General features: G+C 43.4%; 6 protein-coding genes across 7 annotated transcripts; 2 read left to right on the top strand and 4 right to left on the bottom strand.

Annotated features, from left to right (window-relative positions):
• Window positions 1-43,739: 43,739 nt before the first annotated feature.
• Window positions 43,740-46,929, top strand: nrsn1l (neurensin 1-like). The gene is made up of 3 exons (XM_041956094.1): window positions 43,740-43,799; window positions 44,710-44,862; window positions 46,525-46,929. Exons 1-3 carry the CDS (start codon window positions 43,740-43,742, stop codon window positions 46,927-46,929), a joined length of 618 nt encoding a protein of 205 aa, XP_041812028.1.
• A 15,481-nt stretch (window positions 46,930-62,410) lies between these two features.
• lpcat1 (lysophosphatidylcholine acyltransferase 1) lies at window positions 62,411-82,868 on the bottom strand. Of its 2 annotated transcripts, XM_041955194.1 has the most exons (14): window positions 82,673-82,868; window positions 74,287-74,426; window positions 73,777-73,991; window positions 73,215-73,327; window positions 72,435-72,495; window positions 69,494-69,552; window positions 67,683-67,717; window positions 67,361-67,415; window positions 67,127-67,209; window positions 66,884-67,009; window positions 65,820-65,973; window positions 64,373-64,471; window positions 64,155-64,296; window positions 62,411-63,560 (listed from the first exon to the last, which is right to left on the bottom strand). In XM_041955194.1, exons 1-14 carry the CDS (start codon window positions 82,757-82,759, stop codon window positions 63,427-63,429), a joined length of 1,503 nt encoding a protein of 500 aa, XP_041811128.1. In that variant the 5' UTR covers window positions 82,760-82,868; the 3' UTR covers window positions 62,411-63,426. The 2 variants fall into 2 exon arrangements, with proteins under 2 accessions (XP_041811128.1, XP_041811129.1); XM_041955195.1 differs by lacking the exons at window positions 62,411-63,560; window positions 64,155-64,296; window positions 64,373-64,471 and adding an exon at window positions 64,515-64,885.
• Window positions 82,869-85,445: 2,577 nt separating this feature from the next.
• Window positions 85,446-86,071, bottom strand: mrpl36 (mitochondrial ribosomal protein L36). Its single transcript, XM_041956016.1, has one exon. It carries the CDS (start codon window positions 86,062-86,064, stop codon window positions 85,684-85,686), a length of 381 nt encoding a protein of 126 aa, XP_041811950.1. The 5' UTR covers window positions 86,065-86,071; the 3' UTR covers window positions 85,446-85,683.
• A 1,032-nt stretch (window positions 86,072-87,103) lies between these two features.
• ndufs6 (NADH:ubiquinone oxidoreductase subunit S6) lies at window positions 87,104-89,316 on the top strand. The gene is made up of 4 exons (XM_041955810.1): window positions 87,104-87,254; window positions 87,592-87,645; window positions 88,512-88,634; window positions 89,179-89,316. The coding sequence occupies exons 1-4, from the start codon at window positions 87,111-87,113 to the stop codon at window positions 89,245-89,247; spliced, it is 390 nt and encodes a 129-aa protein (XP_041811744.1). The 5' UTR covers window positions 87,104-87,110; the 3' UTR covers window positions 89,248-89,316.
• A 7,755-nt stretch (window positions 89,317-97,071) lies between these two features.
• On the bottom strand, window positions 97,072-99,724 carry irx4b (iroquois homeobox 4b). The gene is made up of 6 exons (XM_041955920.1): window positions 99,680-99,724; window positions 99,178-99,366; window positions 98,773-98,885; window positions 98,201-98,357; window positions 97,765-97,918; window positions 97,072-97,655 (listed from the first exon to the last, which is right to left on the bottom strand). The coding sequence occupies exons 1-6, from the start codon at window positions 99,722-99,724 to the stop codon at window positions 97,072-97,074; spliced, it is 1,242 nt and encodes a 413-aa protein (XP_041811854.1).
• A 14,748-nt stretch (window positions 99,725-114,472) lies between these two features.
• Window positions 114,473-117,987, bottom strand: irx1b (iroquois homeobox 1b). The gene is made up of 5 exons (XM_041955752.1): window positions 117,751-117,987; window positions 116,595-116,837; window positions 115,402-116,194; window positions 115,134-115,194; window positions 114,473-114,521 (listed from the first exon to the last, which is right to left on the bottom strand). Exons 1-5 carry the CDS (start codon window positions 117,985-117,987, stop codon window positions 114,473-114,475), a joined length of 1,383 nt encoding a protein of 460 aa, XP_041811686.1.
• Between the last annotated feature and the right edge of the window lie 26,192 nt (window positions 117,988-144,179).

Here is a 144,179-nt window from a genome sequence, read left to right as displayed (position 1 = left end):
GTGCCTGTACGCTAAACATAAAGCTAGAGCTAGCACAGGGTTAGCTTCACTGAGCGTAAAGACTGCAAGAAAACAGCTAGCCTGGCCTTGTCCAAAGCTAAAACCATTTCTTTAGTTAGGCTAAGTAAAAGCTCAGCGTTAGTAAAACCGCTACAGTGAAGTTGCCATCCAGTATTGTGCACTCACCACAAATTTATGTCCAATGTTCATTCTTTTTGTCGCTTTGTTTTTGGTCTCCACCACCTCCCAAGAAAAATAATGGTCTCTGTGGCGGCTACATGCTCCACTATGTTCACCAGCTAATCGCTGGTGCTGAGCATGTGGTTAACAGTGGGCTTTTTAAAGCTTTTTCCCTGAAAGCTGCCGGCTGCGACTGCAAATGACACCAAGAAACAGTGACTGTGAAACGACACATTAGAGATTCCAGAAAACCAAAACAACGGGATGAAAGAGGCTCTGTAGAGCTGAGGGGAGCTGCAGAGTCTGGTACTAATCCGCTTTGGGTTCATCACTGCAAGCGATTGCTTTTACATCACACGTAGTCATTTGATCCAACGTTAATATAAACATATTGATTATAGCCCCTTTAAACATTCATCAAAGCTGATTAGCTAATCAGTAAATTGTCTTCATTGATGCACATGCAGTAGATTTATGGAGTTACTTTGCACACATGTCCAGCAGATAAGGAATAGTGGAGAAGATACAGTATGATATTGATGTAATCTTACACCTCAAACCTTCAAACAAGCTTAAAAACGTATTTTCTTCATTCTTTTTATGGTTATCTTTATCTGTGTGGTTGTGTTTTCCCCCGTTTCTTAATTTGATTGTCTTATTAGACATGAACACATTTCCTCAGAAGTGAACAGATAGTTAGGACTTGAGCCAAGGAGCAAGTGATTGGATTACTAGTTTCCACTATTAGGCAAATATAATTTTGCAGCCATAAGCATCAAACCAACACAGACAGAAACTTTATTTCAGTTCATTAGATTATGTTTGCTAAAAACTCAAAGAGGAAGAAAAAGGAATGATGTCTTTGAGTTGCTGGCTGGATGTTTGTGCTTTCTGAATTCCTTCAAGCTCAAACTAGGGACCCTTTCCCCCATATCCAGGTTAGAAAACCGCTGGCAGTCCTCGTACCCCATGTCTTCACCTCTCATCTAATGCTTCCATGCATGCACACACACGCACACATGCACGCACGCAGACACACACACACACACAAACATTCTTGCTTTGATACAAATCCCTGTGGTGAGCTTCTATCATCTCTAGCAATAACGAGCTGTCATTGGCCCTCAGTGATGTATCTGTCTGAATGTGTCAGCGAGCAAGCAGGCTGACTGAACGTCGGGCTAAAGCAGTTCTCCACTTCCAAGGCCTGCCAGTCAGCGCTGGGGGCACCTGAGACAGCCCTGTGTCGGTGAGGGATCATTTCTGAAGGCTGACACTGGATCAGAGACAGGAAAAAAACAGCCATGTCGACGTTTGACCCCACCCCCATACGCCGGGAAAAAAAGAAGTTGGGGAAGGCAGCAGAGCAAGGTGATGAGGTGCTGACAGCTAAATGCCAAATAGGTTGTCTCAGAAGGATTTGATATCTGACCGGCTCCTATTTTAAAGATAAGCGAGAGCATCTGAGTTATTAAAGTTTTAGTGTAGGTGTATAAACATTTGCATTTACATGGCAAAATGAGTTGAAACTAAGTCAGCGGGCACCTTGGATATTCAGAATCTGAATGTCACCGTGATACAAGATAAACCTAAATAACCCCCCACAGATAACACCGAGATTCAGCCATCACAACACCTACATGTAATATATTCCCTCCACATTGCATGAGATATATTATCGAGCCTTCCTTATTGTGTCGGTGATAAATGCAGCACACATTAACTCCACCAAATGTGTTTCTCCTATTTCCACAATAAAGGGGCCTTACTTTCCTCTGACCTTCAGCGGGCTGCAAAGCCAGCACAAAATATGCATTTAGAAGAAGCAGCAGGAGTGGATGTGAGGGTTGCAGGAGATTGCTTTCTTTTGTACGGCGTCATGCAGGAACATGCATCACTGTCCGCCTCCAACAAACAGCCAGTAATATGCAGAAATATTAAGTAGGATCAGCAAATAAATATATGGAGTGGAGCTAGCGCTGTGACAGATGTTGGCTATTTGCATGGAGCTCCTCTGTCATGTCATTAGCCAACTCTCTCAGCCAGGCGGGCAAAATGAATGAACCGGCTTCGTGGAACGGCCGCGGATGTTCAGGCTGCGTGGAGCTGAGGTGCTTTGTGCGACAGAGGAGCGGAAGACCTGTAAAGCGTCTGCCGGCTCTGCAACCAGGTGTTTGTTCATGTGTGAGTGGATCACATTGAGAGCGAGTGTATTTTTCATGCTGCTGACCTGGCTGCTGCGGCTCGCTCTTCCTTTGGCGCGGGTCCGTTTCAACCCTTGAACCTGCACCGCACTTCAACATTTATGTGGCGTACGTGTGTGTGTGTTGCTTTATAATGCACGCAGGTACTCATTCACACATGTGGGCGCACACACGCACTGTACTTGCATGTGCCACACGGTGGATGGTTTCTGTATTTCTGTGTTTCTTAGAAGGCAGCAGTATGGTATATTAAAGATTGATTTAGTCAGTGAAGCAGAGAGTGTGTGTGTTCACTCTGTTCTGTGTTCTCTGGTCAAGGCCACCGAGTTTCATCCTGCTGAAAACATACACCGTACTGTATGGCTTCAGGGACACTACGTCTGACCTCCACCTCGCTGAACATAAATGAGTAAAGAGAAAATACAACACAGAACAATCCCCTTTATTAACCCCCCCAGGTGCATACAGGCTCTTACAATCAGCCCCGGCATTGTTCATGCCGCTCAGCGTATTGAGCATGTCGCCGCCGCGCCTCCTAGTCTGCTCTAATGGCGTGGGTCATCAAGCACTATTCAAGACGGGGAAAAAAAAAAAGAGAAACAAGTATTGATTTGAAAATGTCTTGTTCTGTTATTTTTAAAAGCTTTCATCTGTATTTTTTCTCCGAGCTGGTGGAGGGCCTCGGGTCATGGTTGGGGAGTTTATAGAATGTTCTGTGATCAGTGTTTTTTACCTTTGTGTGTGTGTGTGTGTGTGTGAGCGTGTTCATGTATGTATCAAATCTTGTCAGCTGCAGAATACATATGAGGAGGCAGGAGAGTCATATATCTGACAAAGTGTAGCCAATAAAGTATAATTCATGACTGTTACAGTGCCCGTGGATAGTAGTCATTACTCTTGTGTTGGTGTGCGTGTAGTATATCAGGCCTCAAAACAACAGCCCTCATCACTATATTGATTGCCTGACACCTTCTAAAACATGTTTTTTTTTCTTGAGAGAGCAACAGAGTGCAAGATAGAGAGAAAAGAGGGAAAGAGAGAAAGATGGAGGACGGAGGAGAGGTGGAAAAGCGGCTCTCTGTCTTAATGGTGCTGCAGCGCGACTGTTGTCTAGGTGGTCTCGGTGGTCTCATGCCACCAGTGCATACGCTGATCCTCACACATGAAGCTCTGTCACAGGATAATTCCAATCTGCAGGCCAGTTATGATTGCATGAGATATACAGAATGCGTTGTCCGCTGCCATTTAGACAGTGCAGTTTGTACTTTGTGCACACAGTACGCAGCACTGTCCTCTGATCGCATGAATTTCTCGCGCAGGACACGGTTAATTCTCCAAGGACGCGCTGCTGCTGTGTTGCATGTGAAGGAACATTTTCACGTGATCGTGAAGTTGTCCCTTGAGGGAAAATTGCGCTGTCCGTGGTGTTCTCTGTCAACTTCCTCCCTCAGTGTTGTGTCTCTTTCAGTGTTTCCTCGTCCGTCTCAGTTCGTGTCAAAGCATTCGACAGATGTGCACGAGCTGGTGGCGGCAAACAGGCCGAAGTTCAAGTTCAACCCCGCAACGCTGTTTCACAATTCCAGTTTTATGAGATAGCAAGATCCATCTTAATGGGATTGTTCACCCGAATAAAAACATATTTCTTCGCTTTTCTTGGCAGTGTCCAGCCGTGCCGATGGTGGGTTTTCTGCCTCCACAACAGTGCAATTGTTTTCATACGGACTATATTTTCAGGAGAAAGTAGTTCCAATTTAAACTTAACAACACGGCCTGTTGATTGTCCAGAATAACTGTTTCAAACAAGATATAATATGTTAATTAGAGAGCTTTAGAGATGCTGGTAGGGGGGAGTTTTTATACCTTTGCACAGAGCCAGGCCCCCTGTTGGCCCCATTCTTTAGGCTAAGCTTTAGCCAGCCGCTAGCTGTATTATTAGTCTGGTTGGCGAACTCTTTGTCATGAAAGCGAAGAAGCTTATTTCCCATAAGGTTGAACTATTGCTGTAGGCTGAGTTAAAGGTTCACGCTTATCACAGGGCTTTCTGAATCTACAGTGTTAATGTACAGTGGCATGAATGATGAGAGCGACAGGAGGAAACTGCTGGAGTCCCTGGAGAGTTATGAGCACAAACACACACACAAACACACAAAAAGCAGAAACAAAATGTATCTACCCAATTAAACAAAAAGTAGGCCAGTTTGCCAGAAAACTGCCCAATCTGGCAACACTGTCTATGTTGCTAAATACCACTCTGGACGGGTTTGTGATTTGAGGGAAATGACCCTTTAAAAGTATTTGGAAATGGTTTTGAGCTGATATCAGTCACATAGGCTCGTATTGACATTCTGACGCTGTGAAATCATGCACACACAGCTCTGGTTGGCTGCTGATGTCGTCCGTTTAGGTGGCGCATTCACCCAACTTCACAGCTGCAGTTTTTCAGGTCCATCTTCTTTCTGGTGCAGGCTGTCGAATCAGCTTACTTTCAGTGTCAAAATATTTGCTGGGCGTCATTTCACGTTCTCTCTCTGATCAACGCTGTGTTTTGATTTTTTTTTCCCTCACTCCGTCTTTCTTCATTTAACTAACCCCCTGATGGACTGCTCATGGACTTGATGGAACCTCCGATTTTTTATGCGGTGGCTGATATACGGTCCTATTAAAGACGGGTGCTTTCCGTTTGACGAGCTTGGTTTAATCTAAATCAAGATATGGGTCCCTGAGGCCGGTGCTGTAATCATGTCAAACTGGCGATACCCCTCACTGTCACTCTCTCTCCATCACGCTTGATTATCATCTGCATTGCAATTATTGAGCAGATTTAGATGGTATCTGGGTCTTAGGTAATCAGGAGGAGAATGGGATTAGATGTAACGTTATATGGTTATGTTGTTAATCTCAATGGGCTTGCATCACATAGCTCATTTGGCTGTGGGATATATGACATCTGGATTTGGGGCTTTGTGCTCGGTTCAAGGTTAAACTACAGATTATTGAGCGTTGAGTAAAATATCTCTGAATTGGAAAAAAAAACTGAGCATAAGTGGATGTTGCTGAGGTTACAGTGAAGACAATTACTCACACAATAAATGAATTTTAATGTGCGAGCATATACACAAGCCTGCATGGCGATATTACAAAGTCTCTATATTACTTAATCAAGCAGTCATGTTAATTGTGTAATAGGCTTGTATATTTCCATGCTGTCTCATCTCATTTACATACTTACGCCTGTGTTAATGAGGAGGGCTAGATTAAAGAGGGGGAGGTGGGGTAAGTGGCTCCTCCCTCAATGCCGCTGATTTATTTATACTCGTTAAGCAGAATTGCACAGATCTACAGTCCCATCTGTAATAAGGAAAGAACTGCATTACGTTTCATGGACATACAGCAAACCATACTGTCACAAGTGATATAAGTACACTTTAAATGAATAATCCTGTTGAGGTAACATTTAATACTGCAAACTGGGAGGATGAATGAGTGAATTCTCTGAAATTAGAAGTGGACGGAGTAAAGAATCCTTTATCAGGAGGCTGTTGCCGCAGGGCCGCTAGCAGTAGCGAGCCTGTTCTCGCCGATGTGTAGCATTGATGCAGAATAATGAAAATAAGTGTGTCCATTAGGCTAGTTAATCTTATTTGGCCTGTAACATTGGGCGATGTTTTCATCCCAGACTAAAGGTCCCTTGTTCTCTGCTCTTTTTATGCGTACATGTACTGTAGACGGTCACACACCACACACGCATGTATGCACACACACACACACACACACACAAAGAGGCACATGCACAATCCCAGCCTTCATGCAGACACAGTGATTTAGCAGTCTTGCACAGACAGTGGCTTCACTCCTCTGTTCTCTTGACTCTCCACTCCTCCCTTCTCCTCCTCCTCCTTTTCACAAAACAACACAGGGCTCTTCTGAGCGCCGAGGAGAAAGAGCAAAATTTACAAGAGGAACACGGGGGATCAGTGGTGCCGTTGTGTACTGGTGAACAGCACCCCTTTGACTGGGAACCAGAGGTCAGGGCATGGCTCCCAAAGCCTGCTGGGTTCTTTAGTGACTGTGTGTGTGTGTGTGTGTGTGTGTGTGTTTGTGCATGCATGTGTTTGTGTTCCTACAATGTGTGTGTTGGCATTTGTGTGCGTGCTAGCCTTAGGGTGCATGAAACCCCGCCTGCCAGTGTCGCAGCTAAGTCACAAACTGTTTTTGTGGCAAACTGAAGTCACATGACAGCACAGCCTGTGTGTAATCTTTTCATGCACACTGTAAACTATAGTATTTGGCTCGTGTTGGTGTGTGATGTGCTAGCATGGCATGGGGATGAACAGTTTGCTTATGTATGGTGGGTGACACTGAGAGATGTTCTCACAGCACAGTGTCACTTCATTCCCCACCACCCCATAAGTAGCTTATCCTCTTTAAAACCAGTAAATAGTGGCAACATTCAGAGTTTAATAAGATTAAGCCAGTAATTTTCACTCAGATGCCCCCTGAAGACAGAGTATTTTTGGCCTTTTTTTTTTGTCCCACACAATTATTCTCTCATCAAGGGCTGGTTCTTTTTTTGCAGCCTTGAGTGGTAGCGTGTGTTATGAATGCAATAGCCAAGCAAAGACATCTGCATCCAATTCTAGGCCTTCAAATGCTGCCTACATCCTATGTATACTGACTGCATGCAGATGTTGGAAGTAGAGCAAAGTGAATAGATTTCAGCTTGAAATATAAAACAGGATGCAGGTTGTAAATCAGAAGATTTGTGATCAAAGACGGAGGATGAACAATAGATATGGGGGCAAAATTAATGATGACATGGATTGTAGAATTTAAGATGTACAAAACTGGATGTAGAGCGGATGATCCAGAATTTCCTTTCCTGGGTCTGTGTAGAACATGGGATGCAGGACTGCCTTTACACTGTTTTCAATTCAGTATTTGTCAGAAAGAACTAGCAAGCTATGACGTTCTGTTCAGGGAATCAGGGCTGTAAAATGTGTTGTATGGAACATTGACCACAATGGACCGACTGAAGATGTAGAGTGAGGGGTTTTGGGATGTAGGGTGAAGGGCATGGATGAGCACGCTTTGTGGGATGTATGACCGAAGAAATTTAATGAAGGATGTACACCATGAAATCCACAATGCTTGGCTTGCATTTTAAGTTGCAACATAATGATGTAGGATGCATGATGTGGCATGTTGCAACATAAGATGCAAGATACTTTACATTTGGTGCAGGATAAGTGGCTATACAGCATAATGAAAAGTGCAGAAAACATGAGCTATAAGACGTGATGTAGGAAGTATGATACAGGAAACAGCTTGTAGAAGAGAATGATAGAGTGTAGGATGCTGGCATTGGCTTAAGGATACAGCAAATAGGATGTAAGAGGTGTGGTGTTTGGGCTTTGGCGTGGCTCATAAGTCCATACAGATGTGCAGGATAAAGGATGTAAATGTCATAGATTTGATGTAATATTTTGGATCTTCCACTTGGGAGGCAGTTTGTTGAATGTAAGACAAGGAAGAATGATGTAGTAAGTGGGACTGAGTGTAGGACATAACATGCAAGACACCATAGAAGATGTGGGACATAGAATGTAGGCTGTAGGACATTGGTTGCATTTAATAGAGGCTGTATGAAAATTTGCTAACCTTTAGGAGTATATCTGTGTTGTACTGGGAGAACTGCTGCTCTCCACAAAGAATGATCAAGATGAATCAGTGCAAGGAGACTTATTGTACTCAAACACTGACAATAATACTGACAACAAAGAAGACGCTTCCTTCACTAACACAAATGATGATAGAGGCCGGCTATGTCTAAATGCATCAACACGGGGTGGAGAAGCAACATCAAAACACCATTTGGAGTCACAGAGATGACATAAAGCAGGGGGACAACCTCCATAACGGCTGAGTGGATGAACGGATGGATGAAGTGGAGGAGCTACAGGATGTGGAAGTGTTTCATTTCCAGTGTGTATGCCAAAAGGTGTAAGTAAGTAATGGGTGCGAGCGGCCTTCCAACATCCCCATCATCACTATTGTCAACACCTACACGGCATACACACACACACACACACACACACACACCCAAACACAACCTGAAAGCTCTTTCGTGACACAAGAAAGCAAGTGTTAAAGGCAAGAGCCTGCGGGGTCAGAAGTCATCAGCTCAGGGGCCTGAAATCATGTCAGAATGCACTTATCCTATTCCAAACCCTCGCATCACACAGCTCCAGCAGCTGTGCGGCCCCTTCCTTTTATTACTGTTGATGCCTTTCAAAAATGGTATTCAGGAAACTCTCATTGATATATACCTAGTGGCAAGGTGATAGTCCCCGTCCCTCCTTAATTCAGTCCTTCCAGCCATCCAGGCTGCCTGAGTGCTACCAGCAGAGCAGTGATGGATGACGCAAGGCTCATTAGGATAAGACAACAAAATCAATAGACCGGGCGCAGAGGTGTCAGTGCCTCAGACGCACCAGTAAAAACTACACTGATAGTCTATTCGCCGGCAGTCAAGTGTGTCTGAGTTCTGATGCTTGTGTGTACCCGTGCCTGTGTGTGGCTGTGGACAGGGAGCAGTTACGGGGTGAATGATTGATGCTGATGGATATGGATAATGGAGAAACTCAAATATAGGTGTCAATATGGGGGTTTGAGTGGTTTGTGTTTGAGTATGAGATGAAAAGAAAGAAAGAGCCACATTCAGGGGGAAAAAAGATTGTTTGCCGCACAAACAATATCCTCTTTTTTTTAAAAAACCGTGATATTAAAAAGTTAGTGAAGTCATTCTTCCTCTTCTGGATATAGATACGGTGCCGTAAACAGCCCATTGTTTTAGATCTAGATCAGCTCTTATCTGTGACAGAAACTGTCTGCTCCCCTGTCTGGGAACTTCCTTTATGCTCCAAGGTATATTACCATACTGCACGCTGCAAAAAATATCCTCGCAAACACATCAGACTAGCTGTAGTTTGACTCCTAAATACTTATCTTGGGGGAAAAAAAGCCCAAATTTCTTCCTGATTCTGCTTTGTTTCAGGATAATTCACACTTTTATTTTGAAAACTCCTTAAATTCCTTTAGAGGGTGACGTTTTCCCTTAAGGGGAATAACGTTTTTTGACAAATCTGTAATAACCCAATAATTTCCTCTATGTGATTTGACACTAATCATACTTAAAATGTGATCAGTTTGTTTACTTCCAATTGTTTTATTGTATTTAATTTCCAGTGTCAGTCAATCAGCTCACAGCAGGTCAGCTGATCATGCAAAAATATGAAATTTAAACAAATAAATGTTTATTTGGGTTTACTTGGCAGCTGTTCTTTGAAGGACATTCCTCTGCTGCTGATAAACTCACCACACTTTCACGACTGTCTCTATTTTCCTTATAATTAGTAGATTTTAGAGTTCTTTCCTGGAACCTTACACATGAATTATGGGGGGAGAGAGACCCCTACAAAGAGTGTTACTCATTTTAAATAGCTTTCACACACGCACACAAAATAAGACTAACAATAATACAAAACAGACAAGACAACTTTTTGCGCTGGACATTTTTTGCAGTGGGTTTGAAGTGGTAACAGCATCTTATCTTCAGGAGGTAGTAATTTATGGTTGCACACGCTGCCACCGAGATGCGTTAATGCTTATCTGTTGTTCTCGCAGTCACAGGGCTGCACACACACATGCTGCACTGCATGTTCGCACACACGCAAACACACACGCGGAGAGGGAGGTTGTGGGGGTAGATGGTTGTTGACAGTTTGCTGTTTGTGGTCTCAAATGTAGCAGATGTCTTCCTGTGTGAGACTCTGCAGTTGCCGTTGAACCAGAGCCTTAATGATTTCCCTGTTTGACGAGAAGCGCCACTGCGGCAGACAGCAGACTGCAGACGGTTACTACTCCACTTCATTCCAAGAGAAATAGTGAGGGTTAATATCAGCTTTTCTCTCTTCTACTACCCTATTCCCATCCAGATTATGGACTTGAATGACTTTCTCAGTATTAATGGAATTTCCGAGTAAAGTTCATTCAATGGATCTCCACTCTACTCCCCTAACAGGCCAGTAATTGAATTGAAATCAAACCTAATTGGATTGCTGTAGGAATGCCACTGAACAGTGTGTCTTTTCCTGGGAAGGGGACGCACAGCACAGGACATTGTGTGTGCGTGTGTGTGTGTGTGTGTGTTTCTGTGTGTGTGTGTCTCCATGAATGGGGCTGGAGATGGAGATGAGGCGACACTCGGCAATGAATTCGATTAGACTAATCATTTTCAGTAGGAGAGCTCGGATTCGGTGGTTTGGTGCAGAGGACGGTTCCCAGTGTGCCGGTATCACGCTGACAGTCAGCAGAAGCCAGACCTCAGTCCACACTGCTGTCACGTCGCGCAAACAAATCAGCTGAACATCCTGTACGAGACACAGTTTGTACAGACCGCCTGCACGCAGCACATGTACACCGTGCACTGTGACAGCACAGCCTGCAGCTGATCTGATGGAGAGCAGGTCTTGTGTGCTGTGGTCTGCTGAACTGTACTTTACCGGAATCGACTGCTCCTCCTTCAGTTACTCCTCTCCTCTTTACTCTTCTTTCTCCCTACACTACTCCACCCCAAACTACACTACATTATACAGTACTCTCAGCTCTGTACTTTTCTCCTCGCTCCTTTGCTATATTATGCTCTGCTTCATCCTTCATTTTTTTACTTCTTACTCTTTTCTCTTGTATTGTACTCTACTTTTCTCTGCTCTTCACTCCCAACCCTGCTTTCTGACTCCTCTTTACCACATTCTTCTCCTCTGTACTCTGTACTTCGCTCCTTTCTATCCTCTGTCCTCTGTTTTACTCTCTACCTCTGTGTGTGTCTAGCCCCGTCCACTCTCTACTGCACTCTGCTTTACTCTACTGTCTTCTATTTGTCTGCACTCGACTTCTCTCCTCTTTGCTTTTGGACGTTCTGCTCTACTCCTCTATCCCTCTCCTCTCTTCAGCAGCCTTTAACCCTACCCTGCTCTACTTTATACCCTCTCCTTCACACAGTGCTCTTGTTTATTTGGCTGTGCTTGTTTTCCTTGTTCAGCTCAGTTTCCTCTAATTTGAGGTCTAGCTTTTGGTTTTGATCACAGCCATAATGAAAGACAAAGTCTTGATGCACTGATGCCATTATAACCAGCGTCGCCTATGATGCCACATTTGTTATGACTGGGACTTCGGGGTGGGGCTGTGATATGCATCCAGGGGAATATAATTACCCCAAAAAAGCATGTTGTTTGTCTCTCTTTCTCTTACCTTTATCTTATGTAACAACGATTTTAGAAGAATTGATCTGGAAATATTTATTTTAAACTGCATCCCAAGTTTATTCTTATACGACAGATACTGCATTATTCACTGTAGCTGAATGCTCTTTTCCCTTACTCTCCTCCACAGGAAGGTCAGAGTGTCAGATGAAGAACCATGCAGACGCTGCCTGCTTCTTGCTTAAGGACTCTTCAGCTGGGCTGAAGTGTCTGCAACAGTGAGTAAGTATGTGAAAATATCTTGAACATAATTCCCTGTGCTGAAGTTCACAACACCGCATTTTCTACTTGCAGACCTTTAATGCAAATTCGCAGCGCGTTGGTGAATTTCTGATGTACACCCTTCACATTTTCTGCTCCAAAAACATCGGTTTGTCAGATTAGAAAGTTCAGGTAGGCCTCTCGTCTCATTATTTAGGATGAGCACCGTCCAATTTTAATCAGCGTCCAGCCGAGGGAGCTGGGGGCATCCCAAGGGTCTGTATTGTACATGAAGTCTTGATTTTGCCCAAGGTTGTTCTGTAGATATGAGTAGCTCCAACTTTTCCCCCCACATCTTTTTTCTCATTAGAACTCGTTTCGGACTTCATTTTAGCTGTAGGGTCCAACAGGGCTCCAATTAGATGGACGACAGAATTAATGAAGTCTGTCTCCCTCTCTCTCTCTCACTCTTTCTCTCTCTCCTCCTCCTCCTCCTCTTCCCTTGCTCTATTTATCCCAGTGCTCAGGGGGACACTCGGTCTGGATTCAGTCAGTGTGGCGGCGTTTCTTCTCTTACTAAATTAAATATGTGTAATTGATGGTTTCATAAACAGAGCTAACCTTGCCAGCAGCGATCGGGAGCTGCCGCTGAGGAGGTCCATGTGAATATGTATTGTGTCAGAGAAGAGCCCGCAACTCTCCTCAAGTCCTCGGGTGCTTCACTCACGGCGAGAGAGGGAGAGCGAGATGCACGCAGCGAGATATTGACTACAACAGTTTCTCGCCTTCGCAGGCGTAACACATGACATAATGTCTGCTGCAGACAGCCTTAGCTGAAGGCAGACAGCATTGTTCTTGGGTAAACTCTCACTTACAGGATGTTCTCTCTTTCGTTCTCACTGTCTGCCTCGCTCTCTTTGTGCTTTCTTTATCTTGCCTGTTACCGCTATGAAACCGGAGAGATGAAAGCAGTTTGAACTATGCAGACAGAGAGATAAACGCCGCGCAACATAAATGTCAGGTACAGCGCGGCGAAAAGTGTGCATTTACAGCAGTCCTGTGGGAAAACAAACACGAACAAGAAGAAGTGTGTCACTGAAGCACGTGCCAAAGGACACCTTCAGCTCGTAACTTGAACTGTAAGCATGTTGCCTCTATTCAGTTATTTCACTGCTGAGCACATTCTGGTTGGATTCTCCAGCATCTCTGCTTTCACTTTCATGACAAACAGTTTCTGCTATATATAATAATCACAGAACAACTCCACGTCACATCATTTTTGTAATAACGTGTGTTTTCTTACAGTTTGTCCTGCGTGGGCCTGCGGTCCAGCACACGACGGCACAACAAGACCTGTAGATTTCTGGGTAATATGTAAGTCAGCTGACCCAAATTGTGAATGCTTTAATAAACTGAACTGTTAACCTGCATTCATTGTTTTTTTTTTTTTACATCCACTTAGTACATCAGTACATCAAGCTGCAAACACCACGTTCACCTGATGAAGTGTATTTAAGTTGTAGAAGAGAGTAGCGTTAGCGTTCATTTGGATGTGTGTTTCTGACCACCTGGTCATTTTCCTTGTAGCTCTGTTTTGGCCTCCACGAACGTCTGAGAGAAATACGGGGCTCATTAGCAGCTGTCGCCTGTCTGCTGTTTGGCCTTTGACAGATAGCGTGCAGTGGAGTTTTTTGCTGAAAACACACGCCTGCTGCTGCGTGGTGAGACTAAACCAAAACAGCGAAGTTGTGAAGAGTGAAACCAAAACAAGGAGCTGAAGGATGCTAAAATGTACCGTAGAAGTTCAGGGGAACAGTAGAACCGCCTAATTATTCTGTTGGTTTGTCAATACGAAGGTCCCTTTTCACTTTATACATAATCGTTTCATTCAATAGTAATACAAATCTATTGACTGGAGCAGCCTTAATGTCCTCTTTTAGTGGCTGATGTGGTGTTTGTGTACAGACTGAGGCTCTGAAAGCTTGAGGTCACAGATTTCCTTCCTGTTCATATGCGTCAGTTTCATTCAGACACATTTGGTCAGTCTTAAAGGGGATTTGAAACTCTCCTCCTCTGCTTGAGGCTGATGTTACCGGTTTGTTTTTCAGAAATATCTAACTTAGCACAGCTTTGATGCAGAATGCCACAAACTGTTTGCTCCAACACAACAATCTCACCTACAAGGGCAATGAGACGTCACTACATTGTAATGAATGCATAAAAAAGCTTATACACATTTTTCCTGCAGTGCTACTATCAATAACACAGACACATCCATTAGTGTGGGAGAGTCTAGTCTGGGGCAAACACTCCCTCTAGCATTTAAACAAACCTCCGCTGGGACTCATTCTCCCAGACTCCCCTGGGGCGGGGACACACCAGCGCCAGACCATACTGTACTGCTGGGATCTGTCTCCTTCACGCCTGCAGTGCTTACAGCAGCAGGGAGACACACAAAGACGGAGCGAAAAGAGAGGAACAACACCCATCAGGGAGCATGCTCGTTTCCGCCGCCACCGCCGTGTTTGCCCAGAACCGCTCGGCCGGGGTCGGGATATTCAAATTAATGGATGAGAGTGAGGAAAGTGAAAGATGAAAAATGTGCTGGGAGAGGCTCTGACTTTGAGTAATGCTGGTAATTGGAGGGAAACATATAGAAATGCAGCGGGCACGTATTAGCAAATGAATGTGGAAAAGAACACCCCTTCCTGGTGCATGTCTCATTACTTATTACATCTTTGTAGTTGGGACAAAGAAAGCTGCAGTGCAAACACAAAATTGTCCCCACAGTCCAGTGCTTTGGAATTGGGAGAGGAGCCAGCTGCTTATAGCTTACCGCTGTATTGTCAATTTATCAAGTGTGTTAAAGCTGCAGTGCAGCTGATATCTTCTGTTAGTGTGTTACGATCTTATAGCCTTGTCTGATTTATCTGCTGTCTGCCTTCAGCACTCTCCTGTGTGTTTAGGTGCTAATTAGAGTACAACACACACCCTCTCTGACACACACACACACACACACACACAGAACGACCACTGGCTCACAGGTGATATAGACAGTGTTTTATCACAAGAGAAAAGTGGGTGTTGCACCAAAAGAGGGCCTTAAATTATTGGTGACATCTCAAACAAGGCTCAACCACACACACACACACACACATAACCACACACATGCTGTAGGCATGTCTATATACTGTACATCCACACACACATGCACCACTCTGTGGGGCAAATAAGTGTTCCTGTGCTGGCTGAAAACAATCTTGATTCTTCTCTCTTATCGCTTTTCTTTCATCTTTTTGGAAACCACTCCACCGCTGGCTCTATTTGTCTTTTCATCCCTCGTTTAAAGATCCCCCTCTCCTCCCCTCTGTCGACTGACCGCACCCTCCGCCCGAAACCCCCTCCGCTCGCCACAGCTCAGTATGTGCAGTAATCCCGATGCCTCGGAGGGAGAGCTGCACCGAATCACTCCATAAATGTATGAGTGTCCAAAATGAAGAGGAGCTGAGAAATGTGTGGGCAGCCGGCTGGGAAGCATGTCCAAGCTTACTAAGAGGATGGGGGGGGGGGCACGGCGTGGGTGGGGTGGTGCTGTAAGTGGATGAGTGGGTGGTTGGGGGTGTTGTAGGGAGAAGGGAGATAGAAGGAGGCTCGTATGAAATGTTTATCTTGACAGGGGGGAGTCAGACTCGACAGCAAGGGTGCTTTTTTTTGAAAGCTATATTTTGAGGTGTGGACAAAGTGCGACCATGACTTCGGCCTTCATCGCTGTGTTTTTATCTTCTTCTTTTATTCCTCCAGGCTTAGCAACGTATTGTCTTTCAGCGGAGTGGTTCACTCAGCGCTGCAGTTGGGGTTAAGTGTCCTCCACACACTTCAAGTCTCCCTCCACTTACAAATGTGTTTGACTTCATGTTGCTTGGCTCGTATATTCGAGCTTCGCTGTGCAGAATGACGGGCGTGCAGGAAAGTTTCTCTATGCTCACTTTAGGTCTGACTTCCAGGCGGGTTTGTGCGAACGGGACTTTGTGACATCACAACTAGTTTAGAGCCAATCATGGTCCGATATGCAAATTACACAGGCATGATGTGGAAACTTGAACCCTTGATGCACACACACACACACACACACACACACACTGAGAGCGGACTTTGTAGTGCAGTGAAAGACATGTAGTGGCCAGCAGTTAGATTTTGAAAGGCAGCATAGCATATTCATAGATTATGGATTTCCCAACAAGGGAAAAGGAGCAGCAAAACTGCATATCAGACATTACTATTCAAAGCAGAGTATTTTTAAAGGTCTCCAAACCTTTTTGGAGAGGATCTTGAAAGGAGGGCTACACGGTGGCTCGGTGGTTAGCAGCGTCGCCTCACTGCTAGAAGATCCCCGGTTCGATCCCGCCTGGGGTCTGTGTGGAGTTTGCATGTTCTCCCTGTGCAGCGTGGGTTTTCACCGGGTTCCCTCCCACAGTCCAAAAACATGCTGAGGTTAATTGATAACTCTAAATTGTCCGTAGGTGTGAATGAAACGGGACTATTCAAAGCAGTCCCGTCCTGTCAGTGAATGACTCTAAATTGTCCGTAGGTGTGAATGAGCGGTGTGCGTGGTCGTTTGTCTGTATATGTAGCCCCGTGACCCTGCAAAGGATTCAGCGGTGTATAGATAATGGATGAATCTTGAAAGGATCATTCTTAGGGTCTTATTTTTCGCCCCGTTTTCATATTTTCCGTCGTTGTCCTCACCAAGTCATCTGCTGAGATCTGGGAATACAGCAATATCTCCAAAAAGGAGCTCACTTTTTTGGGCACTGGGGCAGGAAACACAAGCAGTCTGATAAACAGACCTCCTCGTAGGCCAAGCTTATTTGGGAGATAAAATGGAATGTTAAAGTTTTTATCCAAATTATCTGTTGTAAAACTCTTTTCACCTTTTACAGTGATTTCACATTTTTACAGGGATCATCAGCCACGTCGTCGCTCCAAATAAGGTGGATAAGATGGCTGAACTCTCAGCTCGGTTCCAGTCTGTCTGATTGTCTGACCCCTGGCATCTCTTGCCAGATTACACTTCATTCTACCAATGCAACCCAATCGGTTTTTAAATTCTTGCTTTTGACAATATCTGCACATGGCAACTATTACATGGTTAATGTTCGGCAAAGATGGCGGCTGTGGCAGTTGAACTACGGTTAGGGTTGGAAAGTAAAGCGCTTGGTTAAGGTTAGGATTGTGGTTCGGGTAAATAAAAGAGCAAATGTTTGTTGCAGTTCTATGATGGGAGTCAACTCGGGTCCCTCCACACCCTTACTTACCATTGTGCTACAAAAAAATTTTCCACTGTGTTTATCTCCAATTCCAAAGTGTCTCCATACTTTACGGCATGACTTATTTATTCCCGACAAAAAACGTTTCTCCTGCTGATCCAGGGATCTGACCCGATGACCTCCTGGTCTCAGCCCCGTTTCTCCCACTTTCCACACTTCTCCCCAATTCTGTGCTGCTTCACTTTCCTCTTCAGAGGGATGCTTAAGGGACGCAGGTGAAGTCATTCAGCTGGGTTCAATTATTCATATTGAGCTGGATTGAATCAATATGTATTAATAACAGTAGCGCAGGTGGGAAATCACATGAGCGCATGTAGAGATCCATATGTGTGAGATACCACCGGTCAATAGAGTATCTACAGCTCGTGGGTGAGAAGAGGAGACTTGCTGAGTTGCACTTTAATGCCAAAATCTTGAATTATAGAGGGTCAAGAGCAAGAAAGAGAGCCTGAGGAGTGTTTCATGGAAGGCTTGTGTGCTTATTCCTCCCTTGGCGTCTTTCTCTCGGTCTCTATCCTTCTTACTCGTCCTCTGCTTGTCCTCTCTCCTGCACCTCGGTCCTTTTGGAATGATGCACATTCGTTCCCCCTGTCACATCTTCGCCACTCTCCCCTCGTCTACTCTGTCTGTTTTCTGTCCCCTCCACAGCTCCCCCCTCCTCTCACTCCCTCGATGACTTTAGATGACCACGGGGAAAGTTATTTGGAGTTCAGGTAGAGTTCAGATGCAGACCCGGTAGCCTCCCTCTATTCTCGCTGTCTGGGCCGACACGTGGAAGTCTCCCCTGGCTTCCTCTTGACATGGGATCAGCCTCAGAGCTCAAAGCCCCCGGAGTGGCAATCGTAATTCAGTCCCCTGTGCCGCGGACTTTGTGTTTGATCAAATGAGCCGCTGCGTCTACATTAGACACTGGGCTCGCTTTAGTTTAATGACATTTCCTTTTGGGTTTTTTTTAGCGTGCATGGAGTTTAAGATAATGGGCCTCTGAGCAGCATGTGAAAGGCTCCCCATCGCTCGCAAATGACGTGGCAGTTGTAGCAGTGTCTTTTGGTCACTTATCATCTCTTTGTGGCTCTTTTGCATCTCTTTATAGTTGTTTTGTGCCTCTTTGTAGTCATTTTTCTCTCTTTGTAGTTGCTTTGTGACTCTTTGTAGTTGTTTATCATCTCTTTGTGGCAATTTTGCATCTCTTAGTCATCTTTTTCAGTCTCTTATTTCACGCCTGTTTTTAGTTGCTCTGCATCTGGTTGCAGGTTAACCAAAGCTTTGAGGTGCTGCTGTTCGCTGAAAAACTGTAGATGACCTTTAGTATTAAGTTCACACTTGACATGAAGAGAGGCTGTTTGACTCCTGTCGGAAGTCTTTTACCACAAAAGAGCCACACTAACACTCCTCTGCACAGATATTTCACTAAATACTACAGCATACTATAAAAGAATGCCTGAAATGCAGGTTCTGTTTTCTTAGAGCTGCTTTGCTGTCAAACTGGTTTGAATAGCTTAAGCGATGTGACTGCAATTGAATGAAATGTAGCCTCAGTATGCTGTGCAGCTGTAATATGAAGAAAATGATCAAAAAACGATATATTGGATTGGGTTTGGTTAGTAGGGACAAAATATTAAAAGACTGATCAGGAGCAAAAGGGCACTGTGAGGAAATCCCTGCTTCTATGTCTGCTCTGTCACTAACCAACAACAACTGTTCACAGCCACTGCAGACAGAGGTTCCGGCCCAGGAACCCCCGACCCCTTGGGCCCCTGGGCCTGAGCCTTGTAAGCCCCTTCAGTAATCCATCCATGCTTTTCAGGGAAAGAGCATAACACAGAGAACAGTTTACTAATGAAACTTTATTAGAGCAGTGTGCTGACAGAAAGAGCTAATATACAGTAAGTATGCATAACGTGATCTGTTGCTCCGTAGAACAACATGACAATAGGATAAGTCATGTGTGTAATTGAAGATCCTACATTTCAGTCTGTTCCGAGGGGCTTCAGTGGCTTCTCAGTGGCCGTTTGGCAAAGCTCGCCCTTGCCTCCTAGTGGTCAGAGAGGTGGTTGCACCTCTTGAATTGAGCCATGCTTGAGGATGAGAATTGTGCACTTGCATGTGTCAGTGTAGGTGTGCACCTGTCCGTCTAGTCTATGTGTGTCCTGTAATCTGCCTGACATGCGCGAGGCCCCCCAGTGACTCTCTCTTATTAGGCCCATTAGACAGCCCGGGATGAGGCTGAATTTTCATTAGCTCAAGTGAATGTGTGCGCATGCATGTTCACCGGCATGTGTGTGTGTGATGAGTATGTAATCTGTCTGACACCAGCCAGCCAAGAGGGACAGACACTCGAGGGATGACGAATAATAACTCGGCGTTCACTGGACAGAGAGGAACGGGAGTGACTGGACGGCGACAGCGCTTCATTTATTCTACAGCTGCTTGTTGGTAAATTACAGCATTGATGGTAAATGTGCCTCTGTCACATCTGAGTGCATCAGTCTGATCTTTGAGGCTTCTGAACTCACCGCTCTGATCCCAAATGGAAAACTCAAGCCGCAGCCTAACTTTATTTGCTGCGTTTCCTATTCAAGTCAGGCGCCTAATTCCACGACATTCTCTTCTCTCTCAGCCATATCGTCCCATTCCTTACTCATTTGTTGCCCCTCTATCATATCACAGTGCATTTCCCAGGCAATAAACGGAGGCACTCTTCTGTAGAAATGTATTTATCTTTCATATAAACTCCATTCCAGCTCCACTGGTCTCTCTCCAGTAGCTCTCGCTGGCACTTAATTTCTATTAATGGTTCTACAACTGGTGCTCGAATCCAATCCACTGCTAGTCAGGGAGAGAGGAGGGAGTGCACATGCGGAAATATGCATAGGCAATTATCCTCTGTAATGTACATGGCCTCAACCACTAATGCATCTGTGCTCATTGTCTGTTGCAGGAAACATTGTGAACCAGTGGCTGCGTGCATGCATACATTAACCGCGATGTGGGAGCTAACAAGGAGGCTGAGAAGTATGTGTGATATTTGTCAGGCCACATTGTCGTTGCCAGTGTAGTAGCTTTCTGGACAAACAAACAGAGGGATTGGTTGCACGCTTGTACAGAAACACACACACACACACACCTGGTATCTATCAGTGCAGCGCAGCAGCAAACCAGCTTGCGATAATAATCATCATCAGCATTGTCCGCTGAGTAGCTTGTAAAGCCTTGTCTTTTTTCCCCAACTGATAGCAACAGTGTTTCTCTTGCTGTGCTATTGTTCATGGAGAGTCCTCCAATATCTGCTCAGCTGTCAGCTGGTTATAGATTTAACACAGCTCACTGGGACGGTGACAGGAGGCCAATAACAGGCTCCTGGGCTTGTAAAGCCTCCATCTGCAGAGGAAACACAGAGCAAATAAAGCCAGAGGAGCCGACACACACGCACAACCCTATTAGAGCTGCGGTAATGACACTGTGGAGTGTGTTCACGCACACCAAGGTGTGTTAAAGTTTTATAGTGTGAGGTCAGTGATGAGGTGGGCTCAGATATGATGGGATGAGGCCTAATAGGGTGTTTTATAGATGCTGTGTGTGTGTGATTGTGTGTCTCTGTGTGCGTGATGTCTGTCTTTGTGTGTTTGTTTGTGAGCACGTGAATAAATATTTCTTATAGATGCCTGGCCTGTGAACATGTCTGTGTGTCCTCAGCAGTACAGTAACATTTTGCTGCCATGCTGTCACGCTTATCAGCATCAACATGGCAGCAAAACATCATATCTCTGCAGTTCACTTAAATGTTAAATGTTATGGATGGGAGCCGACCCCCTTGCATCAAGCCCTCTCCCTCTGAATATGCTCCGACACCACACACACACACACACACGCACACACACACGCATGTACCCTCCTGACCCTGCCTGATATGAAGGTTTACCAGCCGTCTCTCTCTGGTGGAACTCATCTACCTTGAAACCTGGAATCCTGTCTTTCCACTTGATCAGCTTGTGCTCCTTTTTACTAGACATCCATCGAGTCCCGTAAAACCCTAAACACCAATCTCTTATTTTTCACTTCAGCTTGCTCACAAGGGCAGCAGACGCCGAGGAAGCCGCCTTTTGTGGCCGTGGCACTACAGGCAGGTAGCATTCTCTGTGGCGAACACAAGGACGCCGACAATAGACTCATCTGTCAGACTCCGACAATCAGAAGAGAGGAAAAAGGCTCCTTTTTGCTTTGTTGAGTGTGACAATAATCAATGCAGCACAGTGGAGGAGTGGGAAGAGAGAAGCATAAAGAAATGTATAAGCAGTGTTTCCCGAGGAGCGATTAATAGATCGAAAAGGCCTTGTGTAGATAATTGGAATACAACATGTTAATTATCTTCAATATATTTGTTTTTTTATGTATATGCTGTACAGTGCACTGTTGTGTGAGCGCGCAGAAGAGTGTGTTAAAAGCAGGCCTAAGGGGAATGAAACTCCAGCCAGTGCGCTCCATCCCAGAGCTAAATTACACAAGCCAGCCATGATTTCATGCTTCACTACATTACTTCTCCTTTTTCCTCTGCTCTCTGCACCCTCTCCCCTCCTCTCTGTCTCATTTACCTCTGCTTTAACCCCGCATGGATCTTATCTGGTTAAAGAGCAGAAAGAGGTGAACCACACAGCCGTGCAGGCATGAATATTTCATCTGTGTTTGGATTACCATTTTCTCCAAAGATTCATTGTTCAATGTTTAATACATGCAGCGTCGCACCTCGGCACCTAGATCATAACCCCTGCCCTTCTAATCACAGGCGAAGCATGCCCTCACCTAAGCCAGCCATGGCAGCATTATGTTTGTGTGTGTGTGTGTGTTTGTGTGTGTATCCATATGTGCATGTGTGGGTTAGATGGGTGGTTTCTGTGTAGGTGGATGGTGTACAGTGAGCGCATGTATGCCGATAGACTAGTATTTTTCATATGAGCGCACGTTTGTGTGTGTGTGTGTCTGTAAGAATCTAGGGGTTAGAGCGAGGCTAAGACCGGCTCATCTTTCACGCACACACACACTCCTCTACCCTCAGGCTGGATTAGATGATGAGGTGGGAGAGTGAGTGAGATTGGAAGGGAAAGAAAAAATGTGTTGGTAGGAGGGAGAAAGCGAGCGAGTAACAGATTAAGAGTGAAATTCAAGTCTTTTGGCTGCTGGCGCGGCTCCAGCTTTAAGTTGCAGCTGTAATATTCATTCAAATGATCTACCTCCTTTTGGATACGCTGTGGTGTGTGTGATTTTTTTGCCTGGCCCACACCATTCGGCCGTCAAGGGCTCGCTTTTCCCTTCATCTCCTCCCATCTTTCTATCGCCAAATGAGCGCTGAATAGAGAAGCGGGCGAGGCTGTATAGATTTGAATGGCTCACTCGGTGGGTGTTTGATGGAGAAAATGGGTGCACGAGCTATTCTGACCTAAACCGGCCCGTATCTCTTCATAGCCATAGAAATGGGCTCTTTTAAATGTATAGTTTCTCCAAAATTACCATACAAGTAATTCAAAACAGTGAGGCTCCGGCAGGCAGTGAATATATCAAGAGCGTTTGACCTGAGTGTATCTGAAAAATCTCAACGCATTTACCTTCAGCGTGTGTGTGTGTGTGTGTGTGTGCACGTGTGTGTGCGAGTGCATGCCCTCAAATGATGTCATCTTACTATCTTGCAGAAGCATGAAGGCAGGCGTCTGACAGATTTAAGCAGAAGCTCATCAAAGAGAAAATTATTTACTCCATTTCCAGGAATAATCAGAGTTGGCTTGGTGCTAAGGACACACACACACACACACACACACACACACACACACGTGCACACACTCTTCAGGTGTGAGGAGAGTTGTGATCCCATATCACGTCCTCACGTAGTTCCGTCACATTCGTACTAATTCTGCAGAGGCGCGCTCGGCTGCACTTGTTAGTCGCACATATGGATTTGAGCGTAACGTGCTTCGCGCGTGCGGCTGCGTCCTGTGACAGCCTCGGAGGCGACACATTTTGACTGCCGCAGTCGTCGCCTCGTTTTCAAACAAACACCCAGCACCAATTCGGAGTTGTTCACCATCCTCAATTAACGCAATTTATCTGTTATGCAAAACACAAAAAAGAAAAAGGGATTTAGGAACAGAGAGCGTTTGTAGCGTTAATGCTCTCGGAACCAAAGCGTTTACCTCTTCGCTCAATCGGACGCCGATGAAGGCTCCGGACGATGAAAGTTGGTGTCTTGTTGTACTTTGAGTTAGGCTGCCTCTTTGAACGGATTCTTGTTTGTTTGTGATGGCGAAAAGCTCGCAGCATTTGTAATCAAACCCCTCGGGACCGCCTGTCTTGGCTTGGCTCTTCAAACCGCTGCGTGCATCTCGTTGTGTCTATACTCTTCTTTGAGTCCGTCACGAAGAATCTTTGACTGCTGTGTTCAGCGTGCGAATGAAATGCACCTTTTTTTCTTGCGACATGCTGAGAGCTGTTGTTGTGCGGTTGAAACTGAGTCATGAAAGACGAGCAACCCACATGGGAAATATCCATTTAAAGCGGGAGAATTGTGGTCCTCCGGTGGCCTCGAGTAGACCTTCAAGTTTGTTGCAGTCATCTCAAATGTCAGCGCAGCAAAATCAATAAAAAAAAAGAAGGCCATTACTGAAAGAAAACATCCTTTATTCTGATTTTATTATTTTTAACCACATCATGCTAAACTCATGTTTTGCAGTACTGGCGATGGCAGTAGAGCAAGCAGTAGATTCACAGTGACAGACTGCACCTCAATCTGCCAACGCTCCTTCATCATCATCATCATCCTCCTCCTGTCAGACCTAAATGTTCCCGTGTTTCCTCTCCAGTTCCGTTTGGACGGGCTCGGGCTCCAGGTGTTCGCTCTCCCTTTTTTACGTCCAAGCCCAACAGCAAGTTTCCTTGTTCTCACTCTTTGATTTGTTTGTGGAGTGGAGGTCTCAGTGTGGGAACTGGACCACCAGGCCCAGCCAGACTGGGTCCCCCTTTGTAGACAGGAAGAGAGGGAAGAGGTGTCAAGGCTGCTGGTCGCCTATCAACCATGGGTGTTGAACTCCGTTCAGCTGATAAAACAAAAACTATTTAGAATAGATGTGACTTTAATTAAAGGTAGAAAAGGTGTTATAGTTGAGGAAGCCATTCATTCTCTCGAATCATGTGACACTCTCTATTCCACACCAAGACTTTTCCGTCTCAGAGGGATCTCGTTTCCTGGGGGCCACAGCCTGACCTGTTTCTCACAAACAAACACACTCAGTCCAGCTGACAGGATGATTTCAGATCTTGAGATCGTGACATCTCGTATGATTTCCGTTACATCATTGTTGTTCCTCCCAGAACATTGACTAGCTACAGATTTCAGCTTTGAAGGAATGGTTAGACATTTTGGCTTTCTTTCCCAGGGTGAGAGGAGGAGGTTGAAACCACTTTTGTGTTTTTGTTCTTGGTACAGAGCTGGAACCACGAGGCAGTTAGCTTAGCTTAGCATAAAGACGCAGAGTTAGCCTGGTTCTGTCCAAAATACAACAATACAAAAACAAAAACACTACTAAAGCGAACTAATTATTCTTGTTGTCACTGTGCTATTGATAGACCACCAGCAGCGATACTGCACAGAAGTGCTGAGTTCTTCCAGCTCCTCCTGGGGATCCTGAGGCGTTCCCGGACTACATCAGGTATATAATCCCTCCAGCGTGTTCTGTGTGGTCTCCTGCCTCCCCCTCCAACAATCGCCACCTTGACGTTGTTTGCGTGTCCCTGTCACCCTGGGAGCTGCATTGCCAGGGGCAAGCTAGCTCTTGGTGGGGTCTCCCAAGGCAAACTGGTCCCAGGAGAGGGGCCAGACTATATGAATCTGCCAAGAAGGAGCTGTGGTACTTCACCCACAACAGGGAAACTGGGGTTCCTTCCCAGAGTTCTTTGGCCAGGCCTTGACCCATGGTGCTCAGCTGGGCACAGCTCAAAGGAACTACACCACCCACAGTGATGACCACTGGGGTTGGATGTACCGAAAGCCAGGTAAAACCAATGCCTGCTGACCCTTGGTCTTGTACACCATCTAGATATAAGAGTAGCATTGATATCTAAATGTCAGCAAGAAAGCAAACTTCAGACATTTCCTTTGTTTTATCTAAGCAGCTAAATATAACAACGCTGTGACAAAGAACAGAGGATGGATCACTTCGAGATTTTCAACGTGTGTGACAAGGCATCGACTTCATATTTCACATATTTAAAACATTATAATCTGCCATCTAATGGTCTTTTCCTAATGCATTCCAATTGAAAGAAGAGCTAATAAGGGTCTATTCTAAAGGGCTTACTGCAAGCCTGTTCTACACCAGGTACGGTTCTGGAGGATCTACTCACAGCTGAGGACTTAGCAGAGGAATCACTCTGCAGTCGGATATATATCAGTTTATATCATCAGACACATGGAAGGATCAGCCCCTAATTACAATTTTATATACATACCTTCCTCTGTATTTGACACGGAACAGTATGTGCTGCTTTAACATTCATCATAATGTAAGCTTACCTCATGAAGTGATTTACCTCTCTGATAATGGATGTAATACATGTCCCCTTGCAACACACTCTCACACACGTGCACGCTCGCAGCTTCCCACACTCAATACCTCACCCTGTCTGCCGCAACTTGGGCGGCCTATCAGTCAGCGGCGGCTGACAGCAACGGCTAATGCTCCCCTTTTATTTAGCCGTGCTTCATAATTTACATTAGATTACCGGGTCTTGATCATACACAGCATATGCTGCGCTGTTTGTAGTGCTCTTTAATTGTGATGCATTCGCTGCGCAACAATATGCTGTAATTGTATGACAGTTTGAGGCATGCGCTAACAACACGCACCTTCTGTGGTTCATGTTGATCATAAATGGTATGAAGATTACATGTTGATCCATGAAAATGTCCTTTATTGGCTCTCGTTAGTAGCTGTGTTTAAAGATTTAACATGAAGCTAAATGTTACCTGAAAGCCAAACACAGCATGAGGCTTTACTCCATATCAATATAAGTGATTTGTCACAACATATGCACGTAGACATGTTAACAACTTTGACTTCACGCTCCATAATTGGCAGGCCCAGGCTTAGTTATTCAGCGATAATGAGAATAGCTCTCTCTCTCTCTGCCTCTCCCTCACAAGCACTCACATGCATCTTGCAGATGTTCAACAGAAACAGCGATTTAAGCCATCAGCTCTGCCCATTGCGCCAACTGGACGCATGCCCGTCCTCTGGGCTGACTTGAGCAAACATCAGTGGAATCGCCGCCATCGTCGTCGTCAGCAGAACGTCCGTCTTGAGTGAAAGCACGGCGCGGGCGCAGCTCCGGAGCAGTGAACTTTAATCGACCTCTGCGCGAGCTCGGATCTATCATCTTAACTGAGGCGATCCGGAGACGACAGCCCTGCACATCCATCATGAGAACTGCTCAGCCCTGACACACATAAAACCTGAAACAGCACAGAGTCGGACTCAATAGAACTGAAAAGTTTAAATCTGATAAGTGCTAGAGACCAACTTTGTCCATTCTTTCAGGACATAAATCAAACCTGTGCGACTTTGCTTTGACTTTCATAATCATACACACCCAAAACCTAAATATGGAAATATGCTGCTCCTTTGTAGCGCCCTCTGTTAAACTTCACTTTACATTTTAACATTGCTCTCCATTCTAGCTGGTCTATTTCTTTGTTAAGTCCCCTCTGTTCTGGCTGCTGTATCCCTCCATATAGAAAGGTTAAACACACCTAAGCAGAGGCAGTGTGACTGATGCCAGGGCTGTTTCTAAATGTTAATGACACCCTCCGGGCAGAGCGCTGCACACTGCAGTATCCTACTGTAGAGTTATAGCGTGGCGGTTATGCTATAGTGGCTCCATCTGTGCACGCACACGTCAGAATGTGTGTGCCGGCGCAGACAAACACACACACCGGGGACGGCCCACTGTACAGCTGGCACGCAGCCAGGAGTCCTTCCACTGAGTGGTCAGGGGGAGAAATCAATCAAACATGGCTTGTCAGGCCCCTGAATCCATTATGGCAGGGAGAGTGGTGAGGCTTGAGTAAACAGGGATGACAAGGAGAGACAATTAGCAAGAATTCAGGCTGTTGTTAGAAGCAAGCTTGGGGATTTGGTAGTCCTGCATGGCCTAGTTTGGCCCACCTCGGCTTAGCTCCGTCAACAGGCTCGGCTCGCAGCTTTATTGCTGGTAATTCACTAGCCCTCAGTGTTTTATGCCCTCTCTCTTTACAGCCTAAGCAGGCCAAATCCATTTAAATAAACACTAGTGCTGCAGAATGATGGCTGAGGTGTTTAAAGGCACTGATGCAGGACTAGCACATACACTGCATCACAGCTGGGGCCATTACGGCATTTCAGGCCAATATAGTATACAGCATTGGATCAGACAAAGGCGAACTCGCTGAAATTGAGAGCGTCTTTGAATCTATATACCGTACGGTAGCGGTGTACATGGCTGCCCCATTCACATTGTAACGCATGCGTCGGTTATGCCTGCAAACACGGCGTGACACGCTGAGCTTCGTGCAGGAGCAGCTCGCTCCAAATCATTCCCCTACCTGCAAAATTAGCCGAGAGATCTGCCGCACTTGAGTCGGGAGAAACGATGTGCAGGGAGCTCTGTGTGCGAGTAAGTGTGCGGCCATTACTCATACGTAAACTCATTACATTGGTCTAATAGCTCTGTCTCGTGACTGTGCCTGTGCCTGCCTATATGGAAAGAACATTAGTGTGGCCTATGTATGGAACACAGTTGGAGTTCATTCATTCTTCTCTATGGTATGGATCAGACAGATAATTAACTGCAGAGACATGAAGTCATTGTTCAGTTAGAGATATGGGCCCGGTCTAATAAGAGCTCACACTGTGGAGTGGCGAGGAGAGAAAGGGACAAAATTACAGGAAAGGGTCTGCTAATGTCTGGTGAATGACCTGCACTGTCTCTTTGCACTGTATGTTATATCCTGCGATCCCTGTGCTAGAATATTACCGTGTACTGTGTTCATTTTAAAAGTGCCTGTCCTCTCAAAGACGTGTTTTCCCTGTTGTTGCTTCACTTGGATGTCTGACCTTCACCGTGCAGAACCTGGAAGGCTGTTTTCACATTCACTTTCTGGAGAGGGAAGCTTTCTCTCAGTTCAACACGTCTACATACAAGCAGAGTTTTATGACATGACAACAAGTTTGTAAGCCAATCGAGGCCCAGTGCACACACACACACACCTGCGATGTGGAGATCTGCAGCCTCCAGTTGCATAAGACCGAGAAAAGACTTTCCAGTAAAGTGGGAGACGTTTCGTGTCAAGCAGTTACAGCTGCTCCGTGGAGTTTCCTTGTAAACAAACAAACGTTCTGTTTACATTCGGTGTTTCTCACCTCAACACATTGTGTGTATCCTTGGGAGGTAACAAACACTATGAATGGATTTATTTCCTCGTAAAACACTTCAATAATTTAGACTGCGCATTGTTTACATCCACGTTTGCTCCCTCGCAGTCTTTTTGGTGCACTGCTGAGCTTCTTTGCACGTTACCAGCAGCTCCGGGTCAAACCATCACGCCCGCCTTGTGCACATGTGCACGATAAAAGAAAACCTTCAAACATTTGTCATGAAAAATATTTGTACTTTCACATGTGGATTTTCCAATGAGGGAGAACGAGTAGATGTAATTTTAAGGGTTTCTAATGAGATAATTATACCTTTTTTAGGAAAACCATGTCACACACAATTTATTATTCAAAGCAGAGTATTTTTATATGTCCTAAGACGTGTCTGGAGGGGATCTTTTTTCATTTTTGAGCTTCAAAATTTTAGTCTATATATGGACATTTTAAAATTGAAGCGTGAGGCCTGCTTAGTGATTTCAGTGGGTTTTTGGGTTTTTTCGGCTGTTGCTGTATGAAATATTTGATGCACAACATGTCAGAACCGCAGTCTTATATAGCTTTATATCGCCAAAGTTATTTGTCGTCTGCGCTCTGGTGAAACACAATGTTAGAATTGTGATAATGATGCACTCAAAAAAAGAGTAGGAACTGTAGGAACTGAGAAAAACAGCAAATCAAAATTAAAAGAATGAAACGATGTTCTTCCTTAAATGGAAATTCAGTTTTTTAGAGCTCAGGGAGTTCTCCTCATAAAGCCAAATTTATGTCCCCTGCTCGGCTGTTGTCTGGGGCTCTCACACAAGGCCAGCCTGTGCTCGGCCCGACCTATAAATCCTAACCCTAGAATTTTTGAATGGACCTCTGTGCTGGACCCTGGAGCCCCTGTCTGCGAGGCCTTGGAGGGAGCCCCCCAAATTGCAGAACCTCCACAAGCGATCCTGTAGGAAAACAACTGTGAAGTTTATCACATCATTCCAAGAACTGCAGGGAAGTCTCACAGCACACGGCCATAGAGGAGAGGCATCAAAGTTTATTTCATTTGTAAGTGTATTTGGTGTTCATATGGCTGTATAAAGGGTCTCAAAATCCACAGCGATTGCATGTCTCAGAGTGCATGGCTGCTACACTCGATCTGTCCCTGCGGGATAGCATGCATGTGTGTGGGTCTCAGTGGAATAGCTAATGCATTGTATATATGCATGTCTGTGTGTGTGTGTGTTTGTGTGTGTGCTAGAATATTTATCAGAGGACAACTGCACGAACTAAAAGCATCAGATAAAGCAAAGACCCCGCACTTTTACACGCGTGCACTCTTCTTATTTTGGTCCCACTGATTCCCATCCTCTGCACGACGCTGGAGGCCAACAAACAGAGACAGAGACAGGACCAAGTGGAAGATTATTCAGAATAACATATAGGCCTCTGTGGGAGTCCGGAGAAAAGTGAGTGACAGCATCAGAACAAATTGTGATGAAATGGTTGCATCACCCTGTCTGATAGCGGTCTCTATACTCGGTATCCTCTCCTCTCACATGTATGATTCATATAGATGCATTGAGGATTTCTTCAAAGCTCTCACATGTTTATTAGTCCATAACATCTGACGCATTCATGTTTTCGCTCCCAAGCCACATTTGACATTTTCTGGATATGATGAATCATTAATGATGACCTCAATAGGCTTTCACATCTTTGGCCCACAGATCAATAAAGTGGTTAGGGGAGTAGGTCAGCAGCTCTCCAGAGGTGTCTGCCAGTGTGTGCATGTGTGTGTGTGTGTGTGTGTGTGTGTGTGCGCGTGTGTCTTTGAGCGTGCCTCAAAACAGTCGCACCCAGCGAGCGACTGCAAAACGTCGGTGCTAATTGGCGGCCAAGCTCGGCCCTGTCTCCGGCACGGCTCTCCGGGGCCGGCAGAATTGGGCCTGGTTTTCCAAGTTTTTTCCAAGCAATCCCTGCCTGCGAGGCTGTGGGAGTTCCATCCATTATTGATCAGCTTCAAGGATGAAAGCAGGAACGCTCAGTGGGGACTGTGCATCTTTGGCCCCACACAGGAAAAAGAAAACAAAAAAAACAGCCTTGACCGCCAACTCTGTGTGTAAAGAGACAGGGAAATATCTTTTTTAGTAATTCATATTGAACTCATCCTGAGAACCGCACTGCAAATAAGCTGAATTTATGTAAAATGGACGCGTCATGGTGTGAATCGTTCCTCACCCCTAACATTTTGAAGCGCAGTCCTCACTGAGATGTTTTGTACCCAGATGATGACATTGTGTTATGCTCGGCTGTGCCAGCCTTGGCAGCGGCTCAGCTCAGTGCTGCTCAATGATTCAGCTGTGTAGAATTGACCTCCACCTCACCTTGGCAAGGCTCCTCAACCAAATGGACATTTGGCAGCCAGAACACACACTGGATGCACAAGCGTGCACGCACGCCAGTGATAACACACACCAACTCGCGGAAACACGCAGACATGCGCGCACACACACACTGGGAAAGGTTACAATGCTGCTTGAAACAAAGGGGCAGATGGTTGACAGTGATACAGTGCCAGCACTGGCAAGGTGGTTAAAATATGCATTTCCGTTTGTGTGTGTGCATGAATGTGTCCCTATACGTCTGTCTGAAATAGTTTTCACTGTATGCCCAATATCAGTCTAAACTTCTCCCAGCAGCGTGTTTTCATCATGCAGATCCGTGTGTTTGTTTTGGCCTGTTAGTGTGTCCCTCCAGTCCCACCGCTAAGCAACATGCCTCGCCAAAAGCTGCCGTAATACACTTTGAAATTTTACAATGAGCAATAAACTCAACCACTGATGGTGTTGAATCATCATTGTAGGAAATAAGGGCTGATTTGCAGATATGAATTTTTCATTTGCAGTTTTTGGAAACAGTAAAAGCCAATAAAAATGCGTAAAAGGGAGCTTCTCTGATGTATTTTTCTATAATAACTTCCCATTGAGATTTCTTTGGGGCTACACACATTTAATTTATAACCCTAACAATTTCAGTCCTTGCTGACACCTGTGGTTGGTTTAATATTGCAGGTCCCGCAATTCTGGGTGCAGCAAACCCCATCTGAGCAGCTGCTTTGCCAGAAAATAACCAAACAGCATGGTGTGTCTGTTTACAGTGCAGCCAAACAAACTCACACCATTTTTATACAGAAGTCAGTCAATAATTGGCCTTTCTCCATCGTGCCTTGAGCAACTGTGATTTGAGTTCCACATAAAAGGCCGTAACTGTTCACCAAAGAGCTCCCTGTGCCTCGTCGTCTTGTTCCAATACTCCCTAAAATATTGAAAACTGATCCACTGTCAAAAAATACCAAAAATAAACATGAGATGTCTTGTCGATGGACCGTCAGTGCTAACCGTGGTCACTACATTGTGTTGCCTTTAATGTCAAGCAGCAGCAGTAGGAAATCTTGGGTTAGCATTAGCAGTAGCTTAAAACAGCCCTGATACAACATTAGTAGAGTAAACAGAAAACAGTGAGAGATAAAAATATATACACTGTATATATTAAAATGAACTACATTGTTTCCTATAAATTCCTCATGCATTAGTCGGCAGTTTGATTCCAAGGTGAGTACGGCGGACTCCACCACTAATAATGAAATACTGTACAGAGAGGAGATTCTCAAAAACTGAGTCTGGAGTCTGGTTTCATAAAAATCTGAAGGATTACAACAACTCCAAAGATTTAATTTGCTATCTGGAGCCCTCTCCTCCAGCTCCCACACCTGACTCCTGAATGAGACTGTCCACTCCGTGTCATTGGCATATTCAATGGCCATCCACTCTAATCCATCCTGGGTCGTTAGCCTTGTCTGCGAGGCTAATCATCATCTCCTCTGGCTCAAGTTAGCCAAAGAGAGAGCATCACCAGAATGAGACAGTTAAATATTCATGTCCCACTGCGGTGTAATATCCTCCTCCATGATGTTTGAACCTTTTGACCCAAGGTAATCAGCAGTAATCACACAGCCACGCAGAACAGTGATAAGTTTGATCACTAGATGGTGGAGTCTGATGAGCTTTTGACACCACTGAGTACCGTGCATCAGGCAAAAGCTCAAACTGCGACCGCCACATCCAGCACAGACGCCCGGCACTCGTAAGCAGCGCTCCTGATGACAGACAGTTCATTTCACCCCCAGGCATGTAGGTATGACATCATTCGATTAATAATGGAGCAATTAATTATGACCTATTAGACTGATGAATTAGATTAGATAGAGAAGAGGAATGTAGCCATGTGATAATATTACATTGGGATACATTAATGACTTCTTGGGGATCGAGGTGGGGGTGTAGGATAGAATTTATATGTGCCAGTTTAGAATGACATACAATCAGTTATCTAATTATATCAATGATAAATGGTGTTATTGATATGATAATGATTCCTTACTCCACCACGGTAATATTCTAGCGCTGTAATGTGATTACACTGAAACTCGCGGATCTATATTGTGAGACTTTGATGTGCCGCAGTGTGACAGCAGACACCATCTTAAATGAAAGTTTCATATTGATGACACACTTAGCCTCATGGAAACCAGTGGTGCGTTCGAGGTATCTTTGAAGCAGCTGTGTGGATGGTATTTAATGCATAAAGACATTATATGACTTTGAAATATTTATGTGGTTGTTCTGTCGCACTGGAAAGACAAAGATGCTTCCAGTGACAAACATGACAATTCAACTAATCTGTTAATATGACAGCATAAAAAGCGATTTATTTCTTGTGTAAGCACATTTGTTATTTTAGAAATTGGTGCTTGAACCATTTGATAAATGGCTTGATATGAAATGAGTTTTACGTGTGCCTGTTTTTATTCTACTAGAGAAAAGGGTAAAAATAAACTTGTGAATTTGACTCATCAAGCAAAGTGTAAACACATCCCACTGGCAGTGTTTCTTCAGAGATATCATTAATGTACTCAAGCTCTCAGTGAAGCAGCTGCAGGAGGGTTTTAATAGATAAACACACTACACGGCCTCAAGTGTGTGTGTGCTGCTCTGCTGCTGTGTGAAGAAGAAGAAACAAAGGAACTTGCATTGATAAACTCAAGCGTACACAAAGCACTGTGCTGCATTCCACTGACATCTAGTGTCAGATCAGGGAACTGAGATAACATACTGTGTCTGACCCTGTGCAGGTGTGTGTCTGTGTAATCCCACCACCACCACCACCACACACACAAACACACACACATTAACCACTTCCCCATACATCACTGTAGTCTTATTGATCTGCTCGATATGACCTTGAATGATCAGACAAGTGGAAGCGCCGCGTTGCAATGAAACCCATCCATTCCCTCTGTCTGCTATCTGCCGCTGTAATGACTTGAGGGAAGACGGGGAGGAAAAGGAGCCCATTGAGATGGACCCCTGAACCAGTCAGCTCTGCAGCGGCCTTATGTCGCGGCCAGCCTCCCCTCCAGGCACAGTCTGTTGCGGGTAAAGGGAGAGAAGTGGGTCAGTCTGTCTGAGATGCAAGAGATGAGACGTGAGCTGGATAATATTGTACATGGACAGATAGATAGATAGATCTCAACCCTTAGCTGGATTATGTAAGTGGATTTGTTCCCAGGATAGCCCTGTATCTGAATACGGAATATAGTGTATTAAAATGATAATCAGTAGATGAATGATGAAATTTATCCTCCTGGGGCGAAAGATGAAGAGGAGCCATGCTTCGGGGCCTTATGGAGGAGGGTTTTAGTTGGGTGTTTTTCATCCTCTAACATGTAGAATCTAACAGGATATGTAAAACATTTTTGCCTGCAGCTGAAACATGGCACCAAGAGTTAATAATGATGATTTTATTCCGATTTCAAATCACTTTGATGACTGCTGAAATCAGTATGCATGAAATCGTCAGGCCCTGTGACTTTTTGTCCAAGATGTAAAGATTTGGAGGGTGATATGCTGGCCGAGGCCTCTCTTAATCACTGATAGCTCATAAACTATTGTAAATACATTTACTCAACTCCTGTGTCCAAAGGGATAGTTGGGATTTTTTGAAGTGGGGTTGTATGAGGTACTTATCCACAGTCAGTGTATTAGCTACAGTAGATGGAGGTCGGCACACCCCCAGTTTGGTGAAGCAGCAGGAGTACTGGTGTAGGAAGCTGAGCAATGTGCTGTTGTGGACGGGGTCAGCGGTAAAATGTGTTTTAGCCACCTGAAAGAAGGCCCACCTAAAAAATCATTATCAGTTTAAGTGGACACTATATGTAGAATATTTTCAACACTTTACCTTTCCATCAGACGTCCCTTTCGTTTGGAACTACATTTTCTCAACTATAGAACTTACTCACTTAATTCCTACACATAAGCACAACTGTGCTGCACACTGCATTATGTCTCAGATCAGATCATTTTATCGAAGAGGACTGTGTAAAGCCAACACTAAATAAACCAGAGGGCACTGGCTGAAGAGCAACAACAACCAGTAAGGAGATGCATCTTCCCTTCTCTGTCTCTGCTTCAGCCTCAGTCTCCATCTGCAAACGTTCTTCCTCTGCACACTCTTGTCTCCACATATCGTATTTGTCGTCTCTTCCGTAAACCGCTGAGACTCTGACCCAAACGGCTGATCTGCTGCGCAGCACAGTGCACGGCCTGCATAGGAATATGGAAGTTATATAGTTCCAAATGAAAGGACTGTCTGATAGCAGGATAAAGCTTCGGAAATATTAGAATACAGCGTCCACTTAAACTGATAGTGATTTTTTAGGCGGGCCTTCTTCCAGGGGGCTAAAAAACATTTTACTGCTGACCCCGTCCACAACAGCACATTGCTTAGCTTCCTACACTGCTACTCCTGCTGCTTCACCAAACTGGGGGCATGTGGGGACCACCATTTACAGCTGGTGATGTACTGACTATTGATAAGAACCTCATACAACCCCGCTTCAGAAACTTCACACTATCCCTTTAAGTACAGTATTGAGCTACTGAACATGAGCATTTCCATTTTCTACCACTTTCAAGAACAAAATAAATATGGTCAGCTCATAAAGTATGATGCAGTAGAGCAGTCACAGTTAGCTCCATGTCTATGATCTTTTATTTTTATTTTATATTTATGGTCAACATCACATGAAAAGACCAGAACCAACAATGACTTGATCCTACTCACATGTACTGTGCGTGTATCCACAGCCTGACATATCATTCCTTTGTGCCACGGAGGTTCATTCATCAATGAGTCACACCGTTGCTCTGGGTGACATGTTCCTTCATTATCATGAACACAACCACTGTTCCTATTTCACTGAATCCCACACACACACACACCATCCTGCTGCCACTAGTAATCACTTGAGGACCCAATGCGTGTCAATCCGCAGCTGAAAATAGTCCTGAGAAAGGCGTTTTTCACTGCTGTTTAAGTAACGTTTGCAGTTTGAGGTCATTCTTCAGCTGTATGAGAACAACATTTTTACCCCTTATCGTCTTTATTGTTGGTTTTGGTTTTTCAGTGGGATTTGTTGACAATAAGAAAAATATAGATAATCTTAAAAATGCTACTAACACAATGATAGAAGTAATAACAACCTATTAAAATGCAAACTTCACTTTTGATACTTTAAGAACATTTTGTTGATTACATGTTTTTACTTAGTAGCACTGAATGTACAACTTTTACTTATAATGGAGTAAAAACAATTGAATACCGCCACCGACTGCAGAAAGCACATCAATCAGAGACCCAAAAGAGACATTTTTCAATAGAAGTAACTGTCTCAGTCTTGTTAGAGTATGGACATATTGTGACAGCTTTATTTTTGCCTTATGTCTCCTCCAGACTTCCACTGTCTGGGAATGCAATCACAGTGAATGCTACACATGCACTGCTTACAATATATTCAAAAACAGACTTTTCCCTCCTGACAAGCGCGAGTGAAGCAATCACGAAGCCCAAAATGGGAATACAGTTAAAAAGGTTTTTTGAGAAAAGGTTTTATAGCCCATGTCGAACAATAACGAGCAGTACGACCATGCAGGCGCACATCAGCACGCAGACACATGCACGCACTCCTCTGCCTGTTCATCATAGGATGTGACACCTGACGGCCCATTAGCTCCCAAAGTGCCATTCTATTCTATGAATTCCTCTCCTTATAGAATATTTAGACTCTGTGTGTTTCCCTCCGCTTGTCAACACTGGATGCATTATTCATGTTAATGTGCCATTATCTGACGCTCTGCGTGATGTAACACAGCCATTCCCTGGCCCCGCACCCACATCCACATCCAGTGACCTTCTGAACTGTGCACTGCCATCACCCCGCCTGCAGCGATGCAGCAGCTCCGCTTCATATAATACACAGGGGGAGAGAAAATCTGTGCTTTACAGGGGCTTTATTGTGCAATTAAAATGTGTGCTTACTAAAAGCACAGCTACATTGAAGATAACAAAAGATTTGAGGTTTTAACAGAGCTTGGGCGCATCCGTAACTGTGCGCCCGCAATACCTGCTTTTAAGAAAGAGATAGGGAGCAGCAGAGTGAATTTAACCAGCATTTAATTATGCAATTAAAAAGGTATGCCTGTATTTGAGATAGACTGATGTATCCTGACCATATGCTTGAATTTAAGAGAGATATGGCACAAGGGAGAAAAGAGAGGGAGTTTGAGTTAACAAGCCTTTGGTGCAATTAAAAGATAAGTCAAAGCTGGCCTGCATTCGAGATAGAACGAGAGAATGATTTTGAGTTTTAATATGCCTTTTGTGAATCCATAAGGTGCGCCTGGGTTTGAGATAGAGAGAAGAAAAGGAAAATAGACTTTTATCAAGCTGTAGAAAGGTAAGCTTACAAAACATGTGTTTAAGATGTGGGCAGAAAAAGAGAAAGAGGCACAGAGGGAGAGAATTTGCTTGTCTCAGTTTGATTTTTTTTTTTTTTTTTACATTTTGCGAAATATGCATATTTGTTTTCTAGCCGAGGGTTAGAGAAGGAAATTGGTGCCACTCCCATGTCGATATGGTAAATATGTGTATGAAGCCAGCCGCCAGTTAGCTTAGCTTCACTTACCTTGGCCTACAGGGTGAAGTCTGGCAACAGAGCCAAACCAGAGAGCCTGAGTCTGTCCAAGGGTAACCAAATATATTAACTGGTAAATTTCACTAATTAACATGTTAAATGTTTGTTTAATCAGCACAACAAACAAGTTAAATCATGTTAATCAATGAGTTGTAGAGGTGTTGGTAGGTGGCGCCAGGCTAACCTAAGCTAACCGTCCGCTGGCTCTAGCTTCACGTTCAGTGCACAGACACAGAGTTATATCAATCTTCTTCGACTACTTTCGAGAAAGGCAACGTTATTCCTTTAAGATCTCACAACTTGTGGGTTCAAAAAGTATAAACGGTGTTTCAAAGTGAAGCAAAGAGGCTGAAACCTATATCTCAATAGCACACACTGAGCTACCAGCGTGTCAGAGAGCGTCTTCCAGGATAGCGTGCACGCTCCCTAACCTGACAGGGATTAGACAAGTAGAGAAAATGAAAAGACCGAAACTGTCTTCTCAGTCATCAAACCTAAATATTGTGGTTTTGGAAAATGTTTTACCCTTTCTGTTTGATGAGCCAACAAATGAAAGGCTTTTCACAGCTAATTAACATGACGGCTTGGATGTTCCATAATATTGACAGTGCCTTTATAGGCTGGTGTGGGTTGATGCACAGGTTATTTTTAAGATACCAGACAAGCACAATGCATAATTTATCACACCAAAGGATAACCCTCCCAAGCTGGAGGAATAAAGGAAGTCATAAGTAGGTTAGGCAGTACAAGTAGGCTAGCTCCCTCAAACCTGTTACACTTATACTGTGTGATCTCTCATTAAAAAAAAAAAAAAAGTAACCTCAACCTTCCTTTTCTACTGTTGTTTTTTAGTGATTTGTAAAGTGTAAAGAGGCTCTCTGGTTGATGTGCACTAAAGTGAGGTTGAAGTTGCATGAGTGCAGCCAGGCATGGGTTTAACTGACTGATAGTGCTTTACAACAGCTTCTAAATAGAGCAGATGAAAAAAAAGGTCCTGTTTGCACATCATCTTAAAGGGAAGTGTAATTATGTGTCAGCCAATCAACACCTAGCACTCACTTCCTGTGTCTGACCTTGCTGGACTCGTAACCATGGAAATTTTTTTCCTTTACAGCACAGCTTGGTTGTATAAAAACATGTGCGTGTGTGCATGCATGTGTGCGTGTGCGAACAACAAACAGGAACAGTTTTCTATGTCTTTCTCAACAGGGCACCTTGGAAACAGTCTCGTTCTGCCTTTTATGGCTTATCCTACTGTGTCCAAATAACAAATATGCAGAGATGATGAACCACTGCCCCTATGTGCGCACACACACGCAGTTATTCTCCCTGGTAGCAAATGTTCTTTTCACACACGTATCGGATAAACATGTGAAAATGACAGCATTTGTTTTCTTTTCATTTGGGATCTATTACGACAGTCTGCATAAATAATGCATCTTCAGGAAACACTGAAAAATTTACAGACTGCATATTGGAACATATCTGAATTTGGACTCTCTCTCTATCTCTCTCTCTCTCTCTCTCTGTGTGTGTGTGTGTGTGTGTGTGTGTGTGTGTGTGAGAGAGAGAGAGAGAGAGAGAGAGAGAGGTTGTTTCTTTTAACATTATTTCAGCTGCCTTGAAGTGAGGCTGCCTTTAATGAGAGCAGAGGTAGAAACGCTTCTTTACTTTGCGTCCCTGCAGGCATTATCAGTGACTGACAGCTGATGAACGCCAATCTCAATTTAAGCCGACTATCCTGTCTGATTGGCGTTTGACAGGCAGTTCGGAGACTCCAGAGTTGTGCAAAAACTTGCATTAGAATATTTATGTCATTGTCAGTGAATCGTTAAAAGGACTCAGTCATGAAACTGAGGGGATATTGCACACAGATGGAAGGTTTGTATTAATTCTGTTCTGAATTTAAACACGAGAAATGAATAAGAAAACTGAAATTTAGGAATCTGAATTGTAGGATCTAGATGTGATATGGCCCAACACCTGCCACTAAAAATCATTTTTAACCACCATAATGGCATTTTATGGCCAAAAGTATGGAGGCATCCAAACAAAGTACGGTTTGTGAACATGCCAACACCCCTGTATGATTTTTTTAAAAATCCAAATCCATAGCCATTAATACACCAGTGATTTACTCCTGCACTTTCGCAAAGATAGGGGACACACAGGAGGGTCAAAATCGAAGCGCCAGAGGCCTGAATGCCCTGACTTTTAGCCACCAGCGCGGGTCAAGATGAGGTCACTCAACAAAAGTTTGAGCCAATTCAAAACCCCCTGTGGCCGAACATCACAGCAACCAGACTTCAAAGGGATCATATCTGGACAGGTGCACCGGGGGGATTTCAAACAGCTCACCCCAGCTGAATAACAGTGCTAGAATATAAGAACGGCAGTAAATATATAGGCAGTCTTAAGCTGGCTTTCATATAATACCACTAAATATTCCTTTAGGCGGGCAGTGAATCCAGGGTACCCTGTGATGAGTTGAGTGGCTTATGCTTTAATCTCTTGTGGTATAGACACATATTTCTATTTTATGCTCTTTTCCTATAGTATTTCAAAGTTGTGCTGTGATACTGTGCTGTGAATGGAGGTGATGAGGAGGAAAGTCAGTCTGTCCTCATTCTGGGTCTCTCAACTAAAGCTGTGACCTCTTAATGGAAATGAAAAGAATACATGATCAGGCTAACACTACTGGTTCACTGATAGAGTAGATGCTACCAGGAGGCCAACTTGTTAAAGGCATGAGCTGGATCGTCTGTGAGTTTGTCTAATCAGGATCATCATCACCAGTTGGCACGTTATTCTCGGGCTGCGCGCATGCTCAGTGCGTCCGTGCAGCTGATTCACATCAGCGGCAGCGCTGGAGATCAGCCGCTCCGACAGCGCATGGATCACCAGTGAGAAGAGCGAGCACTCCGGCCAGGGGGTAAGACAGAGTCCGTCAGTGGGTGTGAACTCCGTTTTACTGAAAAGAGGAGGCTGTGGTGATGGCGGGGGGGGGGGGGGACAAAAAACAAACAGAAAGAAAAGAAAAGCTGATCGCTTAAAGTGCGATGGAGAAAAGTGAGATGGACCAACGCTGCATGGCCGCGATGACTCACTGGTGTCCAGAGCTGTTCGCGTCTGTGCTGAGCTGAGACCAGCGCAGTGCCGCGTGTTTCTGCCTGTTTCCAAACGACGCGACCAGTCCGTTTAAAAACACGACATGTTTGGTCTCATCTGTAGGTTGTTAGCACCGGAAAGCAAATGCGTCCTACGCGAAGGAACCCTGATGCGTTTCGGGGTGTTTTCAGATCCAGCAAGACAGATAAAATACCGAATCTGGTGTTTTTAAATTGGGCTTGGTGCGGTTTTAAGCCGCCTGAGAGTCTGGAGGAAAGTTGGGGCAAACTTAACCAGCACCATGGACAGCGCTCTGCTTCAGCGCTGTTCCTGGAGCTGTGGTGTGTTTATCAGGAATGGACACCGCGCCGAGCCTTACACCGAGTTTAATGTGTGTTATGATCACGGAAAAAAAAAATCTGACATCCATTGGTTGGAAAAATAAACAATAAATCTCATTAGTATTCAAGACCAGTGAGTTCTGTGACGCACTTTAGAGCTTAATCCATCATAATATACTCTGAGTCAGCAGTCACTGCTCCACATATTTATTAAAAAGCATGTGTGCATATTAAACAGCTTTGGTGGAATAAGTACTCAGATCCCAACACTACTCCATTGCAAGTTAAAGTAAAAGAATCCTACTTACATAAAAGTACAGCAGAGTATCATCAGCAAAAAAGTATTTACAGTATCAAAGTAAAAGCATTCGTTCTGCAGGAAAACGGTATCAAATTATTATTTACGGCATGGTTACATTGTTAATACTCATGCATCGGTGCATTAAGCAGCATTTTGGCTGGTGGAGCTGGTTTTAACATAATGTTAGTCCAGTGGTTCCCAGCTGAGGGGACAGACCCACACATAGGGTCACAAGATAAATCTGAGGGGTCATGAGATGATTAATGGGGCAGAGGACAAGAGAAAAAAAAGTTATGTCACAAAAACTTCTTTATTTTGTCCAAGGGAGACCGCTTTGGGCTTCAAACAGATATTTAAATGAAACAGATGTTTAGAGGGGAAAGCTGTCATTGGTGGATTTAAAGTGATGCACACCTGCAGGAATCGAATCTTGGCACTGAAACAAATGGGTTTGATCTTTAACAATGTGTTGTATTCTATAAATCTATGTTTTTTTTCTGTAAGATCTTCATTTCAAAAGTATCTAGTAACCATTTCTGTCAGATAAATGATTGGAGTACATAACAAATCCCTCTGAACTGTCGTGGACTAGACGTATAAAGTCACATAAAAAGTAAGGTCCCCGAGGACCTACTTAAGTACAGTACTTGAGTACATGTGTTTAGTTACTTTCAATCTCTGGATGTGTTATACGGTTGTGAAAACAACATTCAGAAAGACGATTGGGAGCCATATCGAAGAAGTGACATCCGCATTAGTATCTTGATCAGTGCAAACATGCACATACTACCAAATTCATCATAAGGGTCAAAGTATTAAGTAAGTATTTAGATGATTTAACTGGAAAAACTACCAATAAAACTGATATAAAGTTACTTCTTTACGAGTAAAGTCCTGCTTTGCACTCATTATATAGTTTGGCAACTTACTGGATCTAGTTATTACTGACACATGCATGTGAAGGCAGATCCAAACATCGGTGTTAACATTGGTGGGTACAAGTTTCCACTAATATGTAATGAAATAGAAGTATGAAATATTATCAAGTGGAGATACTCATCAGTGCTTCACGCTTTCATTTAAAAGCATCATTAGAAATGAGGTCATGCAAAGTTAAGTTTTCCACTGAAATCGTGTTAATTATGGACTTTCTCACCTCTTTTCTTGTGACTTCATTCTTCTAGTTGTGTCGACGTTCAGCTTGAATAAAACCAGAAAGGTCAGATCTTTTTTCTTTTTTTTTTTTTAAGGAAAAACTGAGCCTGACAAAAATAAACTGGGTGTCAACACTTATGAAAGTGAGATTTTAAGTTGGTGAAGCCTGGCAACATTCAGAGCTCGTTCCAGAAGATAATATGATACTTTGTAAATACTGCTTCTCAAAGCTGCACTCGATAAGGTGACAGCACAACGTGCAACAGGTCATTTAGGGCTAATTCATGAATATTTTTGGATATTCTGTTCATCTGTTTGAATATGTTTTTCTTCAGCTTGGCGCTGTGGCACACAGGCTCTTTTGTTGGCGTGAGAAGTTTACTTTCTTGCATTCTTTCTATTACTTTGTTTATACCCCCACGATTTCCAGCTACAACGAGACCAAGCACAAATCACACGGACTCACAAAATGTTTAATTGGACAGAGTTTGGTAACAGCTCATGCTGTCGGGTTCGAGATCTTGGCCTCGGAGGAGGGTGAAAACCTCCCACTACCCGGGCAGGGTGTTCTTCTCTGGCGATTGCTGATTCGCTTTTCGGGGTTATGTTTCAAATCGCAGTCAGGTTAAAGTCGCTGTTTAGCGCAGGCTGAGATCAGGCGTGTGTGGCCGCTCAGAGACACAGTTCGGAGGCAGAGAATGAAAGAAATCAATCAAACCGTCTCGGGAGAATAACAACAGAGGGACGTGTGAGCATAGGCGCATGAGGAAGAATGGAGTGTGCGCGCACTTGCATATGTGTGACTCATCCGTGGGTGGTAATAGAGCTACCTCAGGGCCACGGTAGCCGTCAATCGCTCGCATGCGGCAACAATAACTGGAGCAACCTGTCGACAGAGGCCACGATTTATAACCAGCCTCTGGAGTGAGGGAGGCTCTTATTGAAGGAAATCCATATTCAGCAGATAAACAGTGTTTGTGTCGCAGCTGCCTCGCCGCTGACATGCACACATATCAATCTGTGCCACCTACAGTATCTATCTGTATCTGTTTCCCGTAGGTGTACAAGGTGTGTGAGGTGTGATGGCGCTGTGCTCCGAGGCCTGTGTCTCCGGCTCAGGAGGAGAGTCCTCCGGGAGTGAGGTGAGCTTCAGTTTCAGCCTCCAAATCATTTTGGTGGCGGAGTGGCTTGTTATATGGAGCACGATGCCTCTGTCGCTCCCACTCTGTGCCGTGTCCGTGTACTATGTAGCTTTGGTAGGTGGGCACGGTCTCTTGTGAGAAGTGTGTAAGGGTTTCCAGCACTAAGTCACACACAGTCAGAGAGAGTGAATTATACCGTTTGGAATAAATGTTTTCTGATTTTCCCTCTGACCCAACATGTTTCGTGTTTACACCGCCCGGCACAGGAGCTTTGGACCTCCAGGAGGAGGAGATTTTCATCACTCTGGGGTCACATAGCATCCGTTTCTATCAGATTTACACTATTTAAAAAGCCGACAAGGTTGTTCAGGGACGCTCACTGCTGTTCTGAAGGTCTTTCCAGAATCCTCAAACACTCCAGTACTCTGCATGACTAAAAAAATAATAATAACTTCCCAAGTTGCAACTCTGTTTCCTACCCAGGATGCCACCAGCAACCATCTTTGTTTGAATTAGGAAACATAGTCACGATTTGGGAAACGAAAAATAATCATTTTTTATTATGCATCACTTATTTTTTTTGTTTTCATCCGGATGATTAAAGAGTCTTTAAAGATTCTGGAAACACTGGAAATTCAGAACAGTAACATAGTTTAAGTCCCTCTTTAACTCAAAGTTATTACCCATATTCTAATCTTTTCTCTAACACACTCGTACTGGTATTGGTTCCCAGTAAGCATTTTACTGGTACCCTTATGTGCTAGATAATTATATTTTGCAGGCTGCAAACCGAGGTGTTATCAAGTCTGTACCGTCTCCAAATGTTAAAGAGAGATGCAGGCAAATGAAACCACTGAGGACTTTTGTCTTCCTGTGTAAATTGGTCCCTTTGTGCACATCAACCTTCCAGGCGGGTTCTACCTGTCTTCAGTTTGGTGTTCGTTCCTATCTGCACCACTTCTACGAGGAGTGCTCGTCCTCCGTGTGGGAGACGGACCTGGAGGATCAAGGGTTCGTCCAGAGCCAGAGGTCAACCCTGTGGTGGAGCTCAGCTGTGTGGAAGGTAGAGGAACCACACTCTGTTTGCCTCTTTCTTGCATTATTTGGTCGCAAGACATATTATTTCCTTTAATCAGTCCTGCTCTGATAGTTCGTATACATACATATCAGTCACTGCTTGATGTAACACAATAGAGATTAAACCCACCTCTGGTGTCTGTTATCTCCCGTGAGAAAAGCTACAAGCACACAGGAAGTGATGCGTTACTTTGCAGGTTTGTTTGAAATGTGAGCAGAATTCCCCGGAGAGACGGCGGGTCACGTATCCTCATAGAACGTTAATTCAGCTGTTCGATGATGTAGCATAGTCAGCGGCTGATGTCCCGTAAATGTATTTATTTTCGTCAGTCTGTCCCTAAGTCCAGCCCATGTTTCCATGACAAGCTTTTGAAACGCAGCTTTTTATCATGTGATGCAACCAAGCATTTCATATCCCGCTGCAGCCGACCTAACGCAAGTGTCGGGCAAAGCTCAGGCCCTATGAAATCTGTTTCCGCTCTCTCCAGATTCCATTTTATTTCTCCCAAATTGCATGCACGTTTTGTCTAGTAACGTGCTGGATGAATAAAATATCTATTTGATGGAAAACAACATTGCACTATTTTTCATGAAATGGCTCTCCTGCAGGGCAGCCTCTGTATGCAGCTCGAGCCCGTCGGGTGAGTGGGTCTGACAGCGGCTGCTCTCACGCCGGGCGGCGCGCCTTCTTGTTTACAATGCGTGAACAGAAATGGACGCAGCTCTTGTTAGCGTGCTGCCTTCTTCAACATGACTGTGTGTGTGTGTGAGAGAGAGACCCTTTCTGTGAATATTTTTCAAAATTGCATCCGCATTGTTAACATTGTCAATCAATGCAATTGATTAAGTGCCATTTTGAGGCTTACTGTGATTGTAAAAGCCTTTAGTGCAGCGCCGTGCCATTGATCCGATGGCTCATCATTCCGATTCCCTGCCCATTCCCACCTGTATTCCACAGAGACTCGCCCCTACTCTGCCTCTGACTGGCTCTGACTCTGATATTTTTTCTCACCCTAGCCATCCAACCAATCATTTAAGCTTAACACTAGCCAATCAGAGGGCAAGTATTTTATACTGAGGTTTTGGGATAACAGGTTGTCGGGACAATGGGCAGTCCCCATTAGTGCAACCTCTTTTCACCAATACATTAAGATTCTGTTATAGAAAAGGTGTATTTTTTTTTGTTCTGCCTTATTTTCACAGTTTTTCACCAAAATCTCTCCAAAATTAGACTCCAGGTTCCCCATGCACGCCTTTCCTGGTCTCTGCCAGCCTCACTGTTGGTCTGTGGAAGGCTGCAGACAGATGTACCACCTCTGTGACATATGGTGTCGCCTTTTGATAGTTTTCACCTGCAAGTGATGAGCTCCCCCAGTGGAAAAACCCTCTGATTTGCACACAGTGCATTTCAAACAGTTGTCTCTGAATGATGAACTGCAGGCACTGGTGTGGTGGTATTTGTAAAGGTGAGGGATTTCGTGTAAGCCCCCTGCCCATTTTGCAATTTGGATATTTTTTCCACATGACAAACAAGAAAATGACCTTTCCTAACAAGTGCGGAGTGCAGAGGAAAGATTACCAGCTGCAGGAAAAAAGGACAGGGCTGCACAAATTACCACTTTAGGTTTCTGTCTCTGTCTCCCTCCAGGTGTCCTTGGCCCTGGGTCTCCTGATCCTGACTGCAGGTATTACCAGCCTGTCAGTCGGCTACTCCACTCCCCATAAAATTGAGTCGTTCGGAGAGGGAGACCTGTTCTTCTTGGACACCCAGGCCGTAAGCTTCAACAGGGGCCTGCACCTCAGCGCCACGGCCGGGATTGGCCTCTCCTGCCTCGGCTCGGCTCTGGTGGCGATGGGGCTTGTCGTTTGGGTCCTCCCCAGGGCCAGCTTCAAAGAGAGGCTCTTCCACAGGCCGGGGGAAGGAGAGCAGAGAGGAGAGTCGGGGTCAAAGTGGAGGGTAACGGGGGATGTGGTCACTAAGCCACCAGGTATAGAGGAGGGGAAGATACCCATCACGCTGTCGAAAGTGGAAAATGTGCAGCCCACTTCTTAAAAAAGATCCCTGCCGAGCTACACAGTGTACAAGCTTTTGTTCAAGTCCTGGGGCCTCATTTACCCGCTCGTATTATTGTTTTTGATTAATTGTTCAAATGGAGCTCGTTTTGTGACCTCAGTCTATCTTATCTTATACTGCAGTTAGACACAAAGATCAGGATGCGGCAAGATTTAAAACCCCACCCGTGGATGCTCCATTTGAGTTTGACTTTGGTGAACTTTGACATGCCGATTTGAGCTGCTGACCAATAGAAAGCTGTCCTGACATTGTCGCCATTTAAAGGTATGGAGAGCCAGAGAGTCCAAAATAAAGAGTATGAACTACATATTAAAAAAATATATTTTTTACTCTTCAATAACCTTTTTCACTGAATGAAATGCCAGCGGGAGTAAGCAGAGCACTAGAGAGAATATAGGGTGAGGCTTGGCTACAGCTACAGCAGTTCACCAACTAGCCCTGCAAGTAGACACTACGTCAGCAAGCTTCCGATAACATCTATTTCATGCAGCCGAGCTAATGTCTGTACGCGGCGGCACAGAAAAGGTACTTCTCAGGATTTAAAAGCACAACTTGATCTCAATAATAAATCCAAACTAAAGTGTATAAATGAGGCCCCAAGACTTCAACCGGAGACTTTGTGGTTCTCTTAAACATCTTGTAGTGCAGGATAGGGATGTAGTTGTTGACCATAGACTGTGTTTGTGCAGTGCACTCGTGTTGTATTTTAAAAATACAGTGAGTAATGTCCACCTCAAAACTCCAAGAGAGCAGAATCCTACTGAAAATGATGATGTGTTTTTACCTCCCACTTGTAGGGTTTGGCTTTTGCTCAATATTTTTTTATGGTTTTTTTTTTTTTTTTTTAGAGTTGCCGTGGTACCAGCTTTCCAAGCAGTCAGACAAGGTGAAAATGATGTTTCCATTCAGACACATATACACGTGGGTCACAGGACATTCAGAAAGGTGCTCACATGCAGAAGAGGTTAAGGATAAAAAGAATCATTAACAGTTCTGTGTCTGCATTTTCACATTTCCACACTAATGCTCAGCCCGCTGCGTTCAACACATGCACAGCCGCATGCACCTGCACTCATCCGCTCACCCTCACACCCACACACACGGACAAATTCGTGCTCCATTGACAATATCACCTATTTTCTCCCCACTGTAATCTGGCTCCTTAATTGCCTGCAATCTATGTCTCCAGGCAACAGTTGGGCTTCAAGTGCTCTATTTTCAACTCCGAACAAAGGCCCTTTTCCGATTGGCCCAGCACTTCCCTTCTCTTTATTTTCACACCAATCAGAGTCTTTGTTTACAGGCATATACAGTAGTAAGTGGCGACGCGCTGAGGTGAGAAATTTGCACTGGCACCTTAGAGGCCACTTGTTTGATCAGGTCCTCCAGTTTAGTTCTATTAGTTTGAAAAATAGAGAGTTCAAATTAGACAAAAATGTAAAAATAGAATAATCATGATGTCCTGACTGGTTCATTGCACTGATTGGAATGGATGTTGTTATTGATGTTTCATTGTTTTATTGTGTTATTAGCTTGAAGGTAATGGAATAAAAGGTGACTCAGGTGTCACTACAGTAAAATAAATGACTAAAATAAAGTGATCTGCATACCTAAATGTGCTTTGTTAGTGTTTGATTCCATTTTATCAATTTGTTCCACTGTGGAAAAATATAAACCTTTTTTAAAATCTGCAGTAAGTGATAGCATTGATATTTATGTTCAGTCAAATAGTTCATTGCTATGAAAGATTAAAATGGTTGTATAGCGTGCTGGAGCCACTGAGGAATCATTTATTCAGCATTATTTTAGCTGCTTTTAGCCTCTTTTAACTAACTGTTTTGGTTCTCCAAGTCACATATTGGCCTTCAGACAAAAAAACACACATACAAATGGTGTCTCTTAAGTGGCACATTAAAATTAAAATAACTTGGCAAATGTCCCAAGAGTTTGCATTTCTCCCAAAGGGGGAAAAACACTTCAGACATACCTGACTGTCACACTTCCTTGACCTCCCATTTAAAATGATGGCCTCTTTTGTTTAAGCAAGATAATTTTTGCCATGCAAATTCATGTCAAACCACTCTCTTTTCATTTCTGCCACTGAGTGATGTCACAGCGTTGACGACCATACTAATACTTTCACCATTTCAGGCCGCCTAAATATGATGCTTCTAAATTTGTTGTTTTCATCTGCTGATTTCTGATAGCAGGGCTTTTTTTGTCAATGAACCCTGAACGCAAATGAACCAGAGCATTTGGCACTGTGGGGGCGTTGATTATGCTAATGAACACATCTCACAGTGTGATGTAGCTTCAGTGCTGTTCAATCAGACTACAGTAAGAGTCTACAGTCAGCAGGCTGATGCTAGCACCTCTGTTGGGCTCGATAGGATAGCCTTAGTTTGACAGGTATTTGGTCATAAACCAGAGTGTTAGACTAATGAAACTTTTGACCTGGTGAAGATGCTTGATGGAAGATTAAGGGATCACCAGAGTTATTCCAGTTCATCCTAAGGGGGACATGGATGACTGGAGCAAATTTCAAGGCAATCCATACAATAGGTTTTGATATATTTCACTCAAACCTACTAAAGTGAAGCTGCTGGATGTTGAGGGAAAGTGAGGGATCAGTCAGAAGCAGTCATTGTTTTTATGAATGTCTGTGCAAAATCAACCAATCCATTGCATAGATACGGATGTCTCTCCGTTGTCAGGGAGTATCATATCAAAGTGAGAACTATATGTACAGTATGAAATGTATTCATATAATCTGCCTGTGAGATGTGGCATGTGAGGTGTGTCTGTGAATGTGTGTGTGTGTGTGTTTATGTCTTTACGAGTACATCGTGTTACTTTGGGGACAGGCGACACAGCTGTGAGTGTGACTCATCTCATCTCCCAAGTCACACGCTAGCAGGAGATCATTCATACCTACACACACACACACACACACACAAACACATGCACACACCTACTCGAGGTCACAGCTTTGTTTTGCAGCATTTTCAGCTGTATGCTGTGCTTACTGGCCGGCTCATGTTTGTTCCAAAACCTTTGAATGCGCAGCACGACATCTGCGGACTGACACCTGTATAAAGCTAGACCAAGCTGATGGTGGCCTTTAATGGAATATTGCATTTGGCTTGTTAACAAACTCTGTTATACTGGACGTTCCTGCGGTCTTTGCAGGAAACAATTATTTTGTATTGTAAATTATGATAATTAACATCACTTGTTTAAAGGTCAACCTATAATTGTGAGAAATAGAGGGTACGTTTGACTGCATTATGCTTGCATCCTTCCTGTGGCAAAATCATTAACACATCATGCCCGCATGTAGCATCAGTGCCATCACAGGAACTATTTTCTATCCTCGTTTGTCGACATGCTCCCAGCACGCTTTGAGCTCATGTTTGCATGGCTGATTTGAGCGTGCGGGTTTATTAGCAAGTGTATGTAAGTGCATAATGAGATAGAAAAGTGGAAGCCGTGGCAGTCTTTCCTGTGAAGATGGAGGCTGATACGCTCGGCTGACTGCAAAGCCTGGAGTGTGAGTCACGCTGTTGTGGGAGAGAGCCAAGCAGCCGAGGATTGGGCTGCAGTCTGCTCGGCTGATTGGCAGGCCCATCCATCCCAGCGAGCGCGTTCGTGTGTGTGGGTGCCGCATCTCTGGGTGCCGGGGACTCTGCCGAACTGATATGATACTGTAACATCTCATCTGCTGTGGAAAACAGACAGGAAGCGGGGATGTCTCTCCGCCAGTGAGGAGGGATGGTTACTCTCTGGGTCTGTTGCCAGTCGTGTGGAAAAAATAAAATCAGTCCATATTTTTATTAGTTTTAATATAAGTAGCACCATTAAGCAAAACATAAAAACACAAACATCAAGATAGAAGCAACAGAAGCTAATGTGCATATCTGATGGAAGTTAAACCAATTTTTAAAGAAACAAAACTTAAACCCTGTGTATAATGCCGATGCATTCTTCCTATTCCCACAGATGACGATAGATAGATAGATAGATAGATAGATAGATAGATAGATAGATAGACAGACTTTATTTATCCCAAGCTGCAAAATTGCAGTGCAGCAGCAGCATTACACACAGTGAAATAAGTGAAAAATTGTGAAATAAGACTACAAAGAACAAACTATATATATACATAATAATAAAATAGCAAAATAGCAAACAGTAGTAATGAAAAGTATTGCACAAAAAAGAATATCTACAGCAAATGGCAGTGTGTAAAAAATAAAGTGTACCGTGACTGTAAGCATAACACAGTGAAAAAAGTGAACATTTGTGAAATAGGACTATAAAGAACAAACTATACATAATAAAATAATAGTGATGGCATGTGGCAGGAAAGATTTCCTGTCTCAGTCCCTTCGACAGCGGAGCTGTAGCAGCCTGTGGGAGAAGGTGCTCCGCTGTCTGTCCACTGTGTGATGGAGAGGGTGCTGATCATTGTCCATGATGGATAGCAGTTTATTCAGCGTCCTCCTCTCCACCACAGTCTGAAAAGACTCAAGTCTGAGTCCGAGTACAGAGCCAGCCTTCTTGATGATCTTATCAAGTCTGTTGGTGTCGCTGACTCTGATGCTGCTGCCCCAACATACAACTGCAAAGAAGATGGCGCTGGCAACCGCAGACTGGTAGAAGATCTCCAACATTTTGCTGCACACGTTGAAGGATCTCAGTTTCCTCAGGGAGTAGAGTCTCCTCATCCCCTTCTTTTACACCGTCTCTGTGTTGGATTTCCAGTCCGGTCCGATCACAACTCCAAGGTATTTGCAGTCCTCCACCTCCTCCACCACCTCCCCTCTGATGCTGTGAAGGCGTCTTCTTCCTCCTGAAGTCGATCACCATCTCTCTGGTCTTGCAGATGTTCAGCCTCAATGCAGATGATTTGACACCATGTTGACATATTTACAGCAGAGCATCAATGGAGGTCAGTAGCTGAGAAAAGAACCAACAGGTAGGGGAAAAAAGAGCTGCTATTTTGCACCAAAGTGTGTTTTTTCTCAGATTTTTTTGCAGACTACAATACAGTGCAGCCACAGTGTTTGCTGTGTTTCAAGTAATGTTTAAAATTATAGACATGCCTAAAGATCACCAAGCTTATGGTAAAATATAAAATTTTGCTTACAGGGCCTAAAATATGTTTGACGTGCTACGGAGAGATGCTGTTCAAGTGTAACACAAGACGAGAGTCTACAGCCAAGCTAGCGGCTCTGCAAGACACACACATACACAGCACTGACCGAGCTAACTATGAGCTGACATCCTAATGTCAGCATGCTAACACATGCTAACTCATAGTAGCAATACTAACATGCTGGTATTCAGCAGGTACATTTCCCATGTTCATCATCTTAGTCTGGAAGGTTAGCGTGCTAACATTTTGGCTAATTGCTAATTTGCTCTAAACACAAAGTACGGTTTAGGCTGATGGAAAGTTTTTAAATCTATGCATGTATGAGTAATACATGTGTGTTTTGCACCAAAATTTCACCACAATTTTTTTTCTAGGTATGTGTTCATAAACTGTAGTATTGGACAAATTGAAAATTTGACCTGACGATGGTGCTATGTGAAAAGTTAAGGGATCAGCAAAGTTATTACAATTCATCCTGAGGGGGACATGAATGTTTGTATTGAATCCCATGGCAATCAATCCAGTAGTTGTTGCGATGTTTTAGCCATGGACCAACGGACAGACATCGCCATCCCTCGAGCCATGCTTCTGCTGTGGCTACAAATCGGCCGGTGCGGCAATCAGAAGATGGAGAAATGTTATTCTGCCCGTCCTGGAAAAAGCTGAAATAATTATTTTCACACCAGTAAGGCAGACTTCAATCCAGTGCAGCTGCAGCACATTTTATAGATACACTGTCCAGGGCCTAAAATATGTGACGTCCTCCACAGAAATACTGTTCAAATGCAAGAAAACGTACAAAACAAACCAAAATTTGCTTACACCTCTTAGACTGTTAGTATCGACCAATCACAACTCTCTCTGCTCACTCTCCTGCACTGTTGTCATTTCAGCCACATGTCTGCGAAAATCATACATTAGCTTATATTTTGGGAATTGCCTGTTGCTGTGCAACACATATGGAGCCCAAAGTTAATGCAGGCAGATCTGACAGTCACCAATCACATGCTCACAAGTTGATGAGGCGGTGTTCATCATCTGACAGCCCTTCACACTGCTGCTGCTGTTTCTGTTTACTGCCTGCTCCTACCTGCTCCTCGCTGCTGTTCGCCTCTCTCGTTCTTATTACCATACTTACAATGGCATCTGTCGCCTTGTGCATTTATGTGTCTCTTGATATCTCAGTGATCTGAATCTGCTCATGTGTGTTCTGCGTACCTCATAAGGGGAATTTTAATGTGCGTGCCTCAAAATCTTACGCAGCTTGGATGCATTCAGGGAGCAACGGAGGAGTAACCGCCTACGTTTGGTGCAACTTAGCGACAGAGCCAAAACACAAAAGCAGACTGTTGAAAGGTCAGACAAATTTGTTTATTTAAAAGCCTGTGTCAGACAGACGTGACCGCTGTGAAGAACATAAGAGCTGGACAGGGAATATGAGTCATGTGCTAGAGAAAAAAAAATGCCATAAAGAAGGAGAGGAAAAGAGACAGGGATAGCAAATGGAGTCTTAATATCATTCTCATTTGTCATTACGTGCCTTCTGGCTGAAATTAGCATTTTCTTTAAAAAGAACTAAACATGCCCATAGCTCTGTTACGTGTGAAGCAACAGCAGGCAACCAATGAGCTCATCAGAATTCTAGAACTGGTTATGGTTGACCATGCTGATGTCTCACACATCACGATATGAAGAGATGGTATTTCCCTCAGCAGCCACAACTCAATCTAAGCATTTGCAATGGGCCAATTCTTATCCGGGCAGCGCAATATACAGTCCATCACCATGAAATACTCAATTGCAGGTCACACACTGTACGCGTGCAGGAAGTTGACAGTATGCATAGTAATATGGAAGAAGTCATGTCTGTTAGTGAATATATCTCTCCAGTATCATTTTACTGTAAGAGTCCTTCCAGTTTTGCACTCTAGCATACAGTACCAGTACAGCATGGACCATTTTAGACAGTATCAGCCCTCAGATGTACTCTCTGTACATTCGAGATGAAGTTCTCCACATCCCACCACCAATCAACCTTTGCTTAGTTGATGTTCGCGGCTCTGAAGATGAAACGAGATCTGGTGGGCAGACCAACACCCTGTTTCATCAGCCAAAAGCCTTATTGCAAGAGCACATCCTCCCACATCAAAAAGAAAAAGAAGAGAATCTGCTAAGGAGAAAAAAAAGTGAAGATATTTATAGCTGCTCTTCCAATCTGTTTATTTACAAATGCAGAGTGAAAGGCTCATTTCAAGGAAATTGAGTGTAAAATGTCAAGCGTAAAATCACTGATTATTGAACTTGTTCATAGAGAAAGTAAATGTTAAGGCGCATCCTCGTTAAGAAACCTGACCAATTCAATGAAAACACAGACCTGAACGTAACTGAGAGCAAATGAATGTTGATTACTTATCAACCTATGATCTGTTACACTGAGCAGTGTGAGGTCAGATCCTATTTATGACTGTGGCTCTTTTCAAAGTGATGTTTCTGTAAGGAAATTACATGATATTCAAAGAAGATGAATGAGGCAGAGTTGTGAATGTGAAGTATTTAGAATGTGGAACGAACTTGTTTTAAAGGACCAGTGTGTAGGCATGTAGTGGTGCTGACTAGCATCAGTGTTTGGTTTGTCCTTTCTGGGCTACTGTAGAAACATGGCGGTGCAACATGGCGGACTCTGGACGAGGGCCTGCTCCCTCTGTAGATATAAAGAGCTCATTCTAAAGAAATTAAAACACAATTCATTCACATTCAAAGACATTAATGTTGACTATCAGAAAAAACAAGGGAAATGAACAGCGCTCCCCCGTGTTACTGTCCAAAACGTTGTTGTTCCATCCATCCAGCCGGGCCACCCGCCTCTGCAGCCTCTCTAACAACGTCACCATAATTACTTCTGCTGCTGGAGGTCTTCGCCCCTTGAGCGTAAACATATGTTCTTTTTAAGCATTTGCTGAAATGACTGATGATGTAATTTGGACAGTCCATCATGAGCATGCTAGCATGCTGAAATTAGCATTTAGCTCAAAGCACCGCTGAGCCTACAGCCTCGCAGCTGCACTGCAGCCTCACAGAGCCACTGCTGTGGACTCCTAGTCCTGTTCAAGCATCATCACTGTGGCTGTAGGCAAATAAGTAACCTCAAAATGGTGTTTTGATTTCATATGTTTAGAATGTTGAGTAAAATGTGTTTGTATAGCACCCGTCGTACAAGACATGCAGCTCAAAGTGCTTTATGACAAAGAAATTACACGCACCAATGCTTCACATAAAAGACACAGGATGAACGTAAGAACAGGGCTGAAAAGTTAATGGGAAATAAGATGAAGAATTATGAGATGATGAAGAAACCCTCTTGATAATAATAATAAAAATGAGCTGACAATAGAATAATATGAATGCAAATGTTTGAATGAAAATATTTTGGGGGGTTTTCTTACTTTTATAGGTTTTAACAGTGTTTGTGTAATTACAATTCAGTCAATTCATTTTTCACCTGTTGATTAGTGCTTGTTTGTTTGCTTGTTTGTTTGTTTACATGCTGTTTGTGCAGAAATGAACATCTAACATTGCCACCAGGTGTTTGCCAGTGCACCTTCATTGTCTAAGACACCGCCACAGGTACATGATGTAACAGGAGAAATGACAGATACACTGTGGGACAAAGTTATGGGTACTGAAGATTAAAAATTCAAAGCTCAAGCTCTTAAACCCTTCCAAGAGTCAGACGAAGCCTTATAATTCTACCGCAGTGACATTAATTTGCCCATACACCCGCTGTGATTGAAGCAGCAACTCACTGCTTCTCTGGCGCTTGTCAAAAGTCGTTCACTGAAAAGCAGGAAATCACTAACAGGAGATGTACTGTTGATTAGAGTTGAGGGGAAGTGGGCATGAACGAAAAAAGTAAATTAAAACACTTTATCACAAAATAATTCCCGGAATCCATTAAACATTAGATATTGATGATATATAACAATGTCAGATGATCTGAGGTGGATCTTAATTTCAATTTTAATAGCTTAATTTTAATAACTAGCAAAAAATCTCCCCCTTTTTTTCCAACAATTTCATCTACTGTGTTGATCTATCTTGGTTAAGTATTTATGAGAGGAAGGTGATAATAAGGCAGCTAAATTCAAGTCTGCAGGTATGCACAGACAGCTCTTAATAAAGTGATATTGGTGGTAGGTAGCATTCTGGATCATTATTGTGGGCCGTGTAATGAAAGGAGATCTCAGGAAATGTTGAGTTCAGTTACTCTAAACTAATTTCCTCCTTTTTATTTAGACTTAGAAGAGTTAAAACAGTCGATAAGGAGTATTTGGGTAGCACTAATTTACAGGCTAGTGTAAATATGTGATATTAAAGTAGGCAGCGTGTAAGATTGCTGCACTTAGTGTGACAACAGAAGGCAACTCTGTCATCCCTGATAAGAATAATGAATGTAAAATAAGGATTTGTGTTTATAGGGTAGAACAATTTGACAGTGCTTCCTCTCCTACAGTATATTTAAAGATTATCTCTTTCTCACAATGTCAATTTAAAGTCAACTGACAGGAGAGCCCGAACATGGCACTCACCTAATCAAAAGTTTGCATTGTGTGAAAGTTATTTTTCCCTCTCCTTTGTCTGAAACCCATCAGGAGATTTGGCACAGTCAAACACCCCTGCATATTTGCAGTCGCCATTGGTTTGTTGAGCATTAAAAATGTTAATTGGAATTTTTAAAAAGGAAAGAAAATATCGCATTACCATCCCACCTCCTCCAGTCACAGGCTGTCAAAATGCAATATTCCAAATTAGATTGTATTTGGATAATCTTTTGAACTGTAATAGGTTTCCAGCCAGCAGGCATATTACTATTGGCACATCATTATTAAACAAAAGTGACACCGAACCATCACTTTGCAGGCGGCGCCAGATAAACGTTCGACACCGTGCAAATAATATTAGTTCTGCTTCCAGAGTCACTGGCTTATCTCTGGGATGCTATATTGGGTTCATATCCCTGTCGGCTGGCGAGGGCCTTCTGACGGAAGTGTCTAAATTTATGAGTAGCCCATATGTGTGAGGTGCATGTATGAATAGGCTGCTGTGTGTGTGTACTATGTAACGTGTGTGTCACACATTAACGCTTTTATATGTAAATGCTGTGTTTGTGTGTGTGTGTGTTTGTGTGTGGGTGGGTGGATAGACGAGTGTGCGCCTGCTTGTGGGTGTGTGTGGAGAACGGGATGCATTCATATGTAAATAGACAGTGTATGTGCGCCTGTATATGCAGACGCGACCCATATCATGGCATAATGAGATCCGCCACTGTTGGTTACCCTCAGACAGTGGTAATTACGGCTGCGGTGAAAAGGACTGATGCTGAAGGCAGGACGGACGTTCGCACACTAACACATTCAACCACACACAGGCCTCAGTCCCACTGACAGCCCGCTGCAGGCAAAATGACGACCTGTCCATTTGGCACCGGCATGGGAATACGATGCCGCTAACTGGATATGATGAATTAGACCTGCATCCGCTTTCTAATCAGCTTTACCAAACCTGCATGCCTGTTATAATATTCAATACCAGAAGGATACAGGGTATTCACAGTGATGTCAAGTCAATAAAAACCTAATAAAGAACCTCATTAAGACAGCATGATACGAAGAGCTGCAAACAACAACAAGAAGTATGAAAAACAAAAGCTTTTTGTTTCATCTAACTCGCTCAGTCAGCACTCAGTGCTTCCAGGAATACTAAATTAAACACCACACCTGGTGTAAACATGAAATTTTATACTATTGATAAAAAGTTAGTCCGATTAATTCAAAGGATAAGTAATGTCAGTCACTCAGACAATCAAGGTATTTTCTGTTTAGCCACAGCCTGACGCATCTTATTCCTCAGTGATTTATACTGTCAGTGACATGTTCCTTCATTACCAGGAACATAAGAGCTCCAGTTTATTTTGATTCAGTCGCACAGACACCATGCAGCTGCTGTAACTACTTACTAAAGCACCAAATGTGTATCAGCTCGCAGCTGAAAGTAGTCCCCAACAAATGTTTGCTCAAATCTCCAGAGCCGAGCCGCTTTAGGAAATTATTAACTAATGCTTGTTTAAAATTGAATGTGTGCATTTGTAAAGATTACAGTCTTCAGTAGGAAACAATGAGCCTGGGGCAGGCTGCCACGGATGTCTCTGACATAATGTCAGAACTATTACATGTAGAGCTCCTTTAACAAAACGTTTAAACTCCCAAAACGTTGCACACGGACGCTTTTTAAGGCACTGGATACCCAGTGAGCATCATTTTCAACGTGTGGGGTGGTCCGATAGACTTCTACAGAGAGCCAACACAAAGCATGTGTTGCCTTTAAACTTAGTTTGATTTAAAAATCAAACAAAAAGACTCTTAAGTCAAGGTTAAATCACTATTTTCCCGAAAGCTGTTCGAGACACAGCTTTGTCTCAGCTTTAGCTGATGTAGTTTGCTCAATAAATTAAGGTGCCAGCCGCTGAGGAGGAGCATGAGATGCAGTTGAAAGTACAGGGAAAAACTACTAACCTTGAGTTGAGTTTTTTTTTTTTTTTTGCTTGTTTGTTTGTTTGTTTCAATCTTTAAGCTTCACAGTGAACATTAAATGTGGGAAGGGTGTTTTTTCTTTTCTTTTTTGGGGGTTTTCGCAACGTTCTGTTGTTGGTGCAATTTAAGTGCATTAAGTCTGACATCAAAATGATGATGCATTAATGATAATTAGTCTAGATGGAACGGTGAATGGGATGGATTACACAAGCCAAGCACATTTCTGTCATCTGCTTTTAATACTGCATGGAAATGAGTGGAAGTCAAAGACTGCCCTGAAGGTTGGAAATGCTTATTCAAAAATCTGAAACACTCCAGCGTGGTTTGCAAAATAGTCAGCAGTAATGTATGGGTGTCATGATGAAAGCATAAAAAAAAGGTTGCTCCTTAAATAACCTCACTCAGAGTGTTTGTATCCAGGCCTGAGGTGTCCCAACTACATTTCTAACATTTGTCATCAAGGTAATTGTCCTTGTCCAAGTGTTTCTCCTCTATAGAAAGCTGCTGTGATGTTGCTCACAGGCTGTTCTACCTGATAGGCTCTACATCCCGTTTGCACACTGACAAACGCATCGGCCAAGTTGTGATTTATTTTCTTGGTACTCGCCTTGAACCTTTCAGCCACAGTCTCGCTCTCCTTGCATCTCTCCATCTCCGAACACGAGCCGTGCCTCCCTGCTTGTCTCACTGGCTAATGGACTCCATAGAGCGCTGTGAGTCTTTTATTGTGAGGGTTTCTTGATCAAGTGTGTGTTTCAATGCCATATATATGCAACATAGAGGAAAAGGATGAATTATACTTGTGTGGCAGCTTTCTACGGGTTCAGCTCATCTACCATCAATATGCGGCGCTCAAAGAGCAGGTACATGCACATCTATTTTCAACGGCTTTTTACTCTGACACCCTTTTAAATGGATGTGAGTTGAAAGGGCCATTTTCTTAGCTCCAGATCCTCTCGTTGAGCATGTTAACACCACCACGTGCGTCCCGAATCAAAATCATATTCTAACGTGAAGTGGAATTAAAAACAACATAACATGTTCAAAGGTGAGCCGGCTGGACTCTGAGAACATGGAACATGATTCGGAGGAATTGGTTTTATGCAGGTATCCCTTCTTCAACACCTGCATCCTTTTGTTCCGTTTGTGGAGCAGGCAGCTCATGAAATAGTTGAACCAGGGCGTGTTGAACAAACAGCCAATCATAAAACCTGCAATGTTGACAATGTCTATCAAATGTAGAGTACACCAAGAGGAAAAGAGAGAAAAAAGGGCGATGGAGATGAAGAGATGATGAGTAGCATCCTGCTTCGTGAGTAGAATGAGTGGGCTGAATTGGTCCTCTGCTTTGGATTAGACTGAAATATTTCAATAACTATATGATGGACTGTCAAGAAATTTTGCGGAGACAGTCATTGTCCACAGAGGATGAACCCTAATGACTTTGGTCATCTCCTGAATTTTAATGCAGCGCCATCTGGAGGTCAGAGGTTTAACTTTTAAAGAGAAATATTTTACCATTGCATGGTAGCAGGCACACACTAGCATTTAGCTCTTCCTGCTGTACCACAGCCTCACCGGTGCTATGCCGCGTCCGTCCAGCGGGTTGACGACAACGCAGGAGTGGAGCGCTGCCGTTGTAAAAACCAGATTTCTCTGGTGATGATTTTGTACTTTATTTGTCAATGAACTCAGGGGGCCGATGAGCTTGATGAAAGCGCAACATGAAGCCGAGTGGCGAGAGACACGTTTGCTCAGATGTGTCATCAATCACTCCCGTGTGCCAAAGTACATTTCACACTAGCAGCGAATATTTAGGCAGAATCAGGTCACAGTGAATAGCAACAGAAATGCAGTTTAATTGAATAATGCCAGCCGAACAGGAAATAAACAGTGAAAACTAAAAGATAGCTACAATTACTCAGTCAATCAAAGAGGTTTTCCTAATTTAGGACAAGGATGCCCATCATTTTCCAAGGTCTCTCGGATCAGTGGATCCCGACCTTTTTTGTTGGATGTAAACCCACAACTGTGTCAGATGAACTCAAGTGGTCTTTGCCCATTTGTCCAATAATTCTACCTGGTTGAAACACTGATCCATTGCTTTTAGCTGATAACATCAACTGTTTATCCATTACTTTTAGTTCTTTCTTTCAACCATATATCCATTACATTTATGTAACTATTTATCCATCACTTTTAGCTTTTTCAACCATCCACCAGCTATTTGCACCACTGATCAATTGCTGTTATATCAACCACTTATTCATTTCTTGTAGTTATTAATTGAAGCCATTGATCCACTGCTTTTAGATAACTACAGACTTCTCTGCTGGCTTGCTAACTGGTTGCCATGCACCCACTTAATATGCTGAAATATTTTTTTTATTCTTTTAATGAAATCATTATCTATATTTTTTCAAAGTAATTAGGCTACTCCTCCATGCACCCCCTGGGGTAGGCTACAAGTAGGCTACCCTTTGGGTAAAACTGCAGTAGATGTTTCAGACTGCAGGTCCAATTCGATAAAACCTTTACTGTCGTATCACTTTATCCTCTATTAAACACATCGGCTTAAACTTTGATTCCAAATATTTTAATGTTAGTGCAAACCTCCACAACTTGGCTCAGAAAAAACAAACCAGGCACAGGATACCAAGAGGCTCATCCATTTGGCCTGTACAACAAAAATAAATTGTTAGCCGAGCCGGATCTTTGACCCTGCAAAGTACAGTAACCACGAGGGATCTCCAGTGGATGTACTCTGATGTTTCCTCAGCTACAGGCACCGGGATTAGATCCAGGTTTGTGTTTACTGTAGGGGGGATTTTGCTTGGCCAGAACGACGGCTGGAGATGGATCCCCAAATACTGTGAACGGATTCCAGCCCTCCTATGTGCTGGGCTGCAGGCTGCAGGCTGCAGCTGCTGTCTTTTATGGCAGATTCCTCTGAGGCAGGAGTATCTGAGAGAGACTGCAGAGAGGCACTGCTCAATGAGCAATTTATATGTTCTCAACAAAGCTTCTTCTTGAGACCCTGAAGGCAGGTCTTAATTGTTAGACGTGATATCTCCACTCCCCCTCTCCCTCTCCTCTTTCTTTGACTGTTTTCTTCTCCCTCCTCCCACCCACCCTCCCTCCAGCTATTAGGAATTGGATTTGGAGCAGAACGATCCATTTAGTCTCTCTCCTCCATCTCTATCCCTCTCTCCCTGCTTCCACACCTCCTCTGTAGGTTTCTCTCATCAAAGCCCAGGCTTAATCTGTCTATTTTTACCTGAAGGAATGAAAGGAAGGGATGAGGTAATGCTTTTCCTGTCCATCAGGTGGGCAGTGGTGCATGGGCTCTCTAGTGGGTATAGCTTAGGGAGCTAGCACCACCATGTGGACTCGGAAAAGATGAAGCATTATGAAAGCAATAGCAGGGAGGTACAGCCTGAAGACATTTACTGGATGGTTGCCAAGCGATCAAAGGGAAACAGAAAGAACTTGGACATAGTTTGAACAGAATCTGCAGCTGAGTAAATAAAGCTCACAGATAGCATTTTAACAATGGTGGCTTCATGAAACTTGAGAATCACTGACTTTCTTCATAGAAGCACTGCAATTCAGTTTGAGGGAATCAAAAAGTGAGAGCACCCTGAAGTACATGTGTGAAAGCAGAGCTCCACCTAGTGGACAAAGACAGTCGGTGAAAACGACACAAAACTGATGGCATTTTATTTGTAAAATAAAACCAAGAAGCTTTCACTTCTGCATTTAACTGAGATATGAAACATTACAGAAAAGTTGCAGTCACAAGTTATGTAGTAAACTGCTGTGATCAATATTTAAACCAGCAGCGATATGCACAAGCTTAGGAAACTGAAGTCACAGTATGTGTAATATCTGTCTGTCAGAGGTCTAAAGGAAGGATAACAAGCCTCCTCTTACATGTTTTTCTTAGAAAAACGAGACCGTTTTAAAATAATCTTCCTCGAAGATGCAGAAGAACTATTTTTGGGAAAGAGAATGGGCATTAAAATTTAGAAAATAGCTATAACATTACTCATCATATTACCAAAAAAACAAAAACAAAAAAAACATGAGTTGGTTGATTTGATTGGTATTCAAACAATAATCAAAATACATTTTTGCAGTGTTTGTACATCTATGGCAGTGATGCAGCTGCTTGATGTACGGAGTGTTTTCTTGTATCTTTATCTTTTGTTTTTACCCGTCATTCCACACATAGTTCGGTGTGATAACATCCCTGCATGGTCTACATCCTGATCCTTTTCACCTGGAATTAGGTTTCTATGTACACTATGTAAATGATAAGCAGCATGATTGGGCAGTGCCTGAGACTGACAACAGTGCTAACCTTCAACGACAAAAACACCCCTACTTTTATCAGCTAATTTCTTAAATATCTGTATTCCATACATAAGAAAATAAACTTGAAATAAATATTTGCAGAGCAGAAAATCATGTTTCTTAATATCATAATGGGGACAAAAAAAAAGGAAGACAAATAAAAGTTGAGAGGAGAACTGAGATTAATGATGGAGCAGAGACTCTGACTCCATCACCCGTGCTGCACTGATCCATCCATACAGAACTACAGTGTTACTCTCCGTCACTCCTCCTCGTCTACCTGCACTTTAAGGCACAGAGGTGGTGAGCTAGTTGCAGCATGTGGTGATGCTGTTACATCAGATGGGGAAGGTAAACAGAGATTACGTCCAGCCTTCAGTCGTCTTTGTTGTCGTTCTGGCCGTTGCAGCTCTTTGGTCGGCCGAAGCAGAATTTGCGCGGGTGGTTTTTAAAATCGAGGTAATGCTGGATGAAGTGTGGGTGCTGCTCTATAAAATGATGAAGTTCATCTGGAAAAAGGGGGAAAAAACACAACAACTTTTGTTGCAAACGTTATTGAATTAACTTGTCTCATATCTTTTTCATTTTTTGATGAAGAGTGTACTGGAACAGAGCTTTTATTTCAAATCAAAGGTGTGATGTGAAGCATTGTAACACCAGTATGTCATTCATTTCTTCATTTAGAGACATCAGTAGAATTACAATGATGATTTCACACCATTACAGAGAAAATGAACGGCTTCCACTCGTCTGCGCACTTCATTTTGCATTGTGTGCAGATGGGAAATCAGCAGGATTCATGTTAAAAGCAGAAATTGCTTTATAGGACAATGGAGAAAGAACGAGTGTACAGAAAAGCTTTGACAGATTCTAGAAAAGGCAGATGGTGGATGTAAAGGACCCTGGAAAATCAACGACAGACGGTACTTATCCTCCTCAGTGACGCCAAGAAGGAATCAAACGTGACGGTGACAGCACGGAGGAAGCGGCGACGCGCTGATAGATGCTGTCAATCATCTCCACAATGGTCTCATGTGTACAAAGCTGTCAGATCATTTTGTACTAAAGTTGAAAAATGCTTAATGACAAACACTGGGTCTTACCATATGTGATCTTTTCTGTGTCAGGTCGGTCGAGAGACAAAAACAAACCCGACAGTTCCACCTCTTCCACTCCTAACATGATTTCCAAGATGGCGGCGAGCTCTTCCTCTAGGACTTCCCCGCCTTCCTCGCTCTCATACATCTGCACAACGGCACATATTCTCAGTGCTACGAGTTAAAACCTATGTCGCAACAGGTTCAGTGGTGAAAGTGCTCACCTTGAAGGCCAGTTTGAGGGTCTTCATTGAATCGGATGGTCGATGAATGGTAGACAGAGCAATAACATAGTGTCTGATGTCTATGCGTCCGTCTCCATGCTGGGAACAAAATCACAGAAGCAAAGACACAAATATGTTCCCATATGAACATGTCATTTGATGCTAATTTGTGTAATCTCTAGTGTGAAGTCATGTAAACTCAAGTGGACAAAGAACTTGCTTTTTAAAAGCATCACAGAAAAGAATCACCACCACTGTTACATTTATAATTCACGATAAGAATTTAGTTAGTTTTTCAACTGGTTTTACTAAAGCTATTGATCTGACTTTAGATCTGCTAAATTCTCTCATGCCATCACCTCTGGACAACTGTATTCAGGTCAGTCTGGTCATTTATAAATGCAAAGTCACAATCATGAGAATTCCCACTCAGCAGCCTGCAGGTTCTCCACAAGGGGGAGCTGATGAGGCGTTGTCAGAGCAGTTCATCACATCAAACCCACAGTATGACGCCTATAAGACAGGAAAGTTCAGACTGTGGAGTGTTTTGGATCAGTGACACTGAACACTAAAGCTCTTTTAAGGTAGAGAAGAGATCATCTAAGGCAAGGCCTTGTGTAAATGATCACACAAGAGACCTAAAACACAAGCCAGGAAGGCCAAACAACAACTGAATAAATAACAGTCTGGACACTTTCAATAATTTAAATAATTCGCCACTGTGAACCTTTCAAGAAAGAGAAAAGCAAAAGATTTTCCTCTTCACAGTGGCTGGTAATGCCTGCACGACACATTTAATTTACCTGCTAACTATTCTGTTGTAACTCAACGAAGCTCAGTTTTGAGAGGTTAGCACCTGTAGCTACTGTTCTGTTAAACCAAAGTTTTTTTTTAATTATTGTTTGTGTCACAGAGCGATCACTCACAAAAATGTAAAGGAATACTTCAGGACATTGAGCTCATATCTGAGCATCATCACTGTTTTTCTTGCTTATGTCTGACTGTAATTACAATCTGTGTGGGGTTTTTTTAGAAATATTCTAATGATAATAATCTATAATTATGTGAAAATGCATAGTTTTTAGTCAAATTACACAAAATTTTCTTGGGGGAGGACCCTTAAACCCCATGACCTCCCCACCCCACCCACATCACCTAAGCCCTAAAGTGGTTTAAAGGTTTTGGGTTTTTTTTTTGTTTGTTTCTGTATTATCAATTTTTTTTAGCTGAACTTTTAGATCTTGATCATTGAGTTACAAATTTTATTGCTAAATTGCACGGCACAGCCATGTCTGTCTCCTAGCCTCACATAAAGGTCTTTATAAAAGTCATCTATCACACACTTTAAATCTCTACTTTCATACTGCTACATATGTCCTCTTTTACTAATTTGTAATCTTGCTGTCTGTTCATGGACTTGCCTGTAAGAGACTGTGTCTGTGTTTACCTGGTCAAAGAGGCTGTGGACTTGTGTGAGCGTGTCTGTAACCGGCAGGTTGAGGAACTGGGCAAAGTCCTCTAAAGCCAGCCGCTCTCCCTGCAGCTTTCTGGCTCTCCTGGCCTGCTCCTCCAGCGCCGTCTCTGTAGTCGCCGCTCTCAGCCTGACGATGCACAGCGAACCAGAGGAAACACAAAGAAATCACATCGGGCAATAAAGCATTAGTCAGTGATGGAAGGAACAACACTTTACTTTCCCCCCATCAAAGTTTGCTCTTCACAACCTGATTCCTTGACTGGCTGTTGGCTTTGACATCATAATGACAGAGTACATGAAATTCAGGTTTGTATTTGTATTTAAGCTTTTCAGCCGCAATAAACCACAAACTATGACTACTAAGACATTTTTTAGAAGCATGGCTGAATAAAACTCGAGATTTCTGCATAAAATGTTACAAATAACAAGCAATACTAAATGTGAAGAAGACAACTGTGTCTTATGCATTCATTAATATGATGAACAGAGTCATATGATTCAGACAATATCACTTGATTGTCTATAAAGATTCCCTCAAACTCAGTATGATCAAAAGATTTCTGGTTGTGGATATAAACCGCTGATTATTTTAATGAGACAGTGGCTCCAAAAATGGAGCTCATTAGCAAAGAAGGTGAAAAAATAGATTCCTCTTGGTTATCTTTAACATTTATGTGCTCAAATTACAAAAACACATGCTGATGACTAATGATTTCATCAACAACTGCAGGATTGCATTTTCATGTCAGTCACATGTTCTGTAATTAACCAAATAATCAAATGATATGCTCACAAACATCTGACAGTTTGCTTATGTTAATGTATCCCCTAGGTATAAACCCGGTATACAAAAATATATTCAAAAAAATATTCAGTCTAGGCAGAACATTTCTGCCAAATAACACCAAACCTCCTCACTTGATTTCAATTGTTTCTGCCCTGCCACCCACAGGTGTCAGTGTTTCTACACCTTCAGCGCCCCTCGGCTCACACCCACCGTTCACCCAGTCCGACCAGTCGACCCAGTCTCAACTCACCCCAGGCGGCACACCAGCAGGTTGAACTCAAGCAGGCTGCTGTAGTCATATATGCCGAGCGGGCCTTGTGATAGGCTGATCTCACAGTCATCAAAAGACAGGTCTGTGAGTGGCAGCTCCAGCGCCCTATCAGGACAGGGGGGAAGGATTATGAAGACCTTTCATGTCTGTGTGTTATGAACATCCAAAACGAGCATGTGCATGCAATCTGAAGCTCATACATGCACACTAACACACACTTACTTGGCCATGAGCTTTCTGACATTATTGGCAAACAGGGCAGGGTCTTCCTTCTCCTCATTTGATGGAGTGTAAATAGGCAAATACTAAGGACAGACAGAGAAGGTCAGCTTAATCCCGTTGTCCTGTTGTGAAACTGTGTCGTGACCCGCTGATTAACAAATATGGAATTACATCCATCACATTCATTACATGAGATGAGGAGTTTCTTAAGTTTTGGCTGACTTAACCACTCACCTCTATCTCCACGCGATTATGAGGTTGGCACAGCGTCAGCCACAGGATCTTGAATCTGGAAGACAGAAGAGTTGGTTTGTCTGTACATGATGAGACAGTATCAGGAAGAGAAAAAACAGCATGAATATGGACGCAAGGCTGGACAAACACCACTGGAGATAATGGAGGCTCTCCAACAGCATTTTACTATGTTCACTGTTAACAGAAAACAGGTCAGTGCTGTTTTAACTACATACTGAGCAGAGGGGAGTAGAAGCTTTGTGTGTGTGTGTTTGTGTGTGTGTGTGTGTGTGTGTGTGTGTGTGTGTGTGTGTACACTCACGCTCCGGGACCTTGCCACGTCCATGTAACAGTATCCTGTGGAGAGGAAGGAGATAGAGGAAACGGCTCAGGACAAACACAAACATCTCGCGAAGTCAAAACCCTCCAGCTTCTCTGACCTGCTCACAGTGTTGTTAGTTATTTTTCTCTGCTGTGTGTGTCTGTGGGCTCTGAGGACGGCTGAAGACCCACTCACTCGCTTCACACATATTACTCATCACTGCTGATTGATGCCGAGATATCGCGTGCTGACGATGTTGCGACACTTTAAAGTCAACATTTCAAATGACACTTCCGTGGTTAATGCTGCAGCTCATGATAATGTAACTGTCTTTGAAAGGGGAACTCCACAGATTGTACACATCAAAGTCTGTTTACAGGTCCTGGGAAGTACCAGTCCCTGTGTGGAGGAACTTGTGCCTCCAGAGGGGCCAGTGCGAGTTGTGATTGAGTAAGTGGCAACGTGGTTTAGATCTGGAGGCTACAAAGTTTGAAAATGTTGAAAAATTTCTGCTTCTGGCCAGCAGATTGAGGCCACATCAGCATAATACACCTGAATCTCCAATCCAACTATCAGCACTTGAATTGCATTGTGGGTGTGCAGGATGACCCGTCTTTGTATATACAGACACCAATTTTTTTCACTTGGAGAGCCAAAATCTAAACTTAAAGGCGAACCATGGGCCAAAACAAAAACACTTCATCATCATATCGTGAAGATGTAAAATGGTACAAGGATCCCAAGCTCCCTTAACTGACTTAGTTCCTGTACAACGTCTGACTCTGCCCGCCATGCTCAGATTATGAAAAATGTTTTGTTTTTGTTTTTTTACAAGAAATATCTGGCAGGCCAAATCAAACCTTATGGTGGGCCCACTTTGGCCCGCAAGCCTTGATTTGGGCAGCCCTGACCTACATTCATTTGTTCATGTGTAAAAAAGTAAAGCCACTAAACACTAAAGGTTAAATGCAACAATACACTGTTTTCTGCTCTGATCTGGACTAAGGAAACCGAACAACTTGTGTGAACATAGCTTGAGAGCAATAAAACAACACACTGATAAATCCAAGACCATTCAGATAACATCACATTCACAGCAGGACATCTGGGCACTTTCCACTGATGCTATCAGCTCCTCTTCCTGCTTGGTGGTGTTGCACATTTGTATTGCCGATCCAGAAAGTTCAATACATATTGATCTGGCTCGCCAACAATCGGTATTTTGAGTAAATGTTCTTGGCTGGGGGTAGATTGTTTATTGTCGTTTCCGTTTCCACTTAAATAGACAGATGGAAACAGATGGAATGGACACAGATCTGGTGGTGGTCTGGACAGGATGATACAAAATGTGGACGAGTTGAGTTGTTAGTGTGTTTTTTTTTTGTGTGTGTGTGTGTGTGTGTGTGTGTGGCCACGTCGTCACTGAAGCACGGTGACAAAGCTCAGCCCAAAGGGAAACAGTAACAAAAGCTCTCCAGGGAAAAAGACAAGAAAAACTAGGCAATAAGAAGTGTATAATTCATGAGAGAGTGAGGAGAGGTGCGGAGAGAGAGACATGATACCTACACACACCTGTGTGTGTGTCTGAGTGTGAGAGGGAGAGATGGGTTGAGAGAGAAAGAGGGGGATGAAATATCATCCTACCAGAACATGAAGTCATTCAACGCAAGAAGGACGCGTGCTAACGTGTGGGAGAGAAACCATTACATCACAGGTGTGTGTAGGTTTGTGCACACGGTGTGTTCACAGGTGGAGTCGGGCAAAGTTTGAACAGTCCAGAGTTCCAGTGTGTTGAAAGACTGTGTGTTTACCAGTTTGTTTGGGTAGCGCAGCACCACAGGCTGCACTGGGAGTCCTGGTATGAAAGCACCTGAGGGATACAAGAGAGGAGGGAGGCGGTGAGGTGAAACTGCATGGAGCCAGTGTTTGATTTTCAGTCACTACATGTATTTTATGAGCAAAATTTAATTCATCAAAGTGCTGCAGCGTTTCGACAGCAGGGCTTTGCGGCTTGAACGCAGCAGAGAGACAGAACAACGTATTGGTCTAAGTTGCGCACTGGTACATAACCTCAGGATAACCTCCAGCCCCGGCTGAGAGTCTATAATGTCCTGCTGATGACAGACGAGCTGATAGATGATACATACAGTATTTATTATGAGCAAAGCCCTATTCATGCTGCTGTCTGAGCTCTAAATAGATGAGAATGAGATAAGAGTATTACTAATGAGACTAAAGCTAAAAGCTGCAAGGCTAAATTGTAATTTTGGCCACTGGGGGGCAGCAAAACAAGCTGTAAAGTTGATATGGCTAACATGTTAGCAAATGGTTTCCTATTTCCTCACCTAGCAAGCACAGAGCAACATTAAATAATAAAAAATAAAATAAAAATTCTACTAAGAAGTAAAATCACAAATATCATAAAATAAAACGAAAAATACATGTGATATTATTCACTCAAATTTTTTGAATGGACGGCCAGAAGCTTTCTGCCAGCTATACACTAATGTGCACTACACAATACAATAGGTCCTTAGGGCAGGGAGAGGTGGTATCACTTCTGTTTTAACATGACACCTGGGAAGGAAGTGGAGTAAAAAGTTCCCACAGCAGAGGACATCCTTGTGTTGAATCAGATCAGAGTACTACATGAGAAAATAGAGGTAATAACTGCACAGCTGGAATCAACAAGAAACCTCCTCCATCAAACACGGATGGCTGGCTGACATCTGTTTTTTTAACAGAACAGTACTGGCCCACATATTGGTCTAGCTGGACATGAGACTGAAAGAACATGAAGGAGCATGAGAGAGATCACTGACTTCATCCTCTGAATAATAACGCGAGCATAGTGAGAGGACGGACAGAGAGAGAGGGGTGAACACAAAAGTGAGAGCATTAAAAGGCCTTTTGAAGACCGGAGGTATCTGCTGAGCACGTCGTGCACAGGTGGCACCATGCACGTCAAAAACACACACACACACACACACACACACACACACACACACACACGCTGCTGCTCTGTTGCGCTGGGAGCCAGTGAAGAGACATAATCAGAGGAGACACATCCAGAGAGGACTGGTACCACACAACAGGCAGATCAAGCTGGAAAACCACACACACACACACACACACACACATTTATACTTCTATCCTTGTGAGGACACTCATTGACATTATGCATTTCCTTGCACCTCAGCCAAACCTTAACCATCACAACTAAATGCCTAAGCCCGAGCCTTATCCTAAACCTAAAATTAATTCTAACCTAACCCTTAAAACCAGGTCTGAACCCTCAAACAGCTCTTCGAAGGCCTGTCCGAAAGCGAGGACTGGTTCCCACAAGGATGGCTGTACAAGTACACACACACACACACACACACACACACACACACACACACACACACACACACACACACACACACACACACACAAGCAGAATAGAGTGCGACAAACAGGGCTTACTGGGAATGACAAAGTTACAGACTGGAAGAAAGGGGATTAGACAGAGCAGCCACAGGACAATGGCTGAGAGCCTAACACACACACCATCACATGCACGCACACACATGATGATGCGAGCAGAACAACAAGCGCAAAAAAAAAAAATCGGGTGCAACAGTTGCGTGTCCTGTTGAGGTGTCCCGAAGCAGGACACCGAACCCAAAACCTGCTGGGCCGACATAAAATGAATGTGCCCAGACATCTGCACCTGGAGCCGGCCTCCACGCTGTCAGCTTCATGCATAAGTAATCATTTACAAGTCCAGGCGAACTCAATGAAATGAACACTGAACAAAGTGCTCACACGCACTCTCTTTGTTAACACACTGCTGGCTGGAAATAACCAAGAGCCACAGCCAAATATTGATCTGGGCTGTTGTTTGGAAAAATATTGTATCAGCTTCCCTGAAGAATACCAACCCTCATTCAAACTTTACATAGCTCACATTTTTGGGCTAAATGCTAACAACTTTAGCCAGTGGACAAACAGATGCTGGCCTCCTTTGAAGTTGAGGCTGGCTGAACAACGTATTGCAGATAATTGCCACAGTTCCCGAGCGCCCGTTAAGACCACGAGGGTGTGGAAGGTTATCAGAGCTCACTAGGACACGGGTGATTAATAAGGACGTCCCGTCTCTCACGCAAAGACAGATGCTGCACATGGCTCAGTTGAGCTCAGACGCTCGGCTGGACCAAGTTAAGAGGATGAAGCACACAGTACTACAGTTACGATGATGAGCAGAGAGGAGTCATGCAATTAACTCAGCAAATATATCACATTATCTAGAAACATGTGGATATACTGTACAGAAAAGAGACATAACATGATATTACTTTAAACGGTTTCTCTCTGACTTTTAATTCTAATTCTTACCAGTCCCATCAAGACGAAGAGATGTTTCAGATGCTTTAACACTGCGGCGTGTTAAACCATGGTGAACAGAGGGATACACTTAGCTCTAATTACTGCGTAGAAGCTGTATTAGGAACAGTGTTTGTCAAGTGTGCTGTGTGTTGGTTTGGCAGAAACTGTACATGGTTGCCGTGGTCACTGCCTTAGTTTAACATTCGCTAATTAGCACTGAACACAAACTACAGTTGAGGTTGATGGGAATGTTGTTTTTCAATCTATGCATGTATGGAACAATATGCACGCACATACACATGCACACACACACACACGCACGCACACAGCTAACTTCCACCTGGTTTCATGATGCGTAAAGCAGGAGGGGGACTGAACACATACCAGCCTTGAACGAGATGAGACCCGACCTGTTGGTGCACGTCCCCTCTGGGAATATCATGATCTGGAACAAACACACAGTAAGGTTCACATTAGGGATGTGGACTCATCAGATTATTGGATTGATCTCAACGCCATTATCAATTCGAGTTGGGCATAGCCTCAAAGCTAGCTGCAACAGTCTGTCTATCATCATGTCAAATGGATGAAATGAGAGAATACCTGTTTTGGTAAAAAAAAAAAAAAAAAGCTGCTAAACCTGCTTAAACCTGTAATTACAACACAGGATACATGTGTTCAGCAATGCACATGCTGTTTGGTTGGGGAGCAGTGGCAGTCATGCATACGAGTGTCAAATACATTCCTGGAATTTGCGTTCATGATGCATAGTGGGATGTTTCAGCACATTGTTGGTGTTTCCACCCTTACTTGAAATTAACATTTTACAGACATTACAGCTATCACTGCTGTCACCTGTCTTTGTGAAATGAGGCCACGCTTTGGATCCTTTAGCAGATCAATTTGACGTCATTGCGCGACTGTCAGAAAAACGTGGCGGCATCGAAATTGAAAATGATGGATCGGACAATTTGGAGGCGGTTCTCAACGGTTCCGGTTCTCTAGTTCCCACCACTCGTTCACATCCACACACAGGAGCAGATGCATCTGGGTCTTACTCACTGTATTTACACTATCACCTTTCAATTCCCAGTTGGTGTGAGCTAAGGTGTTTCCCTGTGTGCATGTACTGTATGGCTTCATGTGCATTGCCACGTACGTTACCTGAGGCCACTCCCCTTCAGACTGGGCTCTCCGCTTGATTTCCTCAACAGTTTTTCTCCTGGAGTCCCGATCCGACCGAAACACGAACACCGGCCTGAGGTAGTTGATCAGAGCTATGAGGAAGGTGGTGAAAAGAAAGTGGCAGAACGATTGTAAATGAAAAGAAAATGTTAAGTTCATCTTCCGAACACTTCAACTAAAGGAAAAGCTAATGAAGTGGGAGCATTAGTTAAGTGTTCCCTTTATTGGAATATGGTCCACTTCAGAATCATGTTAGGATCATTAAATAGTTGTAGGTGCATTTAGACATTTGAATGCACCAGCAGACCTAAAAACAATAAATCAGGATCAGCAATCACTTCTGACACTGAGCACAGTTTGCTATCTAGCAATCTAAAGGTGAGTGCGCCATCTAATGTCATCTAATATTACAGTAATTCAGATGTGGGAGGAATCCAAATACTTCTAGTTCAAATAAAACGTCATCTGGCTTTCAGTAAGTATTTCATTTCATTATGTAAATCTGTGGGACCTGCAGGTAATGGAAATCTGCATTACTCACTGCCCCAGATGGGAATGCTCCTGCTCTCCAGTTTGGTGACGATGGAGCACATGGTCATGGTGCCTGGGATGGCATCGAAGTAGGACGAGTGTGGTGCCATGGTGAGGATGGGAACTTCAGAGGGCGCCGCCCGCTCCCCTTTCACCTTGATCCAATGGAAACCTCCGCAAAACCACATGGCTCGCAAGACCACTCGCAGACACACGTCTATAAACCTGACGAGGGACACACACACACACACACACACACACACACACACACACACACAGGCAGCGGACGCAAAAGCATGTTTGTTCAAAGATTTGTCCCGAGGGATGTGATAAAATCTGCCAGCTTCAACTTCAGTCTCACACACCCTTTACAAATGTTTGTGCTAAAACTATTCACTGGTGGAATGCAACAAGGTGCAATTGCTCAAGTACTGTGCTTAAGTACAAATATTAGGTACTTGTACTTCAGATTGTACATCTGTATGGATTCATGCAGAATACCATAGACAGATAGACACACCTCCTCCACCACGACTGTGGCTCAATGGCAGAGTCTGAGCGTCCCAGGCAGGCTATGAAGGCGAAGGGCCACGCCAGCAGCATGAAGAAGGACATCAGCAGCAGCCGCACTGGGAACACCGTCACAGACATGAGTCCGATCTGACGAGACAGACGACAGAGATAGAGGGACACTGTTACTCTTCCTCTGCACTTCCACTGTACCGTCATCTTACCTTCCGATGGGTTTTTAGCCAGCTGTCAAACAGAGATTACTTGAACATACTGTACATTCCTATACATGAGAGGATGCCTGCATGTCCTGCAGGGTCGAGGGGAGGAGCGACACATTCCATCTGCGCCTTCAGGAAGGAACAAACAATCTACAGCATTGATCCCCAACCCGTGGGCCGCGGCCCACTAGTGGGCTGTGGGTCATTTGGTACTGGGCTGCACAGAAAGAAAAAATAATTTCCATTATTTTGTTTTTTCACATAATTTGAAAAACAGGTGGTGCCTGACAGTGCCAGTCTGCAGCCAGGTCCTCCTTAAAAAGTGTATTTACGTTCATTATTATTGTTATTATTATTATTAAAGAGAAAATACCACAGTTTTTAATGCCGATCTTATCATTTTATTTTGTTTTTATCTGCTACACCTTTAGACTGGGCCGTGAAAATATTGTCAGACATTAAACTGGGCCATAGTACAGAAAAGGTTGGGGACCACTGATCTAGAGCATCAATCACAATCAAGGGTCATGCTCTCTCCTGCAGAGAAGCCCCGCAGGTTTACTTTACTGTATGTCCAATGAGTACATGTCTACATACCAATACTAGTTACCTTCTGTTAGAAAACGATGGTAAATATAGTTTAAATTGATTCAAATCAAAAAATGTAAATGAATACACGAACAGTAAATGAAAAGACCCTCATATCCACTTTCCATCACATGCAGTGATGGGTCTTTATTATCACAAGTTGATTCCACAACATACTTTGGTTTTCTTATTGATTCCTTTCCTTCAACCTCTACAGAGATGCTGTTCAAAAAAGAATAAACCAAGATCTTTGCATTGTTTTGAGAGTCCACACACTGTTTTTCTTTTAATTTCAGGCACTGTTTTAGATTCCACTGAATGCTGCCCATCTTAATGCTACTTGGTGCAAACTTTTACCTTTAATGTTACTGACAATAGTTTTTGTGATCAACCATTGGACACAGACACTTCAATATCCGTTCTCCGATATCACCAAATCCCATCATGTGTGCATGTTTGGAGCAGCCCCTCTCTTCTTTCCCCTCTCCCCTCTACCAGCACTGAAACTCTTCATAAAGTTACACAAAAGTTGGGAGGCTGTGTAAAAGTAAATAAACCATTTGCTAATCCTTTTTTGAAAAATACTCAGTTGAAAACTGCACAAAGACTTTATATTCAATGTTTCTACTGCATCAGCTTCATTGATTTTTGTGTCAGTCAGTTTTACTTCAGCAGCATCGTTGCTATACTGCGTAACCATATGTGATCAGTCTACATAATCATACTAAACGCTGTGCGACATTCACGGCTTTTGCATTGACTTGAATGGTCAGAATCATTTGTATTTAATAATTTTGCACTGATGCAGGCAGCATCAACATACTGTACGTCAAAGCAGCCACAGCAACAGCTCGGTCAACACTAATGCATGAGGACGGAGGTGAGGCAGTGTGCGGATGTGGGCGAGAGACGTGACCCATAAACAGGTAATCATAGCTTATAATAATGCAGGACAGCGAGGATGCAGCCACTTCACAAGACACAAGGGCATGGATCTGAATTCAGCCGGTTCATAGGAGACAGGGGGCTACAGCACTTTTAAACATTATCAGATTAATACCGGACATTTTACAGCATCCTCTTGTTACCAGATATGGTATAATCAAGATATGGTGGATGATAGAAGAGGTCCAACCTAACACGAGATGCATCACTCTGTGTATTATATGCATTAAGTATTATAGACTACATATTGATTATTAAAAACAAAGGTCAAACCTCTTTTCTACCTCAAATAACAGGAACCAGCTACACGTGTAAATCCCAGTAAATCCCTTATTTCAAGATTAAAGGTAAATGTTCAAGGGAAACATAGCCAGGCAAGGATGCATCACATATATGCCCGTGCTGTATGAGCAGTACAGGGATACATCATTGAGACCAGCTGGAGGAAGACACCTGTAGTCGAGGTTCAGCTCCGGCGCTGAAGCATCACTGAGAAGTAGCGGCGCTTGTGATTCTGTCTCCTCAACAGGGTGGAGAAACAGCAAAAACACTTTGCCAGGAATGTCTAACCTCCAGGCACACCCAACCCATGTGAATAACTGTGCCAGTTTCCAATAGTTTATGTAGATGTATTTTCAAATGCCTGTTTCATAACCATCGTTGTGAAATGTATCTTCGTTTGCGGTCTTCAAATGCCAGAAGAACATCTGGTTCTTATTTTTTTGTTGTATTTGGATTTTTTTAAATTTTGCTTCTATCTTTATGAGCACCACATAATAATAAAACATAATGACGTGATGATAAGGGTGATGCTCAGATGTACATTTGTCCAGAAAAGTAGGGGTTTTCTGGCGGTTTCATATTATCAAACAAGGACTTTTGCTTTTGCATAACACCAGTGAGATTTTACTGTATAAACAGTGATGTAGGAAATACGATAAGGCAACTTAACAAACAGTGCATGAGGCTGAGTTCAGCCTCAGATCATGCAGTGCAGTTTAATTGCTGTTGCTGAAATGAAGTGTACTGAAGCCATGAGTGGCACAGTGCAGATGAGGAGTCAGCTGACTGACCTGTCATGCCTTTTCTCTTACTGTGTAATGAGAGAGCTGTGGTGTGTGTGTGTGTGTGCTAGCGGGGTCACTAAGTCATGGCCTTCGGTGTAAATTCAGACTGTGTGACATTTTAAGCCCCTTCCTCCCCCTTGCCCAACCTCGGGTTGATCTCTTCATCCCGCACTTTCATCGCGCTCCATCGTTCCCCCTCTCATCAACCTCCCGGGCCTGCCTTACTGTAATCTGCAATCCCAGAGGAATTCCTCTCTTTAACTATCTATCCACCCATCCATCCATCCACCCATCAGTCTCTCGCTCCCCACGTCTATATGCTCAGCTGCACCTTCATTTATCATGCTGCCCTCCCTTCATGTGTTCCTCCTACTTTGCATTGATGTGCTTTTTGTGACCACTCTGGGGAATCACACCTAACCCCCTCCCGTCCTCTCCCGGCTTTCCTTTCTTTGCTGCGCGCTTCGCTCCCCCCGGAGGAGCCCAGGTGCACACTGCAGGGCTCTATTAATAAATAAACAGTAATGGGGGTGATTTATGATGCTCTAACGCCTCTCCCTGCCTCGCCACCCCCATGGCTGACGCACAGTGCACTCATCATCAGAGCTTAACGAATCCATCTGGGAGGATCCGCTGACATTTTCTCAGGAGGTGGCATGAAAATGAGCTGGGGCGGGGTAGGGGGAAGCAGTTTCTGCTGTTTTATAGGAGTACTGGTCCATCCACTGCCGATGGTTTGAAATTTGCTATGAAAATACGCCTCTGCAGTGCTGGGCTTACTTGCACCACACATCTTCTCACTTATATAAAGGTAGCTTTAGCAGTTTTATTCTCTGAGTGCAGAAATGTGTTTCTCTGCTCCTTATATTTCTACTATCCAAAATATAGGAATGAGTCCTCAAACGCCTCCTCTTATGTGTAAGGTTGCACATTAGAGATTTTTTACTGCATGCATTCTTCTTCCTTAACAAAACCTGGCTGCCTACATGGCCCACAATGCAACTCAACTGCCCACTGTTGTGTCGGAGATGCAGGTGTTATGCAACTAGCAACATTACTTGAGGGAATTTATCAGATTTCAAGACTTTTAAATTTTAAGATTCATTCATTCAATTTTTATTCATTATTTTTAAGTCAATTTTCCCAAGTCTGTTTTTATTTTACAAAGCTACTTTCCCCTCTCACTTTTCTTTCCATATTTCCACTTCATCCATCAGACAAAGACTTTTGTCTGAAATGATGCACTGAGCTTTGTCTCATGCATATTTCTATCTTTTCAATATTGAATACTTTCAGTCTTCACAGGGTTCAAGTAGTTAAAGACTAATTATGTTGAAAAGTCACATGATTCTGGGGATCATTTGACTTGTAAGTGTGAGATTATACGTAAGTGACCTCAGAATACGCACAAACTCACAAAGAAAATGTGCTACTGTCTACTCCTAATGACCAAATAGCAGCAAATGTGTTTTGTCTTGAGGGCAAAGTTCAGTGCTTTGTCAGGCCATTCTGTTGTATGTTAAATATTCAGGAGTCTGGGAAGCCAAGGCGGTCCAGTTGTCTCCCAATACACAAACACACACACCCTCTGCATGTACATATGGCAACATTAAAGCTGTCAGGGGCCATTAACGCAGAGTCACTCAGCCCATCCTGCAGCTGGGTACATCTGCTTTCTGAACACGCACACACCTTAAGTGAGGCAACATTATTTTACAAAATCAAATGAGTTTAAATAAATAAACCTTATTTGAAATACCTGATTAAATTATCTGAAGCCTTTCGTTTGAGAATAAGAATCTGTTGACTCGACACAACACAGAGATTTAAAGGTGATTAAACAGGTTCATTTTTCTTCTGTCCTGCTGCTACACAGGAAGTCTTCATTTGGAATTGATGAAGATGAACCTTATATGGGAAGCAATAGAACGTCAACCTTGTGATGGCACTGGAGGAAAAGTCAGCACATCATCAGAGTCATTAGAACGCGTCGCCTGGGAGACGTGAGCATCTGCGCAAAATTCGGACTACCAACACACCACTAATGTGTCAAATAGACCCGCTGGTGGTACTAGAGGAGGAATCAGAGGATCACCGAAGACTTTATTCAGCAATTCATTCAATAGGTATCAAGATATGGAGGGGACTATCAATATCTGTACAAGACTTCAAAGCTGTGGAGATGCAGTACGATAGAGGTCGATGTCACTTGCCTTTGGGAGGACTACAGCAGTACTATGCTATTTCTCTTCCAGGCTGCAAAATGCCACACAAAACTGAATCTATCTTTCTCTCTACTGTATGTGTTGTTCTATATATTGTACTATAAATATCACAAATGTATTGAATTCGAAAACTTGTTTTCAGCCCTGCACTGACACACATATGTTTCCATAGCCATGCCACATAACACCCAACTCCTCTGTGCACCGTGACCCAGCACACTTTTAACTGCTCCATGTGCCCTGTGGTGAGGGCTAATTGCCCCGGGTTAAATTGTTTTCAGCGAGCCGAGGGAAGTGTGCTCTGGTTTCCACATGGGAGCCCTGGAAGCACTCCACTGGTCCTTCTGTTTGTGGTGTACAGATTTAATTTGTGCGTTGGGTGGGGGACAAGCGAGTTGTTTCAAGTAAGGACAAGCAGTCCAGCTAGTCCAAGACAAAGACACGTATTATTAAATTACACAGCTGGTACGTGTTTCCGCAAGGAAAAAAGAGCACTGGTGAAATTTGCATCTTTATATTCTTTAAGAGTATAAAGCACCTATTGTCAAACAAACAACAACATGTGCCAGGGGAGCCGTTATCCGCTGATTCACTTTTTTCCGTGAGAAAGCTCTGCTGAAAATCCACCATATTTAAATCTCTGTGGTCATAATGTTGGTTGAAAATAATTCCCCAGCTACGTCTAAATATATTCCTCTCTTTCACTCCTCTCCCACATTTGCTGTATTAAGAGTTTATTTAGAGCAAACCAGAGGGGCTGTGTTTAACGATGATGAAATTACTGTTTCCGTGAATGGAGTCTGGTGGCTTTGTAACTCTGCACAGAGCATACTTTCAGTAATGTTGTCAGACACTTAAGAAGAATAACGAATAACGCCCAGGGCCTTCAGTGGCAAAAACAAACGCTTTTAGCGGATGTACATTGATGGTGTGCAAACACCTGGAGGGATCACACTGCAGACTGTTTCGCGGCCACTCTCGTTCAACACTGGACCAATTTTTTTAAATTTAGACTTAACTTAGACTCTAAACATGGGAAACATGTTCCATAAACATACTTAACCAGAAATTCTCCCATTTGTCCAGGACATTTGGACCAACACAGAAACTGTGCACCAGGAGATTAGGTTGAAATAGTGAAATAGCTAAAAAATATCATTACATATATAATTTCTCTAGAATTATTTCAGATATTCATTGAGACTTCAGAGGGGTCCTGATCCAGTCTCTGGACATCGCAGCTCTATCGAATGTCACAGGTATTTTGTCTGCAAGCTGGTGAGTTGGCAGCCACGTCTGTGTGATGTTCACTGTTCAGCAATGTGTGTGACTCAGCTGGAATGAGCGCCTCTGTCTTTCTGTCAGTTTCACTTGCTGACCTAGTTGGTCTACAGTCCTGCTGATCATGTTTGCTGGAAGTTAAAAAAAAAGGGGTTGACCAAGTGCCACTGGGCCGAATGCGCTTATGTATCAAGCAGCACTTGACACAGGACACAATTCTGGAGAGCAAGAGAGAAAAAGGAAAGATTTTGCCCAGGCAGAGCTCATGCTTGACTACAGGAGACTGTGTGAACGCGTCCAGACGCTTGAGAAGTGGAAAAACACACCTCACTGCCACATTACAAGCAGGCATAGGGAGGTGTGAACACAAAGTCACACGTGGTCCAGCTTACATTCACTGAACTGCTGTTGCACAGAAACACAACTGTTTACAGTCCGCTCCAAACTCAGACACGCCCCAATAAACCCACTATTCCAGCAAGAGGAAAAGTGTAGTTACAGCATTGTGGACGCCAAACTGAACTGATTAGAAGTTCTTTACAAAGCCCCGTTTAAAAAGCAGGGTTTACTGCAGTCAAAGCATGAAAATCCAAAGAGGAAAAAAGGCCGGGGCTCACCACTGTTCCCAGTGGAATGCAATTGTTGGGGACCGACAGTGCCAGCATAAAGGGCAATTTCCTGAGATTTGAGCTTTGCGTGTTTCGCCTTGAATGAAAAGTAGGCACCTGAAACAGATAAACGGTGCAGAGCAGAGGAAGCATGGTGTACTTCCTCCTCTTCTCTGATTGTGTGACTCGCTTTCAGTGCAACTTGTTTCAGGGACTTTATCTCACCTACATTACAAACCGTGAATTTTAAAAAAAATGTCGTTTAGTTGGTCAGTTGAACCACGTGAGCAGTGGTCAGTCACTCTGTTAGCAGACCCCACCACTCACTCGGCATGAGAACCTATTGATCCACTGGCTGATTGATGGGGAGGCATTTCTGCCAGACTGCCGTCCTCCAGCGGCGAGAAAGACATCGATTTCACAGGCTGGTTTAGGATGTAGCCACAGCTGTAGCAGAACATCACACCTGCCATTTCTGAGTTCATGTTTGGCCTGGAGCACACACCTTGCCTCAACAAGTACTTTAACATCCGTATTTATACCAGAGGAGGCCTAACTGGACTGATCCTAACCTTGACTTTAACCTAAGCCACTCTCCCTATGCTATCCTGGAAACTGATCCTTTCTAATTAGGACTATCCGAGTACACATGAAACTTGGTGAGCTGTCAGCTTGTTTACCCCTCTGCTAACACCCGAGTGTAAACACAGCGTGCCTGCATGTGCGTGTATGTGCACAATGGACGAGCCAAAGGAAACAGCCAGAAACCGAGAAGTGTGGACTGACAGAGGGAGGACGTGGGAGGAAGTCCAGTGTGAAGCATGCTGCCACGCTCAGCGTGTCACAAAACGCATGACTTTCAGTTGTTTTGGAGTGCCTTTTGCGCTTCCCGCTGTCTGCAGGTGTGCAGTTAAAAATCTAATGCAAATGTCTCACATGCAAATTGGGTCGATCAATGTTCAACTCTGCCGGATCCATCCACTAAAATGTGGGGTAGCGGCCGGTCCCACAAGTCTCACCTAACACTTGCAGTGAAGCATATGGGGCAGCACGGCAGCTACAGGTGACTGATGACCAAAAAACCAATACATGTGAACTCTAAAACTGTGAGTCCCTCCTAAATCTGAGCTCATTGTGAGACTGCACAGGTGTCGCTCTGATCTCTGTAGACACCACCTGCCCTGCTGAGGGCTAAACACACCTGTATATTGTTCTGTGTGTTGGCTCAGCATGCATGAACACTGTTTGTTTTTCTTAAAGTTATTTGTTGTCATCCTTTAAAGGTCCACTTAAAGACTCTCTATTTACTCTCTATTATCACTGACTACAACCAGGAAAACATTGAGGAACATTTCCTAGATAGTCAGAAGATTGGCTCACTACACATACATTTATAGGTGTAAATATATAAAACAATTGGCAGTAGCTTAAGATGCTCAGGCGTTATTTTCATTGTCTTACCTTTATTTTATCTGTCACGGTGAATTTCAGCTTGTGGACGAAGGGGTTTCTACCCACTCTGGAGGGGCGACAGTTTGATGACTTCATTGCTGGCGACTCTAAAAGAGAAAGAGTCGTGACCGAAACGTCCCGTGATGTTTACTGCGCTTACTGCGCTCGCTGTCTTCTGGGGTTGGTTTTAGTGCGTCTTCCTCAGTAGTCACCTTACTGTGAGTGGAGGAGAGAGTCATGCTGGGCGGAGAGGAGGACTCACCGACAGCAAGCCAGCCGGAAGAAGATATGTGACTTCCGGTTTTAACGTTCAAAATAAAGCCCTGTCATGTATCCGTGGCAGGTGTTAAGAACGAGCAGCCTGTTTACTATTACAATGAGAAGAAGGGTGCTTCGTCGTTATGTTTGAATGTTTAAAATAACTATTTGAAAATGTGCAGGCACATTTGAATGAGTGCCTCTCTCTACACAGTTCACTGTCAACGATCTAAAATATCGTCAACATGTTCATAAATCCCTAATTTGCTTCATCCTTACATTTTGTAATGTGATGAGGAACATTTTTGTTATATTCTGTAATATACCTTAAGATTACAATCAAATATTGGCGCATGCTGTGAACAGCATCGTGTTCGTGCTTTTATTTTGAAAGCCAAATCTGAAATTTGGTGGCACGAGCTGGTGTCATGATGTTTCCATATAGAAGTGCCTAATGCAATAAAATCAAACAGTTTAACTCACTACAAATGCAACTATAAATGTCTAAACAGGTTATGTAGAACGTAACAAACTAAAAACAGTGTACCACCGACATTCCTGCGCCCTAGAAATGGAGTAAAGCGATTTTATTAAACACAGAATTTACACAATCTTCGAGAACAAATATCAGTTCATCCTTATATAACATCATGAACCTTTTGAGGGGAAGTGGTTTGAAATACTTAAGTCACTCATCCAAGCGACTACCACACACACTCTTATAACACATGTAACGGCTAAGATAGGAATGGCTCCTACAACACACAAGCATGAGAAGATCAGGATGATAGAGCCCTGTGACTGTCTGTGGAATGTGTGTTGGAGATGTTTGGGGTGATTTGCCCTCAGCGAGATTCAGTTTGCATTTGAAGTCCAGTTTCCTACCGCATCTGATCCACCCATCAATTTAGGCAGAGTCCCTTTTATTTGTAGATGACAGCAACTTCCCACTTAATAAACAGACTTTGTTGTGTCTCAAAGCCACAGATGGAAGGCCGACTTTGTTTCCTGTTGCCGATATGATTGAGCCACATGGAAAACCTCTGGCTTGTGTTTGTCCATGGCCATGCATTTCAGTGAAACGCCATTGGACAGTAGCAAATATTGGATTAATGTCATCCAGCTGGGCTCTTTTGGAATTAAATATACAAACATTAAGACTGAATTATATAACATAAGTGTACACATGCAGGTGTTTTGTTGTTCTGTAGGAAAAGTTCTCATGCTGGGCGGCAGTTGTAGGCTCAGTGTTTGTTGCCAAACATCTTTCAAACCTGTCAGGTTTCCGTGGCTGCACAGCTTGCATGTCACAGACTGTCTATACTGTTGGGTGCATTTTGCTTTGTCTTTCATTGATAATCCAACGATGCAAAGGTTGGCCACAGAATTTAGGATGAGCAGCTAGTTTCTGACAGCTAGTGCGCAAGCGTGATAACTTTTTAACACACGATTCTGCACAGTTTTTGAGTGAATATTGTAAAGGCAGTGATAAATGATGCTGATAGGAACTACAGGGTAATGGGGACAATTTACAATATGTAACAGTGGTTAGAAAAAGGAAATCAGTCAGTAAGTGCATTACATGGCAGTTTGGACCCTGTATTCATGAAGCACACACTTTGGCTCCCTCTTGTGGACGAATGATGGAAAAGAATCAGACAGGCTAATGTCTGATAAAATGTTAGATCCAAGTTGACGTTTTTATAACATGGAGGTGAAAAAAAATATTAATTTAATAATCTTAGATAACCGAGAATCCAATTTTCAGATTTTGTTTTGTTTGTTTTTTACAATCAAATTCTTGCTTTGTAGCATGTTGCTAAGTATAAAAATGTGAAGGAATTATCTATCACATCTTCTCTCTAGTTAGAGGCACAAAGGTCTCAAGGTTAGGCAACACAAAGACCTCAGACAGTCAGACATTAACATAATATTTAAGGACCATTCTAGCAGATGGCAGATAGGAAGTCTTTCCAGGTCTCAGTTACTGTAGTAACCAAGGTCAAATAGATAAACTGTGCACACATTGAGAGGACCATTGAAGGAGAATTCCTGAAGTATTCACATAGTTAATAGGGAAGTAGGTCAAAGTGTCCTTAGTTAGAGGTGTGGAAGCCAGGGCACATATAGGTGCTGTGCTAATGTTTAGTTTTGAGTATCCAATAGAGCACCACAAATGTAGAAGATAGGACAGAATATCCATAACGGGGAATAATTCAAGGAGTAAAAGGGAGAAACATGTGACAATGGGAGTATTAATACAGCCCATTACAAAGGACATCTTCACGATTTGGTTCACTTGTTGACGTTGCATTGCTTATTAACTTCTCCTTGATGCATCAAGCCTCTAATAAATACTTCTGCAGTCTCCTGGTGAACACCTTCCTTCAGCTCACAAGAATCTCCACCACAAAAAAGATTCAAAAATTACTTTGAATTGAATCATGCAATGGTTCAACTAGAATAATTCTTAATATTGTGCATGCACCTGTAAAGAGTAAAGTATTACAAGAATTTTGGAAGCTAAACTTTATTCAAAGTAATCTCATATTAACTTTATTTAGCAAATAAATTGTGTGGAATTTTAAGAAAAATTCAGCTTGTTCACTGTGAAAAAAAGATGTACGCTGGGCCATTGCTGTTCAGACGAAACAGAAGAAGTATGAAAAGAGCGATGAATATTCTTCAGCCAAACAATTTATTTTTGTAGCACAGTTCTTCTACGTATCCACAATGAATCTTCTCAATACTCCTTCAACATTTTAGCCCTGCCTCTGCTTGTGCCTCGGATTAGTCTTGCAAAACACATACAAATGGCCCCTGCGTCGAACAATGAAACAGTCTTTGCAGCGCCTCTTCAGGGCAGACTTGGTTTTCATCCCTGCAGAGGGCTGGATGCAGGGAAGATGCTGACACTGGCCCAACAGAGACGGTCCACACTGAGCAGAGGAGCCAGACGAGGGGGGCTGGAGGGAGCTGATTCTGGATGATGACAGGAACAGTGTGCGGGGAGCGGTGGTGAGGGTGCAGAGACATCTGTAAGCACAAGCTGCCGGTGACGACAAGGTCAGACTTAACTGGCTCGTCTGGGCCACTTGGCGGGTCAGGGAGGAAGCAAGGTGCTTCAAAAGGAGTGCCGCCATGGTGGCAAAGGCTGCAGAGGGGGTCAGAAACACATCATTCATATGCAGTTGCAAAAAAATAGATATCACAATTTTATACCACAAATCTATAATTTTAGTCTGGGGTTTGGTTAATGTAAATAAACGATTTTCCAATTATTTGAGAGAAATTAACAATGAACGCCCTTACCTGCCCATCACATTCAAATTATATTTTTTTTTGTAGGACACCGTAACATAATTAATCCCGAGATTAACTATTAGATTAAAGATGATTAGCAATAATGCCCTAAGTACTGCTTAATTGTCAAATATCCTAGATCCCAATATGCCGAAACGTTAGCACTTCCGAGCTATTCTATGAATCAATAACATGTACGTGCTATTGTACCCTTGTATAGCCAGTTTCCAAAAAACTGAGCAGCGTAATGCAAAGTCATATGGAGCCTTGCATGGGCGTTGTTGTGACATGTTTAAAAGCTGTTACACATGTAAATCTACAGCACGGTGCCACTGCAGGATAGCTATAGAGCATGCCAAGGAGACGAGCATGTCATGAGATGACCTGCTAGCACCAAAGCCAGATAAAAAACAGGCGACATATTCGTCCCCAACACAATACAGTCGTATCACAAAGTCAAAGAACGAAAACAAACCTTTCAGAAATCCCTTGGGGGGTTAGAACAGGCGATATATCCTTGAATGCTGCGTTTTAATCACCACAACATGAACGTTATGTTGCTCTTGCTTGATGGGACACAACTGCTTCCGGTTTGCGATTCAGCTTTTCAATATCTGCCCTCAGTACAGCCTGCAAGACAATTTACCCCTCTGGCTTTGGAAAAATATTGCCTCCCTCACCATTAGCAGAGGCTAACGCCCAAATGCCCCTACCTGATATCTTTAATGACATATACCTAAATACAAAGACTTAAATGTAAAGCTTGTTGGGCTTGGTACAGTATATAAGTACTTTGAACCTGAGAGGTAAAACTCGGGGCAGTCATTATCACTGTGGTTACTAGGGTCGTCCGCAAGGCAGCTTGGGAAAATATGCTGTTGTAAACATGGCGGCCGCAGTGGGAAGAGTCCTGTCCTTCAGTAAAAATGCTAAGGCGCTTGTTTCACCTTTGCGTCTGTCTGCCGTACCTGTTCATCGCTACAGCTTAGAAGTTTCTAGTACCGGCGAAGCCATTACTCACACGGGCCAGGTAAGTTAAGTGATTCCCTTCGATTGTCTCGTATTACTGGGTAGCCCAACATTAGCTTAGCTGTGTGTCAGTGTAGCTAGTGGGTCAATTAACTTACATCCATTATCGGACAGCCCTGTTGCTAATTGCTTTCCTTTTACATTTGATTTTCGGTAGTTTATTGTAGCACACACAGACAGTGTCAACAGCCATTTTTGTTTCGAAGTACAGCTACAGACTGATGCTTTTCTTTCTTGCTGTAGCTGGCAAAAAGTTGACCCCCAAATCAGGAGTGTTGTAGAATGCGTCGCCGTTGCCCTCAATGTTAATTCATAACTGTTTTCTTTTTACCTGTCAGGTCTATGATGAAAAGGATCCCAGGAGAGTCAGGTTCGTTGGCAGACAGAAAGAGGTAAGACGTAACGAACGCATCATCGTAATAACAATCAGATGGCAGCTAATTTAAACGTTACCCGTCAACTCTGAGCAAATATACGTTTGTTGTTGGGGCTCTAATAACGTGATAAATATGTAAGAATGAGACAGTCAGAGTGCAGCATCACTGGTGTTGTGTGGACCTGCTATCAACCTTCTCATTCACACACTGCTGTATTCTGTCATACTAATATCTAAGTCTGGCCAAACAACAACATTTTGTTCTCAGATCCATTTCTGTTTTTCCATTTCACTATATGTTCAAACCAGTACACAGTACCACACACATTACACTGAAACAATAAATTAAACTGTCTAAACTCAATATGAACTAAGATATTAACTACTTTTTTATGGTGGAAACACTACTAAACCCATTTAAAAACTGGATTTATGCTGGCACGATGAATAGGTGGTACACACAGAGGATAGCCTTCATCATCAAAGCAGTCGTTATTCACACAACACAGTCTCACTGTGTCTGATGTTCTTTAAAACGTTTGGTTGTCAAGTTTATTTGTATAGCACATTTCACGTGATGTAAGATCATTTTGCTTCACACACAACAAGTACATGAATACATATTTAAGGATATATAAAGGAATTTTTTCATAAAAAACGATTAATCCCCTGCCCTCCCACCGACATATACATGCCCTCCCACACATGTAAAGTGATAACACAGAGAGAGAGAGAGATGCAGGTAGGCTTTTAAAAGCAAGCACAGCAGTGGTACATCTCATATCACCACACAGTTTGTTCCAGAGAGATCTGTACCTCTTTCCCATATAAAGCTCATTTTACTAAGCCGATGATGACAGAAATCACATTGTTTGTGTCAAGGTGAATAAGAACTTTGCCATCAAATTGGTGGCAGAGGAGCCAGTGTCTGACATTGAGGCCAGAGTGGTGTCCTGTGACGGAGGTGGAGGAGCCCTGGGTCATCCCAAGGTCTACATCAACCTGGTAAGGGCCTGCACACATTAAAATGATAGAATGATTTGAAGCGTTGCATTTGTCTATTTAACCAATACTTGGTTGCTGTTCAAACTATTGAATGGTCACTGTTACTGTGAATCAGATTAGAAGTATTCATCAATGTTGATGCAAAGCAGTATTATTCTCATTGATATCAGAGTATGGTGGTGACATAGAAAAAGGAGTAATAACGTTCTTGCTTTTAATAGTCGTGTTGTGGCTTTTAACTATTGTCACCTGCAATTTAAATCTTTAGCTAATCTATAGCTGCATATTCATACCTGTTACTGTTTATTCTATACATATGCACATTACTCTGCACCTTACTGCTTTTTGCACTTCTCTTTAGATGATAAACTGCATTGTGTTGTCTCAGCACCTGAACTCTGTGCACTGACAGCAAAATGTAATCTAAATCTTAAATTATGTGAACGTGGATTATGGCCTTACTCTGTTGAGATCCTCTGTACTGTCTTTAATGATATGTAACTCTACACTAACTCCATCATTTTCTGTCTGTCTCTTTCTACAGGATAAAGACACAAAGGTGGGCACATGTGGCTACTGTGGATTACAGTTCAAGCAGAAGCATCATCACTGAAACATTTCCTCCGTCTTTGCTTCTCTGTATAAACTGCCATATTGGTTAATAAATTGTATCATGTCTGTCTGTCTGAGAGCACATTCTCCTTATTGAAGCCAGTTCAAATTAATGTCGCAACACATCTATGACTACATAGTGGTGTGTGTGCACAGTGAGTCCACAATTAAGGGGATGTGATCAAATTTATTATTTATTTTATCAAGGGTTCTTTTTGTGACACATTTCATGTCCCTGTTTTATGGGATTTCCAGTGTCGTAGTGTAACTCTGGGATACAGGGTTAGACATTCTGTTTGAATTTTGGATGCAGTTCCCTCCTCTGACAGGCAGAGGTCAGCAGTGTCCAGCAGATGTATTCAGTCTGGCACCACAAAGACTGAAACAGACTGTTCCCCACAGCAATAAAAAGCAAGTTTTAGACATTATTTTCTATTGCACATCCACAACTATTCATTTTTAGAACCGACACCTAAAGTTTTCGTATATGATGACGCTTTAATTGGTCTGAACTATAATAAGACGGCTGATGGAAGGTGCACTGCATGTTAAAAATGTCATCTGCTCCATTGTTTTCTGCATGGGTGGGATTCATTTCTATCCTGCATCTTGGAATACATGAATAACTGATTTCCTGTGATTGCAGTGCTTTGAACTTGCTTTCATCAATAAGCGGGCGAGATATGGCTCGTCTCTACTGTTTACTGTAAGGGGAATCTTAGCATTCCTTGTGCATTGGTCCCACACAATCTGCGCTGTAGAGTCTCGCTCTGCCAAGCCTGGAAGACATCAGGAGGGAGCCAGCCTGATAAGACACAGTAGCGCGGAACAATACATGTTTGAAGAAGATCATATATATATTTCATCAGGCTTATTCTCCATAGACCTCTGCATGCCAAATTGGCCTGCGCTTGGCTCAGGCTCCAGACAGCACTAGCCTGTTCTGTCCCCAGTGATGCAGCCAGTGGAACTGCATTTTCCACACCATAGAGCTCAGGTTGGGAAGAGTAGTCAGGCTGATATAATTGGCCCTGGTGACTCCTGGAAGTGAGGCTTATGCTGTAGTTAACCTCATCTATAGTCAGACCACTTTGGATGATTGAAGGGGAGAGAGGTGTATTGTTAAAATGAGGCAGGCGAGCTGGGTCAGTGTCAGAGAGCTGACTGGTGGGTCTTGCGGTTGGTAAGTCTGAGTGGTTCAGAGGTGGTGGTTGGTTGAGTTGGAGGCATTGCCGGGGGCAAAATCTTCAGATGAAACTGAGCATATGAATTGTCCTGAATTAAACAGTGCAGTGTTTTTGTGCTGGGTTTAACTGCACTGTTTAATTATTCACTGCTCTTAAATGCATCAGCCAGCATAATGGAATTCTTTAACATCACATATGTCAAGTAACTCCAGATTATAAAGTTGGGTTCAACCAATTTGCAGACACTCATTCGTGGGTTCAGTCTTAAACTGTCATATCACCAGGGATGTCTTTGGCTTCATCCAGTTATCCACTTTCTTTCTGCATAATGTTAGATAATAATTGCAAATGCAACTCTAAAGCATGCACTGCTGGGTCAGACCATTCAGACAAAAATAAGCTCAAATGAGACTGTAATCATATCGAACATCTCCTCGCTACTGAGCCACACAATAGATAATGGAGTTAAATGCCATTGAATTCCTTAACACAGCGCCCCTCCACAACAATCACTCACTCTACACAAAACATCCTCCTCGTCCCTGTAATTGCCCTATTAAAATATTTCTCCTTGAAGATGTGTCATATTACAGACCCTCAGGCTCATTATGGAGCTCCCTGCAGCCAATTATCTGAACCTCCGTGTCTGGAAGCCACTGTGACCAAAAGGAGCTCACAGGCAGATCTGGGAGCAGCCCATCCTCTTCACATCCATTCTTACTGTATGAGAGGCAAAACAGAAAACTGACCTTTGGCCATTGTCTCGGGGCGACTCCACTCAGCTCCACTTTAGAGTCAGGTGACAGAGCTTCTGACCTTTACCGTGGAAATAATGACTTGTTCTTGTGCCAGGAGCTCAGAGGGTTACCGCAGGGAGCGAGACACCTCTGGCGACATGTGACAGTTTTTGGAGGAGAGAGTTTGCACTCAGCACTTTGATAGCCCCGGAAACCAAAGTGTGTGTGACAAGACACAAGAGACTTAGAACTGTGTGTATATGTATGCCTGTGTGTGTGTGTGTTTAAGTATGTGACAGAGACACAGACAGTGTTGAAAGGAAATAGGTGTCAGACAGAAGGTGCAGAGAGGAGTAATTTGAAGTTGTCAATACTTCCCGTGCAGACATTCCATTGGAAATTTTAAAAGTAGAAATGATTTAGAAAAGGGGTCTCGGGGCACAGAGTGAATAATATGGACGATTCATTTAAGAAAAACATTCCCGGGTTACTTTTCTGAGGGGGAAAAAAAGTCCTCCTTTGCCTATCAAGCCTGTGTCAGTTCTCCCATAAGACATAAAAGGCCAACTAACTCCTGGTGATGTGAGCCAGACAAGTAAACAGTGGCGCTAACATTCCCCGGCCTGCAGCAACACACTGAGGCTTAATCACATTATATGGCCCAGGGAGCAGGCCTTCGTGTCAGACTGGCTGTTGAGTGGCTCACTTGTGTGTCGAGAGCAGACAGAGGTGAGGTGAGACGAGTGGAGGGAAGGAGGAGGAGGAGGAGAACGCGGAGGACGGGGAATGAGAATGAGACGTGGGGTTAGGGAAGGAAACGAGGACGACGATAAAGATGGGCGGTGGCTGGAGGAGTACGGGGGGCGTGTGAGAGGTCAGTGGAGTAAGATGGAGAGTGTGAAAACGGGAGGTGAGCGAGATGATGGAGGGGCAGTCTCAGAAGAAGAAATGTAAATTACCAGCCAAAAATCTGTCATATTCCCAGTTTTGATGGTTTTTTGAATCATAATTCTACTTGTGCAAACACTTTCACTAATCTTGAAGTGCACACCTCCTTCTCTAAAAGGGAATTTGGAAAACTTAGTAATGTGTGTAATCTCATAATTTAACTGTCAAAACAAGTTTTTTTTTATTTACTGTGCTTGAACAACCACATTGGAATTTTTGTTTAGTCGGTTACTAATAAAGAAATTAAAGCTTCTGAAAAAAGTGTGAGAAAATCACTCCATATGAAGAACACTGACAAGGTTCAGGGATACTCAAGTGGCTGTAATCAATATTTTTATAATTGCAATGGATCAAATTACAGAGAATTATCACCATCATCTGCCTCATCATCAGCTACATATACAGAGATTTCTAGCGTCTTTCAGCTCATTGTTTTGGCTGCAGGAGCTAGCTGCTTTTAGAGAAAAAAAACTCTAAAAATGATTTTTCACAAAACAGTAGTAAGAAAAATTTTGCGACTAACTGCTGAACAAAGAGGAGAATTTAGCAGGTAAAAAGGCAGACATGTTTCTCAGGAGTTGGTGGAGACCAAAACCAGAACTAAACAGTGAGTATTGGAGTTGGATTCACCGTGCAGTCAGATATGTGTCTCCAAATGAAGGAGAATGTTGCGCCATATATGCTGGATGTGTAGATATGGGCAACTGAAACAAGTTAATTCATCATCATATCATCTTCAAAGGTGATAATATGTTAGTGTTGTAGTCACACCTTATTTCTGCTGCCCCCAAGTGGCCGAAAGCCCAGTTGTTAAAGTTTTTAAAGTCTAGGTCTTACTTTAAAATGTAAAACTAAGCAAACAATTTAAGTAAATACCCCTCCAATCAGAATCAAGATTTTAACCTTGTTTGTGTTTCTATTTTATATGCTACAAGACAAATTATGAGCAAAATAAGCAGTCAGTGCCTTAGCTGAGCCTTTCCTCCTTGGAACTGCAGTGGACCAATGACAGTCTCACAAACACAGATTCAGACCAAGTGTAAGCCCACCATGATGTCACCCATTGGTTTGTGGACCGTTTTGAAGCCTTGATTTTGGCACTATGCCCATTGCCATTTTGTTTTTTTGGAGCAAGAAGTGACCATATTTGGAGAAGAGGGTGGAGCTTAGGAGGATACGCATTGCAACTCCTCTGTCCTGACTGGATCTGACTGAGAATCCAAGGACATACTGTGGTAGCCACTTGTCAATCACAAGGTAGTCACACCCTAAAGCATAGCCTACCTCATCGTCTATTTTACTCTGCACAGGCCCTTAATTTACACAATGAACATCATGCTGTATTAAAGAAGACACAAAACTTACCATTGAGACCATAAACTCATTAGGAAAATGTTAATAAATCAAGTGAGAAGTGGGCTCATTTTCTCAGAAGCTTACATTCAATCAGACTTTTTTTTGCAACCAGTGGAGTCGCCCCCTGCTGGCCATTAGAAGAATGCAGGTTTAAGGTGTCCTGTATTGCCTACACTTTTCAGACCCGGAAGCTGTCCACTCACAGCCACAGTTACATACATAACATATCTAACGAGCCAATCCCATCATCTGGCAGGGTGGGGTTACACTGAAGTGAGGGGTGTCAGAGGAGAAACCAGGTGTAGCTACGTATCTGTATTTTACAAGCTGAGTTTCACTATTTTCAGGACGCTGGCAGAGACGGGTTCTGATTTTGGTTGCAAAGACGAGAAATGTTGAGCTTTCATGTATTTTCAAAGGATCTGTGTGAGAGCTAAGCTGTAGCCTGCAGTAGCCTTTTTAAAGAGCTCTGTTTTACCACAAAACTTTGAAGCCCGACACGCTTCCATCCATTAATCCTGGGGACACGGCGACTACGAGCCAACATGTTGGTGAGTTTATTTTTCACGTGTTTTATCCGTCGATTGTGTCCAAACAAATCTGCAGTGTGCGAGATAATGTTAGCCAAGTTACATCGGTGTCAAATGCTGATGGGACATTTTATGTAGCTTGGAGGCGCTGACAAAGACAGTTACAGCAAACGTTACTCATAAAAGTTGTCAGATGGCTGAGTTACTGGTGGGGTTTGTGTAGCTGATGGGCAGAGCTGAAGCTGCAGGCGGGCGGTGGAGAAGTTGGTGGAGATAGAATGGAGATAGATCTGTGTATACTGCATAAAGGCAAAGGTGTAGAGTTACATTTGAAGCATGAAAGGATTTTTTTTTCATGGAAAATACTTCTAAACATGTCATTGATGAACAGTGATGAGGGTTGCGGTTGAATTAATGCCTGGGGAGTAATTTTGAATAAAAACTTAAACTGAGTAAAAGATTGTACAGAACACCCTTAAAGATTTGTGGGATTCTCTCAGAACAAATGCCATTATTTTGAAAAAAACAGAAAAGGGTACAACACCAGATTCAAGAAAATTCTTAATACTCAAAACAAGTGATGGACCTTTTTTTTTTTCATGTGTTCATATCAAAAACACCAGTTTGCAGTGTATATATGTACTTTCGCACTTTTCCCCACGCTCTGTGCCCAAGAGACAAGTCATGTCTCAAACAGCTACGAGTGAGAACAAGTAAAACCAATATCTCTTATCCCCACTCAGCACAGGGTCAGCGTCTTATCTCGCTGCCGTTCTATTCTTCTTTTGAAGTCAAATCCACCTCAAGATTTTTCAGAAGGAAACAAAATCGTATCATTTCTAGTACATCAAAGTTAGATCGAAAAAAAAGTTTGAGCAGTAATATAAAAAATATATCCGCAGCCCACCACAATGAGATCCTGTCGGACAGCAAGTGGAAGAAAGAAAACTTTACTGAAATAAGAAGTCAGATGTCATTATTTATCGTCTTAAACCTTACTTATTTATGAGGCAGAAACAGAATGAAATTCTCGGTTGAATTCATCCTGAATTATTTAATCTGAAATGGTTAATTCCATACAAAGCCCAGGCAGATCCCTCCTCTGTTCTGATAAATACTTTATCACTCTTCCTAAATCGAAAACAGGAGGAGGAGAAAAGGTGGGGGTGAAAGAAAAATAACTTCTTACTGTTTCTTGTTGTGCTTTGTTTTAGAAAATGTTGGTTTGACTGTTTTTGGCGCTAAATTTGTGAAGTTGATGGAAATTTATTTTTCATGGAACATTTAGGCCTAATGATGCCAGCCTTATTTTTGCTGTTTATTTCAGTGATGCTTCTTGTTATTGGTTGTATGAAAGAGTCACCGAAGTGGATGAAGATGTGACACTTACTTAAAATTACTTAAGAGGTTTTATGAAGCATTTTGTGCGCGGTGGATTTTCTTGCAGTCCCAGGATGACAAAGTCAAAAGCCACCTAATGAAAAGGGACGCATCGCTGATTGCAGCTATATCTGGAGCCGAGGTGGAAGTGGCATCGATTTAACAATTTAGCAGCACCCTCCTCTGTGTGTTTCCATTAGTCACGGCTGAATACCATCCACTTCCCCCCTTTCACTCCCTCAAAACACACACCCAGACACACACAAACACTCACACACACACATATCTGAAGCTGCTGAGGTATTTTCCACTACTCCCGAACAGAATTTACATCATCTAAACTGATACCAGTGGCTGCGGCACAGTGGACGGCTAATGTAAGGGCACACTCAGAGAACGTTGCCATGCTACGGAATACACCTTTTATTTTTGTGACTCAGTGCATGTGCAGGCTTTAGTGCAAGTGTACAATATTGTATATTTTTCATGTGTGTGAACTGTACAACCTAGCTGCAGGAACGTGTGTGGTGACATTTGTTTGCTCTAAGACATTTGGCCATTAATGGGGCCCATATGCGGGCTATGGCCTATCCAAATGCCAAAGTAGGATCGTAAATTGTTAATTGACCGTTCGCTAAACCCCTGTGCAACCGGAACTGGGCACGCCAGGTCTGTCAAACTTTGGGTTTCTCCACATGCTGAAATACACAGGGCCGCAGTAAGAGCAGCACTCTGCATTGGCGGCACTTAAAGAAATAGATTTAACAGTGTGGTTGTCTGCTCCATCATAAGCTGCAATCATTAGCATGTCTGGTACCTAGCTTACCCACAGTCACAAAGAAATGACCTCCAAAGCCAAAGAGCACATCACGAACTACCATTAACTGGGCTACGACATTTGTGGGGTTCCTATGTATCATCACATAACTAGCACATCCACTGTCGCGTCGTGTTTTCTCGTTGTGTGACAGCCAAACCTGGATGCTAATAGAGTTTTACTGGCTAGCGTTAGCAGCTCTGTCTTCCTCTTTACTGGATTTGGGAACGTTTACTCTCCAGCGACCCAAAAGCCAGCGTTACCTGAGATAACATTACCTTTGCCAGATGCACTGGTTAGTCATAGAAGCCTGCAGGTCTGCTACACGGACCATCAGCTGGTGAGGATGTGCTCACTTTTTGACTTGGACATGAAGCTTTAGCTTCCGTCTGTTAGCACAAAATCATGTATGTAGCTTGCCTTTTTAAAACCCCTTTACAAGATTCAGCTGGAAACATTAAAAAGTCAGAAAGTCAGATTCTCTAATAAACTCAGTGAGATAACATTAGCTTAATTAGCAAAATGGCTAGAGCTAATAAAATGTGCCAACAAGAGTTATCATTTCAGCCGGCAAAATCCACACTTGTTGGCTATAAATAATAAGCCTGCTTTTGTCTGCTTATATCTGGAATCAAAAATCTGCAGTTTCAAACATTATTAAGAGTTTTGATGGTAAATCTTCCACCGTTATTATTGTAAGCTACACGTGTGCTGAGCGAGAATGGAAAGTTTGACAGGTGAGGAAACAGTAACTAAGGGGGGCGGTGATTAGCGAGCGGTCAATCGGTCAAGTCACAACAACAAAATATAGACTTTTTGCTTTGAGTCCAGCAGTCTTGGAAATATTCCGTTGACGGTGTGTTGGGTCGACTACAAAGACGACGTAGACCTAACAAGTTCAAAGGATTGTCCAGATGTTCTGCTATCTATCACGCCATCATTTAAGCCTTTCCACACCTCCGCTGGTTTGGGCTGTTGGAAAGGAGGACCATGGAAAACTCCATCCACCCATTCTCTGAGAGTGGCGACCGGTGATTCCTGTTGCCTGTCTGGCTTGGTTAACGCCATATTTGATGGATACCCAGGAGAGGAGGACCCAGTCGATGACAGCATACAGGCAGGGTATTCTGGCTGCAAGCTGGCATCCAAAGATACAGCAGTGTGAGCGATGGACCATATTTTCGGCTTGGTGTCTGTACTTCGAAGGTCTGGATTTGGATAGAAGCTGCTGTTTTGCTGCTGGACCGATGTGAGTTTGGGACATTCCGGAGACAGTCTCTCCTTTCTGTGCAGTGGATCTGGGTTGTGTGTGAGATGCCCATGTGGGAGGTCTGTGTTTTTGTTTGCGCCATTGTCCTCAGAAAGAAATTGTGGCTTCGGTTCACAGTCAGAACCATCTGACTCAAGCAGGTCGAAGTCCTCAAGGTCACTCTGCAGGTCTGCACAGTGTTGATCTGAAATAATGAATGATACAGATAACAAAGTCTGTGCATGCTAATCAGCCTTTGAGCAAACCTTGAAACATGCAAAATATGCTGACAGACTGATTTAGTTCCTGCTTACCAGGAAGGTCTTTGTCATCTTTAAGTGGCTTCTCAGCTTCGTCACTGTCATCATCACAGCCTCGGTCATCAGAGCTTTTACAAGCCCGTGGCGACCACGTCACCTTGTTCTCCTTCTTCAGCCTCCGGCGTGCATTTGCAAACCAAGTAGACACCTGAGGGAGGGAAGGAATGGAGGTCAGAAAGGAACAGAAAATCAAACGCACAGGAGAAGACATTATATGTTAGTCAAGGGAGGGATGGAAAAGGCAAAACAATGTATAGAAGGAAGGAAAGAATAAAAAAGTATATAGATGTGAGGAAAAAAGTGTGAAAGAAGTAAAGCAAGCACAAAAAAAGGACAAATAAATGCTACCAGAGATGTATTGAGGGAAAACTAAACCTCAAGACATAGCCATCTAAAATGCCCTTAAAACTTATTTTGCAAAAAACCCTACCTGCGTGAGAGTCATCCTGGTGATGATAGCGAGCATTATTTTCTCTCCCTTTGTGGGGTAGGGGTTCTTCTGATGCTCCTGCAGCCAAGCCTTCAAGGTGCTGGTGGTCTCCCGGGTGGCATTTTTACGACGGGAGGCGCCGTCAGAGCATGAATACCTGAGCCAAACGATGACAATTGAAATAATATTTAGCAATGTCGTACCAAAAATGAGTGCTTGACATTTGCTACGAAGAAAGCCCTCCTTCACTATTGACTTTAAATCCCACATTAATGATGCCTAAGGAGAAAGACTATAGCATAAAGTTAAAAAAAGAAAAGAAACCCACACATATAACCCTGTGCCAGTTCCAGACACTAAATCCCACTAAGGACATTATACTCAGTGTAATACTTATATAATGATGCCAAGACATAAAAGAATATGAGGTCACTACAAACTTGCTGCAGACACAGAGAAATATTTCTCATCAGGGACTGAGCAGTCCTGAGTGAAGGATGTCTGACGTTAAGATATTAAAGTTTAGAACTGGGAAATAAACGAGCTCAGTCAAGCTGCACACTCTGACTTACCCATATCTGTCGTAGGGATACTGTCCGAATGTATATTCATAGGGATAGTAGGCAGGAGCCTGAGAGGTCCCCACATGCAAAGATGCAGCTCCGTCTTTGGGATCTAGTGGCGCCTGAAAAAAGTAAAGAAAAAAAAAAACTAATCTGAAATATGTTGAATCAGAATTCTTAAAGTATTCCAACACATTTTCACAGGAATGCACTAAAGACTGATTTGAGACAGAAATTGCTTTAGTTTACTTTCTTGTCATATTAGTTTAATATTCACACATCATTCCTGTGCAGTCTTCAAAAACCAACAGGATCACTTATTTTTCTTCCCCCTCCAGTCTGCACAAATGAGTGACTGCATGCGCAATGACGCGCAGGCAGGAAGGTAACAAACAAGTGAGATGCCAAACTTACTCTGGAATAGAGCGCGGTGGCGTCGCTGGTGCAGCTGTTGTAGTAACCTTGGCTCTTTGGATAAGGGCCGGTGTAGACTCCAATGCCGGTGGCGGAGGTGAGCTGGTGGCTCGGGGAGCGGAGCACCGGGTGTGACGGAGGCGTTCCCGGCTCCAGACAACTGGCCAGAGAGCTGGAAGTCATCAGAAACTTTGACACGAAAAATGCTAAATTAATCTTATTTGTCCTATTACATAGAGATGGGAAATATATTGAAAGGTGCTTTTTCCACACACCTGAAAACCACTAAATAAAATGAGGTTTGAACTGCACTGCAAAAAAGTCAAGTTTTCTTTTTCTTTTTTTTTATTCCTGCGCTTTCCTGATTTTGTTGCATTTTATGAAGAAAACAAGTGACATGTTCGTGGATATTCTGACAGTGTAGTCTATAAGTTATCATTTAAAATAACCGTAAGGACAAAAACATGAAAAAATAAAATAAACAAAATAAAACTGACTGTACCTGCGGTGTGGTGGAGTAGGAGTATCCAAGCGGAGAGTAAGCCATGGCTCAGAGAAGGTCAAAGAGACAGAAGCAGGAGCGCAGACCCGGGGCGACATCCAACAGCATCCGTGCCAAGGGGAGACTTTTGCCTCTGACACTAGTTCAGAGTTAGTTTGCCAGTCAACTTTTCGGGTTTGGAAATGCTGATGCCGTCTACCACCTTATCCAAACAGGGGCGCGCAGACATTTACGCAGCACTTTCATTTTACGCACCACGAAAGCAGTCTGTAAAAGTAACTTCTCGGCTTCCCTTGCAGTTGCGCCTCATTCGCCCAGCTGCTGCAGCCCCGACAGTATCCCTGCTATCTGACAGTCCAACGCGAGTCAGTGCGTGTGATCAAACCACGCATCTCCCCGTGATGCGCTCTTTGGTTTTAAGGCGCGTCTCTCTGACGTCAACACGGATTCTGTGTGTGTGTGTGTAGCCGGTATCAAGATGAAGAAACTCCCCTAATTAATTCCCTCCCAGTTTTCTATCAGCTCTTATGCAGGAGAACAGCTCCGCGCAACTGCAACTCCCCCCGCCAACAGTCCCGAGGCAGAAAGAGAGTGTGATCAATTCTCCTTTCCAAATACACAAACATGCAGCTGCGTACATACACACACACACACACACACGCACTCTCCTGCACACGCGGTGCTATGGCCAGAGGGGGGGATCAGGAACGTGATGCCTTGACACGACATTGACACGGGATGATTGATGACTACAACCTAATATTAGCATAATCGTTTTGCCCTGTAGTTTAGATAACTTGTCACCACGGAGAAATCTCCCTGTCATCCACATATTCATGAGTGGGGAAAATTCAGGTCTCCTCCAAGCAAATTAATCAACGAATAAACACTCCCCGCATTCCCTTGAGTAAGCACCTTTACCAACTGAATGGCTTGTCGTGTTTTTAATAACCAAGTCTTAAGCCGTCCTGGTGAAGTGGAAACATTTCTCTAATTTCTTCTCAATCCACTCTTAGATCCTCATTGATTTTTACAGGGAGGGGCAAGGGGAGGGGAGGGCGCGGGGAAATGTTAAAGGAGTTTGTGGTGTTAAAAATAATTGGATACATTTGTGCAAAAATGGCAGAAGTAAAGAATTTTGGGGCTAGAATGGAAAGAGAGAGGAAAGGAGTTAGGGACTGTATGAAAATGATCCGCGGGGAGAGGTGGGTCAGAGAAGGGAGAGGTTTTTATTTTTGGTGAGAGGACTGGAGCTCCAGAGGGTCTTTTAATTTTTTTCTTATCCCAGATTAATTGTCTGCAGACATTTTTAATCCACTTGGCTTTCACAGATATTTCACCGCGCACTGTGGAAACTGTCCGGAAGAAATGTCTCCAACCTGTGGAACGCTGCACAGTGATCCACTTATTGCGACCCTGTCACCTTGACATTACACTTACACAACACTGAACTGTTTTCCAATTACATTGTGGTGACAATCGAAATTACAGACTATGGTATGTGGCTTTGCTTAGATTGTAAAAACAGTTTGGTTAACAATAGGGAAGGGTCGTTTCCCTAACATAAATGGTAACATAAAAGATCATAAATGTTAATACTGCAAGATTGGATGTTTTGGTGGAAAACAAATATGTTGTCAGTAACATTTTACTGATATGAACAGTATCAGCATGTCTTTGGCTTTGCCCAATAGTTAAATTACAACATTTCCTCATCATGTTCATAGAAAACATAATCCAGTCGTTATTAACTGGCATATTGGCTGTTGCAAGTTTGTTATATAAATGCAGTTTCTATGAGACATGGTGCAGATTAGGGGGAAATGTTGCAGTGCCATATAATATAAAGCCCATCAGCAGCCACTTTTCCTGGTTCACCTGGTGGCTGTTATAACTGTTTGATTAGCAGCTCTTTGTTAAGTTTTCCATCAATGTATTATTTTGAGATATTTGTGAGGAGTGTGTTGTGTTTCTTTTTCTAGGTCAAGGAAAGAAAATGTTGATAATGTTGGGAAGGGCCTTTCTTTTTTGTAAAATTAAATATAATAATCACCCACCCTTATCATTTTTGTACAGTCCCTTATTTTGGAGTTAATGGAAAGGAGAATCAGAAATCCATGACAGGTGAGGAGAGAAAGAAGAAATAAACGTGGAAAACGGGGAACGCCTGAAGAGGTAAACTTGGGGAGCAGAAGAAATCGTTAATAGTCAGGGGATCTGAAATGGAGCGAGGGGATGTGGAGGGGTAAAAGGACAAAATATTCCCAGTGCACCCAGAGTAGGGCTGGAACAACAGAGCTGCATCACCAGAAAGCATCTCGGGCCCCAGCGGGGAGACGGCATCTGTGTACCGGCGCTTGATTGGCATTCCATTTGTCCCGTGAAAGGTGCTCATATACTGAACACGGACTAACTGTCTCCCCCTCATCTGTGCTCAAAGCTTCGAAATGAAGTTATCTCCCCACGCTGGTGCTGCACGGCTTCACACAAAACACGTGTCAGTCACAGAGAGAGGCAATTTGTTTAGCCAGTGACAATGAACACGACTGTGTTTAATCTGGGTTTCATATAGTTTATGTGAAAAATAACTTGTGAGATATAGATGAGAGCAGAGAGGCAGGGTTGAACCTCCAAGCTTTCTTCCTGGGTAAGAAGAAAGAATGGAAAGCATGCTTTGCACATAGAGGTGGATAGATTATGTTGATTCCCTCTTTTTGAATATTCAATAGACTACTTATATATTAATATATGGTGTGTTTATAAATTTATGGCATTCTTCCAGTATATATTTCTTAAGGCTCTGAGTTCGTTAGACCGTGATTATATCTTTCTGATCTTGCTCCCCCAGCATCAATCATTCATTCAAGATGCTCCTCAAGAAGAAGAAAAAAAAAAGAAAGGAAACACATTCTTATTCTCTCCTTCCTGCATCCAGCTCCAGCTATTATGCAGTAGGTGGGGCGAGGGGTTAATGATAGAAGCATGTTAATGTGAGAGGAGGAGGAGGTCTAGGCCGTGCGGAAAGTGTTTGGAAAAGAGGGCCAAACAACTCCAATCACAAGTTCTTTCAATCACAGTGCGCCGCATTTGAATATTTTCTACCTTAAAGTCTGAAATCTATGCAATTTTAATCACTGTTTAACATGTAGATGCTTTTTGAGCCTTCATCCTGGTTTTAGCTATTTCACCTAGAGAGAATATATCAGTGGGTGGTGCTGAAGGGCCCATACTGAAGTGAGAGTGCTTCCAACAGGCACTGAAAACATGGCTTTATTGTTTCCTGAGTCTCTTCTTAGTCAGGGTAGAAAGGAGATGGTTCCATCTTTAATCTTCTGGTAAATAATAATAATAATAAGGAACAGATATTTGAGGAAGTACTCATTTTCATTGTCTTATCTCATATTTGTTCAATATGAAGCTATAGCTACCAGCCAGTTAGCTTAGCTTAGCATAAAGAATGGAAATGGTGGAGACAGCTAGCCTGGCTCTGACCAAAGGCAACAAAATCCTCCAGATCTAAAGCTAGCTCACAAATTAAAACATTTGTTAAATCCTTACAAAAACGTAAATGTAAAAATGAGTGATTGCGGTTTCTCGTCGGGTTACGCGTCAGTCGCGTAATGTGACCCTGTTGTCACATTATTTCAATGGTCTAAATTAAACTGTTTTGAATTTGGAGTGGTTTGTTAGCAAGTAAAATTAGATACAAACTCTTTAAAGGCTCTTTTAAATGAACTTTATTAACTGCATTAGTGCAAACATTGGATTTTTATGATATCTTTGCAGCCAACTCTTGACAAAAACTCTCCCAAAATATCAGCCTATCTCTTGAACATCCTATTTTATAAAACCAACAACAAAAGATAAGAAAGTTGTCCACATAATATCTGTGTGGGCTCTTTGTCAAAGCAGCTTTCTCAAGGTGTTCCGAAGTGAAGTGGAACAAAACGAGGAGAAAAGTCGTTTCCATGCAAGAATACCTCTGCTCGCATTGTTCTGCCGCCAGACAAATGAACGCGGGGGTAACACGAGGTAACGTTTCCACCTTTTTTTACGCTTCTGCTCTGTGAGAAAAAGGAGGGATATCCAGAGCGAAAGAAGAGGACAGTGGAGGACAAGCAATAAATGGATCATGAGGAAAGAAAATAGCCCTTTCTTTTCACCACAAGACACGGCCTACAGCGGCTGCCTCTTGTTCAGCACAATAGCGCGGACCAAGTACAAGAGCAAACCAGGCTCGATTTGATCCACAAACAAGGCTGCCAACACAGAGCAGCTGTCTGACCACTGAGCAGCAGCCATGCTATCTGCTGCTCCTCTGCTCGTGTCTAATAAGAGCCTCATGGAGGATGTGGAGCAGCTGAACTCGGAGTGGGATACTATAAATGCCCTGGTCTTCCTCATCAATGATGCAGGATAAGGGAACAGAGACAAGCTAACCCTCTTAGCTGCTGTGCGGTGTGTGTGCATGTGTGTGTGTGTGTGAAAGAAGTGGACGGAGACAGACAGAGGCGGAGCGGGAGACAGGTTTAGGCTACAGGCAGCTCTTAAGAGTGTGTACAGTTTGCGTTGAGCCCTGAGAGGCCAGCCATATTTCTCCCGATCACTTCCACTTCATTACTCCGGGAGCGGACATACATTATTCAGCTCTTCAAGCCTCAGTCCACAGGGACCGATAGAGCCTTTAACAAACACTTTAACCCATCTTAACTCTCCCACTGATCCTCTGTTGGTTACCTTATCAGTTTATTTGTCTTTCATCTCTCTTGGTCTTCCTTGATTCCTGTTCATTTACATTCTCCAGTGCTAACAGTACTGTAACTCACTTTTTACCTGTTTTCTAACCAGCTGATCTTACAGTTTCTTTACCATCGACTGCCTGCTGATAAACCCTTTTGTTGAAACTGGATTTACCTCCTCATTGCGTGGGTTCCCACGGACTCCGCTGTTGTTCGGTATGTGCAAAAATAGCAATTGCAAAATCGGCCAGTTAGTTTTCCTTTACACCACAGCCATCTCTGCAGAGCCTGACTTCACCAAGCTCCTGGCTGATCCAAAAATGGGCAAAGAGGTGGAGTGGGTGGAGCTGAGGTGGGCAGAATGAAGCCTGGTTGCTGAAACCTAGCAGCTAGCTGTCACTCAAAGCCGCCATGCCCATAATTAGGCATAACTTTAAACCTCAATGTAATTAAAACAAGTGAGTTATATAAAACTTCACCGCCCGTACAGTTGTTATGAATGGAGAAATTAGCTATAGAGACCAAAACTAAGTTGGGCATTTTAATATGGGGGTCTATAGGGGTTGAATCACTTGAACCAGTGGCCTCAAGTGGCCATTCAAGGAACTGCATACTTTGGGACTTCCACGTTGGCTTCATTTTTCAGTCACTTTGGGGCCATCAAACAAGTTGTGAGGACACACTGGCATCACCTTTGAAGTTGATATAGTGAACAAACAGTAGCTTGTTTACACATCCAGCAGCTACAGGGCAACACTGTCTTGTTTCTGCCTACCTACCAAATGTATGTCCAATATTCACTCTCTTCTGGCTCTGTTTTTGGTCTCTACCACCCCTAGAGGGAAATATCCATCTGCCAAATGCCCCACTATGTTCACCAGGTAGTCAGTACTGGTGAACATTTTTTATGAATTCGTAAATCTACAAATTATTTCTTTTGTGACCTCATTAACATCCATTATGCAGAAAAGTATTGAAGTGGTACTCCTTCCTATAGCCACAAACTGGGCTTGCACCTTTGATGAAGGTGACAAAAAGTCATTTACATGAAATGTAGCCTACAATATGTAGTCCTACGTGGAGTTACTGATGCTCTGGGTCAATTAGAGAGATCTGAATCCCTGTTAGAACTTTTGCAAACTTTTCTAAAAGTTAAACAACAGAAATAGCCTTACTTTGGATTTAGGAGATTGTTTTTTGTTTTGTTTTTTGTGGTGGACTTCTGAAACCAGATGATTTCCTAAAGTACTGTGCTTATAGAATTTTGAGGTACTTTTAATGTATCTGAGTATTTCCACTGTATGCTACTTTCTAGTTCTCGTCCACTGCATTTCAGAGGGAAATATTGCACATTTTACTCAACTACATTTATCTGATAACTGTTGTTACTTGTTACTTTGCAGATCCAAGGTAAATGATACCAAACCTAATTAACAAATAAATGGTGATGCATCAATATATGTTAAGATAAGATAGAAGACACTTTATGGATCTGGATCCTACAGAAAATTAAAATAATTAAAATTTGGCACATTTCACCAGCTGCATCATCATTGCTACTTCAAATGTATTTTCATGCTAATACTTTTTCACTTTTACTTTAAATTCCGAAGGAAATACTTCTTCCACCACTCTCTGAAACATGCCCACAATCATGTTTATGAGCAATTCTCATAAAGTAGGAAATACACAAAGCATCAAGGTGTTAAGTTTGTATTTTGGGCTGTTTAGGAGGGCTCGGGTTCTGCAGGATACAAGGGTACTAACATCTCTGTACTTTGAGTTTGTCCTTTGCTTAAAATGACCAAAAACAAGAATTATTTGGATTTGCTCATGAAAGAACTTCCAGAAGCCAAATAGAAGTTACAACGTGAATATTTATAGAAAATCCTGGAAATCTGGGGAGAGTATTTAACCTCAGAGAATTACACCAGCGCCCACTTCATACGTTTAGAATTGGGGAATACCATGAAAAGGAGAAACAGAGCTTCCTTTATCCCTGTTTCACATGACTACTGCTGGACCACTGCTTAGACCTCAGGTGCCATCCTCTGGTGGTTTAAGGAACTACAACTTCATTATGGTGGCGAGAGGCTGTGTGTGTGTGTGTGTGTGTGTGTGTGGTGGTGGTGGTGCTAGCCTGAGGGCAGCCAATGATCTCAACTTGCAGTTGTTATTGACCGGGGTGAAGAGGTCACCCACAGTTTTGTGACTGACCAAAGACTGCTCGTCTGCATGGATACACCTGGATGTGGTTGCAGATTTCACGTTACATCTCCGACTGGACCTCCCAGGACTTTCAGCCGCCGGCAGCATTCAGTCCAGCATCCTACCCTGCTGAGTTTATACCCTCTGTTTCTGGAAGCATCTTAATCAGTGTCTGTCTTTGTCACATTCCTAATTGCATCAGGACAGAAAATCTCTATCTAGACTCTAAATACAACGTTCTTTATATTGCAAAATGGTTTCCTCCTTGTCTTGCACAGCAAATTGTGTAAAAACAGACTGAAGATCTTGACTATTGTATCAATCTTCATTCTCCAGTGATCATCTGTTTGTCACTTTCCGACCGTCTGATCTCCTGATTCCACATCTAGAGAGCCTCTTTTCCATGACTGATCCCATATCATCACACGCTCCTTCACAAAGTATTAATCCACACCAAATGCTCAAAACCCCATGCTATGCGGTTGACAGAGAGTTGCATGCGATAGCAGTCGATTAAGTGCTTCTTTCTGGAGCGTTGACATTCCCCGGAGAGGAGCGGGGCAATAATTTCCTCAGATTGCCCCTGTGGGAACGAGGCTGCTGGTTTTCTGTGTCCACTCCAATCACATCACTAATGGAGAGGCGGGTAAGCATCTGTGACAGTGGGAAACCAGATCTCTGCTCCCCCAGAGTGTGTGTGTGTGTGTGTCCCTTGCAGATAAACAGTTGGCAGGTTTCCCCTTTCCCTGTGCACGTGCATGAACACACACACACATCTGAAGGGGGGACGCAAGCTGGACAGGGTTAATATACTCCATTAAGCTCTATTACCCTAAATGACTTGGGCAGATGAATGAGGACTCACATTACTCTGCAACCGTGTGTGTGTGTGTGTGTGCGTGTGTGTGTGTGTGGAGAATGATAGTGTGTGTGCATGCACATGCACGCATCTCATGTGTAATTACACTGCGGAGATATGTGACCCACAAGTCATCTATCATTATCAAAAGAGTGAAACACAGCAGAGGGCTTTTTTCTGCGCTCTGGGTTACTGTACGCTGACTAAATCCTTGTCTTATCTTGTCAGTTTTATCTGTTATTATCTTTCAGTCCAAACAGTGTCATTCTCTTAAAACAAGTTAAAGATTTAACACATTTTCTACAATTAATCAATCATTTTTGCATGATTTAGTGCAGCATTCTGCTTTAGTTTGTGTTCTTTCAAGATACCAACACTAATTAAATTCTATTTTCAAAGCACAAGTGGCTTTGTATTGGACTGAGGCTGAAATAGTTTTGTGCTGGCAGATTTGTTCTCATTTATTTTAAGACATGACTAAGAGTCCACAGCCATGCTAATGTCAGCTTACTATGTTAACAATGACAATGCTCATGCTCACGATTAGTAGTTATGTTTACCAAGTTAACTTCTTATTCTAACATCTTATTCTAATGTGTTAGCAGGCTAGCATTTGCTAATTAGCACTAACACAAAGTGCGGCTGAGGTTAAGATAAATATCATTAATTTTGCAGGCATTTGGTGATGAACCAAAGTACTGGACAAGTTTTAGTCACACCAAAGTTACTCCACTTCATCCTGAGAGAACATCAATGTGTTTACCAAATGTTACGGGCATTCGACAGCTGTAGAGCCATCAAAACCACAAATGTGGCATTCAAGGAAAAGCCACAGAAGTAATCAGGAAAATCATTCACAAACCATGAATGGACAAATGTTTGAGTCAATGTGTCTTGTCAATGTCGAGAAGTTGCACTGGATTCATGAAGAATTTGAAAAGCAGGTATCAGAAAGACAGGAGAACGACAAAGTCAGTCGGGTTCATCCTCTGAGGATCAGATAATGAAGCCTGTTTCAGTACAATGAGAACTTTCTGGGACCAGCAAAGAGACTTTTTCCATGATGTTCTGTCTCCATTAAAGTTACTGACGCTCACAAAATTCTTGAGACAAGTTGATTTATACTGGCTTTTTTCCCCCTTTAAGATAGCAGGAAGAGGCCGAGATTTTCTACAGTCTAAACGCCGCAGATGTGATCATTAAAAAAAGTCAAAGCAAGGGCTAATTTTCGTCCTCGGGTGCAAACAATCGCTCTATGAATCTACAACGTGACTTCGTCCCTGCAACATTTCCCAGACTTTTCACAAACCGAGGCGCAGATTGCGGCGATCGCCGAGATCACGCATGTATTCATTTTGAGCAGCGTCTCCGCCCCGCTCCGCCACACCGGCGTGTCTCAATGGATGCTGAACAAAGACGCAGCGAGTCCTCAGCCCCCTCAGGACTCTCGCAGCAGTACACTAAGCTAAGTTGCTACACTATAGCAAACCAGTGGATAAACATTGTTTCAAAATGGCTGAAAGGAGCCAGCGATGCGAACACTCCAGCACGAACCCTCCCTCTGTCCTAATCTGCTTCTTCCCTCAGATTATTGCCATGAATGGGCAGGACACAAGAGAAAAGACTTATCACTCCCACCCTTTCATAGTATTTGTTGTGTGTATTTTCCCTGTATATTAAATTTGTCTCCTTTAAAAGGCACTGACAATGTTTGCTATTTGTCTGTACGGTACTCGCAGCTGCAACGCGACAATAAACGCCGGCTAAGAAGCAGCCCTCTGTAAACTCGTTGAATTACCCATGAGTTTTGATACTTCGCTTTTGTGTAAACGCTTAATTCCACTAATCCCTATGGAGGAACAGTGAATGGTCTAAATTCCCTATGATATCTTGTCTAGGCTAAACATTTGCTCACTTACGTATACATTGGGTACAGAAAATTATTCTTTTGACAACATTACAACAGATTTAACCCAGTGCCCCTCTTATCCTGCAATGACATGTATTAGCTTCATTGCGCTGGGAGGTACATTTCCATTTCAAATTACAGCCCAGCAGCCACCAATGCATACACACACACACACACACACACACATGCATCTGACATTTTGTTGCAGCTTTGCTGGCAAAACTAATGACAGTGGGTTGTTTTGCTGCCGAAAAAGTGTTTAATTTCTGCATTTTTAAGTGCAAAACTCCATTAAAAATTCAAGAAATATTAACTTGCATGTTCATTATTTCTTTTGCACAGCCTTCAGCTGTGTGTCAGGCCCTTTCTTCTCCGAGCCCCTCGGGGTCAAGCTCTGTAAAGCCTATTTGGCGATCAAACACTGTCCCTCCCTAACCCTCTTTTTCCTCCATTCTCCTCACACACCTCTCTTGCCCTCTCTCTCTCTTCCCTTGGCCCTTTCTCTGCCTCATCGTCCCCCCTTCCCTCTCCTCCCCTGCCCATATCTCTTTCTGTCCGGCTGGCCCTCTCAGCGGGGCTATAGAGCCCTAACTTGTCTACATTTACCCCCTGCGTTGGCTGACCAATGGGGCCGTTGCGCGGAGAGTCCCTCCTTTAGCGCCCCGCTATTCTCCCCGAGTCAGCTCATGCTCCCTGTTTTCTCAACCTCTGACCCCAGGCCATGGCAACAGGGGCAGGAATGTCAGGAGTGATTGGCAGGATAAAGAGCGCAGCCCCTCTCTCCTGCACAAGCGGATTTGAGACACTTTCAGCGGCGAACAATGGCGGATTTGGGCTTGATTGGATCACTGATGAGCTGATGACTGTCAAAAGAGCACGTCGTCTTTACATAAGCCTGATTATCTCTGTGTGGTGGAGGAGCGGAGAAGAGTAGGAGGGGTAACCGCAGTAGGGGTGAGGTGGGGTGGGGGGGACTGGCAGTGAGCTCACCCCCATGCAGAGTGCCTCGAAAGGGGATAGATCCGCACACGAGGGCCAGGCTACGGGCCCTGGGCCTCTCTCATCCACTGGGGGCCTTTAACAAATCTATTCAGGTGGCTGGGAGCCCTCATACATGTGGCCATAATCGCAGGAGGTCGGCTGAGGGTGGGAGCGTGAGGGGGATGACACATGGAGGCAATCATTGTTCAATCCCCGACCATCCCATCAAGACGGACAGAGAAAAAGAAGGAGGGAAGGATATATAGAGAGAGCGAGGTGCTGACAGAAAAGAGCAGTGGGACAGGCAAATCAAAGACAAATCCCTTCCATAATCTACCTCTTTAATAAGGATTAGAACTCACCAAAGGGCCTATATGAGAATACCAAAGCACCAGTGAAGACTCTATTCACACTGAGAGTTTGAGGGGCTACGACTCGAAAAACTCCACAGAAAGAGTGCCATTCAGAAGTATTAGCGATGGTTGTTTCCCTCACTTATGGCTTTTTACGCTGTGTACCAGTTCCATTTTTGAAAAGTTTTGGGGCAGCTTGGGAGACAAACAACCAACATGAAGCATCAACTTGAAACTCTGAGGAAGTTTCCGGCAGCACCCGCCAGAACAACACTTTATATTTTGGATCTGCTCACTTTTTCCACTCCTTTCAAAACAAAGCATGTTTTGGGCACGCTGTGTACCTCATCAAACGGCCATTTGATGCCATTTTCAGCCCCATCATGCTAAGCTCGCTGATATCCAACTTTGAAAGAATAACATATTGTTTGGGTACTTGGAAGAACAGTAACGTGATCTGGCTGGGATGAAGTGTAGAAAAAGTGAAGTGTGCATGTGAGAAAGAGTGGCTGATATTCTCCTCAGCGGTGCTGATGGCAGTCTGTCAGAGTTGGCAGAGGAAGTGAAAATGGCCTCAAGTGTCTGGCTTCCTTCCATGCTGTTCTCACATCAATGATGGCTCTCACTGCATCATCTCCCCCCCCCCTCTCTCTCTCTCATTTGCTCTCTTTAGATTCCGGTTTGCTCTTTCTATCTCTTGTTTATCTTATTATCTCTGACTCTTTCACTTTCTGTGAAAGAATGGACGGTTTGATGGATTTATGAATCAAGAAATATGGACTTTTCGAATGAGAAGAAAATCTGCAGCCCCTGAAAGCACCACCAAAGTCACGCCTGTTATTTACCCACAGCTCATACACACCTGTCAAGCAATAGTTGGGCCTTCATGTCTATACATTAATATAAGTACAATAAGCAGCTGGATAGCTTAGCTTAGCACAAAGCCTAGAAACAGGACAAAACAACTAGCCTGGGTATGGCTAAAGTGTTAAAATGCTTTGTGTGCCACCTAATTCTAGACAAGAATGTGAATTAGTATATTTCCCAAAAATGAACTGTTCCTTCAAGATCGTAAGGCACGGTAAATAAAAGTGAAAAAATAAATACCTAAGTCTAACTTCCAGTTCATGATCAGCATAAGGAAATATACCCATTATATTCCCAGAAAAATATTACAGTAATACTGCATATCTTGCATTAAATTTGATTCTGCAACCTGTGATGTTTACAGTGTATTTAAGTTATGGATCACTTTACAGCTTTACAGGTCCAAGGCAATGCTTTTTAAAATAACAATTCAACAAATGTTACTGCATTTTAGGCCTTGGTGAGAGTGAATTTATATATTTTTGGTCATCTATAAAGATATATATTATTTGTGCAATTGTGCAGATTTGCACTAATTAAGGTTAAACTGGATGCATAGAGAAGCCAGAATGGAGCCTGATTTAGGACTATTTGGCACTGCAGTATATTTAGGTAATTTGAATCAAGTTGGTAGAGTTAATCATAATGGCATTAGCTGGATAAAATGAAAACCACGTCACAGCTCCAAATCGTCTCTCCTTCGTGAGAAAACAGGCCTGTTTTCATCTTTTTGACATTGCGTTTTTCAAATAATCTATTAATGTTTTTAATGCTTTATTTATGTTGAGCACTAAGAGAATTTTTAATCCTTCAGTTTATCTATGAAATTAAAAACCGCCAAATCTGGAGATACGTGGTTTTCCCTTGGCAGGAACTATATGCAAATGTAGCTGAATGGCATTATTGGGTTAGTGTTTAAAGCCTGAAACGAAAACTTTGCAAAGTGTGAACGAATAAATTTCTCACCAATCTTTACATTAACAACTGGCAGGAACTTCAAAGTGGCCTTGCAGAGAAGCTTTGTGTGTGTACCTCAACGTGGACACAAACACACTGTCAGCTGTACTCCATGGAGAACAATTCTGCTTTACTTTCTCTGAGAGTGAGGTGGCAGCATTGAGTTAATATCCAGGTCCGTGAACCTGGTTGTTCTGCTTGTGTCAGTGTCATACCTGCTCAATTCACCGTTTGACTCAGTGCTGAACTGCACACAGTCAAAATGTCCCTTACCCTGCTTTGTTTAGGCAAATAATAATCAAGTAAATACAAAAGTACCCCTTCTTTTCAGTAGTCAGCTGTTGAAATTAAACTGTTAAATGACAGAAAGTAGATATTCAATACATGGCCACAAATTTGTTTCACCTTTGCAGACCAACCTATCCCAGCCTGACCCAATTCTACAGACTTCAGCAGTACTTGACCACGTCAAAGTCAGCAAACATTTTATAAAGAGGCCATGGCCACTCAGCACTACACTGACTATCAGGACCATCAAAAGTGTGAGCCTAAAACAGCTGCTTCATATACGACTCTGAAAGATTTCTGGCATAGCCTGCATAGCAAGCGTAAATTTACAATTAAATCTAAACTGTCTCTGTACATGAACCTGAGGCTGTCCAGACCCCTCGAGAGGCCAAAGGACACAAATCATGGCATGCATGACCTGCTGCTAATCCAAGCACGTATAGAGGAGCACAGCTTTGAGAAACGCTCACTATTAACAGCCCTAAGACCCCCCCCCACCATCCTCCCTCTCTCCCTCTCTCTGCTCCGTCTTTGGGCCTGTGAACGTCAAGGATGGCTCAGAGTGACATACAAACCCCCCACTCTCCCCTCCCATCCACCTCCCCCGGAGCTGCTGCCCCCATACTGGCTGCTGGCCTTTCCTGCCGTCTGATCCATATTTCAGAGGCGGCAGTGGTGGCACTGAGGGGGTATAATCCAACATTAAAGCAAGGAGGCCTGGGCTGAAAGCACAGGCGCAGGTTCACAAGGTCCTGGAAATCTTCAATTTCAATTTCCGCAGCGTTTGCAGTGGCTTCCAAGGCGCTGGCATACAGTAAGTCTCCGAGTTTTGGCGAGAGTGCAGATTTCAATAAGGGCGAGACTTTTCTTTATAAAAAGGGCTGACACTGCACGGTTTAGCTGGCATGGAGAGTGTGAAACAAACTAGAGGCAGTGATGAGGGGGTCAATTAAAAGGTGTGTACACTGTGATCATCATTAAACTAGTGGGAATCCAAGATATATTATGTAAGTACCAAACTAAGTGTGTTCATATAAATATAGCATTTTTCATTAAAATATTGAATCCTCTGTGATTTCACACTTTCTTAGAGGGAGGAAAAATAAATAGAGAATTTCTATGCTGGGATTAATTATAATGCTCACATTAGAAGTGATGTCTGTCAGATAAAATAATACACTCTAAACTGACATAATAAAAATATTGATCAGCCCCAGAAAGAAGGATAAGTTGGCTTTAGGAAGTTTAAGTCGCCCCCTTTACCGCCTGATTTTCCTGACATTTTACAAAACACCAACAATTTCTAATCCAGTGCAGGGAAAAAAGTCTCCAATAATAAATGACTATAATGACATTTATTTAGTTCCCAAAAAATATATTCTTTAAAGACAAATTCATATCCTGTATTTACAATTTTTCAAGGTTTCCATTCACAACAGAAGAGGCGAAGAAAAAACAAGGACATGAAAGAGAGATACGAGCAAATCTGTGACAAAAACAACCATCTCTTTTGCATGTAGAAGCTAAACAGTAATACTATGACAGGTTGCCCCGCCAAAAAATATCCTTCATTAAACTGTTCTCCGTTAAATAAAATTATTCCTTTCTTTTCCTTTTTTTTTCTTTGTCTTCTCATGATGTTGTTGTCAGAACTCGCTGTGGTGCTGTCCCATGGTGTGGTCTAAAGTGAGGAAGGGGGACAAACAGGAAAGGCAGGTCAGAGGTGAGATATTTCCTCAAATACTGGGGGGAAATATGTATATATACTTTATAACTAATATAATTATATTGTGTAAAAAAAAAGTCATGTCTTAGTTCATTCACATCTTTAAATTATTCACAGGTTTTAATACTGTGATTTTCTATTTTAAACAGCATTTAAAACAATGTTAAACTCTATTTAGGCAAATGAAAAAAACACTATAGGTAAATTGCTTTATGTCCTTTCACCCTCCACTACATTCCTGATGTTGGTATCAGCGTCTTCTTTGACAAACATTAGCTGCATTCACCGAGGGGGCGTGAATAAATGGCGGCAGATTATTTAAATGACACAGGTGGCGATAGCTCCGCGTTGTTGGGGGGCCCCCGCAGGATATATTAGAGCGCTGCCTGACGAGGCGTTAAAGTGGAGACTCAGTCGCATGATTTATGTGCCGAGTTCTGCCTTCAGCCCAGTCAGGTGTAACAGTGTTTACCTCTGCTTTAAGGTTCATTTAGCAGAAGACATGTGGAGAGAAATGGAGGTTGATAATGTCATAATGCCGGATTGATTTCCAATGCGTGAGGTTACCTGTCAGTGATGAGCTGGAATGGGGACTTCAGGGAATCAGGCCTGTGGTCGCTCTCTTCGTCTGCAACAAAAAAGAAAAATAGGCCCAATTAAATAACAATTTATTGGTTTGAATTAGCTCCAAATTTTCGGATGTAAATTGTAGGCTATTTATATTGCCCTTTAGATAATTAATTTGTTGGATCAGTTCTTGCTGAAATATGCGCACTGAGGCCTGTTCCGTAAACAATTAATTGCAGAGGCTTGTACGATCAAATGCAGTCCATACCATCTCTTTTTGGACTGAAGCTTCCCGACGACTCTACATCACTGTCGTCCTCCGTGCCCGAAGTTCCGCGGCCCGCCGTGGCCGGCCGTGCGTCATGACGCGCAACCGGCACCGCGCCGTGGAGAGGCAGGTGTCCGGCCTGCGCCCCTCCGAGGAGCGACCTCATGTTCAAAAGAGAGTTGGCATTCAGAAAAGCCGCGTTGGCCCAGTTGTGCAGCTTGCCAATCTGGCATGTATATATCCCATGACCCGGGAGTAAGGCCGGGTGGCCGGCGGAGGCCAAAGCCGGGTGGTGCGCATGGGCCGCGGAGGAGGGTTTGTGAGAGCTGTCGGGGGCCGTGGCGGTCTCTGCCAGGGACCAGATTTTGGGTTTGCTCTGCGGTGGTCTCTGGCACTCCTGTCTGCTGGGAGAATGATCCACTGCGAGTTTGACAACAGGCGATCTGTTGAGAGAAATAGTCGCCTCCACTCCTCTCAGGCCCTCCACAGAAAGAGTCCTGCTACTGTCCGAGCTCTTCGGCTCCGAGGCCTGCGCTCTGGCGTCCAGGTCCACCTCTACCTCTCCCTTCCCGGAGCCCTGCTCCCCTGCCCGCTGCTCCTCGGGTCTCTCGATATCGACAGTTTCCAAATCAATTTCCTCCTCTTCGTCTTCGTCGTCGCTGCCGTTCTTGCCGTGCTCGTCCTCGTTGTCGCTGCTGAAGATGCGGCCGTCCCGGTCCTCGGCGCTGCGGCCCCAGGTTACCTTGTTCTCCTTCTTCAGGCGTCTGCGGGCGTTCGCGAACCACGTCGACACCTGGAAAAAAGACAAATTTCCCCACATTATAAACCAGCATAAAATCACTGTTTGTTTGACAAAACCGTTATGAAAACTGGAAATTAGATATGCAAAAAAAATCTTAATTATCCTTCACCCCGTTTCTCCTAATTCCTCATTATCATTAAACGAGCTTTGAAATCAGAAATATTTGGAGACTCCTCTCTCGGGGTGAACGTGCGACTTTATTCAAGGATCAGTCACACAAAGTGGCAACAGGATTATCATATTAAGTGATGTAACACGCAGTTTAATGAACGGTTGATCTTAGAGGGAGTGAGAAGCATGACATCACTTCTAAAAAACAGGCAGATGGTGATTGATTCTCGCCGTGGACGGAGAGTGGGGCACTGGGGCACAAGCCACAGCTGAAGCCCACCTGTGTGAGTGTCATCCGGGTGATGATGGCGAGCATTATCTTCTCTCCCTTCGTGGGGTAGGGGTTCTTCTGATGCTCCTGCAGCCAGGCCTTCAGGGTGCTGGTGGTCTCCCGAGTGGCCGTCTTGGCCCTCGACGGGTCCCCATACGGATACTGGCCGTACGAGTAGAAGCCCTGGGCGGCGTGGACAGGTAGAGAGGCTGGGTGGGACCCCGGGCTGTCCTTCAGTTCGTACTGGGAGCTCTGAAATGTTAGTGGAGAGAGAGAGGTGACAACTTGTTGAGTGACTGGTCTCGAAACTGATTTTCTCCTCAAGTTCACAGAGTGCGTAAAAATCAAGGATGAAATATTAAATGTGCGGCTATAAAGTTTTTAAAAAGTTTGAAAATCCCGTCAATTTGATGCCAAATACTCGCTTTATCAGAAAATAAGGAAGAGAACAGGCTTATTTTAATTTCAAAAGTGGTTTCCTTAAATGTATTTTAAGATTTCTATTTTTGTTTCGATTTAACGAACTAAAAAGGGATGTAATTAATTTATAAAACACAATTTGTAAACATTTTTCTATAACATTATTAATTACTTACATAATTAATTATTAGGAGGATTTTCTAATTAATAAACGTTTTTTCCTTAAATATAGGCTACCACAGTGGATTACATCTAAATTTCACGTGATTTTTTCCCATTTCCATAATTTAACACACACACACACACACACACACACACACACGCTCTCTCTCTCTCTCTCTCTCTCTCTCTCTCTCACACACACACACACACACACACACACACACACACACACACAAACCTGCATTGACAATTGCAAAGTTTATATTGAACCTTAAAGCTGACGCGGTTCTCTTCTGTGTGATTATTCAGTATTTTGCCACAGAACGTATATGCATATATTCATCATTTCAACACAAATAATAAAACGCTACCTGCCAATGCGGGCTGCAGCTGATACAATTATTATTTATTAACGTTTGTAAAGCAGCAAATAGCGCTGATCTGCATCAACGCGTCTTAACTACTTTGCACTATTGGATAATTGTGCATTAGTTATTACAAGCGCTCAGCGTGAGACACAGTGAGAGTGTGCGATTAACACCTGAGCTGCTTCAGTCTTTGGTGGACAAGTATCAACTCTCACCATCTGGGATATGAGGGCGAGGTCTGTGGCTCCGCTGTACGGCAGAAAGGCACTGTAGTTATGAGCCGCCCATGGGCTCCCGTACATCCCCAGCATGGAGCCGACAGCCGCGGTGGCAGCGGACGAGCTCACGCCGCCCTCGCTGCCTCCATCCCGGGTAGAGGCCGGCCGCTCGCCCCCGTACACTTCATGGGAGGCACTGAGGAACTGGGGGTACCCCAGCTGAGGGAAAGACATGTCCGGAGAGCGCGTACAGTAAATCTCTCTCCAAGTAAAAGCCACACGACAGCAAGAGCAGGCAGGGGGAAAAAGAGAAAGTAGGAATCCCCAGAAAGAAGAAGAAGAGGAGGAAAGGGGGTGTCTAAATCACCAGAGTCCCCCTTTAAGAAATTGTCAAGCTTCTCCACTTCCACCGACCCGGAGTTGAATCACAGCCGCAGTTTGGCACCTCGAGTGCGGAGTGATGCGCGCGTCTGGCCGCAGGAGCTTCTGGATGTGGAGCTGACTGACTGATTGGCAGCCTACTTAAGCACCAAGCTCCTCCTATGCCCGGGGCAGGCGATTAGTGCATTGGTTAGCCTAGGTCGTGTGTGTGTGTGTGTGTGTGTGTGTGTGTGTGTGTGTTGGTGTTGGTGTGTGTGATCTGATTTCTGCAGCCTTCACTGTGTCTATACAGAGAGGAGAACCTGTGAAGTGTGTGCGTGTGTGCATGTGCGTGCAGTGTATAGTTGTCTTTTCATGGTCAGTGTGACTTTATTCAACAAATGAACCACCTCCCTCTGTCCTTATAGGAGCACAGTGGCTTATTCTTGTGCGCATATACTAACAGTTATTGTTGGGAAATGTATAATAATAATAATAATAATAATAATAATAATAATAATAATAATAATAGTAATAATAATAATAATAATAGATCAAACAACTGTTGCAATTCGAACGCATATAGCTCGCATATTTTAGGTGCCATTTGTCCTCCATGCTTTGACAGCTGATCCGCAGGGTATGCCGGGACATTCTGGCCAGCAGATGGGCCGGGAGGCATCGATATGGTCGGCCAGATCCGAGAGGAATGTCCGCGATTATCGACGGAAGTCAGCGGAGCATATTTTCAGAGGCAAGATAAAGGGAGGCTGAAGGTAATGACAGAGATCGAGGGGGATAAGAGATAGCAGAGATATGAAGCGCACAGGAGCTGTGGAGTGGAAAATGGCAGATGTTTGCTGAGAAGAATGGACTACTGTACTCGACTGAACCTCGGTTTAAAGTCACGGATGTTGCAGAGAGCAAAAAAAGCCAGTGAAAGAATAAATTTGAGGTGTGAGATGCAAGAAAATCTCACATTTTAATGGGGAAAGTCTATAAACTGGGAGGATGCAGATTGATGCTTCCTCATTGACAAGCTATCAAACCAGCAGCCCTGTTTCAATCTGCTGCTTTGAACGCACACATACACACACACACACACAGAGAGTCACACACACACAGTCACACAGACATGCACATTCGGGCAGTGCTAATGAGGTTGAGCACCCAGCGCCCTGCTCAGTGGCCCTGTGGCCCTCCTGGGTTCCCTCAGAGGTTAGCTGCGTAATTACTCCATCCCCATAAATACAGATTCATCATTTCACACTGGAGCCCCTGATGAGCTTGGCTGAGCTGAGAGAGAGAGAGAGGAGAGGAAGGGGTGGTGAGGGAGAGAGGGAGGGAGGGAGGGGAGGATCTAATGATTTAATTACAGTGCTTAAAGCCCACTCTGGCTAAATGATGGTCCTCTCTGTCTCTTTCTCCGTTCTCTTCCCTCCTCAGCGCTGGCACCTAAAGGGCTTTACTCATGAATCTCAAAGCTGTTTTCCTAAACACATATTATGACAAGCGCCACCGCCGCCGCCACCGCTGCTGCCGCTGCTGTGTGTGTGTGTGTGTGTGTGTGTGTGTGTGTGTGTGTGTGTGTGTGAGAAACAGAGAGAAAGAGAGGAGAGGGAGAGAGGATGCTTAATCTCCATGGCATTTTAAATGGCATTCATGGAGAGCGACTCTATCCTCATTGCCAAGGTAAATGGAGCCAAGGGACTCTCCATTTCAGCTCGATAAAAGAGCAATGTTAAAGACCCTCACCATTTCTCCCTCTCTCTCTCCCTCCATCCCTCTCTCTCTCCCCCACTCCCTCTGTCTCGTTTCTCACTTAAAATTAATGTTTTTCTCATGACAGGGGAGGGAAACGAGACATATCCACCATCTAATAGGATAATATAGCCCCATTCACCACCACCACCCCTCCCTCTTCCCTCCCTCTCTCTCTCTCTCTCTCTCTGCCTTTGTAGCTGCCTGATTTCCATAGTGTCTCTGTGGAGAGGCAGTTAATGAATTCCTCTGAGCTGGAGAAAGGGGGAGAATGGTTTGGCGGTTTAGAGAGAGAAAGAGGCAGGGATAGGGGGAGGAAGGCTTTGAGCTATGCCATTCAACTTCACAGCCTCGGCCTGCTTGTGCATTCACTGTGTGTGTGTGTGTGTGTGTGTGTGCTGTGCTGTGCATGTGTGTGTGTGTGCTGTGCTGTGCATGTGTGTGTGTGTGTCTTTTAACATGAACCTGCTAAGACTACCAAATATTTAGACTGGCCTCAGACCTCTTTTTATGGCGACGGTGGATTGAGGGATCTCAGGAGGCAGCTTGACTCTATTTGAATCCCATTCCCTGCTATTAGCTCAGCCCAGACAAAGGAATAACTTACCGCAGGAAACATTCGAATAAAGTCCCACAATCCACTTGCACTGGCCATTTCCTCCTGGGTAATTTGCATTGATGTAAATGAAGACGGCCAAAAACATCATAAAGCTGATTTCTTTTTGTCCGCAAACACTTCAACAAAGGAGGGATGACAGCAATAATGATTAAATAATTGGCTCATTTGGCATTCATAGATACTACTTGCAAGAGCTCAGTTCTTCTGTGTGTAAAACCTTGAATATTCAACAGTAATACAGTATTAGAACACCTTCTACTAGTGTTATTTACCGTTTCAGTAATGAAAGAGGGATCTGAAATTTGAACTACAGTTGTCAATCTCAGTAACGCTCTGTTACGTCAGTAATTCATGGGGTCAGCTTGTTGGTGGTCTTACCAGAAGTTTGTTGGAGGGCTGATATGTGGTCAGACTGCTGGAAAACACGTTAGCTTGGCATAGGTTAGCCTCAAGCAAAATAGGAGAAATGTGATTCCTGCTAACTCAACTTGTGTTTGGCTGTGCCCAGATCACTCTGTATATAGCAGGGCAGTCGATGTGGATCACCAACATGGTGCCCGCGGGCACCAGGTCGCCCCGAAGGACCACATGAGTCACCCCCGGCCTGTTCTAAAAATAGCGCAAATAGCGCCACTTACCTGTAATTTATTTTAGTTGCTATTCTTGTTCTAATCGCACTTAAATGTAAACTGGAAATGACAATTTATTAAAAAAAAACTTTAAAAAATGTTTACTATAAATGAACTCTGACCTAGTATAGTTCAAAGGTCAGTATTGTGTGCATGAGCAAAACGTAGCATTTGATGGAGATCATACAAACATGGTGGAAACAAGCTAGCGGGCGCAGTGAAAATGAGGAGATGACTGACCCCCAGAAAAGATGGCAGAAAAAAGAAAGAAAACATATCATTTTCATGATGAATGGGAGGTGAAAGGAGCCTGCGTGTGTCTCATTTGCAGGGCGACTGTGGCTTTCACGAGACCGGTTAAAAACTCCCAAAAAGCAACCAAAGCCTCATTTTGAGCTACAAGAAGGTCTTTTTAGACGGGGAGGTTGTCGAAGAAGCAATGATGCTAATTGCTAAAACTGTACTTGAAGACGAGAAATATGGAAATCTCTTCGATGTTTAACTGGGGGCAGCTACAACGGTAAGAAGAGTGTCGGCGATGTCCGGGAACTTGGCCGACCAGCTGGACCGTGATCTGGGAGGTGCAGGTGGTTTAGCATCCAGTGTGACGAGTCAGATTTATTTAAAAATTTGAAAGTTGATTTGAGTTGATTGTACAAACATGGTGCAAAGCAATTCATGATTTGTTAAAAAATGTTAGCGGCTAGTGAAAATGGGACATTGTGATTTCCTAGGACTGTTATAGAATTGAATTTGAAAAAGGTCAATTTGAAAATCACTTGCACTTGAAGAAAATATAGAAATAAAATGTTGCATATTGATATTTATCTGTTTCCTAGCTTGTTTAATCATTGTTGATAATCAATGTGAGAGCTCATCAACATATGATCAGTGTCTTCACATCGATGAATATCATTAATTATTCATAATATCATATAGTTAAAGGGCAAAATTGCGCAAATTGGCTATTGGTGACCCCTGTGCTACATAATGCTTTCAGAAATTCAGAACTATTTTCTAATGATCCCATAATGCAATAGGTTTTTTTTTTTACAGATGCAAAAATTACATAACAGCAGAGAGATTTCAAAAACAGCTTTATTTACATGTTGTGTCTCTTTAGTTTTTCTGCTAACGTTAGCCACAGAGAAGCCTACATTAAGGAATAGAACATATTTGTACGGGGGCAATTTTCTTCTCACACTCAGGGCGGGAAGCACAAATGCTGTCATCAAAAAGGATAATGTTGTACTGCTGTGTTCAAGGCTGCAAGTCGTATATCTGACACATTATTATAATTTCACTGCTTCCTGGTTGATCACCGACTGAAAAGATAATGGACAGTGAAAATGTGGAGAGATGTCAGCCATATTTCAAGCTAAAAAAAAATATTTGATAACCTATTAGCTACCATGAGAACGCTAGCGTTCAGCCACTTCCTCGTCAATGTTACCGTTACACAATACAATACATTACATCTGACGCACATCTTGGGCACAATTATTTAAGCCTGGAAGTAAAATGCGCTGGATGTAGTCAAGCTCACACTGCAACATTAACTGTTTTGCTGTCTTTTCAACCAGTATATCAATCAGTAATGTTATGTGACATTATGCTCACTGGAATGCACGTTTCTCACGTTGTGTGACATTTCAAGCTAGAGTACATCCAGTCTGTCTTACTTCCAGGCTTAAATAAATGAGTCCAAGATATGCTTCAGATAGATTTCAGAATTAAACAATGCCTTTCCTAAAGTATCGTGAAACACTATCAAACGGTGACATTAGCTAGGAAGTGGCTTAATGCTAATGTTAGCTGTTAAGCGTAGCTAATGGGTTATCATGTAATGTCAAATACATCTTGTCAGTCGATGATCAATCAGGAAACAGTGAAATGATGACGATTTGTCAGATTCCCTACATTTATACGATTTGCAACCTGGAACACAGGAGCAGTACGTTTGTGTCCTTTTCCATAAAAGCAGTTGAGCATCCTGTCAGAGGAAAAATGGCCGCCGTGTGAATACGGTCTACAGCTATACTTCTGAAACGCTGCTGGACACAGTCACAGGGGCTAACGTTAAGCTAGCTGATGATGGTCACTGAGTCTGGTGTTTAATTCATGTGCGGGTATAGTCGTTTAAAGGCATTATTGAGTTGGGCTGAGGAGCTCAAGTAACATAACAAGCAATGAAACTGATTACATTTGCTGTTAGGTAATTAGTATTAGATTACTTGTTCACCGAGCAACATGTGTACACTGCTCTCTAATCACATATACTCCCAAATCTGAAATCTTCATGGACTTAATGAGAAATTGTGACAGTAAGGTGAAATAATTCCACTTGCTTCTTTTGTCGCTTCCCTAAAACAAATGTTAATTTCCTGCGAATCTAAGCAGATAAAGCCAGGCCCCTGCACCAAAGCCAAGACGCTCAATGACAGCTGATATGCCTTTCAAAGAGGCGAAATTGCCTGGCTTAATTGTCACATTTCTTCCGTTGTTTTATTTTCCTAAATAAATTGTCTTCCACAGGCATTGTCAGTCTCCAGGATGTCAGAGAGCGGAGGGAGGGAAGGAAGGACGAGCGGCAGAGACAAAGACGAAAACCCCGTCCTCGTCTACTTGACAGCAAAGATAAGCAGTGATAGATTCCGCTCTGACCTGATGTTAAAACAGACGGATCACTCCAACGCATAACAGATAAGCCTGCCTGCCTGAGGTAATACGTTCAGCTACCCAAAGTTTTATGATCTCTCACACTGAGCTCGTACTTATTTTATCACTCTGGAACACTTTTTTTAATCACAATGATATTTGACATACAGCGGGAGGGAGGTGTCGCTCGTGGTCTTAATGGCTTACATCAGCTATTATTCTCTTCTTACCTGCTCTCTGGTGTTTTATCTGGTGTTTTTGCTTGACTGTGTATCTTTCACCATGAAGCACTTTGCAGCTGTGAAAGGTCCTGTATAAACTGGCTTTGCTTGCCAGTACATCTGTGGCTGTGTCAGCTGACAGCCGCTCGCCTGGAGATGGACCCTGTTTTGACGTGTGAACATTTTGACCCAGAGGGGAAACACTCGACAAAGAGCCTATCATTAGCAATTAACGGGCGGGCTAGTGTTTGTTTGTCAGCAGCTCCTTTGGAAGCACAATGGACTCATTTACAGTAGATGGGGCTGATAAGAACCACTGACCTCCGGCAGGGGTCACTTTGAATTTCTCAAAATGGTCACCCCACTCGCGAAACCCGACCGCTCCGTCTCTGTATTTGCCGACTGCGGCCGAGAGCTGCTGTTAAATACAGTTCCATCATTCCCTGTAGAGAGAGCGATGAAAACAAGCGATGTTCAACACGATTGCTGACTGAAAAAAATAGGTGAATTCCCACCTCCTCCTCTTTACAGAAAGACTTAGCAGGGGGCTTTTCTCATGGCCAGGGATCTGATTGTTTTCTAAACGGATTATTAACTCTTTTGTTACAGTAGGGGTCACTTTAATGCTTCTTAGAGCCCATTAGCATTGCTTAAAAGAGCACACACACACACACACACACAGATTGCTGCGTTCTAGGATTTGGCGTTTCTTGTCTTTGTTGTTCACAGTGGGAGCGGAATGATACCGTTATAATGCTGTCAAAGACAATACCTCAACTTAAAAGGGGGAGTGTGAGGGAAGGGATGTGTATGCATGGCTGTGTGTGTGTGTGGGTTGTGATGAAAAGGTGCCCTTAGGAAGACCAGTAAGCTTAATGCAATAGTGCTGACTTCAATGGATACCTCAAAGAGAAGTGGCATTACACAGTCCTCTCCAGTGAAAATCCCCTACAAGTCCTTGACTGAGAGAAGGATCAGCTCCGTCTTCACTTCAGGGCTGCAGAGATCTCCGAGCTGGAGGAGTTAGGATCCGATCGAAACTTGTCACCTATGACTGAGCTTGTGTAACTATTTATATAATGCAATATTTGCTATCTGTTCATCTATTTAAACAAAAGTTAGCATCAAATCTTTACGCACCCTTGGGAAAATCAAAGATACTCAGCTCAGGTCAAAGCATCATGAGGTCTCAGAGCACTGAGGTGTTTGCTCTTTGGCTCATATTGACCATATGAATGTGATGCTGGTGTTGGAGGGGGGGGCCCCAGAGACCCTCGGATCCTGGCTGGGTGCCTCCCCCAGCTTTGAGCTGCTGTTCTAGGGGAAGGATAAAGAGGGTATCCCTTACAGGCCTGACCTCCAGCCATCCCCCTCTGTCAGAGTGAGGGGTCAAAGGTCAGATCAATTGGCTCCCCGTGGCTCACTGTCTGCAACAGGACTTAATCACCTATTAACTGCCAGTGAGAGGGATATGGTGAGGGGCTGTTTGTCCCTTTCATCTGGCTGAAACTGAACCTCCTGGTCTATATAATGCCATACTCCTATCGTGTGTTTCAGAAACCTTCATGCCAGGTCTTATGTTAAAGCCATATTTTGTAGATATTGCCTAAAACACAGTACAATTATGCAGTATTAGACAAAACTGATGATAAATGATATGAGCCAATATTGGCCCGTCAATACAAATGGGACAGCCACTCACCTGGAGATGCCAGTAGGGTTATCAATGACATGATGGCAGCGAAGATGTGATTTTGCCAAACACTGTGGCTGTGGCTTACGAGCAGGTCTCGCCACCTCTCACGGGGTTGGCAGTTCACTCCTGTCCACATGTCGAGGTGTTCTCGAGCAAGACACTGAACCCCAAGGCGCTCCCGATGGGCAGGCCAGCAGCTTGCAAGGCCTTCAATCTGTGTGTGTGTGTGTGTGTGAATGAGAGGCCAATTGTAAAGCGCTTTGTCCGTTCAGGTAGAAAAGCGCTACACAAGTGCAGTCCATTTACCATTCAGTAAAAGTCCTGCCGTAAAAGTTGTTTCACCCTGCCCCGATTTTACTGTCGCATAACGGTCTGAATGGCAGGCCTTTCAAATGAGGTCACATAAAGCATCAAAGCATGTGGTTTACATTTTGCATGTCCTTGTCCATTTGCAAGTCATCATTTCCAGTGACTAAAATAACCTTTTCTAAAATTTAAAACTGCAGTCATCTATACTGGAGCGAAAAAGTTGTGTCACACTTCAACCATATTTTTATTCTGAAAAGCAGCGCTCAGTAAGTTAGTTTAAAAAATACAATCAATTACTCATTACATGTTCAAAGTTATTACATTACCACAACCACAACCACAACATGCTGATCACTCTGCAGCAAAAGTAATTAGCCTGTTTAGCCATTATTTTTAAACCTGAGGAGCTCAAAGGTGCCTTTAAACAACTCCAAAACCCACACCACATTCTCTGTATTTATGTGTAGGAATAGACAAGGAGACTTTCAATGGGTTGCAAATAAATTAAATAGCATCAAATATGTCCTCTAAATATGTCCTCCTGCAGTTTGAATCTGGCTTTGTCTAACTGTTCTAACGCCTCTATTATTTTGTGCCGTGTAAATGTGTACCATAAGTTGGGTGAAATGTCAGCCTTCTATTACCCAAGTCAAGTCTATTTTATTTACATAGCCCGAAATCACAAATTCTCAAAGGGCTTTAATACATCATACAACAGCCTTCATCCTTCAACCTTGATTCAGATAAGAAAAAAAAACCTCTTTGATGTGGAACAAAGAAGCCTCAGGATAGATCCCTCTTCCAGGACACAGACACGCAATAGATGCCGTATGTGCAGAGTAGAAGTAACAGTAACAGTAAGTTTACACAGTCAGAAACAGAATGAGAATATTAGTGAAATAGATATAGATACACAAATACGTGAAGCATCTGCCAGGTGCAAACACTGGTACCTGGACCACACAACCTCCTTTCCACCATGATGACCTGAAAAGAGGACACAGTTATTATATCTGGATCTGTCGATGTAGATTCAATCAATTGACTCCAGCAGCATGAAAATGACTCATGCTCTGAAACTGAATATCAGCAAACCATCAGCTATGAGCAGCTCCACCAAAAAGTATCAGCAGCAGCAGCACTTAAATCCACTCTCAATATCAATATTCATATCCTTGTCACACTCCCTCAATAAACCTAAAGTACGGTAAAGTGAACAGATACATGAACTTGAAGTATTTTGTTTTTACTTTCAGGCTTTGTCCATGAGCCATTTGGGCGTGCTTCCTGCTCTTAAGCTCTATCAACTTCCTCCTAAACCCTACACCCGCTCGAAACACCTCCACCCTGCAACAAGGTTGGTCTGACCCAAAGGAGGCACCTCCAAAAAAATTACATTGTGGGTTGATTGCTGGCAGCCTGAAATCCACCTAAATACTGCAACGTATAAGTCACAGGATTATAAAAACATAATTATATGTTTCCGATAAACTCCATTCAAAAATGTAAAAATTCAAAGATACTAAAAGAAGATGAAACTGTGTTGATCCATGTGGAGAAATTGAGACAGCGCAGCAGCAATATTAGTTGGATATACAGCGAACACAGACAAGAATGTAAATAAATGGTGGTGAAGAAATATCTGCAACATTTCATATAAATAAACGTTTGTTTGCAAATAATATAATTCAGCTCATACCCACTTTATGAATCTTTGCATTGGCTAATCTAAACACCTGGTGTCTGGTAGGGCTTTCCTGGGCGAAATCCTCTGGCACACAGGAAGTGATGGGCTTTATTCGTTTGTTTGAAATAAACAGAAGAAGAAGAGCCGGGTAATTAGCGTCAACAGCGATAGCCGCAGCAGCTAAACAGATGAAGAAAAGAGCCTCGCACTTTGTCAACTGAACATCCAAAAGAAAGATGTCGCGACACTGGCTGCAGAGTTTGATTGACGAGTGCTTTTTGGGAAATGTAGTGCAAAAAAAAATCAACTTTGACCTCAGACGGTGAACACCAACTATTTCAGCAAATCATACTCAAATAAATTATGAGCGCGAGGAAGTGTAAAAAAAAACAAAACATCAAGATCAATTACAGTGGAAACACATAAATGAAGCACACGACTATACAGTGACTCAGTATGGATGTACACAGTCAAGCCCAACAGAAGGCCAGACTGTCACATATCTGTGCAAAGACTCAATAACAGAGAGTCTGTCTTGCTGCTGTCTGTCAAGCCTTTGAGAAGCAACAGTGGAGGTGGGGAGCGTACATTCCTCACAGCGGCTCCATGCAGCTCGGCCAATTAGCAGCTGAGTGGTTTGTTTAAGTCCAAGTGATGATGAGATGTTGTGCTGGGAGGCAGCCCAGTTCATTAAGCACACTGTTGTCTCCGGTTTACTCAGCTTGCCGGCTTTAACAGCCTCTCAGTGCTTGTTTACCAGCCGCAAATATGACAGACTGTATGTCAATTTGACCGTCTGTTTGTGTGAGTGTGCATGTGTGGAGGTGATGGAGGAGGTGGTGCGATTTGTGAGCGTGTGTGTGCATGTGGGGGAGCGTCTGCGATTTAAGGTACTGTATGCACAGGAGGTGGACACAGTAACACCTGTGCAATATATGCAATTCAATATAAAAACTCCTCAAAAATTACCATTAAGTTGAACCAACACCTGCCTGACTGTCAACAAAAAATGAACATTTTAAACTTCACAAATGTAGCTTTGACTGCTGGGCTGTCGTGTTGGTTGCTGCATGGCATTTGATTGTATAGGGATTCGTTTTAATGTGCTTTGGTGAGGAGTGATACTGATGCATCTTGACTGAGGCTGGATCTTTGAATTGGACCGTTTTCATGCCAAATAAATAAATAATGTTTTCCCCAGTAGGCTATTTTTGCTGCCTTTGAAACAGAGCACAGCAGCCCTATTGCCAAAAAATAGTATTGGACAATTCTGCAAAACCTGGGATTATGTAAATTGCCACTGTTTTTAAAATTACTTACCTTTTACGTTATCGATGCACACTATCTGTGGTGTGGTTCAGGCAAGGAAAAGTTAATGATTGCTGCAAATAAACTGTGGTTTAAGTAATAATCTTGGGCAATTTATGTCTTCCGGTCTGTTCTGTCATTCCTCTAGATGAGAGGATCGATAGCAAGTGTTCTTGTCACTGTGAGGTAGAAAGGAAACCAGCAGAAGATTCAGGAATTCCCTTTGGTAGCTCTTTTACCCCCCTGCTTTCACTGTTAATGCTAAGCTAAGCTAACAAACAAGCACGTTTCGCAAAATAACAATGGTGAACGTGGTTAAAGACGACGTGAAACGCAACCTCCCACTTTAACCTCCACAGCCTTCAGGGCAACGCACACCGTCAGCATATGACATGCATCAACCATCCACACTCACTATTTTGTGTGTATATAAACCAGCACACAAGCACCGTCTGGATGGGTGTAATTGCGGATGTGTTGCGGGCCACGTTTGCTTCCCAGCATCAGCCTCTTCCAAAAAGCAGCAAGCAGCATTTCCCAGTCGCTGTAGCTTGCCAACTCCTTCTATGACACTTTCGATGTGCGCTACAGGCGTGTCAAATTGCACAATGCCGGGTGATGCTGCCAGTGTGTGTTGCACTTAAGTTTCCGCCTCGTTAGGCACACTTGGCGCTCATGACTGAATGACGATACCTGGACGGCAGGCCGAGGGTCAAGAAACGTCTCCGATGTTCCTTAATAGCAGTTGCCTTCTTAATGCTGCCGCGCCTAAGTGAAGAGAACTGCCAAGAAATATATGGGAGGTGGATTTTTATCAGTTTCAAACTTGGGATGCAAAAGTTTGGTTATTTTTCCACAGATCAGTAACCAAATGATTCAGCTGATAAAGCTGCTCTGCATGAGGCTTCATCAGTTTTTATAGTGAGACCTACTGAAAAAGTGTCATCTGCAAACTTTTCATTTACTATATACGCGAAGAATCTACAAACATGGTGTATATTAGTGCTTGTAAATCTCATTGTACCGTACAGATTCAGATATTTTGGAGAACAGGGAAATATTAGCCCGAAAGCCTTATTTTTCCCGTATCTTCACTATCAGTCCACGTGAATGAACATTCATCCTACGTGTGCAGCCATTCAGCCCAGCTCGCTACCCGCTTGTCCAATAATGACTCCTAATCAATGTGACTAATGTCTCTTTTCACTACTTGGACAAATATTAGTCCAATAGCAGCAGTCAAAGTGCAATTACACCTCCCCTCACCCCTTTGTTTTCTCATTCAACACAGTTTATCAACCACGCCGTGGAAGCTACAATAGAAGACCGGAGGATGTTGACCCAGTGAGACCCAAGCCCATTCTACTCTTACTGATAAAACAGAGCCAGAATCACCCGCCTTCCACCCTGCAACACTCACGCTCTCTCCCTGCGAAGACAAAGAGCGATTTACGAACGACGGAGAGGAAGAGGAGAGACTCGCCGTGCGTCCTGAAATTTTTTCAGAGGGCGGTTTATTCAAGATGCCACGGCTGCATGCGTCTCAGTCGGAGCGTTCAGGAGGGTCACGGCTTTGTGACCGTGTGTGTGCGCGTGCATGTGTGTGTGTGTGTGTGTGTCAGAGCAATTCTTAAGGCAGTAATGCAGTGGGCGATGACAGATCACTTCATTCACACGAGACGAGGGCAATTACTTCAACCATGACAGATTGCCTCAGCAGAACTCAGTTTAGGATAAAACCTCTCTCACCCCCCTCTCCCTCTTTATATCTCCCTCACCCCTCTTCTTCCCCTCTTCAATAAGGAATCTTGTGGTTTTCCGAGCTAATGACTTCCTCCTCACTGTTGCACCATTGTGTGTGTGTGCGTGCGCGCGTGTGTGTGTGTGTTTGAGCAGGGGGTGACAGTACCATCTGTCTGGCTGCTGTAGCCCTTGCCCCTGCCCAGCTGGTGGGCACTGAGTAATGGGAGAGGACTTCCTCATCTCGCCCCCCTGAGACACACACATTAGTATGCAACACCTACTGTCAAAGCGAGGGAGAGAATAAGAGACAGAGAAAGAGAGAGGGGTTTTTTTTCTGTTTGAGCATTGAAACCTGAGCAACTCGGGTTGTCAAGTGATGAACGCTGAATGCTCCGCGTCTTGAAAAATTGGCACATGCAGCAACAATTTCTCTGCGTGTGTCTGCCTCTGAGTGACAGTGTGAGGAATGTAAATGAGCGCAGACTAAACCGCTGGATCGCTTATTGAATGGGAGGTGGAGAGGAGGAGAAAGAGGCCATGTATGACATAAGCTGCCGAAAAACAGCACGCGAAAGGTGTGACTTGAAATATTTCATTTCACATGCGCACAATTATGAGCTCATGTGAAATACCACCTCTGTCGCAGCTCTCCACTCGGTTCCCGCCATCCTGTTACCGTCACTGTTCAATAAAGGTGTAAAGTACACAATAAAATCATTTAAAGAGAAAAAAGATATTCTGATCAGAAATTTTCTGCAGCAGTTTTCTGTTTGAATAAATGATTATTAGTCATGTAGTTCATGAAATGTCAGAGAAAAAGGGTTAAACAGAACCAGCTGTCTAAAACCCCAAAATACTCCAACTAGAACAGAAAAGCAGAAAATCCTCGCATGTTGGTAGCTCACTGCTAATTAATGGGGAATTTCACCCATTTTACTCATCAAATCAGTACTGAACATGAAGAGCGCTACTCAGCCCGTGACAACAGCTGTATAATGTCCTCTGAGGCTTTTGAAGAAGTTTCTAAAGTCTGATAAAACAACAGGATCTCCCTGACGTTCATTTAGCCAACTGCTGACGCAACAGCGAATATGATTATGAATATGATGAGAGCAACCTAATTTAAAAATGGTTTGCGTTCCCCTTTAATTTTCTAATTTTCAATCAAATAATCAAGTAATTGACTACCCATTTCCACCCCAATCGTCAGAATAAATATTGGCATTGTATGTTTCGGTGAACCTTCTGCATTGTGTTGAAACTTTATGCTTCTTCACTTTCAGACTTCCGTTTTCAATGTTCTGATGTGGCAACTCTGTGGTTTGGAAAAGATGCTGGAAACTGTCCTGACACCCTGGTTTGTTGTAAGAATCCTGCTTAGTTTTGATTTGCTTCCAGTCTTAAGTGGTGAGTCTGCATTGTAAAAAAAAAATAAAATGGTGAAAAAGGTCAATGAGTAACTCTGCACTCACTCAACAGCGGTCGCTGTGCTGCCCTTGAGCAAGGCACTGACCCCCCAGTGACTGTCGCTGTGGTGGGAATATAGTCTAAGTTTATGGAATTGTAGTGAAGCAGCATGCTGCAGAGACGGCAGAAATAAAGGTGAAAGAAAAACTGGAGTTGGAATTAAACGTGTCCGTTTGGCATTTGACAGGAGCCATCCTGAATTAGACTCCTCCAACATGGCCGATTAATGATGTTTCTTTATCTCCACGCTGGCTTCAGGCACTGGGTTGGATCCGCAGTGTGTTGGCCCACAGAGTGTGATACTATCCCACACTGTGGCTTTCTAAATCTATCCCTCTCTGTTTCTGGTTCCTTTCCTCCGTCCAGCTCTCTCTCTCTCTCCCTCTCCTCCATCTCTTTTTGTCTGGCTATCTCTCTCTCCTCCCTCTCTCTCACCCTCTCTCTCTCCCTGTCTCTGTTTCTTTCTCTTTTCAAGCGTGGAATCATTTAATTATCGCCTATAGCTTTTTTGGCAGGCTGTTGAATGCCCACCTCTCAAAGCCTGGAGGAAACAATTTACCCTGGGATATCACACACACACACACACACACACACACACACACACACGCACACGCACACGCACTCTCACTCACACACACTTCAAGGAGAGGATTTATTACAGCAGGTCCATCCGCAGTTCACAGAAATCCATCACCAATTCCAGATTGAGGAAATATTTTCTGGGGAAAAAAATAAGATATTAGCAAAACCAGAAAAATGTTTGGACATTTCTCGGATCCTGTAACATTTTGCATATGTCCTGAATGTATTTTATTACAGATAAGGTTGCGTTTAAGGCGACAGTTTGTGTGTGTGTGTGTGTGTCTGTGTGTGGGACTACTGCCTGTGTGAGGTAATGATTAAATGTCGTAAAGCATTTAGAGCGTTTAACTCCCCATTACAAGAACAGTAGGAGGTGATTCATTTAGGACTCTCGCCTACTCGTGCACATGCATGTGTGTGTGTGTGTGTGTGTGTGTGTGTGTGTGTGTGTGTGTGTGTGTGAGTCTGCGTGTCAATTGGAGCCCTATGGGATGAAGAAACCCATCCCTATAGAGCTGAAGAAGGCGAACAAAACACAGCAAGCTAAAGAAAGGACGCAGGACAGGAGAAGAGGGTAAAACAACTGGGATCCATTGAGAGGAAATTAATGGCCCATCTCATATTGTCAGCATTGTTATTGTATAAGGGGCTCTAGAGGGCGGGGAGCCCCTTAAAATGATGTCTGTTGAGAAAAAGAACACTAAAAATGAAGACAAGGCAAAGAGGGGGATGAAAGGCGAGGGTTGTAAATTTTCGACAGAGCTCTCAGTTCATTACAGGGTGATCAGAGATGAAGCAGGGCCAGACAAAGGGCCTCAGTGTTGTAAGCCAGCTACGTCAGTGTTGCACCGGGGTCAGCTCTTTAACTCATGGGCAATGAATAACTGGGCTTTCAGCTGGAACAATGGCAGGCCAGCTTTCCCCAGCTCCGGGTAGGACCTGCCTATTGTTGAGGAGTTGAACCGGGGAAGTCACCAATCTGTAGGAACGCTGAGAAGTTTAAAGACACGACGAATGAGTTGAGGAAAAGAGCTGCAGAGGCTGAAGATGTGTGCGTGTGTGTGTGTGTGTGGCTGTGTGTTTGTGTGCAAACCTGGAGGTCAAGAGTACTCCATCATCACCATGCCATTAAAGATTAAAGTGCACATGGGGCCCACAAGAATTCGGTGCCTTCTGTGTGTGTCTGTGTGTGTGTGTGTGTGTGTGTGTGTGTGTGTGTGTGTGTGTCTGCTATGGTTTCGTTTACAGGTAGCTGCTCAAAATCTGGACTGAAACACTCCAGGAAAAGCCCATGAGTGAGTCTTTGGGCCAGTTAGCAACCACTTTCTGAGCTGCAGCTGCCTGACAGGACCGCAGTCACAGATCTCAGGTCTGTTGTCTGCCAGCTGAAGCTTGTTTCTTTTTGAAATGACAGCCCACAGTGCTCCACGCACAACGTTTGGTCACCGTCAGACATGTTAGCCAATAGGTTTCATTAGTGCAACATAAGTCAAATTTGTGATCATATATTTTAAATCTTTATGTCTTTGACGCATTTTGAGGCTTCAGCTGTTGCCATCTTTGCTGTCTACAGCTACCATGGTAACAGGTGTCATCCTTCAATCACGAGGTTAGTGGAAAAGGCACCGTTCGTTTGTTCACACACACGGTGTCCATGTCCATGCAACAGACTGACATTAAGCAGGCATCTGATCATCATTTCATCATTTCCACATTATTGTTCAGTTTGTTATTCATTGACAGTTTAATATATTGTGTCAATTCAATTCAATTTAATTCAATTCAGTTTTACTTATATAGTGCCAAATCACCAAAGTTGTCTCAGTACACTTTACATATAGAGCAGGTACAGACCAAACTCTTTATCTACAGAAACCCAACAATTCCCTCATGAGCAAGCACTTGGCGACAGCGGCGAGGAAAAACTTCCTTTTAGGAGGCAGAAACCTTGAGCAGAACCAGGCTCTGGGTGGGCGGCCATCTGCTTCAACCGGTTGGGTGGGTGAGAGAGAGAGAGAGAGAGAGAGACAGAGAGAGAGACAGAGATATAGAGATTTACAGAGAGGTTCGGATGCATGTTCACAGTTTTTTTTTTTTTTCAAAATGATTTTAAACTTTTTAAAAATTGATGGAGGGTACCACTCAGCCTTTGGAAACAGGTGTAGAATCTCTGCTGCTGTTCTGGAAGAGCTTCAGGTCTGAGGAAACAACCCTGATGATGGCATTGGGGTCATTTTGCCTTACAAACTGGATGCATGGCATTTTTAAGACACGACCATTTACCAGGCAAGGAATATCTAACGAAAGAAGCTTTTGATGCGTTTTAGTTGCACTATGGGGAATGTAGGATTCTGTTTCAGGAGCTTGACCTATACTAGGGAGTAAAAGTCATAATAACTCTGTTCATGCTGCATTGATTGATTTGTGTAAGTGCTGCTTTAAAGGTAACATGTGGAGGTTTTTACCTATGATGCAGGCTCGGATGGACAACAAACGATGGTCACTGTGCACACGGATGGGATTTGCTGTCAACATCAATATGTATAACGACACTTTACCAACACTACGGTGACTGGTTGTGGTAGCCTTTAACTGAAGAGCCTATAATCTTATATGACTCCCTCAAGTCATGTGATGATTTTTTTAGATTTTTATCCCTCAACGTGGCATCAGAAAATGCAAACCTCTCACCATTCTTCAGAAATACGAGGCCACCTTCCAACTTGACAGAGACTCCGCTGTGAGAGTATGAATATGCTTAAAGCAAGCAGGAGCTTGCAAAAGCTTGGCAGCATCTTCTGTGTATGACTTGGTCCAAGCAGCAAATGCAAGCAATCCAGATTGTTACTCCGACATCAACAAGGTGGTTAAATTGTCTTTCCCACTGCCTTTGAGCAGCACAGCATATGAGAGGGGATACTTACGCGAAGTTGCAGATCTCGTCTGTCACACACTCGTCTCTCAGCCCTGATGCACATTCACCTGTCAAAGACACCACAGAGACCACAGAGACATCTGACCCAAAGCCAGCTGTTGACGTGTGGATGGAGGCAGCTGATCTGAGGCTCAATCAGGAACTGGGAGGTGCATCTTCATTATCTACCATGCAGGAAGCTGAAGCTGAGGAAGTCAGCGAGGAAGATTGTGTTTATTCAGACAGCACTATGGATGGACCATCTCCTGGCACGTGAGTAGCTGACAAAAAAAAGGTATGTGCACCCAGTTCATGTAGCTATTTTACCTTTAAATAACAGCTTCACAATACTTTTAATGATACACTGACTTAATAATAATATGGAGCGTGGTGCCATTCCCACTCTGTGCTATGCACACCTGTTCTTGAACTATGTAACTTGGGTTTGCAGGTAAGATCTCCTGCAAGAAGTGTGTGACACTTAACAGCACTAAGTTATACACCACCAGCTACGTCGCTGAAACTGGATCATATTTCACGGAGGAAATGGTTTTCCCCCTGATGTCCTCCAGCTGCTCTGCCTCAGCTCTCTGTGATTTATGGAATTTCCTGACGGACAGACAGCTTGTTGCTAAAGTAGCCGCTAACTGCTGCTAACTGCAGCTGCTGTTATAGCTCGGTTAGCTGTGCAGCTAGCTGACTTGGCCCGGGCCAGACAGGGAGGTCCAAATTTCAGTACATTTCGTCTGGGAGTGTAAAAACTGGCAGAGGTGAGACACACTAAAATCTGATCAGTGGTTTCTCAGATTTGGCAGTCGACGGACAGATGACAGGCCAAATCAAAAACAGCAGAACCAACCTTTGTTAAGTTGACATTTCCAAGAGCAACAAGACAACTGCTCACATTTAAAGCCATTATTTCTCTAATAGTTTTGTCAATATTGAAATCCCGAATGTCTGCACAAATTTGCAAATTTTGGAGGAAGCTCTGGCCTTGTTATACTGTAATTGCATGCATTTACATACATTTTTTTTTTTATTATCACACATTTCTCTCATGTCAGCAGTTTTGTGTAGTTTTGGGTTGGTTCTGTTCTCTGCAGGTCATTAGATAAAACTTTCTATGCTGGCTGCTTGCTTCATTGAAATATGTAAATTAACACAACAGACCTGTCACAGTTAAGCCCTTGCTGAACCTGCTCAGTGGAGTCACAGACTCCCTCGGCTCATATTATGTTTCTCTGTGCTGATGGACACCTGCCTGCTGGTGATTAGCTGTCATTCACGTGGTGATATTTACTGTATATCAGCAGCCAACCAACATCATCCCACACACACACACAGACTTCAATACATTAAATGAAAAAGGTCCTTTCATACATACATCCCTCTCATTGATTGACTGCACACTGCAGTGTTACCTCTTAACACCTGATTTAATCCAGCATCTTAAACCCAGAGTCTTGAAAATCTATTATTTTTGCCAACAGCTGTGAGATCATTTAATTTGTTTCCTATGCAAATCAAATCATGTGTGGGATACCACCTGAAATCTGATGCCTGAAACATTTGACGGACGGGTGGGTGCACATCCACAATTACCACACCCTCAGTGGCAGAGGACTAAAAAATGATTTCTTGAGCTGGGTATCACTCACAGTGAGTGCACACACACACATACACACACACACACACACACAGACAAAGCAGCTGTCTGAGGCAGGCAGGGTCAAACGGTGGTTAATTAGTCCCGTCACCTGCTCGGGTCATCACACCTTCAGCTCTGCTCGGCTGAATAATAATCCTGCAATATTAACACTGTCACATTGGCTGAGGTGTTGGAGTGAACCTGTTGTTGATATAATACATTACATCCCGCTGTCTCGCCTCTCTGACACACACACACACACACACACGCTCTCTCCTCTGCTTCCCCAGCCGACTGAAGGGCCACCAGAAACTGTCACTTTGCACTAATGACTGCTACAACGATGTGTGTGACAGGTCTCCTCTCCGTCTCTATCCCCGCAGCAGCATCACATGTGATTACTCAGCCTTTCGCTTCCTATCTGTTGCTGCTCCCTGTAAATTATATCAAATGTGAACCACTGCCGCAGTGGTCTGTCAAACTGTGAACCCGTTTTGAAATTTACTCTCTGAAATGTGTCTCATTAGCTCGATCTCTCCGCAATTTCCAGCAATGGGAGTTAATGATGTATTGCGAATATTCTCGGGCTGGAGAAAGGGTAGATTTCAGCATCAAAGCGTGTGCCGGGAGGCTGTTTAGTGTTTGTTTCTCAGGGAGAGTCCCTCTGTATGGAAAACAGGCAGGTGCTTCACGGAAGCAGGCAAAAGCGGGAATGATTTCCCATCTGTCTGTTCCATGGAGAGATAAGGAGGCCGTCTTATCCGAGGTGAAGCGCATCTCCATGCATTGGGAACCTTTTAATGGGGCGGAAAACCTGCCTTCCGCCCCTGAAAATCCACCTTGGAATTCCCATTTCCAACCGCCTGTGACTACCTGTCTGTCCGGAGCAGCTTCCCCATCAACTTCTGCTCTCTTTTAGATTCTCCACATCCTTATCACCACATTAATTTGCTTCTAGATAAAAAGCAATTCATGTTGATATTTATTTTGATGCAGACAAATATCACAATAACTCAAGTCTGGAGATTGCTTGCACACAGGCAAGCACACACACACACACACACACACACACACACACACACACGGGGATAGAGGGCTGGATAAACGCCAGCCAAGCCTCATTAGCTTCTTGCTGCTTTTCTGGAAAGACAGGCAGAGTGAGGCAGGAGGGGGAGACAGAGAGGGGGAGGTTAGATAAGCAGAGGGGAGTTGAAAGAGAGTGAGAGGAGGCAGAAGGAGAGGAAAACCAGGTTTACGAGGGGCGGCAGCGAGGTAGAGCCCTGCACAGTGACCTGTTGGATTAAGACTATTAGAAACCCATCTGGGGCTGCTTGACCACTTCACTGGCAGATCCTCCCCCAGCAGCCGCTCAGCTGACCCCCACTGACACAATACACCCATGGGACACACACGCTAACAGACACACACACACACACACACACATACACACCTTCTCTGATGGAACAGATGAAATGCTTCATGTCAGTCCTGAAATGCTGCATGTGACTATCTCTGACAGATGGAGAGGTGACTCGTGTCAAATATGGCTCAATTTACTATTCCATAATGGGGTGTTAACATACTAAACCAACAAAAGCTTGTCATATAAACTCAGTTAGGCTGCATGCACGTTTCTTCACCTGATAGTAAGGCTGATTTTCCATTTCATATTATCCTACAGTAGAAATGTGTCCGAAAATTGCAGATGCAAACACTGCAAACAGCTTGAAACGTCCCAAAACGTTTATTGTTTGCACATGAGGTGAAGTGGAGCGTCACTTGGAACTGGCGCACTGAAAGGGACTGAAGTGTGTGTTGAAGAGCCACAAGCAGTTGAAATTAATTGAGGTGTAATCACTGAAAGCAACTGAGGGGTGTAGGCACCTGCAGCCCGTCACTGGCTGTTGTAGCTGGTCTTGATTCTCGATTCACAAGAGCTGCAACATGAACACACTTGGAAGAATCAGTGTTTACTGCCCCACCCTGTCACACACTACAAGAGGTGAAGGTACTGAGATGTCTGACACTCATTCTGAAATGTTTGAAATGAGAAGACTCCTTTGCAGTCTTTTCCAAAAAGCTGCAAAATTCAATACGGATTCATAATTTCTCACCATTTTTGTCTCTTCATCGCTCTCCTCGTTCTCACTCTCATCTCATTAGCCTATTTTGTGTCGCTGACGGGCACCATCCCTTTCGGGAAACTTTTGTGGGTGGTTGCTTTGGTTTGAGTTCATCTTCTGCGGCTGCGAAACGTTTCCGCCGGCTTCACTTTCCCAGTCATGAAGAGCCTCCGCTACATGAGATTATGAGCTGTGGGGCTCATCGCAGACAGACGAGCTCCCAGCTGAATCACTCCACATCAAACCCTTCAATCACTCACCATTTACTGGGCTAAGCACAGATGAGAGGGCTCCCTGCTGCTCCACACACACACACACACACACACACACTTGTGTACACACAAACCTGCTGCAGAAACGCTCATGCACAGAACAAAGTTAGGGATGCAGAAATACACTCGCCTGCGTGCACGGGTACGCACACAATCAGATCGCATGCGCCACGCACACAAATGAGCAGCCTTTTTAAATATGCACCATGTCTTTGAAAAAAAAAAAACTCAAATGGAAAAGAGAAATATTTATTACGGGGGAATCGCTGTTTGGGTGTGAAAGTATAGCCTGTATTAGAGGAAGTGTGTGTATGAGTGCGCGTGTCCCAATGGTGTCACCATAGGGACGAGGTGATTAGTGATATCTATCCAGCAAATCATGTGCAAGCGCATCATTACCATAGCTCCCTCCCCCCCTCTCTCCCCCTCCTCTCCTCTCATCTCTGTCTCTCTCTGGGGTGCGTTCGCTCCCAGCGCTCCTTAAGTGTTTTAACGTGTTAATAATCATTAGGCACTGTGCAGTCAAGTGGGAGAGGAACGGGCGGTTGCGGTGATGGTGGGGTGGGGGGTTGGGGGGGGGGTGTAATGATCGGTTGACCTCTGACCTGTGACCCCCGCCTCCCCTCCTACCGTCTCCCCCCTCTGTGCTGAGTGGCTGGCCTCTCATCTTGGGGGTCCATCAGGGACCTATTAAGGGCTGTCTCACACTCCGCCACCTCACTTAACTCTGCCTTGTCAATATGCTGCAGTGTGTGTGTGAGGGACAGAGAGACAGAGAGTTTGTGTTTATATTCACCTCCCTGTCTAGGAAGCCAGTCTCCTCTCCCCCCCTCCATCTCCCCCCTTTTTCTGTCGATCACACTTATTTTTTGCTTCATTTTTCTCTCTCCCTCTCTCTCTCTGTATTTCTCTGTGGCTCTCCCTCTCTCTTTTCTCCCTCTCTCCCTCCCTCCGTCCCTTCGCTGCGTCTGTCTTTGGAGATGCTAATTCCTGGTCCAGGGAGACTAGATGAAACAGAGCTGAGTTTCTCTCATTAGCTGACACAGATGCCGAGGCGTGTGGACCTGAATAACAACACTCTGGCAGGCTGCTGCCTCCTCTTCCCTTCCACATGCTCTGTTTGACGATCTCACATTCCAGCCATATTCCCCACAAAGAGTGTGTGTGTGTGTGTGTGTGTCACTCTGTTTGCTTAGCTGTATTGCAAGTTTTCTTGAAAAGTTGCGTATGCCGTAATGTCATTTTTAAAAGATCTGTGAGATTTCTTTGGGGAGTCTGACTCATTTTTAAAGCACCTTGAGTCGCTTTTTCAGGTCAACAAGTGTGTTTATTTTTATTTTGAACTATCAGGACCACTACAACAATTAATTCCAATTAGGCTAAATTAGTATAATTAGTTTTTCCAACCTTTATGGACAGCAAGAAAAGCACTAGTGCAGCAACCAAGCTCAGAGACACACAGATTGATAGAACACAACTGTATAAGTCATAACTTTAATGCAGTCTTTTTCATCATGATATATCTATAGGACCTCTTAGACCCCCACATATTAGGGATTTCAGGTAGACTCTTCAGTCTTTCCCTGTTTCCCTGTAAATCCCCATTTCCCTTAAGAATTGTTCCACAATGCGAGCATCAATTAGACTTGTTTCTTGGCTTCATCTCTAAATGCTTCTGAAGCATTGTTACAGTAGTTCATTACATCAGTCCTGGAACCCAGCTCTGTTGTATAAATGGTCCCCATCTGCATCGATTTTCAGGTAGCATATGTAGCCTTTAGCATCAGTTAGCAGGTAGCATTAGCAGCCAGGGGAGATGCACCTTCTTCGACCAAAGCACCTGTTGCTTTTTCCGCAGCTTCGTTTTTATATATATCTTAAGTTCCCTCCCTGTTGAAGGGTCTAAGCACACCCCCCAGGCAACCTCACACCCCCCCACTGTGGAACATTTTAAGAGCGTAAATAGTCTGTCTATTGAAGAGGATGATTAAATCGACACTTATGTGCTTTGACTGTTTGATGCATCACACTGCAGTAAATTTATGCCAAAGAGAATATATATATATATATATATATATATATATATATATATATATATATAGTGATTCATCATATTGTCAACAATATATGGGGTTTCTACATTGCAGCTGTCCCAGCTGTTACACAATCTTAAAAAAAAATTGTGAATATATATATTTTCGAACAGATTACACATACTGTATATATGAATAAATTATGTTTTGGAAATTCATTCTTACATCAACCAAAAAAGTCATTTCAGGATGAGTTTCCAGTGCTGTCAGTCTACCAACAAATCTGAGAGAATATCCTCAACTGAGCTCATTGTCTCACAGTGGTGTGTGAAAAGTGAGTCAAGACAACTTCAAAACTGGTGAACCCTAACCCTAATAAAGAACAGGGCAAAAAACATACAAGGAGTGCTCCACATAGAAGACAGAACTAAGAAGACTGAGAAAAACAAACAGTGTGTCGAAGCGCTGCGACAGGCAGTAATCCAACATTAAACCAAATCCACATGCTCGCCAGATGATGCTTTCTGGCGTTTGAGGCTTTGGGGGCTTCCCTGAGAGTCAGACATGACCTCACCGGCCAGCACATGTCATCATCACCATCATGTCCTACCTGATCTCCACCTCTGATAGTCACCCCACCATGAAGGTCTCCCCTCTCACGCACACGCTGCTTTACATAATTCAGCAGTCATTTATGGAGACCCAGCTCCTGCCTCCCTGCATAATGGATCAAAGAATAATCTGGCTTTGGCTGCAAATTTAACTCTATTTTTCTATTTGCACACACTCTCTCACATGCACACACCCACCCACACACGCACACGCACACGCACACACACACACACGACTCTTTAACTGAGAGATTGGTCTGAAGTGACAGTAATGTAATATTAATAGCCGGGGGGATGACAGTCTGTCCCCATTGTGTTGATACCCGCAAGCTTGACAGAGCTTTGGTCACACATCCCACTGCTGTACATCTGCTAACACTGGTACAATAAGTCCTCTCTGTCTCTTTCAATCTCTCTCCTGCGCTCTCACTCTCCTTCTGTTGCTGGCTCTCAGATTTTCAGATTCGTGGGCCTTCTCTTCGCAGGAAAATTCAGAAAAATGACTATTGTAGTTTAAGAGGAGCTTACTGAATTGTAATTACCTGTGCATAAGCCCAGAAAAAATTAAAGACTCACTCATACATGTTACTCTAGTAAAAACAATGTAGGACTTGACCAACTAACCAGTTTGCCAGAATATCACACCAATATTTACCTTTGATCAAATATTGGATATATAGTCTCTGCATTGTTTTCATAGCTTGACAGTGCAATGATAGGATATTGTGCAATTTGTATTGTTAACAAATCCCACGAAAAGACAAAAACTAAAAATATATTTAGCCCAAGTATCACCTGTGTAGCCACAGCTTGGTATGTCTTTTTTGTCTGTGCTCTGTAGCTCCATTATTGTCCAAATACTTTCAGTATCAAATGTGTATTAATCCACTGCTGAAAATAGTCCCCAGAAAATACATTATTTACTCTTGTTTGAAAAACGTTTGCTAAAAACTACAGTGCCAAGCTGTTTGTTCTAATTTTTTTTTTTTAATGAAAGTGTATATTTCTGTCCCGCTTTCAAAGATTAAAGCCAGCGAGTTGGAGGCTGGAGAAGCAGAAGAAGTATTGCGAGGCAGACTAACACACTGTTGGTTTTGGTCTTCTGATTTCTTGACAATGAGCTGATTGGGTCACTCACTCTCAAGATCTCACTGGTGGTTTGGTTTATGTGGCTTTTAATCAATGGTCTACATTTTATTTTCACCCTGATAAGAACTCTGTGTAAAAGGCTGTTTTTTTAAATGAAAAGGCCCAAGTCAGAGATGTGGAAGCTGCTTGATATTTTGCCTCTGCTCCAGTCTTCACTTCAAATCCTCGAAGCTCATAGTGTCGGTAACATGAACAGCAGCATGTTGGCATCGGCTGCTTCAGTCATGCCCCGCAATCACTGACTCCTTCACCGACTGACTCGTGATGTCTAACTGCACACATCTGTATAGGAGTAGGGCAGGACCATTATAAGCTGACCCCCACTGATGCCACAGCTCCTTCCACCACCATAACCTCCACCTCATGTGCTAAAATTGAATGTGCATGTGTTTATTAAAGGGCAACTCGGATTCTTTGACAGCTCGCTCAAAGACCACAGCTTTTTCTGCTGAATCTGCTACGAACGGTCAGCTCCTTCATGTAAGTGTCGATGGATGAAGTTAAAACTCAGATGGGAGTCTTACATGTTGCTCTAAATTTTATTTGCATCCTGATCAGAATGCAATTCTGAGTGGAACACTAAAGAACTGTAAAAATGACTTGATATTTGCTTAATACTGTCATTCTCTATATGTA

The sequence above is a fragment of the Chelmon rostratus genome, chromosome 16, assembly GCF_017976325.1.
Source record: "Chelmon rostratus isolate fCheRos1 chromosome 16, fCheRos1.pri, whole genome shotgun sequence".
NCBI lineage: Eukaryota > Metazoa > Chordata > Actinopteri > Chaetodontiformes > Chaetodontidae > Chelmon > Chelmon rostratus.
This window is presented reverse-complemented; position numbering and strand designations above follow the sequence as displayed.

Excerpts from the sequence above, each read along its gene's own strand:
- nrsn1l (XM_041956094.1), top strand. The coding sequence starts at position 43,740 with ATGGCGCTGTGCTCCGAGGCCTGTGTCTCCGGCTCAGGAGGAGAGTCC. Across the intron at positions 43,800-44,709 it reads GAGAGTCCTCCGGGAGTGAG|GCGGGTTCTACCTGTCTTCA; the intron begins GTGAGCTTCAGT and ends TCAACCTTCCAG. Across the intron at positions 44,863-46,524 it reads GGAGCTCAGCTGTGTGGAAG|GTGTCCTTGGCCCTGGGTCT; the intron begins GTAGAGGAACCA and ends GTCTCCCTCCAG.
- lpcat1 (XM_041955194.1), bottom strand. The coding sequence starts at position 82,759 with ATGAAGTCATCAAACTGTCGCCCCTCCAGAGTGGGTAGAAACCCCTTC. Across the intron at positions 65,974-66,883 it reads CTGCTGGTGTGCCGCCTGGG|GCTGAGAGCGGCGACTACAG; the intron begins GTGAGTTGAGAC and ends GTGCATCGTCAG. Across the intron at positions 64,297-64,372 it reads CCCTCAAACTGGCCTTCAAG|ATGTATGAGAGCGAGGAAGG; the intron begins GTGAGCACTTTC and ends GCCGTTGTGCAG.
- mrpl36 (XM_041956016.1), bottom strand. The coding sequence starts at position 86,064 with ATGGCGGCACTCCTTTTGAAGCACCTTGCTTCCTCCCTGACCCGCCAA.
- ndufs6 (XM_041955810.1), top strand. The coding sequence starts at position 87,111 with ATGGCGGCCGCAGTGGGAAGAGTCCTGTCCTTCAGTAAAAATGCTAAG. Across the intron at positions 87,646-88,511 it reads TCGTTGGCAGACAGAAAGAG|GTGAATAAGAACTTTGCCAT; the intron begins GTAAGACGTAAC and ends GTTTGTGTCAAG. Across the intron at positions 88,635-89,178 it reads CCAAGGTCTACATCAACCTG|GATAAAGACACAAAGGTGGG; the intron begins GTAAGGGCCTGC and ends CTCTTTCTACAG.
- irx4b (XM_041955920.1), bottom strand. The coding sequence starts at position 99,724 with ATGGCTTACTCTCCGCTTGGATACTCCTACTCCACCACACCGCAG. Across the intron at positions 99,367-99,679 it reads CCTACTCCACCACACCGCAG|TTTCTGATGACTTCCAGCTC; the intron begins GTACAGTCAGTT and ends TTCGTGTCAAAG. Across the intron at positions 98,358-98,772 it reads TATCCCTACGACAGATATGG|GTATTCATGCTCTGACGGCG; the intron begins GTAAGTCAGAGT and ends CGTTTGGCTCAG.
- irx1b (XM_041955752.1), bottom strand. The coding sequence starts at position 117,987 with ATGTCTTTCCCTCAGCTGGGGTACCCCCAGTTCCTCAGTGCCTCCCAT. Across the intron at positions 115,195-115,401 it reads CTTCAGTCCAAAAAGAGATG|ACGAAGAGAGCGACCACAGG; the intron begins GTATGGACTGCA and ends TTTTTGTTGCAG. Across the intron at positions 114,522-115,133 it reads TTCCAGCTCATCACTGACAG|ACCACACCATGGGACAGCAC; the intron begins GTAACCTCACGC and ends TCCTCACTTTAG.